This window comes from Podarcis melisellensis, assembly GCF_964234715.1.
Source record: "Podarcis melisellensis genome assembly, chromosome: 6".
In the NCBI taxonomy this organism is placed as follows: Eukaryota; Metazoa; Chordata; class Lepidosauria; order Squamata; family Lacertidae; genus Podarcis; species Podarcis melisellensis.
In genome coordinates, this window is record NC_138538.1 from 18,795,771 (window position 1) to 18,939,949 (window position 144,179).

The window sequence follows — 144,179 nt, forward strand, 5'->3', positions numbered from 1 at the left end:
AGAGCTAAGAATAGCAGTATTTCTATTGCTGGTTTGTTTTTTTAAAAAAGGAAAAAAACCTGAGTGTGTGGATATTTTTTTTTGTCCTGTTTTGGAAAGGAGAGGTGCTGCTGCCAAAAGAATGTAGTGTGATTAATCTTTTTGAAAAGGCGAAGGGAGAAGCAACTGATCTTCAATCAAGTCCAAGCTCATGGTTTCATGGTCTCCCTAGATTTCACTTGCTCTCCCCAAGATCACATAGTGAAACCTACTTGTTTTCCCTCTTCACATGATGATCCTTCCACCTAACAGCCCAATTCTGTACATGTCTACTCAGAAGTAAGCCTCGTTGTGTTCAGTGGGGCTTCCTTCCAGTGAACTGGATGTAGAGTTGCTGCTTTAAATCTGGAATGCGTTTTTCTAATGTTGACATATGAAAGATTGCAATTTCTAAATAGAAAAAAAAACTTTTGTTTTATACATAATATTAAACTATGGTACTGGTGGCCTATTATTTTCTAGTTTACGGGCACTCCAAAATAAAATGAAATGGCACCACTTTTCTGACATTGGTATTCCATAACAAGGTTCCATAAGAGTCTGGAATTAATTACTTTGTTAGCTTAATGTGGTTTCCTCGTTGTCCCAGTACTTTACTAGTAATGTTTTAGCAGAAGGAAGGAAGGAAGGAAGGAAGGAAGGGCGGAAGGGCGGAAGGAAGGAAGGAAGGAAGGAAGGGCAAAGCTTCACAAGGTACTGAAAAAATACTTAAATTATAGCAGAAATATATTAATGGCTACATGTAATTAAAACCCATTGGGTCCACTCAACTCCCAAGTAAGTGGGAGCCTAAAATACGGAGCTTGTTTTTGATTAAAGCCTTCTTCAGAATCACTAAAATAACAAGAAGTGTATGGCTCAATAAATAAACAAACCACAATACATGTTATTATTTATTTATATGAGTGCCTGAAGAAGCCATTGGGCTGTTAGCTGCTTATTATCAATTGCCATGTATTTTCCCCCAGTGCCATTTTGAGGCTTTCTGTTGTTGCTTTTTCATGGCTCTCTTGCAGGTCAACACCCCCACCCCCTTCTTTCTCATTCTCAGTAATATTTTGGCACAAGTAAATGGATTCCCAATAAAGTCTCTGTGTTCCTTCATCACATTGTGTTTCAAGGATCCAAAGATAATTACTAGTAGGACTAATTAGAATTTCATAACCAATCATAGCCTTCATCTTCTCCACCAGTCTTTAGTAACCTGTTCCTACTGGTTGAAGTTGGGCAAACGCGAGAGGGCAGACTCCTTCCTGAAGAACAGCAACATGTTAATTCCTTGGCTATTATTGGCTTGTTTTACCGTAACAGGAATAAGATCGACTTCCCTACAAGAGTGGCCAGGTCAATGTTGCTGGACTACATTGCCCATTATTCCTTGCCATTGGCCATCCTGCCTGGGGCTGATGGGAGTTGGAGTCCTATTGCATTTGGCAGACCACAGGTTCCCTATCCCTTATCTGTAGCTCAGACGAGCAACAGGAACCCACCCTCAGCCTTACCTGGAGATCCCAGGGATTGGACCTCAACCTTTCTACATGCAAAGCTTGTGATCATCCACTTTGAAAGACTAGCACATTTATTATGGCACAAGATTACGATCCACTCCATCAGATGCATGAAGTGTTGTCCTGAGTTAGAGGTCTATACACATGGCTGGAATGAGCATTGTAAACAGTGAGGTCAGAAGAGGAGGAAGTTCAGAAAAGTACATAGCATGGTAATTACTAATAGCGGCCATTCTCACACACAAGAAGTTGCTGTTAATCCAAACATCCTGGCATCGGTAAGACCATCAACACATGTAGTATGAAACAAAAGCTTTCTCCTGATTCTGCAAGGCTATAATCTGAAGAATGTTCTCTTGGATGCAAGGCTCACCCAAGTCAGTGGGGCTTGCATTCAAAAAAAAACCTCTATAGGGTTGAGGTGCTAGCTATAAATGCCAGTGTCCTTCCTTCCTTCCTTCTATTGCTTTGTGTATAATATTCACATTACAATGACCTCCAGACTCCACGAAAGAAAATTAAAGTTGTCCCCCAGTTTTCATTGGTAATCAGTTTCCAGAGATGGGCTCAGAGTTTGCCACAGTCCTGCTTTCGACACTTGTCAGTACAGTCATACCTCTTCTTGCAAACACTTCATGTTGCGTTTTTTCGAGTTAAGAATGCAGCAAACTTGGAAGTGTTTACTTCCAGGTTTCGCCGCACCCGCAGAAGCGTTCTGCGTGGTTCGCACAGACACAGAAGCGCCGTTCTGGTTACAGACTTTTCAGGGTGCAAACGGCACCCTGGAACGGATCATGTCTGCAACCAGAGGTACCACTGTACTGCCAGATAAAGAGATGTGATGTCAATTGACTACTCCTAGTGCTCAAAAGCAATATTTCAACTCTACCTAGCCAAGTGATAGGCTCCCTGGACAAATTTCCACACAAAGGTGAGGCCAACACCATTTTGTCTTCAAAGTACATTACATTCCAAATTAGTTGTGAATATAAGTTTTCTCTCTTAATATTGCACAACATCCATTGGTTTTAAAAAAATCAAGAATGGGAATGGTTTTAAAAAATCAAGAATGGGAATGCATGAGTCACTATAACTGTTGTTAATGCCTCACCTGCAGAAGACGACAGTTTTGTAAATGCTAATCTTTTCGGTCACTGATAATCTGTCTTTACAAATGGTCCAACAATACCAGTGTTTTCAGACACCTAAATGTTGAAACGTTTCTTTGATTGTCCTTGAATTTCTTCGCCACACTTGCTCTCCTCTCCTGCAACACCCTTTGAGAGCCACTGGACTGATGTTAAGCAAGTGGCTTGATGGCACGCTCTCCACTGTTTGGGGGGAAAGTGTCAAAATGAGTTATAGATGAGCCCACTGAAGAGAAAACGATCCCTGGGTCCAATATTCAAAGCATGCCCTAGGAAAGTGGAAAGCGGGCAGGAGAAAAGATGAGCCTATCTTCCTAGCCCCTGCTTCTTCTGGTCTCCACCGTGCTTTAAACTCATCCTGTTCCAGGCTCACCTCTGACCCAGCACTCCCAACCTTTGTAGCACGTGAGGTTGCACAACCTTTCGCTTTATCTGCTCAAGCGATGCTCTTTGCCCTACAGGGTACATGAGAGACGTCACCTGGCCATCGGCAGCTCCTGCCTGTTGCCTGTGGGACAGCATGACCAAAATGCTTTCCTCTACCTCTCGGAAAATTTCCAGTGCATCGGAGAGGTCAAAGTAGCAGCTGCGTTTCTCGTCTTTATGGAGGAAACTGCTGGAAGGGCTAACCCACACTGACGGGGCATTTTCGACCAAGGCAAAATGGAATTTTTGCTTCAGACGCTTTGTCTGACTGAAAGGAGGCCTCTTTGCCTTTTACAAGTACTCAAACATGAAATCAGGCTGCGCATACCTTCATATGTAAAGTCTGAGCTGAATAAATGCCCACTTCCCTGGGTGTTTTTGCAGCCAGATCCCATATCTATCCCATGGTATCTGCGAGTCTTATTTCCAGGTAAGTAGGCTTACTACTATAGCCTTACAACATAATTACTAATATCTAGGAAGCGATCATTGCTGCCTTTCATTCATTCATTGGCTAATTCGTTGCTTGGTCTGCTTATGGCTTTATCACTGCACTCCATAGGAAATGGATACTGAATACAAGACCTGAGAAAGCCCTTCCTAAGCTGCAAAGTCCCCATATAAAATGGCTTTCTCATTCAATGTAAATGCAAGAAATTGATTTTCAAACCAAACCAAGCATGGTACACAGGATAGTGTGTATATTAAGATACACTGCTTTTAATAACTGTACAGTCATACCTTGGAAGTCAAACAGCTTAGTTCCTGAATGTTTTGGCTCCCGAACGTCGCAAACCCAGAAGTGACTGTTCCGGTTAGTGAGCTATTTTTGGAAGCCGAACGTCTGACGGGGCTTCCACGGCTTCCGATTGGCTGCAGAAGCTTCCTGCAGCCAATCAGAAGCCGCGCTTTGGTTTTCAAACATTTTGGAAGTCGGATTCCGTTCAATTTCCAGGATACGACTGTACTTGGAATCTGTAGTGCATTCCAAATGCAATAATAGTAAGCTGGGCCAGTATTACCACCTTCATACTACAAATTGAGGGACAGTGACTTGACTAAGACAACCTAACATATTCACATTGGGATTTGAACTCAGCATTTCACAATGTAACTCTGATCGTATACAATGCCAGATACTTGCAAACAATCAAAATGAACAGTGCGCCCAGCGAAAACGTTTCTGTCCAACCAAGCCTTTTGTTGATTAATATTCTACGGCTTTTTAAATGTATTTGTGGGAAGGGGTGTTATTGTTTTGTTTTTATTCTAACTATTTATTTTTCCTTTTATCCTGTATTTTTATCTTGCAAACTGCCCTGAGATCTTCGAATGAAGGACAGAATAATAAATACGTAAGTAAGTCTAACACACAATACACCATACAGCCTTGCATGGCTGTATTTTATCTTCTTCCCTAGCCACTCCTGCAAGAGCGGTTCCCATCATAGTGGGATGCAGCACTGGATTTGTCAGTGGAATGCATGGCTATCCCCTTCCCCTCCCCCGCCACACACTGACTTACTCTCCAAACAACTACCTAGGTGCAAAATGCTCTTGGAACGATCTCTCCGCCTTCGTGCAATAGCAGCTTGCATGTTTTTATAGCTGCCAACACAAACCCATTTAAGACAAGCCCATGCAGCCCAAACAATTACTTTATTCTTCTTTTCCCTATGTTTAATTGCTCTGTGCTGGCTTACTCCCTGAAGCTATTGACATCATTTCAGTTTATTTCCTCGGTCCAGATTTTGACAGATTGCAATGAGTTTTTGAATGCCAAGATAGATGCACGGGTACATAGTCAGAAAGTGGGGGGGGGGGATTTTAGACAGAGACAACAACAATTAACAACAACATAACATCATAATGAGAATAATAGCAAAAACTGGCTCCTAATTAGCTACTGGGTGCTGGTTGAAGGTGTTGGTTTTGGAATATAAAGTGGTATAAACATCTCTTCACTCTGGCCTTTGACACATCAGAGGTATATTTTTAGGACGCATCCTATTTTTGTGACTGTAAGTGGTTTTAAACTATTTTCAATGTTGTATTTTAAATGGTTGCAAGGTGAAGGGAAGGCAAAATTGATAGTGTTAGTAGTAGGACTAGTAGTAATCACACAGGTTAGGACCAGGATACCTGGAATATTGTTTCACCTCTTATATACTCTAATTGATCACTTCACTTTGCAGGTGAGGTTCATGCATCACAGGGGGGGGGGGGTTAGATGACCCTTGAGGGTCCATTCCAACTCTCCAATTCTATGATTCTAGGCGGCACCATCTCATCAGGTGATCAGGTGCATACAGTACAGGAATCAGGCCATAGTGCTGTGGAATGAGCTCTCCTCACCTGAAAAATAAGAAATCAAGATAACAAACTTTTCATAAAAGAATGGAAATGGTTTATTGAATATTTGCAAATAAACTGTTAACAGATAAGAACATTGGCAGGATTGTTGTAATAGCCTGCAGTTTGATAAGAGTATATATTTAAAGGAGATGAATAAATGAGTAAGTTAAGTTAATTTGGAATATGCAGAAAATAAAAAAAAATAAATTTAAGGAACCACAGAAAGAGGGGGAAGGAAGTCGAGTTTTGAAATGTTAAAATGATTGTAAAATTATTGAAATGTATAAAATTGAAAATCATAAATAAAATAAGAAGAATTTAAAAAGGAATGAGCTCTCCTTGAATATTAGATATGTGTCATCTCTGTTGTTCCAACAAGCCTTCTAAGTAGATAATCTGTATCTGTAACTTGAATTGGTTTTTAGGACATTTTTATTTTTTCGCTTTCTGGACAGGAGGGGCAGGAGGTATAAACAAACAAATAAATGTTTCATTGTTCTTTGAATGCCCCCCCCCGAAGCATGGAAATGAACACTAAACTTGCTCCATGCATCACTGTATTTCTGGAACTGGCTTTTATCCCGTGTGGAAGCTCAAACATAATGCAGACATTAACAGTTAGGGGGAAGTTGTGGAAACGGAATAAACCGCTGTGTGCAACACAGGTCCCAGTGCTCTGTGGCTGCTGTCAGACTCCAAAACCCATCAGCCTCAGCCAAAATGGACAGTGGTAAGGGATGATGGGAGTTGTAATACCAAACATCTGGGGAGCCACCACGTTGGGCAAGGCTGATCAAAATATTTACTGGAGCTTCCAAGACACGAATACAGAGTAAAAAGGTAAAGATAAAGGTACCCCTGACTGTTAGGTCCAGTTGCGGTTGACTCTGCGGTTGCGGCGCTTATCTCGCTCTATAGGCTGAGGGAGCCGGCGTTTGTCCGCAGACAGCTTCCTGGTCATGTGGCCAGCATGACTAAGCCACTTCTGGCGAACCAGAGCAGCGCACAGAAACGCCGTGTACCTTTCCGCTGGAGTGGTACCTATTTATCTACTTGCACTTTGACGTGCTTTTCAACTATTAGGTGGGCAGGAGCTGGGACTAAATAACAGGAGCTCACCCCGTCGCGAGGATTCGAACTGCCAACCTTCTGATCGGCAAGTCCTAGGCTCTGCTGTTTAACCCACAGCGCCACCCCTGTCCCTTCCAAGACACGAGTACAGAGTAGCTGCTGCTAAAGCCCAAGGGGAAATGTTTGGGTGACGCCTTCCCGCAGCAAATGTATCTTTGCTGCCATAGAAGCCAATTCCCAGCAACCGAGGTCCTTTCGTTCCCCACAATAAAATATTTGAGGGGGCTGGGGCCCCACAAAGTTGTTGGGCATTGTCATTCAAATGCTTTGCATGTGCCATGACTTGTGATTGATTATGCCAGACGGGGCTTGCCAGCCCTCCACTCAATATTTTATTCAAGTTGCCATCCTTGAAGGCTGCTAAAGAGATAGGAATGCCTTTTTTTTTGGCTTATCGGAACAGCGCCTACCGATTTGAACAGTCCTTTCTGCGCTACTCTAGGCTGACAACCTTTTGCATGGGGGACATCTCTCTGCGGTTTTGGGATGCTGTACCTGTGCAGCTCATTCTGCTTGCCTGAAGTCTTAACGCTCTCAAATTCCTTGTCCTTGACTTGAGAGTTCCCCTTAGGATTTTTAATGACTTCAAAAGAGTTGGCAGTGAGCTCATGCTGCCATCTAGTGACCTAACAAAAGAAAAAGAAAAGCATTTCCCTCCAAAACGTGAACGCTTCCATACCTGGCATTTATTATCATTTTGTTATTTATCAGATTTCTATACCACCCTTCATCCGAGGAACACAGGGGCTGTTTACAATATAAAGCACAGTCATGGCTTCCCTGAAAGAACTGTACAGTGGTACCTCAGGTTAAGTACTTAATTCGTTCTGGAGGTCTGTTCTTAACCTGGAACTGTTCTTAACCTGAAGCACCACTTTAGCTAATGGGGCCTCCTGCTGCCGCTGCACCATCGGAGCACAATTTCTGTTCTTGTCCTGAAGCAAAGTTCTTAACCTGAGGTACTATTTCTGGGTTAGCGGAGTCTGTAACCTGAAGCATATGTAACCTGAAGCGTATGTAACCTGAGTTACCACTGTAGTTTATTTTGGGAATAACACCCAGCACTCTTTCACAAACTGCAGTTCCCACAGTTCTTTGGGGGAAGAAGAAAGGTTTGTTATGAAGAAAGGCTGCAGCTTTTGCAACTTTTTAGTTTAGAGAAAAGGCAAGTAAGAGGCAACATAATAGAAGTTTGTAGCATGGCGTGGAGAAAGTTTTGCTCCCTCTCTCATAGCACTAGAACTCACGAGCATCCAATGCTTGAAGATTCAGGCCACGCAAATGGAAGTACTTCTTCATGCAGTCACACCCTCCAACATTTCTCTAATGAAAATAGAGTCATCCCATTCCCTAATGATAATTTTACTATTTATACCCCACACATCTTACTGGGTTGCCCCAGACACTCTGGGCAGCTTACAACATATATAAAAACATAATGAAATATTAAACTTTTTTTAAAAAATCCCTATACGGGTTTGCCTTCAAATGGTTCAGGGGTCAGATAACGCCATACCCTCCATCATTTTTCCAATGAAAGTAGGGGCATCCTATGGAAAAGTGAGACATTCCAGGATTAAATCAGAAACTGGGATGGCTTCTCTAAATCAGGGACTTCCCTACAAAATAGGGACACTCGGAGGGTCTGCACGGTGCATAGTGAAACTGTGGAACTCACTCCCACAAGAAGCAGTGGTGGCCAACAATTTAGATAGTGCTTCTGCCTTCACAGCTGCAGGGAGTACTGCTTCTGAATACCAGCTGCTGGAGGCCACCAGAAGGGAGTGTCTGGTCAGTCACTGTGGGAACAGGATGATAGACTAGATGGACCATTGGCCTGATCCAGTAGGCTCTTATGTTCATCTCATTGAGGCTGCCTCCGAGATGCCTCCCATCCTCTGCACATTTTGAATGCCTGGCAAGGGCTTAAAGGTAAAGGGGCCCCTGACCATTAGGTCCAGTCGTGGCCAACTCTGGGGTTGCAGCACTCATCTCGCTTTATTGGCCAACGGAGCTGGCGTACAGCTTCCGGGTCATGTGGCCAGCATGACTAAGCCGCTTCTGGCGAACCAGAGCAGCGCACGGAAACACCGTTTACCTTCCCGCTGGAGGGGTACTTATTTATCTACTTGCACTTTGATGTGCTTTCGAACTGCTAGGTTGGCAGGAGCAGGGACCGAGTAATGGGAGCTCACCCCGTCACAGGGATTCGAACCGCCAACCTTCTGATTGGCAAGTCCTAGGTTGTGTGGTTTAACCCACAGCGCTACCCACGTCCCTGGCAAGGGCTTAGAAATCAGTGAAGTCTTCAGGGCTCCTATGACAGGAGATCTAGGAGCTACTCTGACCAGCTGAAGAGAGATAAAACTGTAGAAAAGATAGGTTCCTAATAACAAGTAGTTTGAGGACTGTAACGTCTTGGACAAAAAAAAGTGCTTGCGTGGTAAATGAACATTCATTAGCACTGATTTTCAGCTTTCAAATTCAGTTTGGTTGGCAAAATTCTAATCAAGTTTAATCTGTCCATGCATTCTCTTCATAAGGTCATTTACATTTTAGCGTAAAAATTAGCAAATTCTTAACAAGAGGGGGAAGAATTGACCTGCTTACTGTATCTTGTTGCAAACATAACCGAGGATCTTGGCCACAAGATGGAGCTGTTGCAGAGCTTAATTTATTTTTATACCAGCATTCCCTCTTAGGCGGAAAGGATTTGTCTTTTCTCTTGTACCTTTCATTTTAGGGGGAAGGGGGGTGAAAATCAATTTTATCTCACCCATCAACACATTCCCAGTGCAGCTATAACTGCCAAATGTCTCCTTTCTTGCACATTAAACTGAAAAGAGCTTCTCAGCGGTAGCATCCGAGTTGTGAAAAACTCTGGAGAGACTTCTCTGTCTTCCTTTTCATGCTAGGTGAAGTGTGTGTGTGTGTGTATACACACACACACACACACACACAGTATATATGCATGCCTCTAAAAGGCTGGAATGTGTGTGCTGTGAGGCTGCTATTGTACTGACTGACTTGATCGGTGTTTGTCTTTATGCTTCATTTGTGATGCTATAATAATAATAATAATAATAATAATAATAATAATCTTCTATTATTTATTATTTATACCCCGCCCATCTGGCTGGGTTTCCCCAGCCACTCTGGGCAGCTTCCAATAAACCACTAAAATACAATAACCTATTAAACATTAAAAGCTTCCCTAAACAGGGCTGCCTTTGCATCACATGTTTAATTTTAAAAATGTAAGCCACTCAAATAATCCTGGTTATAAAGCAGCACAGGGGACGCGGGTGGCGCTGTGGGTTAAACCACAGAGCCTAGGACTTGCCGATCAGAAGCTCAGTGGTTCGAATCCCTGCAACGGGGTGAGCTCCCGTTGCTCGGTCCCTGCTCCTGCCAACCTAGCAGTTCAAAAGCATACCAGTGCAAGTAGATAAATAGGTACCACTCCGGCGGGAAGGTAAATGGCGTTTCCGTGTGCTGCTCTGGTTCGCCAGAAGCAGCTTAGTCATGCTGGCTACATGACCCGGAAGCTGTACACCGGCTCCCTCGGCCAATAAAGCAAGATGAGTGCCACAACCCCAGAGTTGGCCACGACTGGACCTAATGGTCAGGGGTCCCTTTACCTTTATAAAGCAGCACAGAAGTACAGATTCGCCCCCCCAATAATCTGTAGCCATATATAGTTGGACCAATGTTCCACCTCACCCAATATTCTCTACTCTGGCTGACAGCAGCTTTTCAAGTATTTGGAGAGACCTGCCTGGATCTAGCTCCACTACCTGAGACCCTAAAATATGGTGTTGTGGATTTATTAGTATGGAATAAATATTGCATGATTGGTTCATTGGCACGAGACACATCATATGGGGACTTCCGGTGAGGCAAAATGGCGGGTGCCATGGCAGTGGGCAGCTCCTGAAGCCAGCCAGAGCCAACTGTGCTACCAGGCTGATTCCAGGTTTCTGAGACTGCCGCTGCCACCGCCACTGCCGAGGGGAACTGGGGACGCCCAGCGCATCAACTGGGGGAACCGCTGACCCACGACCCAAATGGAGCCGGGCGCGAGAGCACCTGGCCACCCGACTGACTTTCCAGCGGCGCTCCGGGGCCAAGAAAACCCTGGAGCTGATGCAGGGAGAAGGAGGAGAGGAGAAGGAGAAAGTGAGAGAAAGAGGAAAGAGAAAAAAGAGGGAAGCCCTGACCTTGCTGCGCCGCTGCTGCTGAGGAGGAGAGGTAGGAGAGCACCAGGAGGGCAAAGACATATGCCCAAGCCCAGGCCCTACCCGAGCCTACTCCATGGCGGCTAGCTCTCCAAGAGAGCAGGCTGTGGCCCAGTGGAAGTCCGTGTGACAGAGGAGACCACAGAAGAGAAGATATTGCTTCTTATTTTATTTTATTTTTTAAAAAACTTTAAAAAAAATATTCCCCCCCCTCTCTCTCTCTTTTAAAGTGTCCTTGGATTCTTTGGGGAAAATCTGGTAACCTTATCCTAAAAGGCTGAAATGCAGGGAAATGAAACTGAGACCCCCCTGGGAAAATATGAAAACAGAGGATCTGACAAACGGATTATTAAAAACGCGTGAGGTAAACGGTGGAAGTCTTTTTTTAAAAAAAAACAACCCACTTTATTTAAGGTAGATAAGGACAAGATGAAATTATACAATTGAATATAAATATAGATGGGAAACGGCTATGTATTGTGAGTACTTATCTACCTTTAAAAGTTTTCACCTATGATCTTTTTCTTTTACTTCTTTATTTTTTCTTTGTTCTTTTTTTCTGACATCTTATCTTTCATTTCACTCCTTTATTGTGAATAGCATTTTAGAGGTATAAATAACTGTAAAATGAAAAGAGACAAAATATTCTCTAATTATTTTTTTTACTTGGTTATATGTATCTTCTTTTTCTTTTGTATTTTCTTTTGTTGTAAACATGTATGTTTTCTAATTTGTACTTAATAAAAATATAGTTTTTAAAAAAGAAAAGAAACTGAGACCCCCTTTCTGTGAAGCAGCCGCTGTCTACTGTGCGACCTCTATAGACACAATATCTTTCTTGCGCTCAGAATTGGGCTAACCCAGAAATTTCTGTGGACCTCAACTGAAGCAGGGTACAGAATGGCCCCAGGAGTAATTCCTCCAAGAATACTCTTTAATCGGGAGATTTTTACCTTTCCCGGTCATCCAGTGGTAGATTGCACACAGAAGGTTTTAAGTGTAAACCCTTGTATTTCCTGGTAGGGAAGGGACAGACCCCTGCTTGAAAACCTGGAAAGATGCTGCCAGATAACCATTTTATCTAATTATTTAATTAAATCAGCAGCTCAGAGTAATAAGAGCATACTTAGCAAGGCCACTGTATGCTAGGAGTTCAGGCAGAGCTGAAATGAATTTGTAATTCAACATTCTCCCTTGCATTTTGTTCCTCTAGATGTTCTCTGGATGTATGGATACTTGGAGAATATTCTCCAAATGTTTCAGTTTTCAGTTGTTGTTGTTTAGTTGTTTAGTCGCGTCCGACTCTTCGTGACCCCATGGACCAGAGCGCGCCAGGCACTCCTGTCTTCCACTGCCTCCCACAGTTTGGTCAGACTCATGTTTGTAGCTTCGAGAACACCGTCCAACCATCTCGTCCTCTGTCGTCCCCTTCTCCTTGTGCCCTCCATCTTTCCCAACATCAGGGTCTTTTCCAGGGAGTCTTCTCTTCTCATGAGGTGGCCAAAGTATTGGAGCCTCAGCTTCAGGATCTGTCCTTCCATTGAGCACTCAGGACTAATTTCCTTAAGAATGGATACGTTTGATCTTCTTGCAGTCCATGGGACTCTCAAGAGTCTCCTCCAGCACCATAATTTAAAAGCATCAATTCTTCGGCGATCAGCCTTCTTTATGGTCCAGCTCTCACTTCCATACATCACTACCAGGAAAACCATGGCTTTAACTATACGGACCTTTGTTGGCAAGGTGATGTTGCTGCTTTTTTAAGTTTTCAGTATCTAGCACCAAACAGGGCATAAATATCGTTCAGATTAAAAGGCAGACATGAAGTAAGGTACTTACGTTGAGTAAAATCAGCTTCTAGGCAATTAGCTTGTTGTGTACCACTAAAAAAAAAAAAAAGACGATAAAATTTGAAAGCATTTATCTGCAATGCTGTAATAGGGAAACTTGAATTATGGAGATTCACACTGTTGGTTGCTATGGGACTTGATTAAAGAGACCTTTTGCCCAGTAAATCCAGGAAAACAGAGATAATATTAGCCAACCATTTGCTCAATAGACTCATCTTTCTCTAATTATTCAACTTATCTGTTTTCAGAAATAGGTTAATGATTACAGTCAGGTCAGTCTGATATGCACAGCTGCGTTCAGAGTGTCTGGATGTGAAGCAGGTTTCCATGTGCCCAGAGGAATGAAAAGGTCTCTTGGACTGGGTGCACACCATACCTTTAAAGCACATGACTTCCCCCAAAGAATCCTGCGAACTGTAGTTTCTTAAGGGTGCTGGGAATTGTAGTTCCGTGGGAGGTAAACACACAGCTCTCACGATTCTGTGGGGTAAACAATGTGCTTTAAACATATGGTGTGTACACAGCCTAGTGTTTTAAGATGACATAAGCAGCAAGATTTCATGTCCAGAAGAGGTTAAAAAAGCAGGATTTGGAAAAGATCCACCCAGCTGCATGTTCAAATATTTGGCAAATACTCCACAGTTGTTTTTAAATTTGTATTTGACACCCAGTGGTCTTTGGTTTCTGCATTTGTTATGCAGCCATTCATTCATTCCTCCGGGTATAGGGCGGTATATAAATTCAATTAATAATAATAATAATAATAATAATAATAATAATAATAATTCATTTAACTTTTTTAAAAATGCTGCAAAAATGGTATATAGGACTACAGAGTTCGCTCTGTAGGGCTGACTGACAGTCCCTTTATAAGTCCCTGACTACAGTCTGCACCCTAGCTCCCCTCAGGGAGCACAGGCCTTTCTCCAGCAGAAGCAAGTGAAGTGGGGGAGACCTCCTTAGGGTCCCTTCCGGAAACGAGGGTTATGTGCTCCCACTCCTTTTCTACATTCCCAAGCAGTGGCGTAGCTTGGGGGGTGCAGGGGGGGCCGGCCGCACCGGGAGCAACATCTGGGGGTTAGGGTAAGGGGGCGCAAATCCATGGGTTAGGGGGCGCAAATTACTTGCCTTGCCCCGGGTGCTGACAACCCACGCTACGCCACTGTTCCCAAGTCTGGCACGCTGCAACTTGGAAATTACTCCAGATTGGCTTTTACCTTCTCTATTTAATAATGCATCCCGGCAGAGCTGCTTCTTCAGACGCACTGTTCCGTGGCCTGCACAAAAGAAAGCAACAAGGCTTCCCGTGTTCCACAATAGGCAGCCAAAAGAAATTGCTTTGGATGTGCTGCTGTTTCTTTCTGCCTTTTTATTGGGGTCTGGGCACCTTTACTGTCTCATCACAATCTAAAACAACCAAAGATTCTTGTGGCGCTTAAAAAAAAAATAGGTACAATATTAATTGGGGCATGTTTTGTGGACTTTGACAGATCTGGTAATTTTGCTGCTGTAGACTAACATGGCTAGCCATCTAGAAATCACCACAGTCTATGCCAGGGCTGGGGAACCTGTGGCTCTAGAGTTGTTGTCACTCCCAGCCCTTGTGGCTGATGATCAGGGATTATGGGAGTTGTAGTCCAACAACAGCTGGTCCTCACTCCTGGTCTAGGTGATCATTTTTGTCCAGTTGTCACAAAAGCAGTGCCATTGACCATACATTCTGATATCACACTGAGGTTGGCTGAGCAACTCTTCTTCACGTCCTATGCTAAAGTTGGCTATTGGATGAAGAATCCAAAATCCACAGCAGGGTAATATCAACCAAAATAGTACAAAATGTGGCTCATACTTTTAATTAATATTTTATATAGTTTTATGTAAGCTGCTTAAAGACTTTTGTCAATTAAGCAGTATACAGTACAATTCTTGGCAAATCAAAGTAAGATGAAGTTCCCACCAAAGAATGGATAAGCAAGGTGATGGACTATGCAGAATTGGCAAAGTTAACAGCCAAAATAGAAAAATCTAACAATGAGAGCTTTGTGGAAGAATGGAAGCCTTTTCTGGACTATTTAAAGACATATTATGGTTTGATGAACTCGCAAGCAGGGTTTGAAATATAAGCAGCAGAAAGAATTAGAGCATACAGTATTGTTGTGTTGATACAGTGGTACCTTGGGTTACAGACACTTCAGGTTACAGACGCTTCAGGTTACAGACTCCGCTAACCCAGAAATAGTACCTCGGGTTAAGAACTTTGCTTCAGGATGAGAACAGAAATTGCGCAGCGGTGGCGTGGTGGCAGTGGGAGGCCCCATTAGCTAAAGTGGTGCTTCAGTTTAAGAACAGTTTCAGGTTAAGAATGGGCCTCTGGAACGAATTAAGTATTTAAACCAGAGGTACCACTGTACAGTATATGAAATAGAGGGTATTGTGCAGCAAAAGGGGGGGCAGAATTAAAACACCCTGAAAGTTAAGAAAAGATAAATTTATTATATATTGAAGTATATATGTCAATTTTTTAAAAATTTCAATAAAAAATTATTACCCAAAAATTTTCAAATAAATAAAACAGTAAGATTTCGACTTCTCTTGCACCCACTGGTTATCCACTTCACATTCACACTTGTATGTTCCATCGCTTCCCTCTGGTTGCTTGTGACATAATGAATGAGCAAGGAGTCATTTGGGCCTAGTCTTGTAAGATACAAATATTGGCAAATAAATCAATAAAGCTAGGCTCCAGGACAGTTGCATCAGTGCAACGCCATGCCTATAATACTATGCCAGTGTTGCTAACCAATCCATGACACGGTCATGGCACAACATTATGAGTCGATGCTACTATGGTTACAATGGTTATCATCACAAGATGTGGCATAATAGCGATAGACAAAGGCATTCTTTAAGTCCCATGTACACTTATGCTTAGGATCAAACTCAAGCAAGACACGTTTCCAAGTAAATATGCATAGGACCAGGGTATAAGAAGCACAGGAACGAATGGATAATAGGGGACATTGTCAAAATAGAATGACGTCAACCCAGCTTTCTTCTCTTTCCAGAACTGGTCTACCAGATGCCTCCAGAAAGACCAGAAGAAGGGCATGAAGACCACAATATTCCTCAATTATTATTATTTTGTCCCCAAAAGTATATTGTGGCTCAGTGGTAGAGCACCTGCTTTTTGTGCAGAAGGCTCCGGGTTCAATCCTAAGCATCTTCAGGTAGGGCGAGGAGACCAATCTTGAAGTCCTGGAGAGTTGTTCCCAGTTATTGTTGAAAATACTGAGCTAGATCATAGATCAATGGTCCAACTCCCTACAAGGCAGCTTCCTATGTTCCCATGTCTCTGAACTTTGCTCTCCTAGCACACTTATTTGGGAATCAGCCCAGCTCCCAGGAGTTCAAGAAACCATGCTTCTTGAGACCACCGCTCAACCCTGCCTCATGGGTGGGCCGGCGCTGCCATTACTTCTGAACAAGGCAACCCGGGCTTCATTTATCTATACATTTTATTTTGTTTTTAAAGACTGCCATTTGAAGGCAAAAGCTGCCTTGATTTATATGTCGCTTTCCCATGGCTGGTGCCAAAGCAACTTCTACAACAGCCATTCAACGATTATTTAAATGCAACCTCACATTTGAAACACGATGTTTCTGACCCATTTGCAATCTCCCTTTCTTTGCAGCAAGCTGTGTGTGTGAGTGTTTGTGCACACCTGTAACTCAGTACTGTGGAACACTTCATGTATCTGGTGAAGTGAGCTGTAGCCTATAAAAGCTGACGCCCTAATAAACTTCCATTACCCTTTTATGATGTCAGCAACAAACACTCTGCTTTTGCTGCAACAGCCAAGAGCGACACAACACACCCTTCTGAAAAATACCTGAACGTTTAATTTAAACACTCTATGTTGTTTAGTCGTTTAGTTGTGTCTGACTCTTCGTCACCCCATGGACCAGAGCATGCCAGGCCCTCCTGTCTTCCACTGCCTTCCGCAGTTTGGTCAGACTCATGTTTGTAGCTTCGAGAACACTGTCCAACCATCTCGTCCTCTTTTGTCCCCTTCTCCTTGTGCCCTCCATCTTTCCCAACATCAGGGTCTTTTCCAGGGAGTCTTCTCTTCTCATGAGGTGGCCAAAGTACTGGAGGCTCAGCTTCACAATCTGTCCTTCCAGTGAGCACTCAGGGCTGATTTCCTTCAGAATGGAGAGGTTTGATCTTCTTGCAGTCTATGGGACTCTCAAGAGTCTCCTCCAGCACCAGAATTCAAAAGCATCAATTCTTCGGCGACCAGCCTTCTTTATGGTCCAGCTCTCACTTCCATACATCAAAGACCCTATACAGTGGTACCTCGGGTTAAGAACTTAATTCGTTCCGGAGGTCCATTCTTAACCTGAAACTGTTCTTAACCTGAAGCACCACTTTAGCTAATGGGGCCTCCTGCTGCCGCCACGCCGCCGGAGTACAATTTCTGTTCTCATCCTGAAGCAAAGTTCTTAACCCGAGGTACTATTTCTGGGTTAACGGAGTCTGTAACCTGAAGGGTATGTAACCTGAAGGGTATGTAACCCGAAGTACCACTGTACTAGCCGCCTATCTGGATTTGATGCTACAGAAGCAGCCGCCCCCCCCCAATTTTTTTTGCATTGCTCCGTCCCAGTGGCGTAGCGTGGGTTGTCAGCACCCGGGGCAAGGCAAGTAATTTGCGCCCCCTAACCCGTGGATTTGCGCCCCCTAACCCTAACCCCCAGATGTTGCGCCCGGTGCGCCCGGCCCCCCCTGCACCCCCCACGCTACCCCACTGCTCCGTCCTAAAGTCCGAGGCGCGGTTCGGAATTTGCAGCTGGGGGGGGGTTGCCCCTTTTCCTATAGCGCGCGGCGCCGAGGCTCCCACATGTGTTGCCCCCCCCCTCCCCCTCCGTAACGCCGCCTGCGGGCGAGGCAGAAAAGAGAGCGAGCCGCGAGGAAAAAGGGGCGTTCCCTCCAGCACCTCCCTGAAGAGGAGTGGGCGGGGACCTGAACCCGCCGTCCCCCCCAGGCGGTCGCCCCTCCCTCCCACTCGCCAGCTCGGGCGCCATTGGCCGGCTGCGGCCAACGGAGCTCCTCTGATTGGCCGGGCCCTCCACTTCGGAGGGGCGTGGCCCGGAGCTGTGGGCCCGCCCCGTCCCTCCGTGCCCCCTCCCTCCTGCAGGGCGAGAAAGAGGCGGCGAGTGGCGCGCGGCGGCTGGCCTTTGGGCGGGTTGCCTCGCGATGCTGCTGCCGCCGCCGCCCTCGTCGCTTCTGCCGGGAGGCGCCCCGGGCGCTGGAGCGCGAGCCATGGCGGGGCCGGAGCTCCAGGACGAGGCCGGCCTCCGCGAGCAGCAGGACGAAGGCGGGGAGCGAGGCCGCGGCGGGGCCACGGCCGAGTGCGCCCGGGGCCGGGCGGCCGGGGCCAGCAGGGCGGTGTCCGAGGCGGAGGCCGCTGCGTCAGCTGCCCAAGGGGACCCCGACGGCGCCGGTCCCCGCTGGGGAGCCCAGCACGCCGGAGCCCGCGAGCTGGCCGAGCTCTACTCCCCCGGTGAGGCCGGCGTGAGCGGGGCGGGGGGGGGGAGGTTAAAACGTGGCGCGGGTGGACTCCGGGTCTGACGCAGGTCAAGGGTTCTGTTCACACGTGACGCCCGATATCTGCCTTCGGGCGCGCGCCTGGAACCTTTGAAGCCTTCCCCACGCACGCACCTCGCCCCTAGTGGAAAGCGTGGCCTGGTTCACACCTGCAAGGAACGTCTCCTTTACTCTTCTACTCGGGATTGTTGCGCACTTGAGGAATGGCAGCCGGGCGTGTGAAGTGACTCCCTTGAAAAGGGAGTTCCTGGGAATATTCTGCTGCTAGAGAAGGGAAATCGGCACCGTGCTCTAACCAACTTTTCTTTCTGCAAGTTGTGACTAGATTTTATGGCTTAGCTTAGGTTAGTTGGTTGAAAAGAATAATAATTATATCCTAATCAGTTAATTAATCTCTCTCATATATATATTCTACCTGATGACTCCTTGGCTCCCTTTATTAGCTAAACAAAAGGATTTATCAAATCAATCCAACAAATATTGTTCTGGTTGGTCCTTTGACATATGCAGGTCCATCCTAGAAGTGGCAATGCTTGTGGATGTAAAGTGGAAGAGAAGGTTTTGAGGCCAGCTGGCATGTGGGCATGCATACTTGAAATTTAGATTTAGTCGGCAGAATATTGTTAATTAACTACTATTTCTTTCAATTGATGATATTTTCAATGTAGTGATTTTATAGTAAAAGTAATTGGACTGTGAACTTGTCCTGTAAAGTCAACAAACACGTATGATACAAGTAAGCTTGCCAGCTGTGATTAGCTGCAAATCTCTGTTGAGTGGCAAATGTGTGGTTGTTGCCATGTAATGTGTGAGATGACTTTCTGGAGGCATAGAGCCAGGTATGTTGCAAAAGCTCACACTGGCAAACCTGACCATTTTTTACAGTTGAATAACTACTATAAAGTAGCCATGTCCTTAACATTCTCCACTGGGAGATTATTTCCCAGGAGATTTGCTAAAAGCCTGAGGCTGTGTATCTTAACAGAAGTTACTGGTATGTTTGATGTGTTTATTCATAGTGGCTTTGGGTGGTTAGGGAAGGTAATATATTTTGTGGCAAGTTTAGGCTACAAGGCCAAAAAACTATTCTTATCTATTGTTTTGCAGTGAGGACAGTGGTGTGATCTTACATATTCACATGTGCTTTAGTATTCCCGCTGCATATGAATTTAAAGAAAAATCTGCATTTCATCCTAATAGTTATGATGATTCGTTTTACGAAATAGTGTGTTTGAGTAGTTGCCCATTTCCTGTTTTCTTCTCCAAAACTTTTTTCTTCTCCAAAAGTAGTGTTACAAAGGCCCCATGGTCATTTCAGTTTTTTCCTGAAATTAGTTACTATGTTGGTTACTATGTTACTGTATCATATGAAGGAGCTCTTTGAACCATTTCCGCAGCCCTGTAATGAGGGGAACCTGTGGCCCTCCAGATTTCAGACTACAATTCCCATTATCCTGGCAGTTAGACTTGCTGGTTGAGGCCGATGGGAGTGGAAGTCTGTCTGGAGGGTGCCCCTTTCAGCTCTAATATTAGTTTACTATTTTAGGTGGTGTGAGGGTAAGCAAGCTGGTAATTCTTGTGTTTCCAGCTTTGGGTGTGGTGAACAGAAAAATGGGCATGCAATAAAATTTCATTTTTTATAGTTTCTAAGTTCAATTTCCCTACTGGGCATCTGGCTGAAACCCTAATTAAAATAATTTACCCAGCCGTGAGGGCAGGCCCCTGACTGGTTGGCCTTGCCCTTGAAACCCAGAGACTGGTTATTTTGGGCAGACCATTCTGTTGGCCCAACCAGTGTGATTTGATCAGATATTTGTTATCTCAGCCTCACGGGTAGCTGCTACATGGCCGGTAGAACATTTTGAGCTGGGGTGGGCAGCCCTCAGCCCCATTTTGTGAGAGGAGAAAGATGTAGTGAAATAGATGTAGTGATGGAAACCCACTGCAAGTGATTGGTTCAGGACTCTGTCAAGAACGATCTGCCCTTTCCCCAGTTGCCATCTGGGTGGCGAGGGCGAGAGAAAGGTGTCAGAAACAGAAATGGGAGTGGCAGGGAGAGAGGGTTGGGTGGCCCTGCTCATTTTTGGTATGCCCCTCTAACAGAGGGCATTAGGGTCAGAGGTGTTGCCAGAAATCCAGTGCATGCGAGACTTCCGGTTCCGGTCGCGGACAGCGAGGAAGCGCGGAAAAGCCCAGCTTGGGTTTTTTCGATCATCGCGGAGGCTTGGGGTACCGCAAAGGCTCTGCGAGCCCCAAAAATCCCAAGGGGGGGACCCTTGGGGGATGGGTCACCTGGCAGCGTGAGAGCGGAACCGCCGTCTTTTCGGGGCTTTTCGTCAAGAGAGGTCGCGGGGGTGACGGAGCCGCGAGCGCAATCAGGGGAAGACCGACTCCGCGTTGAGAAGCCTCTAGCTTCCACTGGAGAAAGCGACGAGCTTCCACATGTTTAGAACGGATTCCCCAGTGTGTGCAATCTCCAACAGAGGAAAGACGATGGCTAAAAACTGGGAGAAGCCTGGATGCCCTTGGATTTCTACCTGTTTGGTGTCCACCCGGCAGACGGATTAAAATGGCGCTGATACAAAGTTGCAGGAATGAGGAAGGAAGTTCCTGCTAATCCGACTGAGTGAGTACAAACAATAAACCCTCGGCGAGAGGAGAGACTGTGGACATTAATTTTGGAAACCGTAAAGAAGAACCGGGGGATATCTATGCATATGAACTCAAATGACAAGGAGGACTCTGCTTAGAGTTATTGGTTAATTTTTAACTTGGACTCCTCCACCTGGACAAATTTGCTAGTTCGCGTGTTCGTAACCTGACGTAAACAGTTTCTAATTAATTTCGTATCTGTGGTTATTCTCTACTTGTCAAAGGACTCTACTTGGGGGAGGATAGAAAGCTGCAAGAAACCTCAAGTGTCTTAAGAATTTTAAGAACTTTAAGCGTCTTAAGATCTTCATCGCGGGCGAAGGAACAGTAAATTCAGAACCTTCTGCTGCGACGTCCCATATAGACGCCCTGCTATATAGGCACTCAGAACCGCTCCTTACCGCCTCAGCGTTTTTAGAACTGATCAGCGGAGCCCGCTAGTTATTCACCGTTAATATCCACTGTCGACGCTGGTATTTGGATGTTCAGACATATAACGAAACTGAGGGGGGGTCGTGTAGCTTATTCTACTTCGTTAGAGATAATTGCTTTGCTGAGACCCTGGGCTCGGACTAGCCCACCCCCTGCTGGGGACAAGGTGAACTGACGTACATAAGAGATTTACTAAAGAGCTTCGAGAACGGGGTGGGAGAAAGTCTTGCGGGAGTGGCCAGAAACACGCCCTTACTGTTCACTGCTTAATTTGGTACTTGTTCACCGTTTAACTTGTAACTGTTGTTGATCCATTTCCTTGTGGTTTAGCCTAGGTCCAGATTTTAATTCCCCCTCCTGTCTCCCCTATTCCCTCTCCTACGCGGAACTGCTAGAGTAAAAGTGTGGGCCCGGTAAGGGAAAGAGTTAGCAATGTTGGGGAGAGATGGGAGAAGGGGAGGGGGGACCCCAGGGGATAGAAAATCCTCAAGACAAGAAGAAATAAGAGATTTGGAATGCCTGTGGGCTAAAATTAAGGAGGAATTTAAGCAAAATGAATCGCATATGGAAAGTAAACTGGAAGAAATGCAGGAGATGATTGATAAAAAAATAGAAGGGGCAGTCGGAGCACTGTCAATTAAAATCCAAGAGTTAACCACCAAATCCAAAATAATCGAGGAATCCAATAAAAAAATGCAGAAAGAGGTGAGGGAACAGAAAAGGGAGTCAGTAAAGATGAAGGAAGACCTGAGAGAACTAAATAAAGCTCAGGAACGGATTTGGGATAATCTGGCCATGACGGAACTGAGACAAAAACAACTTCACTTAAAATTTAGAGGAGTGGAAGAAGAAAGGAATGAGGATGTAAAAGGAAAAATGATTAAGGAATTATCAAAATGGCTGGGATTAAATGAGGAAGAAGTGGCTCTAACTATCGAGAATGCATTTAGAATTAAAATGAGACCCCCACACGTAAAACCAAATAAATTCATAGGGGACTGCCTAGTGATTTTTAACTCACTGGAAATGAAAAACCTGATTCTAAAAACAAGCTACCGGAACAAGTTAAAAATTGGAGGGAGACCTATAATCATTTACAAAGAAATACCAATAAGACTGTTACGTAAAAGAGAAGGATTTAGACAAGTGGTAGGTATTTTAAAAAGAAATGACATACAGTATAGATGGGAATTCCCCGAAGGGATTACCTTCTTTTATAAAGATAAAAAGTTCAGGTTATTGGACACACAGGAAGCCGAAAAATTCCTGAGAAGGTATGAGAAGGAGCTCGGCAAGATAGAAAATAGGATATTGGACGGGGAGGTGGTTGAGAGACAAGAGAAATGGAGGGGGAGGGGGCCGGGAAGGGAAGAAAGAGAAGCCGAAGAAGAGAATGAAGAGAGCGATGCCGCAGTGGGAGAAGAGGCGGCAGGAGAGGAGGAGGCCCCAGAGAGCAAGGGCGCCAGATTTTAAGATTGTTGAACTGTTCTGAGTGTTTACTGTAGTTTAAACTTAAACAATAACATCCACACTGAAACTTTTATCTTGGAATGTGAACGGATTGAATGAAAAACGTAAAAGGAATAAAATTGAGAAAGCCGTGAAAAATAAGAATTATGACATAATCTGCTTCCAAGAGACCCACATAGCAAAAAAACACAGACACATCTTGGTAAATAAAAAATTTGGGGTAGAATTTGTCAATTCGGGAATAAATAAGAAAAAGGGAGTAGTGATATATGCCAAAGAAAAATGGGAGCCGGCACTAATCTGCAAAGATGATGAAGGGAGAATAGTGGGAATTCAACTTAACTGCCAGGGAGAAAAGTTTAACGTGGTAACGGTCTACGCCCCTAACACAAATAAAGCTGAATTCTTTAGGAAGTTAGAACAAATATTGTTGGAGTTGGAAGATCATAAATTAATCCTGCTTGGGGACTTAAATGGGGTACCAGTACCGGAACTGGATAGGAACATAAAGAAGGGGAAAGTGAATCAAGGGAAGCTCCCAAGGTCCTTTAAAAATCTTGAGGAGAATTTTGACTTAATTGATATATGGAGGTACAAAAACCCGGTTGCAAAGCAATTCACTTATTTCTCGGAACCCCATCAGAGCTGGTGCAGAATAGACCAAATTTGGACATCAAGAACAATTGCGACTAGAGTTAGGGAATGCGAAATCCAACCCAGAACCTTATCAGATCACTGCCCAATAGTCCTAGAAATAAAAAAGGAAACATCAGGCCCATATAGGTGGAGAATGAATGAGTACCTCCTCGACATTGAGGAGGTGATAGTTAAGGCAAAAGATACCCTCAAGAACTACTTCGACCTAAACTTGAATAAGAACACTCCCATTGATATAGTCTGGGACGCAGGTAAGGCGGTCTTGAGAGGCCTCCTGATACAACAAAATAGCTACAGGAAAAAACTGAGAAACCAAAAGAAAGAAGAGATCCTTGCCCAGCTAAAAGACTGCGAAAGGAAACTAACGATAAGACCAGGAGACGATAGGCTTAAACAAACTACTAACATGTTACAAGCACAATACTCTGCACTATTAAATCAGGAGGTTGAGTGGAAAATTAAGTACATGAAGCAGAGATTTTTCGAGTCAGCAAATAAATGCGGGAAGCTTCTAGCATGGCAGCTCAGGAAAAGAAAAAAGCAAAATGTGATAAATAAACTTATAGTAGATGACAAGATAGTGGAAGAGACAGCCGAAATAGAAAGAAGGTTCATTCAATTCTATGAAAAGCTGTACGAGAAGGGAGAGGAGGCTGATGCAGAAATAGAAAAGTACCTGGCTGAATGCGGAGGGATCCGCCTAACGGAAGAGGATAAAAAACATCTAAACAAGAGGATTACAGTAGAGGAGGTTAAAGAGACTATCAAGAAAATGAAAATTGGGAAGGCACCCGGCCCTGATGGACTAACTGCCAAATATTATAAAACATTAGGGGAATATATTGCACCAGTACTCAGTGAGGTTATTAACAACATCCTACAGGGAGGCAGGATCCCCGAGTCATGGAGGGAGGCACATATTACGTTAATACCAAAAACAGAAACAGAGAAAACGGATATAAGAAATTATAGACCAATCTCCCTGCTCAACAATGATTATAAGATTTTTGCAGATATTATGGCGAGCAGGCTGAAGAAGTACCTAGTGAAAACCATCCATAAAGACCAAGTGGGATTTTTACCAAATAGACAGTTAAAAGATAATGTCAGGCACTTAGTGAACATTATTGAGTATCTAGACATGAAGATAGACACCCCGGCATCATTGATTTTCATTGATGCTGAAAAAGCATTCGACAATGTCTCCTGGAAATTCTTAATACAATGTATGAAAATAGTAGGAATGGATGGTCCGTTCCTCGAAGGAATAAAGGCAATCTACTCAGGACAAAGGGCGAGGCTGATTATAAACGATAGTCTCACTAACCCCTTTACAATAACGAAGGGCACAAGACAAGGTTGCCCACTATCTCCTCTTTTATTCATCATGGTTCTGGAGATGCTCGCAAACAAAATAAGAGAATCATCAAGTATAAGGGGAATAAGAATTGGAGAGAAGGAATACAAGCTAAAGGCATATGCCGACGACCTGGTGTTAACCCTAGAAGACCCACTGGACAGCGTTAGTAATACTGTAAAGATCTTAGAGGAATTTGGTAAACTGTCGGGGTTTAAATTAAATAAGAAAAAAACTAAAATTTTAGTGAAGAACTTAGATGAAGAAGCTAAGAAGCAGTTGGAGCAGTCGGTTGGTATTAAGGTGGTAAAAAAAGTCAAGTACCTGGGAATTTGGATCTCCCCAAAGAATATAAACCTATTAGAACATAATTACACCAAGGTCTGGAAAGAAATTAAAAAAGACTTAGATACTTGGAATAGGTTAAAGTTGTCGTGGACAGGTAGAATGGCTGCGATCAAGATGAACATCTTACCAAAATTACTGTTTCTTTTCCAGAATATCCCTATAATTAGAGGAACGTCATGTTTTAAGATCTGGCAGAAAACTTTGGCGAAATTCATTTGGCAGGGGAAAAGGGCTAGGATTAAGTTTAAACTCTTGACGGACGCGAGAGAGAGGGGGGGCTTTGCAGTCCCAGACCTAAGACTTTACTATGACGCTGCCTGCCTCTGCTGGGTAAAGGAATGGGCGACCTTAAAAAACCCAGACTTATTGGATCTCGAAGGCTTTGATGCCAGGTTTGGCTGGCACGCCTATCTTTGGCAGGATAAAGGGAAAGCCCATAAAAGCTTCTCAAATCACATCATTAGAGGTTCCCTACTGGAAGCCTGGAACAGGAATAAAAAAGTGATTGAAGGCAGCACGCCCTGGTGGCTCTCCCCAATTGATATTATAACATTAAAAAAAATAAATCAAGAAGGGCAAAGATGGACATACGAAGATCTCTTAGTTAAACGGGAAGGCGGTTGGAAGATCAGACCTTATGAGGAAGTAAAAGGAAAACTAAACAGTTGGCTCCAATACCACCAGGTTAATGCGTTGTGGCTCGAACATAAAAAAATCGGGATGAGTGATAAAAAATCGAAATATCAGGTAGAAATATTGGAATCTAACAGTAAACTCCTCTCTAAAATGTACAAGCAACTGCTAACCTGGGAAACTAAAGACGAGGTAGTCAAAGGGGTCATGGTCAAATGGGCCAGAGATCTAGGACATAATGTGGAACAGGAAAAGTGGCAGAAGCTATGGAAGAAGGGTATGAGGTTTACGGCATGTGCTGCTCTCCGAGAAAACTTAGAGAAGATGATGTATCGTTGGTACATCACCCCGGCAAGTCTGGGGAAGATGTACAAATCCGGAGACAGCACCTGCTGGAGATGTAAGAACAAGGTGGGAAACTTCTTCCATATGTGGTGGACCTGCGAGGTGGTGAGAGGATTCTGGGATCAAATTTATGAAGAATTAAAGAAAATATTAAAGTATAACTTCCCTAAGATACCAGAGACTTTTCTTTTAGGAATGGTAGGAGAGGAGATTAGAAGAGAAGACGAAAACTTCTTCCAATATGCCACGGCTGCGGCCAGAATTTTACTGGCGCAGAACTGGAAAACGCCGAATACCCCCTCAATTAAAGAATGGCAGTTGAAACTAATCCAATATATAGAACTAGCGAGATTAACACAAAGAATTAGGCACCAAAATAATACCAAGTTAATAAATGACTGGAGTAAATTCCTGGGTTATGTTGAAGTAACTTTCGGAGTGAAGAAAGTCTCAGTGGATGGAATGTAATACCTGCAATGTCTGAACAACTGTATTGGTAATGTAATCAGCGAGTAAGCCATAAGGATTTTGTTACCCAAACCGGGAAGGATGGAAGTCACTTTGTTGTTATATTTGTTTTTTCCCCTTTTCTTTTCTGTTTTTTTTTTTTTTTTACCTTTTTCCTTCTTTTCTCTTTTACCCATTTTGTCTAACTTCTTTTCTTCTTTTTTTTCTCTTTAATCTTTTATCATCTTTTTCGCTTTTTTATGTATATTACGATATTGTTTTAGATGATTGTTTGGAGACTTGTGTAAAAAACTTAATAAACAGACGTTAAAAAAAAAAAGAAATCCAGTGCATGCTAGTCATTTGAAATCCTTTTTGTGACCCATCATAAATATTGTTTCCTTTTTTAGTAAGTGCCGGCTGGCAGATGGAACAGGAATTTAGAGAAAAGTCAGAGACCTTCGCAGGATTTCCTACTTCCCTTGCCCTTCATAGAACACCATTTAAGAAATGATAAGCAGCAATCTTGGGGAACATAAAAGAAAGAGCAAAGCTTACGGATCCTGTAGTACCAAACATTTGTATATACTTGGGAATCTTTCGGACATCCCTAGGGCTGGTATATTTAAAACTCGCTGGTAACTTAGATATTCATGGCATTCAGAAACTTGGGTCCTCCTCCAGTTCAGCACAAGACATTTTGTCTTGGCCAGCTGAACACTGTGAGAATCTAAGTCCCGCCTTCGTTCAGGAAACAGCACGTACTTCCTTCGGTAACTTTCCTGCCTCATGTGACTAAGGCTTATAAGTGTGCTTTTTAGGTCACTTTCTTGCTGTACTGAAAGACAAAACCCCACCCATCCCAGGCTCCAGAGAATGAAGCCTGCAGATGCCAGATGCAGTGCAAACTGATCTCCTTGATTTAATTCTGTTTTGTCAGCCTGTCATCTTGCCACTGCTGATAGGAGCTGGCATCTCTTCAGTGTATAAGAAAGTTGTTTAAGGTATTTTTTTTTAACTGTTTGCAGTCTTAATTGCATTTAGAAAGGCTTAGGATTCTGTGTTGGGCTTCTTGAGACAAAGCATGCAAATAAGCCCGTGAGTCACTAGTCCACCCCACTTAACCTGTCTGTGTTATTCATGGCACATCAGTGTGCCACAGAAGATCCAACTCCTAAAATTTACAAAAGCTTCACTGTCTTAGTCACCAGCAGGTGCCTTGGTACTCTGCTTGAGCGAGTGGCTATTTACAAGTCTGCTTTGGAGCAAGCTCCTGTTCGTAGCAGAAACAACTGATTAACCCCACATTTAAGTCTCCTCCACGGGCTATTCCAAACATTTTTAAAGATATTTGGGGAGTCTGAAATCCAGTCGTCTGAGGACGTGTCTGGCTATATTGATTTTGTTCCAGAAATCTAGCACACGCAAGAGCTGGCAGTGTCCCTATTTTGCAGTTGTTGTAGGAACAGCAAATATGTCTTGTTCAAGGTTACAGCACAAATAGAGGAACCCTTTGTGTTCGTAAAGGAACACAGAACTTTTTAAGGTTTGGAAGAGGCTTAAAATAGGAATTGGCAGCTTAAAGGCTCTCCACTTTAATCAGGTCCTCCGAGGGGGTACTGCCTGACCCACGTTTTGCCAACCCAGAGGAAAGACGTGTGTATTATGAAGGGGATGGCATAGGTAATAGGACTTACCAGTCCTTCATGCCTTAACCCATTCCCAGAACAGATGTCTAAGAAATCTAGTTACTGAACAAGCTTAAAGGGAAGCTGTTGGAAAAACTTTTCTTATGTTTCTAGATCTGAAGCCCTGCACTTCCATTGTTTCTAACAACCATTGTTGCCTAAAAAATAAAATGTTGGACTTGGATCAACAGATTCTCGCTTCAGATTTCTTCTTAGCCATGTGTGACCCAGCACACATCCCAATCTGAATATCTGAAACTGGAAGAGTAGCAACCTATTAAAGTGCTTGGATATTAAATACCACACTACTCATAATATGTAAATGAAAATAGGCAACTTGTGTGAGTAATGCTGGAAATAGGTTTCTATTCAGAATCTAAGCCTGCAATTATGATTTAGTCCATGTGCTTATTAGGGTGCGGTGGAGGGAACTTGAGTCAGTTCATTGTACTCTGGCAGTGGACTGTCTCGTTAATACACATTTGATTTCCAGTGGCATTTCTTTTCTTTTTAAGGTGATTTCTGAAGAAGTTAAGAAAAGGCAGGTTCTTTGTTATGTTTGTACATGTGTGGCTTTAAAAGGGGACAGGGTATCCTATTTTTTTCTAGGAGTCTAATGGTTGCTACCCAAGCTGTTGCCAGAATTGAATGCAGTACAAAAAGTTCACTGAATGTAAATCTGTGGATCACTGGTGCTCACAAGAGGATGGTGCAGAAAGTAACCTAAATTGAGAAAAGAAACCAGAGTTTTTAAAGTTTGATGCAAGCCAAACTGGGTCAATTCTGTTGGTAGAGCATGGACTCTTAATCTCAGGGTTGTGGGTTTGAGCCCCACATTGGGCAAAAGATTCCTGCATTGCAGAGGGTTGGACTAGATGATCTTTGTGGTCCCGTTCCAGCTCTCCAGTTCTATGATTCTATGAAACAGGAAGCTTACATGCTCCAAGAGGGTGACTTAACTTATTCCAGGAGCCATGATCACAAGCATGGCTTTGTAGGGGCTGTAAACCACATGTAAAGTGGACTGTATGGACATTATCTCTCTCATAACAATTAAGCTAGATCTATATGTGCTGTCATGGCACTGAGCATTCCACTCCTGCTTCACTCCACTGACAGTTGCTTCGAAAGAAAAATAACTGGGTACAGTGACACTAAATTACATCTGTTTTAAATGTCTCTGGGATTATGTAGGTTGGCAGCAGACATGATTCCGTGTTTCCTTTGTGCAACTTGCAGTTTTACTGTGAGTATATCATTCACTTTGCTCTGACGTACTTCTATGTGGCTATGCACCAGTGTAAATGACAGCATGGAGAACTTCAGTACATGTATTAGACCATGGCATTTGGATTTAATAGACATTTCTTCTTCGCTACTCTGGGTCTCTTCCACACTTTTTTAGCAACATAGATTTTCATGCTTGGTTTTTAATTTGAAGGTGATTTCAAAATGCTCTTAGTGCACCCGCCTGTTCAGAAACTTTGGGTCGTATAAGTTTTTCCTACATCTCTGATGAAAGGCACATGTCAGTTTCAGCAATTTTCCCTCTCCCTAAAAGGTAAAGGTAAAGGTACCCCTGCTCGTACGGACCAGTCTTGACAGACTCTGGGGTTGGTGCGCCCATCTCACTCTATAGGCCAGGGGCCAGCGCTGTCCGGAGACACTTCCGGGTCACGTGGCCAGCGTGACATCGCTGCTCTGGCGAGCCAGAGCCGCACACGGAAACGCCATTTACCTTCCCGCTAGAAAGCGGTCCCTATTTATCTACTTGCACCCGGGGGTGCTTTCGAACTGCTAGGTTGGCAGGCGCTGGGACCGAGCAACGGGAGCGCACCCCGCCGCGGGGATTCGAACCGCCGACCTTTCGATCGGTAAGCCCTAGGAGCTGAGGCTTTTACCCACAGCGCCACCCGCGTCCCCCTCTTCCTACATCCCCCTAAAATTTGTTCTGTAGGTTTCAAGGACACTTGAAGGTTTGGGAGGGGGTGTGTGTGTGGATAGGGTGGTATCATTGGAAATTTGCTTCTCTCCACATTCTGCTGAGAGATGCCTTCCATCAGAAAAGGGAGACCAGGATACCACCCATTATGGATGTGGACTGACAGTTCATTTGCAGTTACACCGTTACAGTAACAGGTAAAATAACTTCTAAATTTCACATGATGGAAAATTTTCTACCGCTGTTGCAGGATAATTGCAGGTGCCTTTGGCACATTGCCAGCAGACTTTTCCCTTCGCTCAACCTAAATCATTCAAGTGAATAAAATGTATTGCAGCATTTAGTAGCTGTGACCATTTTTGCTGCTTTCAACAGAAAAACCCTAAACTGCTTTTGGGCTAAAACACCTTAGCAGGCAGGTTTAAATATAAGAGTGTGCACTATATGTGGATTGTGGATTTTCAGCTCTCCAGTTCCCTCTGCTATTTAGCATTTGTCAGGTGGCCTATGCCAGCTGAACAGTTTTACCTGTTTGCAGCTGAGGTTTGCCGTTGAGCAGCTTGTCAACCCATCAAATCTGCCTGTTTCAGTATCTGAATGTTTATCGTTATCATCATTTTTTAAATCCGTATTTTGTATTTATTAAATTTGTTCAGAGAAGATGCTGTAATACTCTTGCTTTAGAATGCGTTCTGTGTTAGATGAACGTGGCTATTTGTGGGAAGTGTTTCAGTCCTCAAAGCAGGCACCTTATTACTTCCACTGTCTCTTGTGTGTGAAAAGTGATGGGCAATTTAAGCCCTGTACTTTAAGGGAATCTGCTAATCTGGGTGGATGCAATGTGTGTTCACCAGACTTGCACACTGTATGACCCGCCAAGCAGCCATGAATTGTAGTTTGCCAAGTGCTTGACAAGCCTTTTCTCAGGCAGTTGGCAAAAAGGGGGAGTTTTCTCAAGCTGCTGGTGGACTGTAGTTAACTTTGTGGATCCAAAAGCCTGGCATAAATCATGAACGCACTAAATGGATTAAATCCGTTTGCACAGTTAAAAAACCCTGAAGCTCCCCTTCAGGAGTCACAAAGCTGGCAGCTGTACAAATACAAATGATAATCATTGTTATTAAGGCTTGCTACCTGCCCTTCACTCTAAATTCCCAGGATGGGTTACAGTGGCTCAAATAGTAGAATTTAAAACCACATAGAACCCAATCACAATTACAACAACAGTCCTACATTTATTAGCAATTTCCAGGTAAATCACCAAAATACTTTACAGCTGTCAAAGGCCAGGGTGTGTCTTCAGCATGTAACAAAAGGCAAATAATTATGCTGGATGCACCTCTATAAGGGAGGGACTTGCAGTTTTTAGGCTGCCGCAGAGAAAGCTGTCTCCTGGGCCACCAGTTCTTGAAACCTTTACAGTGTGTTGGTGTAGATGGTGATTCACTTTAAAATCCATTGCTGCAATCTATGTGGCATTTTGCTATCTGTCACTGAAGGCTCCACAACGCTATCAACACTTGTTGTCTACATTAATCTAGGCACTTTACAGTTAAGTTCATTTTTGGCCATACTGTATGGACAGATTTGGATTCCACGTGGATACATGCATATGGGGTGACTTCTCGGTCCACCAATTCTGCAAAATCCTCAGCTTTGACTTGAAATGGCAGGGTTCCTGCTTGGCAGGGGGTTGGACTCGATGACCCTTGTGGTCTCTTCCAACTCTATGATTCTATGGTTGTCTTCACAAGCAGCTTGCACATGGTTCCCTTGGGCGATGCATGAAAGCGCCATGAAGTTTCCCACATGTTAATTGTTCCTTGTGGATTTGGGCATTTAACTCTTCTATTTAGGGTGCAGTTGCTCCTCTGCAGAATGTGGGTATTAACTTGGATGCCATAGAGGCTGACTTAGAATAATACCCATGTTGTGATCATACCCATGTCTGAAAACATGCTGTCGGTTTTGTATTCTGTCTTGTTCTACCTGTGACATTTATGGGTTTGTGCAAACTGCACTGACTTCATGCAGTTTCTCTTGTATCACCTAAAGCAGGCATAGACAAACTCGGCCCTCCAGATGTTTTGGGACTACAACTCCCATCATCCCTAGCTAACAGAACCAGTGGTCAGGGATGATGAGAGTTGTAGTCCCAAAACATCTAGAGGGCTGAGTTTGCCTATGCCTGACATAAAGCTACATTTCTGGGTTTGCTTGTTTCATTTGAGACAGGGCCAATCTTTGTGTGGGTGTGGGCATGCTATGCATACTTCACTTAGGTACATTTCATCCTTCCCTGCTTCATGCCTTTGCTTTGCATAGTGGAGGAGGGAGCTTATCCTCACCATCATGCAGAGAGAGGGCATTGTGAACTGTGTGCTCTATGCAAATTTATGTTCATCCATGCAGTTATCTTTCCCACTGCCTTATAGGTGGACCTTGGTATGTCTGAGCACTGATACGGATCACCTGGTTAATGCTAGATGTCTGATAATAGAAGCATGCCAGTTCCATACCACAATTCAGGGTGTAGATGATGAACTGCAGTTAATTTTTCAATGGGAGTGGAAGCTTCTAATCGTATCTTTGTGGCCATGCTGGTTGGGGAACATTTTAGCTTGGAGGGAGGGCTAGGCTTGTTCTTGTAATGCTGAGCCATAGTTAGCTTTATATCTGACTGCAGCCTCTAAATCGTGGGCTGTAATGGTTACATTTCAAATTATCTAGATAACCTTTTAGTTTCATTCAGATGACAACACACCCTACGGGATGTAATAGCTTTGCTTCTCAAACTTAGCACAGTATGTATAGTAAGCCAACAGAGACCTCAGAGAATCGTTTCTTGTTTTTGTGTTGGGGAGGGGAATAATGCAAGATTGTTGTTTAGTCGTGTCCGACTCTTCGTGACCCCATGGACCAGAGCACGCCAGGCACTCCTGTCTTCCACTGCCTCCCGCAGTTGGGTCAAACTCATATTAGTAGCCTTGAGAACACTGTCCAACCATCTTGTCCTCTGTTGTCCCCTTCTCCTTGTGCCCTCAATCTTTCCCAACATCAGGGTCTTTTCCAGGGAGTCTTCTCTTCAATTTGGCACATTAAAGAGCATGAGTCTCTTAATCTCAGGGTTGTGGGTTCGAGCTCCACATTGAGCAAAAGATTCCAGCATTTCAGCGGGTTGCACCACATGGCCCTCGTGGTCCCTCCCAATTCTACAATTCTATGATTTCATGTGTGTCTCTGATGAGATGCAATATTTACTTATACAAGAAATATTGGGTGGGATTCACTTAATGTGTCTTGTCGTCAGAAGCCCTGTGCAAGGACTTCTGCTTGCACAATGGGGCTTTCCTCCCTCGCCTCTCCCTGTGGCCTCCAAGAATTGGTGGGGAGGGGAGTCAGAAGAGCTACTAGAACAGTGGAGGTGGGGGAAGAGAGGGGGCAATCATTTGATCTGGCAACCTGCAATTATTGGGTAGATGTAACATTTGTAATAGCACAATGTTGAATTGCACCCATTAATTTCTAAGCAATACACTTGCAGCGCTGCCCAGTCCTATACACAAGGGTAATGCTACCACAAGTAAGACCCTTGGGCAGAGCCATAACTATGGGGTAGGGGGGCTTGCTGGGTTTTTTTTGCCCTAGGTGAAGCCTCCAGAGGGGCACCATTGAGGCTCCCAGCCTGTGTGGGTGTGGGTGTGGGTGTGTGCAAATATGCATGGGGTGTGTGTGCCAAACTGGGTCTTTGACCCAGGCGAAATAAAGCCTGGTTTCGCCCCTGCCTTGGAATAATCTAGTGGCATTAATTTGTGCGATCTCTTTGCAACTTTCACAAGTGTGCAAAAGCTGATCGCAGCTGAGGAGCCCAATTCAGCAATGCAAAATAATGGAGAGAGTATGCTGCAAAAGGAATGTTGCTTATACCATTTTGCTCCTGGTAGTAGCCTATAGCGGATAAGTTTGCTATTTTGCTACTGCCAGTAGCTTCCTCTTACTACTCATAGACTACAATGAACCAGTGATAGAAAATGAGATATGAAAACTATGAAAACTAAACCTAGATTGTGGGCACAACAACGGAATGTCTAGGCACACTTTTTTTATATAACAAGAATACAAAGCTGAAAATGAAGGAACTGCAACTAAAATTTTATGTTCATTTTTCACATGGTCTGTTCCTTCCCCTGTGCACCCCACCTCCATAATATTCTTAAGAGGGTCTCTGCTTCAGTCTTCAGGGAGTAGCTGGAAGTGCAGAGGCAGAAAAAGGTCTTCCTTCCACTCTGCAGTTTTAATCTGAAATCGTAGGCACAGTACTGCGCCCAGAGCTGAGAAATTGCTTGCACTAATGAACTCCCCTGCCACAAAATGCGCCTAGAACAATGGGAGTTTCGAACACTGCGAGGAACTTGCCCATCCACCTGTCACTGCTTGTGCTAGGCCATTGTGGGAAATGGGATGCTGGACCAGATAGACCTTTGAACTGATCCAGCAGTGTTTTTCTTATGTTCACTATTGTAGAATTTAAAAAATAAGCGCTGTGTGTTTTCACTGTTCAATCTACCTGTTAAATAAAAAAATGCTTTCTTTCTTTTTTTTTTTGGTTAAACAGGGAAGAGACTGCAGGAATGGATTAGTGTCATCCTATGTTTTTCTCTGATGTCTTTCAACTTCTACCATCTTCTCTTCTGCTTGAGACTGGAACATGCCTTCTCAATTATTTTTGGGATATGTAAGTATGAACTGATTATATAATGTTGTTTAGTCGTTTAGTCGTGTCCAACTCTTCGTGACCCCATGGACCAGAGAACGCCAGGCACCTCTGTCCTCCACTGCCTCCCGCAGTTTGGTCAAACTCATGCTGGTAACCTTGAAAACACTATCCAACCAGATTATATAATACAGTAGGCGAATTGCAGAAGTGCACAGTGGAAACAAAGATGCCATCATAAATGTTTATAGCTTAATCCTTAGCTCCCTAATTAAGGGAACCATGTTATTATCTGCAGCATCTATTCTATTCAGGTGTGCTGTAGAATAGGTGAGGGCTTAAAATGAGTAGAACAACACACACAAGCTGATGCCTGTTGCCTTCACTTATGATCCTCACACACTGAACACAATGTCTGAAGTAGGATTCTAAGTGTGTTCTAAGTGCTTACAATATTCCCTGTGACTGAGAACCTTGATAATGCAATGTTCCCATTCACACGGAGGTTTCTAAGCTTGTTCAGTTGGGTAAATGTAGAATTTTCATCAGAATTTCATGCTAAGTGCGCAGAGGCTCAAAGTTTCTTCCTGTGGGGATGGGGATGTTGGGGACAAGGATAATATGTGTGTTCCTGCCTCCTCTCTATACTCATAAATCTTGGGCTCTTGAAGGTGGCTTATAAGTTGAGAGCAATAAGATTTGGTGTGGTGGATTTGGCTAAGTAAAATCTGCAAAAGAATTGGTTTTTGTAAACGTCTTCAAGTTTAGTACCCATATCCTTTGGGCTGTCTGGTAGAAGTGCTACCAGTCGGATGCCGTGAGGGCGTATATTTTCATTGTATTACCAAACTACATTTGGCTTCTCAGAAACGATGAACCAAGTAGTCATCTGGTATATAGGTGAGCTTCCTGCTTCCTGCATTTTTGCACTTGTTGCTCCTGCTTGCATAAGTCAGCTTGGCAAATAGGAGCTGTGTAATACGCAGCCTACCTTCGGGTTGACTGAGAAATCCAAAACAGAAAATTCTCCCTTAGCCATATCAATGCCACTTCAGTCATTTGAAATGCTGGTTTCATTGGAAGCTTCCATTGTGAGAGTGGCTGCTGTGTGCTGACCCCAGCAAAAGAGGATTCAAAGTGACTTCACTGACTTCTATTGAAGGTGCTGTGTTTTTTGGGCTAGCAGCATTTAAATTTCTGCCCTGACTTGTGCTGTCCAGTAACTTGCTACCATACCAGCACCTGCCCAAGAAACCCTGAGGTTTGGCTAGCCCTTCCCGAGCATAGGCCTACCCTGTGGAATGCGTTGCCTATAAGCAGTTCAGCAGGAGCCACTATCACTTGCTTTTAGATGTCTTCTAAGAGCTAGGGACATGGGTGGCGCTGTGGGTTAAACCACAGAGCCTAGGGCTTGCCGATCAGAAGGTCGGTGGTTCAAATCCCCATGATGGGGTGAGCTCCCGTTGCTCCCTGCTCCTGCCAATCTAGCAGTTCAAAAGCACGTCAAAGTGCAAGTAAATAAATAGGTATCGCTCCGGCAGGAAGGTAAACAGCGTTTCTGTGCACTGCTCTGGTTCACCAGAAGCAGCTTAGTCATGCTGGCCACACGACCCGGAAGCTGCACGCCGTCTCCCTCGGCCAATAAAGCGAGATGAGCGCCGCAACCCCAGAGTTGGCCACAATTGGTTGGGGTCCCTTTACTTTTACCTTTAAGAGCTAATACTCAGACAGGCCTTTCAAACCTGAGATTCTTTGCCAACCAGCTTTACTGATGTGTTCGACATGTTTACAGCTGTTTTTGTTGTAATAGTGTGCTGTTACGTTGTATACTGCCTTGTGATATTTTACATGAAAGTGTGGTTTATAAATACTTAAATGAATACAAAGATATCATTCTGACACCTGATACATTTGCAATAACTTTATTTGACTGGCTCCTCGGCACTTGAGTGTAAATTGTCAATATTGCCTGTTCAGGGAAATGGTTAATGAGTTGGTACTTAAGGGCTCCTGTGTAGAGAGATTGAACTGTGGTTCTTAGAAGTTCTGTATCCGAGCTCTGCATTGCAGGCCAGACAGTTCTTCCACCTTGGCTTAGTTTGTAATATCAGGGATGTATACTTTGGTGTTGTCATTCATAAGATGTATTTGTTGACTTTCAGAGAAATATTGCTGCAGTTCATGCTGCATGTGGTGTTGTGCTTTATGCGAGTGCCTGTGTGAAACCCATTCATCATAATACAGGTCACCCAGGAGCAGCATTTTGTGGCTTGTTCTCTCTGGCTTTGGGATCTGGTTCTGATTTGGGATTCTGCTAATGTCCTGTCTAAACGTAAATAACAGTTGTGGGGGAAACTGGAGCAGCCTCAAATGTGGGGAAGCTTCACAAAACAACCTCTCTGGAGCTGCTACTTGCATCTCTAGGGACGCTTTCACAGAGCAGCTTCAGAGAGTTAAATTGGGCAGGGACTATAACAGAGAGAAACTTCTGTTCCACCCACCCACCATCTTGTTGTTGTTGTTGTTTAGTCGTTTAGTCGTGTCCGACTCTTCGTGACCCCATGGACCAGAGAACGCCAGGCACCTCTGTCCTCCACTGCCTCCCAGAATCTAGAGGCTGCTTAAATTTCCTTGCAGCTGCTATTGCATTTTTAAAAAATATGTCTATTGCCTTCACATATAAATTGTTCTTTTTTGCATTTTATTACAATTTAACCCAATCATTCGCAGTTTTTCCTTCTGGACATTGTACATATCTGCTGAAGATAATTTTTTAAAATTTTAATTCAGTGGATTTCTTACTTGTCCAGGATGGGTTACAATAATAAAACAGACAATTACAGAACAAATAAAATGATTGCATAAAACAAGAAACTGCTATGACTTTATGCAGATCATGAAGTGGCTACTGGTCGATGAAAACTCAAGTGATAATAAATTCGTTCTGCTGAAATATATTAAGCAAGGATGGTGTTAAATGAAGTTATATTCAGAGTAGATCCATAAAAATTACCGTATTTGTGCAAATCTAATGCACCATTGAATCTAATGTGCACCTCAATTGCAGGGGTGTCCAAACTTTTTTCAAAGAGGGTCAGATTTGATGAAGTGAACCTTTTTTTTGGATTGAAGTTGTTGAGCTTTTTATTGGATTTCCCCCCAGGAAATAAACTGCCACAGGGGCCGGATTAAACCGACCGGCAGACCAGATTAGGCCCCCGAAATGGACTTCATACATGCATGCCTTAAAACCATTCAAATCTAATACGCACCCTAATTTTTGCAACACAATTTGGCCCCTAAAGGTGTGCATTACATTTGAATAAATGCGGCAGTAAACATGACTAATTTCAGTGAGTCTTCTCTGAGTAAAACTTCCTTCAGTATCATCCTTGGTTTCAGCAATGCCACTCATGGCTCTTCTTGAGTGGAAGGGTTTTTATAGCTTGTTTGGGGATGAATATGTATCAATGCATTCAATGAGCATCGAGCTGCTGAGCAAGTGCCACTACCACCTCCTCTTTCTTTTCAGGGGAATTCTTTAAAAAAAAAAACCACAACAACTTGGTTCAGTCTTGCTTGTAGAAATATATATGGAAGATTCACCTGCTGCTTTTAGTTCTCGCTCATGTTAATTGATAGCAGGTACTTCTCACATCTATGGTGATAAGATCCCTAATCTGTTGTCAGTTCAGCTACTAATTGATAAGGTTGACAACTTAACTGATAATATTATTTAGATAGTAGTAAATTATTAAAATAGTGGAATTGTGATTCAGTGTAAGCAGAGCTTCCTGGCAGCCACTGGCACTCCTTTTTTTAATGTTATCTGTGGTCTAGATCCATAGAAGCAGCCAGTTGCTTACACTTGAGGAATTCCTCCAATGTCATGTGACAAGCTGAATTTCTATTTGCCAGGAGCCCTTAAACAGGGCTACTAAACAGTATAGCTGCGTGTTCTGTAGGCTTACATTCACTTACTCAGAGGGCGCTCCATAAACTGTTGAGCGAATTAAAACTGTTTGGCATTACGAGGTTAGTAATTGTTCAGGACATTAGGCACCCGTTGTTAACTTAAACAGAAACAAAAGGGTTGCTGCTGCTGTTATACTGTGCTGTTGATGGAAACCCAAGAATATTGGATTCTTGCATGAATCAAACATAGGCTTCCTGACTTGTAGGTTCTAGTCCTTAGGACTTGTTCATTCCCTTTCTAGCAACTGATATCTAACCTGCACATCTCAAAACCTCTTCCATTGAGTAGCTGTGATATTGCCACAGAGCTTTGTTGTCTTGCATTAACTAGCTGCAAAGAACTAGATGTGGAATTCTAGCCTGGAGCAGAGAAGCTTGTTGACAAGATTGTGTGCAAGAGCAACCTAATGTTTCTTCCAATTCTTATTTTGGTATCAAACGGGGAGCGCTTTTAATGCCTGTTGTTTTAAGCCCTGTGGCTTGACTGGAAAAGAGGAACTTAGTGCAAATGTGTGGACACCAGATTACACTTAAGTCTTAAGATCTAAGGTACTGTATGTACCTTAGCAAGGCAGCTACTCCCCCCCCCCCCCGCCTTCCTTAGCAAAGTTCAAGAACTGGGCCCTTGATCCGTGGGTTGTTTTGCAATAACATGCCTGGCAATTTTCCAACAAGACTGAATATAATGGGGTGAAATTTCATGCACTTTAAACTGACATTTGTCCTAATGTCAGAAATGAATTTACAGGAGGATAATAAGCAAGCTGTTCGCTTTTTAGTGAAACCTGATTTAGATTTTGAAACAGATGCTCCACAGTGCTGTTGCTCCTATCACAGTTTTGCAGGGGTAGAGCTGTCTTGCTCCTCAGATATGCTCAAGCACTAGGAATCCTAACACGTGTACAGGTATGAGAATGCAAGTATTCGATTCTCCCCATTTCACTACACTTTGTATCTGGATGATCTGTCCTTGTGAGTTGTGAACTGTGTTATAATACTTTTGGTTTGTACGAGTCCGCTGTTTTGTTTTATTTGATTTGTTTTGTTGTGTTGTGTTTCAAGATGGGCGTAAAGCCGAATAAACATTTTGATTGATTGATATCTGGATGAGATGTGGGCGCTGGGAGGCTGCGCACTTTCTTCTCCTTTCTCTTTTAAAAAAGCAAATAGTTTCTTGTCTGTATTTTGCTCATTGGCTAGAGAAACACTTCAGATTCTAGAACTGATTTCACCAAGCTGGCAACCTCCAGATATTTTGAACTAGAACTTCCATCAGCCCCAATTAGCAGAAATGAGTTATTAACTGCAGTTGTTTATTTATTTTGTAAAATTTATATACCGCTTGATTGTAAAGAAAACCTCTTAAGCAGTTTCCGAAAAGAAACTGGGAACTGTAGTCAAAACACCCGGTTGGTGTCAGGTTTAAAATACATAGAAAAGCCAGTAATTTAAAAGCACATACAGTACACTTGGCTAAAATCACGTGTCAGAATTGCAGTCCCGAAAAATCTGCAGGGCACCAGGTGGGCTAACGTTGCCCTAAAACATACAATAAAACTGTAACATTAACAATATTAAGAGGCATAAGATAAAAGCATAACACCAACCTATGTCATGGATCTTAAGGTGTCTGGGGGAAATCGTAATGTAGGTGCCAGATGTTGGGCTTTCTGTAACTAGACATCACCACCACCGAAATAGCTGCCTTTATTGTTGCGTAGTGTGCTTCTGATGAGAAGGCACTTGGAGATCTGCTGAAGCTCTTCTCCAAAGACAGGCAGGCTGGTACTCAAGTGGTTCTGTCAATTTGAAAATGCTTTCTTGGGAACTTCAGTGCCAAGCAATGGATGTCAAGTGGTGCGAGTTTCAACTACTTTGAAACACCTGACCCTTGGGCATCTCCCCTCTTCTCAAGCAAGATGTCTTTTGAATGGTTTAATCAAGCATTTTAGAAGAGGACATATTCCACTCAATATAGCTACCTGGTTTTACCTTTCGTTGAAGCGCAATGGTTGGTTTCATTCTGTCCCTCCCCCCCCCCTTTGTGCATTTGATGAAGCAGTTTCCTAGCCCAAAAAAGCCTTTGTCACAATATCATCATTGATTTTTAATGAATGTGCCTCAAGACTATTTCATTGCTTAACACAGCTGCCTCTGCAATATAACTCTGGACCGATACTCTAGGACAGTGTTCCAAAAACTTGGGCCTCCAGCTGTTTTTGGACTACAACTCCCATCATCCCTCGCTAGCAAGACCAGTGGTCAAGGATGATGGGAGTTGTAGTCCCAAAACAGCTGGAGGCCCAAGGTTGGGGAACACTGCTCTAGGACAGGGGTAGGCAACCTAAGGCCCAGGGGCAGGATGCTTCCCAATCACCTTCGCAATCCGGCCCACAGACAGTCTGGGAATCAGCGTGTTTTTACATGAGTAGAATGTGTCCTTTTATTTAAAATGCATCTCTGGGTTATTTGTGGGGCATAGGAATTCATTCATATTTCCCCCCAAAATATAGTCCGGCTCCCCACAAGGTCTGAGGGACAGTGGACCGGCCCACGGCTGGAAAAGGTTGCTGACCCCTGCTCTTGGAATATGTCTCCTGTATTTGGCTTCTATAACAGAAAAACCAAAAGGAGTCGTTGCTTGAGAAGGCTGTGGCACTCTGATACTGTTATCATGGTTGCTTTGGTAGGAAAACAAATTCTCTTTTTTATTATTATTAAATTTTTAACAAATTTTTCTTTTACAAATTATTCAAACATTTACATATTTGCCATATTACAAATTTTTTACTTCCACCAGCTCCTCCCACAATCCTCATATTTGTATATTTATTACGCATTTCCTTGATAATATATTGCCAGTTAATAATATCCTCTCTTCTCATTTTCTTTTACAATACCCTTTCTCATCACAAAGCCTCTTTAAAACCGACTAGCATTGTCTGTTCATCTCAGATATTTTCCAGATAAATCGTAAACCTTCTCCAGTCCTCAGTGAACTTGTAGTCTTTCTGGTATCTAATTTTCCCACTCATTTTATCTAGCTCTGCGAAGTCCATAAGTTTCATTCTCCACTCTTCCACTGTCGGTAATTCCTCTTGTTTCCACTTTTGGGCCATTAAAATTCTTGCTGCAGTCACTGCATATTGGAAAAGTTTGTAGTCACTTCTATTAATTTCTCTTCCTGTAATTCCTGTAATTCCTAACAAATTCTCATGAGTCCTGTTATCACTATTTTTAAAGAATAGGACGTGTTACTCTGTACTAGATGCATTTCTCCATTCCTGTACCTTTTTTCAGCCCTAGTCCTTTCTGACATTTCCTTGATATTGCAAACAAAAAGCACTGGGTGCTCACATGGCTCCTTTTTGGATCTGATACTTGAGTATTACCTGCGTTCCTACACTTGGATGTGTTTCTTGCATTGCAACTTGGCTTGCCTTTTTAACATTGTCCCCTGTGCTCCTTGAACAAGATGGTGAGGGTTTATTTGTTTATTTTTGTCAGCAGATACATTGGAATAATAATTAAAAAAAAACAGGGGTGGTATCCAACAAATTAGTTCTGTTAATGCAAGAATTACCATATGCACAACATAACTTCTTCACCCTTCTTTGTGTACCATCCCCAAATCTGCTCCAGAGGGTTGGCGGAACCCTCCGAATTAGGTGGATGTGAGGTGGGAGGAGGGGCAAGTTCTGTTGCTCAACAGGAAATCCTTGCGCCAACAGATTTACTTACTTACTTGCTTGCTTGCTTGCTTGCCTGCCTGCCTGCCTGCCTGCCTGCCTGCCTGCCTGCCTGCCTGCCTGCCCATCTGGCTGGGTTCCCCCCCCACACACACACACTCTGGGTGGCTTACAACCTATCTAAAAACATAATAAAAACATCAATCCTTAATAACTTCCCTAAACAATTTGGTTTAAGTGTAAACAATGAAATACTCCCTTTCTGGAATATAGAATTGTAGAGTTGGAAGGGACCCTGAGGATCATCTATTCCACCCACTACGATGCAGGAATATGCGGCTGTCCCATATGAAGATTGTTGCTGTTGGCTGTTTCATGTAGGTGTCCATGCTTTGAGTTCTATCTAACAAGATGGGTCTATTTTTATTTAATTTATTTGCATTATTCATATCCTACTCTTCTTGTTCCTGTAATCTCAGACCTAATAATCAAAATTAAACTTCCAATTCTACAGTTCTATGATTCTATTAAAACAATATTTCTTTTGCTTAAAAAGGTAAAGGGACCCCTCACCATTAGGTCCAGCCGTGACCAACTCTGGGGTTGTGGCGCTCATCTCACTTTATTGGCACAGCTTCCGGGTCATGTGGCCAGCATGACTAAGCCGCTTCTGGCGAACCAGAGCAGCACACAGAAACGCTGTTTACCTTCCTGCCGGAGCGGTACCTATTTATCTACTTGCACTTTGACGTGCTTTCGAACTGCTAGGTTGGCAGGAGCAGGGACCGAGCAACAGGAGCTCACCCCGTCGCAGGGATTCAAACCGCTGACCTTCTGATCGGCAAGTCCTAGGCTCTGTGGTTTAACCCACAGCGCCACCCGCATCTTTTGCATACAACAATATTAAAAGACAGTCTGCTAACAACACCAGCAGCCAAGCAAGGGACATCGCTTGAATCAAATGCTGAGATAAATAGCCATGTTTTTCCTGGTGTTGAAAGTGAGGTGTTGCCTTTTTCCTACCCATGGCCCACGGCATGAAAATTTAGGGCAGCTTTCCCCAACCTGGCGTCCTCCAGATGTTTTTGGATTGCAACATGCATCAGCATAAGCCTGCAGAGCTATGCTAGCAGGGGCTGGTGGAAGTTGTAGCCCAGAACATCTGGAGAGCCCTAGGCTGCGGAAGGCTAGTTTTAGGGTGTTTGAGCAGTCATAAAGTTTTTGAGAGGAGAGCCTCTGATGGCAACAGTTCGAATGCAGACAGTCGTTCTTGCTGTACATCACAGCCTGGCCAGAAACCGGTAGCAGGAAGGAGAAGTTAGCAATTGCATCATCCTGGAAATGGGCAGCAACTAAAATTAAAGCTGTGCTGAAACTAGTTTTGGAGAGGAGTGGACAGTGATAATCAGGGAAGGGAGGGGGAGAGTATTTGTTGTGTTAGGAGTGGTAGGATTGCAACAGCAGTTGGAAGGGAGTGAAGTCATGTGTGCACAGGCATAAGGGGAGAATGACACAGTGACTCTGGGGAACGGAAAGCACTTGTTGGGTACACATGGCATGGTGTACTTCAGAAGAGGCCCTGGATTTTCCACGAGACTGTGCCAGTCCTGTTAATTTTGCTCATGAGGTGACATTGGGAAGTTCAACTCTGAATACTCCATTGTTTGTAGGCAACAGTGAATCTATTACTGAGCTTGAAGGCAGAGCATGGACACATTGACAAAGAATATTTTGTCTTGTTATAAAAAGACTTTTTCATTCACAAAAGGGGCAGAATGAATTCTGTGGAGGTCTCAGTAGGAACTTTCAGTTCCAAATGTGGATTGTAATTTGAAGCAAGGGTCCACAAATGCCCACAACATAGGAAGTTGCCTTGGGCAGAGTGAGGCCAGTGGTCCATCCAGCCCAGTGTTGCTTACACTGATTGGCAGTGACACTCAGGGTTTCAAGACAGGAAACCTTCCCAGTCCTTCCTGGAGATTCCAGGGTTTGAACTCAGAACCTTCTGCATGCAAAGCATATGCTCTTCCACTGAGCTGTGGCCCATTCCCTAGGTCAGCTTGACATACCAGCAAGCTTATTTTTCTCCTTTCTCCCAATTTATTGAGCCCTCTAGCAACCAGAGAGGGCTGGAGGGGAGGCAGCCTTGCCTCCCTTGTGCAGACACTCGGATAGGAGAAGAATCAGCGGAGCGAATTCCTGCTGTTTCTTATTTGGACTAAAGCATACCTGAGAACCTGTTTGCGGTTCCTTGGGAGCAGTGCTAGAAAACAGGTGCAAGGCATGTTTTGCAACTGGCTCGGGTCCAATTGAGATGACATAAGAAATCTCTGGATGTCAGGTTGGCAACTGGGAAAAGCAAAATATCACTTAGAGGGCTCTGATAGATATCTGAGTTTTTAACACTGCTTAGGAGTCTTCCTCACCAGTGGTAAAGGATCACTTCTATTAGGTCAAAGTAAAAGTATGGCAGAAAAGATGGCGGTTTGGGAAGGTTTGATGCATGAAGAAGTAAAGGTAGAAACTAATACAGCGGTACCTCGGGTTACAAATGCTTCGGGTTACGTGTTTTCAGGTTGCGGACCGCGGGAAACCCGAAAGTACCGGAAAGGGTTACTTCCGGGTTTCGCTGCTCACGCATGCGCAGAAGACCAAATTGCGCCATGCGTGTGTGGAGACGCACCGCTGCAGGTTATGAACGCTGCGGGTTGTGGACGTGCCTCCATCACAGATTACGTCTGCAACCTGAGGTTCCACTGTATGTAGTCTTGTGGTTTTGTTACCAGATCTCTTCCTAGACAGAATCTGCTAGCAAACATATGAAGCTAACACTAAAGTAGTAGGGCCAACGCTTTGTCAAGTTTAAAGCATGCATTTCTGGAGAGCAGCATTGGACTCGAGTCTGCTCTGTCCCAGAATCTTTGCACCATATCATGCCAGACCATGACTGTGAGACTGTCTTCCTCCGCAGCAAATCTGATGGAAATATGCGTCTCCTGGGAAGTTATGGCTTCTTGTCACTGTGGTGACAGCTTGTGTGTCGGCTTCTGTAAGCCTCATTCCATCCCCGGCCATGCCTCCCTCACAAGCCCTCTCGCCTCTGCAATCACACACCGCTCCTGGCATCACAAAAATCACAGTGCAGGCAAGTAGGAACCAGGCACTAATAGTATTCTCAGCACACCAACCCAGTTAACTAACTTGCTCAGACGTTCACCCAGCTCTCACTCGGCAGGGTAAGATTTATAGGGGCTGGAGAATGCTGGCAACCAGCCAGCCCCATCACATGCTCCCACTTTGGCGACTAGTTGTTACAACCTTCCTGAGGGGCCTCACCCAGCGATACTTGCTCACAGGATCACTACTTCATGACACAATGGACATTAAAAAAACACAGCTCGTGGCAATCAAGTAGGGTGGTGCCCTTGTCCCAACTCCTGACCTCAAAGGAACAGCTTCTCTTAGTGGCTGCTCTTATAACATGCCATACATAGCTCATGAAGCTGTCTTCCCCCAAGATACAGGTGTTAAAAGCCAGCTGTTCAGCAGCAAGGAGCAGAAAATAGCTGCCCAGCTATTCTGCTAGCAGCTATGACTCCTAAGGCTAAATGGTCAGGGCTCACAGAAACACAGGGGTAGGGGAAGGCATACAAAAAAATTATGAAAGCTTCTTGATTAAATGTTTGATCAGTCACTTGGCCAGCATCCCAGCCTGACTTTAAAGGGCACACTTCACTTTCTCTTTACAGTGTTTCCAACTTTTAACTCTTTCATATTCCTGTTATAGGTGATCCATGCGTATATTTCCTGCCAGATCACTTATGAAACCCCGAATGTAATTTCTGTGTTGCTGAATTTATGTTCTGATATTCTACTCATCAAATATTTCACTTTAAAACTCAGCATATAAGGGTCAGCTACACACCCTGCTGAGAACACTCGGAAACCTGTTGAGGCTCTTTGCCTGAGTAGTTTCAGAATGCCGTACATAAATTCTGTTAAGAGCTGCTGCTAAATTGCATTAGACTTCCTCATACTTGGCCTGTGAATCATGAATCTCTGCGTGCTTATTGCTGTACTGCAGAATAAGTGCCCAATTCAGGTGAGAGTGGCTCTCATCCTTGCCATTCCAGTAGCTGGCAGCTTTTTCTTGCTTTGTAAGTGGTTAACAAGTCACATTAGTGTCCTGTTTCTTTTCCTGAAGAGAGATGAGAGATTATTGGACAAAGCGAACATAATTTGGAGCCACATCCATATTTACTCTTGCATCTTATGAGTATCAGAGACCTTTTGAGCTTCTGTGATTAGAAATTAGGGATAAATTATAATTAAGCATGTACTCCCAAATGTATTGCTTTGCTTTCCTTTGGACCACATCAGCGAGACCAAGGGGGAGGGTCTTGTCAACCCGGGCAACACAGGACCTCCATATACACTGCCCAGACTTGTGCCCCAGGTTGGTCACTTTTGTGCTGCTAACACAGCAGATTGACTCCTCCCCCCACCCAATGCACTCCATTGTCTCTTGAGACAGACGGATGCCAATAACTCCTATTAATATTAATGTGACTTAAGTGTGACTGATTTGGGTTAGACCATGGCCTTTATACCAATACATAATACAACTAGGTGCAAAATGTTACAGAGAAGGTAGCATGAACTGGTAATGTGAAGTATTTATATTCTTCTGCCAGCGTTCTGCATATCTTATAGTCCTTAGTGTGGCCAGGTGCATTAGAGATGGAATGCATTCTTGACAGCCTCTCCTGAAACGTTTCGTGTAGCTTATCAGGAATCGCAAACCACAAGCCACAAATTCAATCACTGTAGTACAAGTGATTGCTTACCACAAATTCCCCCCTAATGGCCAGTGCTTCCAGGCAGCAGGCCGCAAGAAAAGATTCTTCAGGTGAAGTTCACTAGGCCAAGGTTGGAGACCTGTGCTGCTCCAGATGTTATGTGACCTCAGCTCTCATCATCCCATGACCATTGGCTATGTGGGTTGGGATCTGTTGGTGTAGAGTCCAACACCATCTGAAGGTAGAGCATGAGACTCTTAATCTCAGGGTTATCGGTTCGAGACCCATGTTGGGCAAAAGATTCCTGCATTGCAGGGGGTTGGGTTAGATGACCATCTCCTCGCCCTTGCTGACTTTGGACATACCTGCTCTTGGCTGATTTGTGAGACTGGGTAGAGTTGGGGCAATTAGCCCTGCCCAGGGGCTTCCATAGACTGATCTGGTGTTGGATGTCCATTGTTATTTTTAGAATCTGATGTGTTATTTGCTACTTCTCTGCTTTAAATGGCCTTTGCCAACCTGATGCCCTCTAGCTGTTTTGAACTGCTTGGCAAAGGCTGTCTTAAAAGCCCTGGGCTGTGACATCTATTTTCAAGGTTTCTATAGCTGCAAGGTCTTTGATGTATAGCATCATTTATAAGGGTTGACTTCAGGGTTCCCCCCCTTACTTCCATTTCCATCCTCCATTTCCACAATGATGTGTACAAGGCAGCTCTCAAAGCCACCAGTCATAAAATGTAAGCTTAATAAATGGTCCAGCAATGAAGGTAGCAGTGAAAAGCATCAGAGGCCAAATTAAGAAAATGCCTGGGGTAATAAAATCCTCGGTGCCTGTAGGTCTTGTGCAAGCTTGCCTGCTTCAGCACTGCTCTTCCTTGTTTACCATGCCCTTTTAACTCTCAGGAGAGTTCTCTGTTCCGCATTTGGTGAGAATAGAGCGTTTAGGCATCTCATGCTGGCATTTCTGCCTGGGAGGATTTCACAAGAGTATTATATGTGCTCAGTTGATATCATGCACGCTTATATTGTGATGGAGGTGAAGAGGCCGATAGCCTTTATGAATGTAAATGGTTGCTTTAGAGATGTAGTACGCGCTGTGTTGAGCAAAGTGAACCCCTGCCTGGCTATGCGCTAATGTAGAAAATAATTCCTTTCTGCAAATAGATGAGGAAAAAGCAGTATGCTGCTAAAAGTGAATGACCTGTCTTCCAGATTGTTACACTTATCTGCTGTCTGGAATCCTGCTAATTCTGAACCAAATCCTGTTAACTGGGATCTAAGAGAGCTGATCTAAGTGGCCTGATTGGAAGATGAAGTTTGGCTCGCCAGCCGTGATTTGTGTGAGCCACGTGCTTAGATTTGCTCATGGCTCAGGGCAAATGATGCGAGTTCCCTTGTTAAGAGGGTAAGATATATTGGGACCCAGTGCCTCCCTCAACACCACCTTCTTGGCCTGTTGAATTGGGACCAGGCTACACCTAATGTTAATTGCATTAAAGGAATATGTTTAAGAGTGTAAATAGCTGCCGAACGACAGGATAGTGGCTGTTGCATTGGGAGGATAGACTTAAGTCTTACTGGTGAAAATCCATCCACTCTCCTGCCTCTTATAGCTGGTTCTGATGGGAACTTCCCACCCAGGGCAGATAGCAGCTTTGGGAAAGGGGATTTTCACCAGGAGCATGTCAGGGGCCAAAGGGCTAATCCACACACAGTCCTGGCCAAGGGAAGCTTTCATGGCAAATATATGTATATATACTCTGCACCTCATGTGTAGTCTAGCCCTTTGTCCCAACTAATCAAAACGTGCAAAATCTATGCCCGCAAGATGAGCCTCTTTTTGGTTTCTAGGCTGCTTGTTTGCAAAATGCTATTGAACACAGTAGCTTGCGAGCTCTTTATGACTATTTCCAGAGTGCCATGATTAAACAAGCCACACCTTGCAAGTCAAAGCAAAGTGTTTGTTCGTAATCTGATTGCAATGCAGCTCTCCTTGCTGCTCCTCTGCTTTGTTGCAGTCTCACTCAAGTAATCAGATCACTCTTGCATTATCATTATTTGTGAATGAAAACTGTGCAGCCTGGTTTACTAGTACTTTATACAGGCCTCAAGCAAATGTTACTGGAAGCTAAACTTCGGAACCTTGTGGGGATTCCTTTTACTTCGTGTCAGGTTGCTAACATTGGGATCAAGAGGTAGACTTAATTTAATCTTTCTCTCTTGCCCCTGCCCTACCCTGTTAGATGAGTCACTGGTGTAGAAATGCCATTAACACTTCAGCAGTGTGTGTTGTAAAGTTGCAGCGCAGTGAGCTAGTTTAGCACAGTTAAAACTGAACTGTGAATTGGGAAGCTCCTACTTCAGACCTTGCCTTTGCTATAAAGTTTCTATCAGACCCTACACTCCCTTGGCTTTCGTTCTGCCCCTGCAATGTGGTGGTAGTACAGACCCAACTTACCATAAGGATTACTGAGAAAGTATGCATGAAGCTTTTTGAACTTTTAGAAGTGCTTTATTAATAGCAAATGGCTCCTGTGTCAACCTAGAGGGAGGGCTTGGGTGGAATGCCACTTTGTCTTAGGTCCTGTGCTTCTCAACATCTTTAGAAATGGCTCCAGTGAAGGAGGAGAGGGGATGCTTAACAGATTTGCAGATCACAGGAAGCTGTTGGAAGGGGTGGCTAAACACCATAAAAGACAAAGTCAAGATTGAGTTGGATGGGTTAGAATGCTGGGCCACAACCAACAACATGAAATTCAACAGAAATAAATGTGAAGTCTTGCATTTCACTACCAAATTTCAGTGGTGGAAATGCAGTGTGTAGAGAGACCCAACTCAGCAGCAATGCATGTGAAAAGGATCTAGGTGTCTTAGCTGATCTCAAGCAGGGCATGAGCCAGCAGTGCAGCTGCTAAGAAGGTTAGTGCAATTGCAGGCTGCATTAATAGGAGCATAGTGTCCAAATCACACGAAGTAGTAGTCCCACTCTATTCTGTGTCAGTCAGGCTGCATTGGGAATGTGCTGTTGGTTCTAAGTGTTGCATTTTAAGGAGGATACTGTCTAACTATGGTATGTCCAGAGAGAGAGTGGCTGGGATGGTGAAGAGTCTGGAAACCAAGGCATATGAGCAACAGCTGAAAGAATTAACCTCGTTTAGCTTGGAGAGGAAAAGATTGGAGGGAGGGGGCGTGATGGCAAACTTGGATTTACCTGAAGGGCTGGCATGCAGAAGATGGAGCAGATCTGTGTTTTCTCGCTTCAGAGGGCGGGAACTAGGCTGGAAATAGGAGGGAAGCTTAGCATCAAGAGAAGCTTCCCAATGGTAAGAGCTATTTGACAGTAGAAGAGGCTGCTTGGGGAGGTGGTTTGCCCTCTTTCATTGGATGGATTGAAGCAGAGACTTGGTGGTCATCTGCCAGGGATGCTGCCGTTGGATCTGCGCTATGGATCCTGTGCTGAACAGGGAGTTGGACTAATGACCTCAGATTCCATGGATGCTTGTGGGCAGTGGCATGCCATAGCTTACCTTTGGTACTTGCAAAAGCATAGGTGTTTTTGTATACAAATTGCATATGATAAAGGTGGTAGTGAATAGATGCAGCAGTGGCAGGTAAGTAGTTTTTCTTGTGTTTTGGGAGTTGGTCACGGAAGTGATTTATTGTCTCGAGAGGGGGAAGTCACTATGTCAGCCTTTATGTATCTGTCAAAATAGCATTTACACATACTTAAAATTGATCTGAATATCTCACGAATCTATTTTCTTCTCTCTCCCCTCCACCCTTTCTCTTTTAAAGTTACAGGAATCATTACTGCTGATTTTGCCTCTGGTCTAGTGCACTGGGGAGCAGATACCTGGGGATCTGTCGATCTGCCAATAGTTGGAAAGGTTTGTCTTTTTATTATTGGGAAATAATAAACTTCAATAATCTTCAGGCAGTAATAGAACAAAACACTATCGCTTAAGTAGGCAGAATTTGAGTGCAGAGCTTGAGAATCCTGAGCTTCACCTTTTCAGAATTATCCACTGCAGTCATTGTATCTAAACTATTATTTGGCTGTTGGGAATATGCTTTGGGCTTGCACACTCCCTCCAACTCTCTCTTTCACTTCTCGGTTTGCGGTAACCATGGTTGGCCAGATTCAGATTTCATGGCAAACTTTAGTTAACTGCAAACCAGGGAAGAAGGGAATCCAGTCATGCAAAGGAAGGAGGAACCCCGTGAGCCCAAAACACATTCTTAAAGTCTGGGTTTGGAATCTGTATCTGGCCAAAGTTGCAGGACCTCATGCTTTCAGACGTCTTAAAGCGTAATGGCAAAGAGTTCAAATTGTCATGTGCCAACGTAGATCAAAACAACTTACTCGGATGTGCATTCTTTTGGAATAAGATTACAGGAGCACATACAGAATGTCTTCTGACCGGTTTGGGACTTTTTAGTGTTATTGAAAACAAGCAAATGTTGCTACTGAGATCTGCAGTACACAGCTTGTGCTTTCTCCCCCACCCCTAATCTACCAATCTGCTTTTGGTACTAACAGTTCATCCTCACTTCACTCTTTGCTGTCGTAATGCTGACTAATGCAAGTGTCTTCTCTGTTGATCAGACTAATGAAAGACGGCATTTGCTTTCTCCTTCCCTGCTCCCCACTTTATCCCATCTTAATAAGCTTGGTGTACTTAACAGCAAAAAGGACGTGTAACCCTAGGTTAAACTGGTTCTAGGTCGAGCGAGCCAGGATATATTGAATAGCCATCCCTGTGACATGCCCTGTTGCTAACTTTGAGATTACAGTGTGTGCGGTGCTAAGCCAGCTCCTAGTCGCTTGCATGGTGATCACACTGTACCTATAAATACAGACACTAACATTTGAATTCAGGCCAATAACAGTGCTTAAGAGTTATCTGTAACCTGTGAGTCCCTGTGTTCAAATCTCACCTCTGCCATGAGTTCACAGCGCGTTTGGCGTTAAAACAGCCAGCAGAAATTGCACCTTAACACTGTACTGTGTCCCTGCTGGAGGAGCACACTCTACCCTGGGTTTAATCTGGGACTCAGAGTTTGGGAAAGTAAGAAAGCTCTATTACAGGAAATGCATGCTTCGCAGGAAAGATGCTAGTTCTGTCTATCTCAGGTGGAGAGGCCTTGAGCCATTCTTGCTGTTGTATCGCAACAGGAGAAGCACAGAAGAGGTGGTCTCTACCAAGGTGAGGGTGAAGAAGCAAGTTGGAAATGAGATCAGCAACCTATGAATATGAGTAGCACTTGGGGGAAGGTCAGCACAAGCTAGGTCAGAAAGGACAGACTAGGAAACTTGGAGGTTCCTCTTTCCTATGCAGACACATCAGCCTCTAGTTCAAGCTGTCTTGCATCCCAGCACTTCCAACGTAGCCTCAGGCAAGCCCACCATATTTCAGTATGGGGGGAGAATAACCTCTGTTCTCCTAACCCAAGTCACTGTGGCCTAGAACTTGAAAATAAACTAGTTGTCTGCTTGTGGAAAGAGAGGATTCTCTCCAGGTGACAGGCCAGGTTGCTAGGTCTCTTTTTGGGACCTAAATTAACTACGTAGGTAAAAAATCTAGTAAAAATTTGTGCAGGCTATGGACTTCAAAGACTGACAGACATCTCCCCCACCCCCGTATTTACTTTTTAAGGCTTTTATCAGACCCTTCAGAGAACATCACATTGACCCAACAGCAATTACAAGACATGACTTCATAGAGACCAATGGAGATAACTGCATGTTGACGGTAGTTCCATTGGCAAACATGGCCTACAAACTGGTTTCTTTATCACCAGGTAAGTGACTATAAATCCATGAGTAAACTGGACTTGCAGCTTCCACGGTGTACAGTGAATAGGCCTTTGACCTTTGAAGAGACAGGCAGAATGAAGCTATTTATACGGAACAGCTGAGAAGGTTGAATGTATTTGCGAGACAGACTGCCTTTCAGCCCCTGCAAGGACCCTGAAAGTGGTTTACAGTAGTTTTTATCTTTGTGGGTGGAGCAATATAGTATCAGAGCAAGAAAAAATAGTTGCAGGTTAGTAAAGGAGTAGAGTGGCATGAGAACTAGCTTGCCATCATTTCAAAGATTTTTCTAGAATATTTAAACCATAAGTTGCAAGGTTTATATCAACCTAGTCTTAACCTGATATTTGAAGATAGGAATCACTTCATCTAGTGTGTACTGTGGCAGAAGCAAAGGTAATCTGTAAGGTGCACCCATGTTAAGAGATGCATCTGGTGAGTGAACCAAGCCAAATACTAGAAGTGGTGGCCCAAAGCATCCCTCTAGTTGCTAGCAGGTCTTACACTAGTAAAGGGAGAATGGGAAGGATAACGAGATATTGTGATCGTTTTTGCTTTGGAAGCGAAACAAAGCCTATTTGGAGCTACCCTGAGGATGTAGCTTGTAATTAAACATCCAACACAATTCTTTTATTTTATGAGTAGCTTAACATGGATGGAAAAAGGGTGCTTCCAGAATGGGGCTTGATACTGTTAATGGGTTGATCAGTTAGCACAAATGGGTTGTGGGCAATAGTATTTTGCTTTTGTTTTCAGTTTATTGGGGTTTTCCTGGGAAGCTTAACCCCAGATTAAATGGGGGTTGGAATATGGGCTGATACTCTGGCACCAGAGATGTTGTTCAGACACTGAAAAAATTGCATGCATTGGGAGCACCCATCCCACCATGAACCGCCCATCTGGAAGCACCCCAAGAAAATGTTTCTGGTGTAGTTAAGTTTGAACTTGAAGGTCAGTTCATGCTTGGCATGGCAAATGGGCCCTGATGTTCACAGTGCCAAATGCCTCAAAGTGGGATGGGAAAACAATACAGTCTTGAGTGGTAAAAAACACATGTCCTTATCAATAATTGGCTTGTTGAATCAGACAAGGTTCCCTCTGATGAAGCATTCTGGTGTTGTACAATGAACTGCTTAAATGTAACCAAAGTTTAGAAACAGTTCTGGGTTTTTTTGGCGGGGGGGGTGGGGAGAGACCTATGTGTCTAGGCACCTTCTATTGTCAGCTTATTTCAGTGAGAGTCATGTAGATCCTGCTCCCTCTTTTCTCCCCCCTTTCTAGAAGCATTACACCAATCGTGCCCTTGGGAGTGTTACGTCTTTGCCCTGGCTATATTTGGAACCTTGACAAACCAGATTCACAAGTGGTCTCACACCTACTTTGGTCTTCCTCGCTGGGTTATCTTCCTGCAAGACTGGCACGTTATCCTGCCACGCAAACACCACCGGATCCATCACGTGTCTCCTCATGAAACTTATTTCTGTATTACTACAGGTAAATAGAAGTGAAGCTTCTCTTTCATTGATGAGCAGACTATAGGCTTATGTGTTCTATTTTTTCTGCTTTATAAAAAACCTAAAACTGAAACCCACCAGCTGGAGCCAGGTGCAACATGTGGAAAAATGTTAAGAGTCAAGGAACAGGCCAAATGTGCTCAGCCCCCAGGTATTGGTGACCATTACTGGAATCAGGCGCATAGGCCCGTCAACAGAGTTACTCCTGCTTCACACACACACACGGTGCACTGTCCTTTCCATCAGCTAAGGCTGGTGCACCTGCTATGACTCCTTTTGGACAGGTATAGCTTGCAATGCAGTTACCCAAACTCTGGCGGTCGCCTGTAATGCATTGCCTGTGCAGCTTGCCATCTGAAACTTCAGCTAGGGCAGCAACAGAGCTGCTGACTGGGACCAGTCAGTGGGGATATATCATACACGTGCATTAGCAACTTGCTATTCCAACACGAGCCTGTTTGTACATTTAGATCTCTTTCGAGTCACCTCTTCTGGGTGTCGACACCATTTTGGAATGAGGCAGGCAGCGACTGCAGAGAGAACTGTCATTGCTGTGAGCGCCCCTTCTTCAGGGATGTTCACCTGCCATGGTGAGGAGGTGCTTTTGCCCACTGGAAGTGCATATGCTCTCTACATTCAAAAACTCCCGGAGCCCAGAAAGAGCCACTGTAATGTAAATAGTGCTAAGCTAGATGGACCCAGTGGTTTGACTCAGTATATGCATCAGTTTCCTGTTGCACCAAATGGGTACCCTTCTTTTCCCAGGCTCTTTGTTTCTGGTTGTTTTAACGCTGCAATTCTATCCCATTTTTAAATTTTGTTTTGTATGATCTGGTAAGCAACCCTGCAATATATTATATTGAAGTAAATTTATAAAAATGTTTGTGAGCAGAAAGCGCTTCTTTGAGTACACACAACTGTGGGGCTAATGTTTTCATCCAGCGGTAGCTCTCTAGCGCCTTGCCTGGGTCTGGAGGGTCAACTTTTTAATGTGTGCAGGGAGCTGGTGCTGGAATGAGGGAGGTTGCACAGGAGCAGAGCGCTACCTATGAAAGTTTGGAATCCCATCATTTATTAAATCACATCTGTGTTGCAGTCCTAATTACTGTTTACAGCAATACTTTTACACATAAGACATTCATAATCTGGGACTGGCAGATCAAACCACAACGGTTTACCGTTGGAGCCAACATTCCACCCCCCCTGCCCATTCCTTTGAAAATTTTGACGTGGAATAAATGGTATTGGGTATCATTGTTTCGACACTTGATATTCCTATGTTTGACAACAACACATGATTCCAGGGTTTATATCTGATAGCTAGCATTCAGTGATATTCAACACCTAATGTTCAATGGACTGTTATATTTGATGGCTTGTGGCATTTGGTATTTTGACAGCTAACACTCATTCCAGCCCAGTCTAAATTACTCTTAATTTTGTCATACTAAAATTTGTTTTGTGGCCAGATTCCGATTTGAGATGTTGAGCGACTCCAGAGCTCTGTCCCCTCAACTAACTGCAAAGTTTATCTTTCCACATTTCCTGTCCTTCACTTTCCCTGCAAGGGGAGAGCAGCAGAGTGTATCAGTAACACCTCTTTCCCCTTGACACAGCTACCGCAATATGTTCCCAATTTTAAAGGGGATCAGTTGCTGCTTTTGCATCACCTCTTCAAAATTGGTCTTGGCATTCCAGTTTTCACTGGCGTGTAGCAACTAATTACAAATGCATGCTAGTTGAACGGGAGCTGTGTGTAAAAGTTGAATAAGCTGGTTGGTGTATGGAAAACCTGTACTATATCAAACTTGGTTGACAGTTTGCATGGTTTGAAAGTAGCCCTTAAAAATGTTGTTAATGAGACTTGTGTTGTGTTGAACACTTTTAGTTTCAAAAATAAAGCTCCCATATAGGCGAAAGCTTTAGAGTGCAATTGTTTATACACTTACCTGAAGCCAATCCTATTGAAGTTAATGGGATTGACATTAGGTGACCTGCTTCTACCTGAACCTCCATAAGATGGGGGTACACACTACTCCTGTTGAATGACCCAAATAATCATTTGCCTTGCATTTTACTTTTTTATTAGACTATCTTAAAACAAATTAATTCAATTATCTACATCTGTACTTCTTCATTTACATCTGTATTCTCCCTTTCTATCGTTTTCCAGGCTGGCTCAACTACCCGCTGGAGAAAATCAGATTTTGGAGGTTCCTCGAGATTATCATTCAAGGACTGACCGGAGAAAAACCGAGAGCAGATGACATGAAATGGGCCCAGAAAATAAAATAAACTCTTGCCAGGCTTCTGCAGTCCTTATACTTGTTGCCAATATTTTTAAAAGAAAAAAGCCATCAGCCAAATTAAAGACTTGTAAAGAAATAATGGACTAAAGCACAATGCTTTTAAAAAGTGCTAACAGACTGCAGTTAAAGGACTCACTCTTCAAAATAATACTTGAAAATGCAAATGGCTAATTCCCATTTGTACGGAGCACCTTCTGTTAGCCACATCTGCTGATGTTGACCATTTTCGTCTTTGAGTCTCAAAAGCCATTAGTTGGAGAAGACAATGCACCATTTTCTAGTAAGATATGTCATTGACACAGTAAAATGTGTTGTATCAACATGAATTACCACTTTGAAAACAGGGTTAAGACCAATGTGGAATAATGAAGATAAGCAGACGAGCACTGCGTTTTTAAGGAGCAGGTTCAAACTGCTTGGGGAAAAAACCAGCCAGAGGGGAAGGGAAGTTTATGAAATTGTCACCACTTCAATACATTTAATGTTTGGTACACCTTCCAGTTGCTTCATCTTGCTATCATGTCCAGTCTTAGTCTATGTGGTGTGCAACAGAACATTTGGGAGTCTCGTTCTGCTAGTGGATAAGGATCCTTATTGTCGTCTGTCTCCTGAAATAAACAAGTGTTTTTACTTCCTTGATATCTGAGCAGACTGTTGCTGTATAAGCCTGCCACTGACTTGGTAGCAACCTGGGAAGAAGAGCAGAACGTGTTCTGCGCAAGTGTCCAAACATAAAAGACGCTTGTGTTAGGTCGTTTAGTGTTCAGCAGTTGGGATTCCTTTCAGTATGATTCCTCTTCCAATAATCATTGTTCGAAGTAGCTCTAGGAAATTGGGCACATGATTTATATGTTAGAAAGGGATAGGTTAATGGAGTGTATTTTTTAAAGGTGCTTGCTCATTCATGTAAATATTATAAAGCCTTAATCTTTTTGGTGTAACATGGATTAATATTTTAATGTGGTCTGAATGTATATAATATATTTATAACAAAGCAGTTCGATTATACTAATTGCATTTGTTCGGTCTCCTTACAATTTTTATTTTTGTTGTGGTTTGAGGGTGTAACCTCATCTCTAGCAGGCAAATACAAATCACAGAGCAATTTAATATATCATGCTGACCCTGACAAAACCCATGAAGCTGTGAGTGGATTTCTTGATTTGTACAGAATACTGTTGAAAAGTCAGCGTTCTAGAAAATAAATCCATCAAGGTAGATCTGTGGAACTCTGTGCCTCTACAGAACAATTAGAAATGTAGATATTTGTGCTGCAGTAGGTTGATTTAACTCAAGTTTCCCATTGAATTCTTATTTCTTAATATAAATCTGATGGCCAAACACGGTTAACTTACAGATAAAATAGAGGTATTGCTTATGGTTTCATTCTTATAACCAAGCTTTTCCATCACTTTGTGGCACTGTGTACATTTCGTGTGTTTTATTTTTATTTTACCTATATCACCCTTTGGCCTTCAGGACTTCCCAGTTCTCATCAACCTCAGCCAACATGACAGATTATCATGGCCATTGGGAGTTGCAGGCCAGTATCATCTGGGACAGTTTACCCTTCTGAGCCATCTTGCTGTTATTAACAGGTTCCACGATATCTTTCGCTCTCTTTTTAGAAATGGTGTGACCTTCTAAATATTTGTCTATTGGGCTCCTTTATGAACCACTTTTAAGTTAGAAAATCCCAAAGCAGTTCACACAGCAAACTCCCTTCAACCTCAAAACAGTGAGTTCACAGAATCATAGAGTTGGAAGGGGCCACGAGGGTCATCTAGTCCAACCCCCTAAATTGCCCAGTGTGGGACTCGAATCCACATTCCTGAGATTAAGAATCTCAAGCTCTACCAACTGAGCTAAGTTAAAACAATACCATAGACTCTTACATTTACAAAAACTTGTCATAATCAACACACTTTCCAAATAAAATAACCCAATGAAAGGGAAGGCATTACTTACCTTTGCCATCAGCTGATAATGCCAGACGGGTCTCTAAGATGACTGATCCAACAGCCCAGACTGGAATGATCTAACAACTTGGGAGTCGCTGCGTCATTAAACTTCAGATGATAGACTTGGACAACAGCCCAGATTGGAAGATTGGAATGGAGCCAAGGAAAGCTGCACTGGCAAATACAAAAAAAATTCCTTCCAGTAGCACCTTAAAGACCAACTAAGTTAGTTCTTGGTATGAGCTTTCGTGTGCATGCACACTTCTTCAGATACATCTGTGTATCTGAAGAAGTGTGCATGCACACGAAAGCTCATACCAAGAACTAACTTAGTTGGTCTTTAAGGTGCTACTGGAAGGAATTTTTTTTGTTTTGACTATGGCAGACCAACACTATCTGTAACTGGCAAATACAGTTGAAAAAATATATATACACAAATAAAGCTGTATTCGACGGACGAAAGGATATATGATTTTTGACATGACTGAGAATTGTAGCGCCAGAGATGGAGAACTTTAAAGTGCCAGTGTGGTGTAGTGGTTAAGAGCGGCAGTCACATAATCTGGGGAACCGGGTTCGTGTCTCCGCTCCTCCACATGCAGCTGCTGGGTGACCTTGGGCCAGTCACACTTCTCTGAAGTCTCTCAGCCCCACTCACCTCACAGAGTGTTTGTTGTGGGGGAGGAAGGGAAAGGAGAATGTTAGCCGCTTTGAGACTCCTGAAGGGGAGTGAAAGGCGGGGTATCAAATCCAAACTCCTCTTCTTCTTAAGATTGGGATGTGGAAAATATGAAAACAACGAGAGGAGATAGGATTGAAGATTCGGAGATTTGCTTCAAAGGTGCAGACTATGGGGAGTCCGGAAAAATTAATAATTACAATCTGCTCTTTTCTTTTTAGTTTTTTTAAAATCAGATTATGATGTGGATATATTGATTGGCTATCTTTATTGGAAAATCAATAAAAATGATTTAATAATAATAAGATGGCTGATGGCTGTCAACACTTGTTCTGGACAGCTCAGGTATTGAAGTATCTGCTTCGCATGCAGAAGCAGGTAGGGCTGGGAGACCACACCTAAAACTAAAGAGAACCACTGTCAGTGACAGTGTAGACAGTACTGAGTTAAATGGACCAGTGGTCTAATTCAGTATAAAGCAGCTGTTGATGTTCAATTCCTGGATGGGTGTGTGACCATTATGGAATTGTAGAATTGGAATGTTTCCCAAGGCTCATCTGGTCCAGCTCCCTGCAATGGAGGAATCTCAACTAAAGCATCCATGACAGATGGCCATCCAACCCCTGCTTGGAAACTTCCAAGGAAGGAGAGTCCACCACCACCCAAGGGAGACAGTTCCACTGTTGAACAGTTCTTGCTGTCAGAAAGTTCTTTGTGATGTTAAGTCGGAAACTCCATTCTGCTAATTCTGAAGCTGTTGAATGTATAGGTCCTACACTCCAGAGCAAGAGAAAAGAAACTTGCTCCATCTTCTAGTTGATTGCTCTTTAGATATTTAAAGATGGCGATCGTATCTCCTCTCAATCTCTGCTTATTCAGGCTAAACATACCCGCCTGGGGATAAGCTGTGCCCTGCAGTCCATTAAAAGATAATAAACTGAGCTACCTGTTTATAAGTCTCTGTCCATTTGCATTTTTTTTGTAGGAAGCATTTTTTATTTATTAAATCCATAAACCACTTTTCACCACGAGGTGTAAATCCCAATGTGATTGTTAACAACAAAAACAGGACAACAATAGAAAGGGAATACAGATAATATCACGAAGCAGCAAAAATATAGGTAGCCGAATGCAGATGTAACTAGAGCTTCAAAAAGCCTGTGAGAACAGAAATGCTTTAATTAAGCAACAGAAACACATTGAAAATGAAACCATCCATGCCTCCAGGGTGAGGGAATTGCAGAGTAAGGCAACCACTAAGTCTGGAGGGCCAAAAGGTGATAAGGTTTTTCCCCCTTTTTTTAAACATACAAATGAATATGGTGCTACAAAGAGTTGTAAGGTCACGTTATACAAATTTCACATCCCCAAACAGAGTGGTACCTCCTTGTCCAGTGGGACAAGGAGGGTCCCCTCTGCCAAACTCAGAACCTTGGCTGGATGATGCAAGGAAAGGCACCCTTTAGGTCCCAAGTTGATGAGGCTTTTCGTATGTCAAACACCTTAAATCGAGCCCTGTAGCATAGAAGCAGCCAGTGATCCTACAAAGTACCAGTAAGTGCAATGTAGCAAAGCATCAAAAGTCCCAGACATGGACCCTGACAACAGCATTCTGCACCAGCTGCAGTTTCTGGGCTGTCTTCCAGGGTAGCCCCATGTGGACTGCATTTCAGGACTCAAGACAGGAGGTTCCTACTGCATGCAAAAGTGGACAAGCTATCATGATTCGCAGACAGCCATAACTTGGGAACCAGTTATGGATCTGAAAATAGGTTCTCCTTGCCACTGAAGCCATGTGGACTTCTAGTGACAAGGATGGATCTGGGAGCAACCCCCCTGCCCCCCAAAAAAGATCCTGTTCCTCCAACTCTGTAAAAGGAATAAAATACCTTACCACCATAATGAGAACATTCATTATAAATATGGAGGTAGGCACTCTTATTTTGTCAAAAGGAGAGTAGGAATGAAAATCAGTTTGATTTATATCAAACTTGCTGTCTGGTTTTCATCCTCCAACTCTCTTTGGAGGGGATAAATGGCTTTTAAAGTGGATCGCTTTACTTGTTGGTCGTTTAACACAATCTCCTCATTCTTAACATCGGAGATCTGAGACTGCGGGCGGTACAGCTGCAACTTTGGCATCAGTCTTGTTATAGATACATTTTGTCATTGTCTCTTACCTTTCCTTAGGTGAACAGGGACTCCTGCCGGCCACAGTTGGATATTGCAATGGCTACATTAAAGGTTAAGTATCCAACTAGGTGCAAAAGGGTTTGGAAAGAGTAGGGTTTTCTCTTTCTCTTTGAATTCTTGTTTTTCTTTCTCCTCCTGCACACACTTACTATATCATAAATGGCCTCATAAAGTCTCCTTAGTTTCATTGTTTTGATTTTTGTTTATGCGTTTTTACAATTTATATATACATCATACAGTATCCATCATTTATCCCTTTTGTTCAGACTTACCAGTCCATCTCTTCATGGCATTCTAGGTAGTCTCTTGTCTGCTGCATATTCTATCATTCCAATCTTTTTCGTCTCAAATATTCCTTTATTTAGTGCTATCTGCTGCTCAGAAGGTTATATTGACAGTTGCACCCTCTAAGATCCTCTCCAAAACACTTCCACTCATCTCTTATCTGTGACTCATCTTTATTTCTTAATTTCACAGTCATAGTTACTAATTCTGTGTATTCTATCGTTTTATTCTGCCAATTTTTTTTCCTGGGTACCTCTTTTTTTCTTTCCATTTCTTCGCATATACAACTCTAGGTGTGGCAGTCACATATAAAAAGAGATTGAGTGCCTTTTTTGGCTCCTTTGTTCCAAAAGTGGTTTGCAGTGCAAATAATGTTTGAGAAATAGAAGCCCAATGGTATCCAACTAAGTCATGCTCAGAATGGAACCTCTCCCCACCAAAAAAAGGGGGGGGAGGAGGCAGGGAGCAGGGCGGAACAGAGCAACAAAAATTGTTGTACCTAAGACATTTTGGTATTAAATTCCTTCATCAGGGCAAGACATCTTAGCAGCAGCTCACAAGGATAAAACTGCTGCAATGTGCTCCTTTGCTGATATTTGCTGACTAATATGGCTAAAATTAAGTAATGGCTCTGATCCAAGTATAATTTTGTCAGGTGCTACGCAGAGTCGCTTTGGCTGCATGTCAGTAGCTGTGCAGCCTTTTGGATCATGTCCATGATGTGAAAAAAAGTTTGATCAATTGATCTATCTATGGGAGAAAGTTTTAGCATAAGAGTGGGGAAAAAATAATTTCTGTGTGAAGTGTTTCTAAACTAACGCTGCCTTCAACACTTCCCACATTTGGGTATTTTAAACCGTTCACCTTCACTTTGGTCTGTCAATATTTTCATATACGCCAACCATTTTAGATACAGATCTTCCAGATGCAAGACCTTCATGCAGATGTTTTCAATGTGGAAATCATCAAGACGTTCTTACCTTGCAGGTGCTTGGCTCTACTATATGCATATCAAGGTGTGTGTTTAGGGTCAAGGTGTCAACGTGTGTAGGCCATGGAATCCTATTGCCTCTGGATTAGAGTTTAGGAAAACAAGGCAGAAAGAACTAGACTCTGAGCCCAGTGCATTGGAAAGTTTGCTTGTCCAAAGCCCCACTGGAATCAGCAGAGCAGAGCAACAGCATGCTTGTTTAAAGTTGTTTGGCTGGGGAGCTTCTCCTGGGATTGTACCCTCCATCATCTTAGTTTACTGTCAGCAAAGAGTTGGAAAGAAAGGCCTGGGACCTTCTGTCCTTAACTGCATACCTTTCCATAGGCCACATGCTAGTGCATGGACAGAACACATGACTCTGTATAGCAGGCTGCATTCCAGCCATGGAGAAATCAGAGGTTTCTACACATTCATGTCTCCATTTAGGCAAGAAACATCGCAGTCCAAGAACACATGCCAACTAGGCGAAAGCGGTTGAAGGGGACATGGAGCAGTGGCAGTGACAGGTGGGACTTGGAGCAAGTCCTGAGGTCTGGATACAGAGGCCTGAATAATGCACACATCAAGTTTTTAAAATGAACGGTGATTCAAATTCAAGGAAATAGGCTCCTTTGACAAATACAGAAACCTGAACAGTACACACTTTGTGGCAGGTGAGGTTTAACTCTGAAGCAGTTACATTTTTCTCACTGTCTCACCATCACATCAAGCTTGACAGGCAATGGGGTTTAGCGGTTAGAGTAAATGTTGACTATAGACCAGGAAGACCCAAGTCTTTTTCCTGAATAGCACAGTTGCTTGTTTGTTGAGCACTTAAATAACCAACAAACAAGATATATTTGCATAGGTACAATCTATATCACTGGAGTAAATGGAAAGCCCTCTACAAAGTTTTAATTTGATTATTTATTTGACAACACAAGAAACATCATTGACATTTTGGAATTTTTACAGACTAATTCAAATACAAGAGCGGTGTTGATCTTTATTGATGCGGAGAAAGCCTTTGACAACATTTCTTGGATGTTTATGAAGAAAAATTTGGAAAGGATGGGAGTAGGGCGGGGGTTTGAAAATGGAATAGAAGCAATTTATTCAGAACAAAAAGCTAAATTGATAGTAAACAACGTGGTGACAGAGGAGTTCAAAATTGAAAAAGGGACACGACAGGGGTGCCCTCTATCTCCTCTGCTGTTTATTTCAGTCCTGGAGGTGCTATTGAACATGATTAGAAATGACCGGTTGGCACAGGGAATTGTGGTCGGAGAGAAACAATATAAACTGAAAGCATTTGCAGATGACTTGGTATTAACATTACAGGAGCCAGCCTCTAGTACTAAAAGAGCGTTAGAATTAATTTCTGACTTTGGTCGGGTGGCGGGATTCAAGCTGAATAAACAAAAAACTAAAGTTTTAGCAAAAAACTTGACAACTACTGAAATAGAGGAGTTCAGAAAAGAAACAGAACTAAATGTGGTTAAAAAAGTAAAGTACTTAGGGGTGTACCTGACCTCCAAAAATTTGAATTTGTTTAAGGACAATTACGAGAAATGTTGGTCAGAGATCAAAAGAGACTTGGAAACATGGTCAAGACTGAAACTTTCCTTGTTGGGCAGAATAGCTGCTATAAAGATGAATGTATTGCCGAAAATGCTATTTTTGTTTCAGGCCCTCCAGATCGTGGATAAGGTGGAATGTTTTGGAAAATGGCAGAGGGATATATCTAAATTTGTCTGGCAGGGCAAAAAGCCCCGAATAAAGTTTAAAATACTAACAGATGCGAAAGAAAGAGGGGGGTTTGCCCTGCCGGACTTGAAGTTATATTATGAATCTGCAGCCCTCTGCTGGTTGAAGGATTGGATTTTGTTGGAGAACACCGATGTCCTCGACCTGGAGGGATTTGATAATGCTTTTGGGTGGCATGCATATTTGTGGTATGACAAGGTTAAAGTTCATAAATTGTTCAAAAACCATATTGTCAGAAGGGCAATTTTTATGGTCTGGTCAAAATATAAAGACTTATTGGAGAGTAAAACTCCGAGGTGGCTCTCACCGATGGAGGCCAAAGCACGTAAAAGACTCAATATGGAGGCCCACTGGCCTAAATATTGGGAAATAATTGAAAAAATTGGAGATAAATGGAGGTTGCAGAGTATGGAAAAGTTAAAAAACAAGGTGCGAGATTGGTTGCATTATGCTCAAATTCAGGAAGTTTTTAAAGCGGACAAAAAAGTGGGTTTCCAGGAGGAAAAATCGAAACTAGAGACAGAGTTGCTTGAGCCAAAATCTAAGCTAATTTCGAGAATGTACAACTTGCTGCTTAAATGGAATACACAGGATGAGATTGTTAAATCCTCCATGATAAAGTGGGCGCAGGACTTGGGGCATAACATTATGTTTGAAGACTGGGAAAGGTTATGGAACACCGGAATGAAATTCACGGCATGTAGTGCCTTGAAGGAAAATATTATGAAAATGACATACCGGTGGTACATGACCCCAGTCAAGCTTGCAAAGATATATCACCTGTCTGATAATAAATGTTGGAAATGTAAAGAAGAGGAAGGGACATTTCTACACCTCTGGTGGACCTGCCCGAAGGTGAAGGCCTTCTGGGAGATGATACATAATGAACTAAAAAAGGTGCTTAGATTTACCGTACCCAAGAAACCGGAGGCCTTCCTCCTGGGCATGGTAGACCAGAGGGTGGCCAAGAAAGATAGAACTTTCTTTATGTACGCTACTACAGCAGCAAGGATCTTGATGGCAAAGCACTGGAAGACACAAAATCTACCCACATTGGAAGAATGGCAGACGCAGCTGATGGACTATATGGAACTGGCTGAAATGACTGGCAGAATTCGAGACTCGGGAGAAGAAGAAACGGAGGAAGTTTGGGAAAAATTTAAGGACTATTTGAAAAAGCATTATAAGTTGTATGAATGTTAAAAAATGCTCCTCTCTAGGAAAGTACAGCTTCAGTATCGGTAAATTTTTGAATTGGTAAATAAGGCACAACAAGACAGAAGTGATGTAATGAAATAATTTTATTGTGTTGAAACTAAAAATTAATGGATTTGGATTGAAATGTTTAGAGACCAGATATCACGATAAAATGGAAGATATATTATTATGTTTAAAATAAGTCAACAAATTGCTGAGGTTTTGGATTTACAGAGAATGCAGTGATCGGAAGATGGGGGGAGTCCATTAGATTTATGGAAACATGTATTTGCAATTTGAATTTTGAATATTATAAACCCAATAAAAATTATATTTAAAAAAAAACAAAGTTTTAATTTGATTATATTATCTGACTTGCACCTTTGATTTATTCTTAGGCAGCTGCTTGAGAGTGCAGCCCAGTATGTTGTTGGTAAGGGACGCGGGTGGTGCTGTGGGTTAAACCACTGAGCCTCTTGCCTTGCTGATCAGAAGGTCAGCAGTTTGAATCCCCGCGATGGAGTGAGCTCCCGTTGCTCGGTCCCAGCTCCTGCCAACCTAGCAGTTCGAAAGCACGTCAAAGTGCAAGTAGATAAATAGGTACTGCTCCAGCGGGAAGGTAAACGGTGTTTCCCTGCACTGCTCTGGTTCGCCAGAAGCAGCTTAGTCATGCTGGACACATGACCCGGAAGCTGTACGCCGTCTCCCTCGGCCAATAAAACGAGATGAGTGCCGCAACCCCAGAGTCGGCCACGACTGGACCTAATGGTCGGGGTCCCTTTACCTTTATGTTGTTGCTCTTATTCATTTTTTGCATCAATTTTAGATCTTCTTATGATTTCATTGGAAATTGTTTAACTAGGATATGGGTACTTTTTGCTGTTTTATTGTCTACGACAATGTTTGTTATGTTTGTAATAATGTAAGCCTCCTTGAGCAAGGCTTGAACTATGGAAAGGTGGCATATAAATAAAATGATGTATGTGTGTGGATACAGAAAAAAAATTCTCCCTCTCAGAAGACTAGAAATGAAGCTCAATGAAGATTCAGGAGAGAAACACAGCACATAGCAAAAACTATGAATTTTGCTCACACATTTGTTTTTTTAAAGGGCAGCATGAGCGGTTCTGTGTTAACAGCAGGAGACCCTGAGGATCTAGGCCTGACATATCTCAGGAAGTCTCTCTTCCCCATAGGAATCTATCTGCCCACCTTTAATCCCCAGGGGTGGAGAGGATGTGGCCTTGTAGATATTGCTGGGCTGCAACACATATCAGCCCCAGACAGCAAGACCGGGATTTCTGAAGCAGGGTTCCCCAATTCAAGTCCCTTCACACAAGGATGAGGAATCTGGCCCTCCAGGTTATGTTGGACTCCAGGTATCATGGGCTTCAGCCCAAATGGTCAGTGACAGTGTTCAGGAATGATGTGGGCCACAGGTTATATAATAATAATAATAATTTATTATTTATAACCCGCCCATCTGGCTGGGCCTCCCCAGCCACTCTTGGCGGCTTCCATAAAAACCAAAAATACAGTAAAATATCACACGTTAAAAACTTCCCTGAACAGGGCTGCCTTAAGATGTCTTCTGAATGTCAGGTAGTTGTTTTGTGGCATCTGAATATAGACTGCATTTTTAATCAAGACTTATATTGGCTTATATCTTGATCAGGTTCCTAAATTAAATGGGCTTAGATTTTCAAAATGTTTCATGCCAGGCAGAAAAAACCTTGGCAAGAGGTTTTCTCCTAAGACAAGAGGGCCCCATTGATTTATGGTAGAAAAAAACAATTCTCAAAGTCATAAAAAGGGAGAATTACATATGCTGCCCCAAGGCTGAAAAAACACTATTAAGAATGGGTAAATAAGTAAAATGATACCAATGGGCCTCACGTTAAACCTTGAGCTGAATTCTCTAAGGCCAGAAGCAAATGGGAAAAACATTTAGCTGACAGAAAAAAGAGAACATTTTTAGGAAATCTTCTAAAGCTGTTTCTTTCTCAAACTGAGAGAGTTAAAAAGGGCAATAAAATGTTGGGGAAAGGCAACTGGCTTGGCTGGAGAAGAAGCTTCTTTCTACTTTATTTTTAGGCTGGAAAGGGGGGTGAAAGGAGGAGTGTAAACTAAAGAGGCTTCTTTTAAAAGCTGTTTTTTACTGAGTTCCTTCCTTTTTACTTTGAGAAGCTTTATTCTTTTAAGAGGCTACCTATGATAATGTATGAAATATATTAGCTTAAATATATTGGCTTAAATGTAATTATGCAAAGGATTTAAGGAATGCTAGATTCTTATTTCATATGGTTGTAAGAGTTGTATTTATCCTGAAATTAAGTCAGCCACCAGCCTAGCCCCCCTGCCAGACAGAAGACGCCATCCAAGCACTCTTGATATATAGTTGTCAGGCATTTGTTTAGAAACCTTAAATGAAGGAAATCTTTCAATGTTGATGTGAACTCAAGATCCTTGACATCTGTTGAACATAAAAATGTAAGATTAAACATTTGTTTTAGAAGGCAATAGGGCAAGAGGTGAGCTGGTAATTAAGATTCCATGTAAGATATATTATTACTTATATGTCATATATATAGCTCTTTGTCTCCCTTATAAGGGCAAGGAAATGGGTGTATCTTTTGTGGGTGTATCTTTTGTGATTGGTTCTACCAAACAGCCAATAGGAATTCCAACCAGGCTGATTGGACAGAGGCAGCCACAGGAGGAGCAAAGGGGGCTGGATTAAGGGAATATAAGTGCTGGCCAGGATGGCAGGAGGCCAGGCCAGAGCTTGGTAACCATATACCACTGTGCCTCTCATTTATTTGTCTGACAAATAAATTAATATTTTAATTTCTCTATTGCTGCGTTGAATATTTCATTCCAGCTAAGCGTTAACCACAAGCAGAGGTGCTACATTTTATGGTGCCCTGTGACTCGGATAAGTGGTCTGCTGGAACGCAGCCCCTTCGCCCTACTGGGCAGGGTACAAGAGAGAGGACAACTGCTTACCCAAAGCGCGCACTGGTAAATTTTTCCAGGGGGAACGCAGAAGACTCGTCTGTCTGATACCCTGCTCACTGGCGGCGACGGAACCGGGGGAAACAGGGAATCAACCAAGGGTAAGTGCACAAAGGGATTTTTGGCCCTCCAATTAATTAGGAGGAAGAGAAGTCTTGATCAAACTTCTGCGTCTCAGTAAGGGGAAACTGAGTACGCTAGGTGGTTGGGTACATCAGATGGTGGTCTGGTGGAGGAAAAGGGAAAATTGGGAGGTAGAGTGTGGTGAAGTATCCAGCGCATTGTATGTGTGAGAAAGTACAGAGCAATCTGTAGCTGACCTGAGTGTGGAGTGGGCAGTACTTCGGTTCCTAGTAAGGCGACTTCACTAGGCAAGGAAACCCACAAAGCGTGTCTGTGAGTGACTGAGTGGATACTTCACAGGGCCATACAATGGGAGTTGGGGGTTCAAAGGGGGAAAATACACCTCTTGAGTGTATGTTAAATAATTTTAAGAAAGCCTTCTCAGGGGCATATGGAGTCAAAATGACGCCAGAGCGCTTGAGAACGTTATGTGAACTAGAATGGCCAAAACAAAATACTGAATGGCCATCCCAGGGAACCTTTGATATAAATTTAGTAAGCAAACTTTGGTCTGATATCGCCAAAGAAACTGGAGGGTGCCCAGAACAATTTCCATATATAGATTCCTGGCTGAGCACATTAAATAAAAATCCTCCATGGATAAGGGAATGCAAAGTCCAACGATGCAAATTATTGGCTGTAAAAGCTGAAGCTAGGAAAGGAATCTTGCCAAATAAACTTAAACCCATTTTTGAGGGACCAGAGGAAGAGGTGCTTCCACCTCCCCCCTATGCTCCACATCGAAGGGAGCCTAATCCAAACACTCCACCAGTTGTAACCCCGAGGCAAGAAAGTGGAATGAATAATGGGGGTGGAGTCACAGAGCTTGATTCCTTGATAGATTATGATAAATATCTTCAGGAGGCATTGGAGTCCTATAATAAAGCCCAAGCAGAAGTGGTTATTCCACCTGTGACTCCTAATAGACCTCCATCTACAGTCTCCCTTAGTGGAACAACTGATTGCCCACCCCAAACCCCTGTACATCCAAGTCCCAGAGAAATATTACAGAAGTTACAGGGAGACCTTAATCGGTCAGCAAGCAATACAGCCAGGCGTATAAAGCTGCTAAAAGAACGCCTTGGAACAGATACCATCCCTTATGATTTGAGGCCCCTAGAGCAAAGTGAAGAGAAAGGTCACGTAGTAGCCCCTCTTAGAAGAGTATTTGATGCACTTGAGGAGCCTGCGCTGGTTAACGGGCAACCCGGACCACGGCCACCTCGAACTTCGACCCTGCAGTACATTCCATTCACAACTACGGATCTGATGAATTGGAAAACACACACCCCATCTTTTGCAGAAAAACCTCAGGCTATGATGGACTTGGTGACTTCAATAGTAAATACTCATAGCCCTACTTGGACAGATTGTCGCCAGCTCCTAAATACTCTTTTCACCACTGAGGAAAGGAGAGACATAATTGAAAAGGCACAGATATATTTGCGTGAGCAGGCCAGAGTGGGAAATATTTTTAATATTGACCGTCATCTCCAAGACAACTTTCCCTTGGAAGATCCTAATTGGGATCCAAACAATGCAATTCACCTGACCAGACTTACCACCTACCGCCAGACGCTTGTGCAAGGTATCCGCAGGGCATGTCAGAAGCCCACTAATATGTCTAAAGTTTCAGAAGTAGAACAGAAACCAAATGAGAGTCCGGGAGACTTTTTAGAGAGGCTGCAGGAAGCCTATCGTATATGGACTCCTTTTGACCCTGAAGCCCCTGAAAACAGCAGAATGATTACGGCTACATTTGTGGCCCAGTGTGCTTCTGACATTCGTAAGAAAATTCAGAAATCAGAAGGATGGGAAGGGATGCTGATGAGCCAAATTATGGCCATTGCACGCCGAGTTTATCGGAATAGGGATGAGGCTGAGAAACAAGAGAAGAAGAAGTGGCAGAAGGAAAAGATGGTGATGCTAGCCACAGCAGTGAAGCAAGACCACCGCCCCTTAAATGGAGGGAGAGGGCGAGGAAGGAATCCACCATTGGGAAGGAATCAATGTGCAAATTGCAAGAAGGAGGGTCACTGGAAGCGGGAGTGTCCTGAACCCTTGAGGTTGGAAGAAGTACGCCCAGGCCCAGGCCCAGGCCCAGGCCCAGGCTCCGGCCCAAGAAACCAGGGACGGGGACGGGGAATGATCCGAGATGGAAGATATCAGAGACCAGGACAGGGACGGAGTAGAGACAATTTTATTGGACTGGCAGAAGAGGATTTTACCCAAGACTAGGAACGACCGGACTCCATAAAGTTAGGCTTCCAGGAGCCCACGGTCACGATTCAATTAGGGAGCCATTTAATAGACTTTATGATTGATACTGGGGCTGAATACTCAGTACTCCCAGAACTATTGCAGAAAAAGGCATCCAAAAGTGTAGTCATTAAAAGTGCCACTGGACAGTCAGCTAAGAGGTCTTTCCTCCAACCTTTGGAATGCCAGATTGGGGGACATCGTTTAACCCATCAGTTTTTGTATATACCTGAGTGTCCAATACCTCTCTTAGGCAGAGATATGCTGTCCAAATTGCAGGCCCAAATCACCTTCACTCCTCGAGGTCCAGAAATGAAACTGCCATCAAAAGCAGCAGGAATAATTACCCTCTCAGTACCTAAGGAACAATCATGGCGCCTAATGTCAGCCTTGCAAGTCCAACCCACATTGGATACAGAATTAAACAAGCTCCTCCGAACTCTACAGGTGCCACCAGGAGTATGGGCCGAAAATAGCCCACCAGGAATGGCTAAGAATATAGCTCCAATTGTAGTAACCCTAAAACCTATGGCTACCCCTGTATCTGTAAAGCAATATCCCTTACCCCGGCGAGCAGCAGAGGGCATCCAGAAACATTTGGACCGCCTATTAAAATATGGTCTGCTTAAGCCTTGCCAATCAGAATGGAACACACCCCTTTTGCCTGTTCGAAAACCTGGGACAGATGAATACAGGCCAGTGCAGGACTTGAGGCTCGTAAACCAGGCTATCGAGACCTTGCACCCAAATGTACCAAACCCATATACCTTGCTGAGTTTGATCCCACCAGAAGCAACATTTTTTACTGTATTGGACTTGAAAGATGCATTCTTCTGTTGCCGGCTGGCACCACAGAGCCAACCTATATTTGCCTTCCAGTGGGAAGACCCTTTAACAGGAACAAAAGGCCAGCTAACCTGGACAAGATTGCCCCAAGGATTCAAAAATTCCCCAACTTTATTTGGCACTGCCTTGGCGAGGGATCTAACAAGTTACCCCTCAATACCGGGAGAAAAGGTGGTACTGCAATATGTAGATGACCTTATATTAGCGGCAAAGGATTTTGATACCTGTAAAGAAGGGACAGAGGAACTGCTCCACTTGCTCTGGGAAGCTGGCTACCGAGTTTCCCAGAAAAAGGCACAGTTATGTTTAGAAAAGGTCAAATATTTGGGCTTTGACATCTCACACCAACAACGAGCATTGAGACCAGAGAGGAAAGAAGCTATTTGCCTTATCAAGGAACCTACCACAAGAAAACAACTTAGAGGATTCCTGGGAACAGCAGGGTTTTGTAGACTATGGATACCTGATTTCAGCAGTCTGGCCAAGCCCTTACATGAAAGCACTCGAGGTGCAGAAAAGGACCCATTCGTATGGGGACCTGAGCAGAAACAAGCCTTTTTAGTTATCAAACAACGACTTATGGAGGCACCAGCCCTTGGATTGCCTAATTCGGAAAAACCCTTTCAGCTGTATGTACATGAACAGAATGGGATTGCAGCGGCAGTCCTGACCCAGAGACTAGGAAGTTGGAACCGTCCAGTAGCTTATTTGTCTAAACAATTGGACTCAGTAGCAAAAGGATGGCCTCCATGCCTAAGGGCAGTAGCGGCCACTGCGAGCCTTGTCAAAGAAGCTGATAAATTTACCTTTGGCCAGACGATGTATGTGAATGTACCTCATGCTGTTCTGACACTCATGGAATATAAGGGTAGTTATTGGCTAACGAACCCAAGGATGGCTAGATACCAAGGCCTATTGTGTGAAAATCCCAGGATTCATCTACGAGTAGTGAATATGCTCAATCCAGCGACTTTGCTGCCCCTACCAGAGGTAGATGATGAAGAATCACATGATTGTCTCCAAATAATGGATGAAGTTTATTCCAGTAGACCTGATCTGAAAGATGAGCCATTGAAAAATCCAGATGTTGTATATTATACGGATGGTAGCAGTTACCTGCATGAAGGTGCCAGACGAGCAGGATATGCTGTGGTCACCAATGAGGAAGTTGTGGAAGCTGAAGCTTTGCCTGCTGGCACCTCAGCACAAAAAGCTGAACTTATAGGCTTAACTAGAGCTCTGCAGTTGGCAGCTGGATGTAAGGCAAACATCTATACTGATTCTAAATATGCCTTCTTAACCCTGCATGCACATGGAGCTCTATGGAAAGAAAGAGGTCTAATCGGAGCCCACGGGAAGGCCTTGAAATATGGACCTGAAGTAGAAATCCTGTTAGAAGCAGTATGGGCTCCAGAACAGATTGCTGTAATGCACTGCAAAGGTCATGGACGAGGAAGGGATCCAATAACCAGAGGAAATCATGCTGCTGACAAAGCAGCCCGAGAGGCAGCCCAAAAGCCTGTGGGAGGATTTATAGCAGCCCTCATACCAGAGGTAGTTCCAGAAGAAGTTAAACCTCACTATACCCCAGAAGAGAGGAAGTGGGCTGAACAGGAAGGAGCGGTTGTGAAGGACGGTTGGATGATCCTGCCGGACAATAGGATTTATGTACCTCATCATCTAGCAGGCACAATTGTAAGAAATTATCATGAATCTACTCACCTTGGCGGTACTGCAACCAGAGAGAGTCTCAGTCGGAAGTTGTATATTATTAACCTATCACAATTAGCAACTTGCATTTCACAGAAATGTGTTCTTTGTGCTAAAAACAATCCCAGGCAGGGACCGGTACAACCTCCTGGAATTCAGCATGTGGGATACGTCCCCATGGAAAGCCTAATTGTGGACTTCACAGAGCTGGTCCCTTCTAAGGGATTCAAGTATCTCCTTGTGTTTGTAGATACTCTTACCGGATGGGTTGAAGCTTTTCCCACCCGAACTGAAAAAGCACGAGAGGTAACTAAGAGACTCCTCACTGAATTGATCCCAAGGTTTGGATTACCTAGATGCATTGGAAGTGATAATGGGCCAGCGTTCATTGATCAAGTAGTACAAGATGTATGTCGAGTCCTACAAGTAAAATGGAGACTGCATGCAGCATATAGGCCTCAGAGTTCAGGGAAAACTGAAAGAATGAATCGGACTCTGAAAACCCAATTGGCAAAATTAACCCAGGAAACGGGATTGGGATGGGTAGATGTGTTACCCATAACACTGTTTCGTGTTCGGTGTGCACCCACAAAAAGACTTAAGTTGTCACCTTTTGAGCTCCTGTATGGGAGACCGCCCTCCTTTGTTCAGGATATTCCAGCTGACCTTAAACAAATAGGAGACCATGTGACACAGGGACAAGTGCAATCTCTCTCCCGTGTTTTTGTTTCTCTTAACAGGTGGGCCCTCGAACGCACGCCGTGCAGCATTGCTGAGCCGATTCATCAGTTCCAGGCTGGCGATAGCGTATGGGTGAAAGAGTGGAAACGCGATCCACTTGCACCTAAATGGCGTGGACCTTACACCGTCTTGCTCTCTACTCCAACAGCGGTGAAGGTAGCTGAGGTGACCCCCTGGATTCATCACTCTCGTTTGAAGAAGTCCGAAGGCAGTTGGACATGCAAAGGTGACCCCTCTAATCCTTTAAAACTAACTCTCTCCAAAAACCCCTGTATCTAGCCCTACCGGGAACGGGCTAGGTCACGGGCAACATTTGACGACCGGCCTGCTGCAGCCACAACCTGGAAGCTGGCTGACCTGCGCACGCCTGAAGCTTGAGGAGCGTCTAAACCAGCGATTGTGAACGGGAAGATTCTCTTATACAATCGATTGACTGCCCCCTTGTGGAACAATTATAAGTGATATTACTCATTGGGGATCCTCGGGATATATGTTTTGGTCTTGGTGGTTCCCCATTTCTGTCATTGGGGGAATTATATTGGGGCTAATAATTATTTGCTATCACAATAAGGTAATCTTTTGTGGAAGGAATGCATATGCTAGACATCAACATGATTTCATTATTAATCCTGATCCCTTGGGAAGGGGAAGGGTCCATGAATCTGACCAAATTTGCTAAATATGGATTCCACCATGACCACAATATGTGGGTAGGCTTAGCTGAGATGGTAGCCAATGTTGCAAATAGGACTAATTGCCTTGTTTGCTCTCTTGGGCCAGATGATTCAGAGGGAGGTATGCCCTTATTACCAATACCATTAAGTGCCATTGGTATGGTAAGCGAAATGCCACACCAAACAGAAGTACAGAATTTCCCCGGATGGAACTCAACTAAACCAATACGAGTTATACCTGTGCAAGGGGAAATCTGTGTGCATAAATCATCAGATGCAGCTGATCCTACCATGATAGGCTCTTCTCATTGCCACTATACTTGGGATTATATTAAGAATAGTCAAACCTGGGCAAACGGTACTACGTATCGAACTCGGAATACCTTGCCCTGTGCACCTCCTTTTATTCATGCATGGAAAGTGGTGTGGAACATAACTGTGACAGAAAAAGGCAATCTAACATACTGCACTGTGAACTCTCTACCCCTTTTGATATTTCGCCTTATGCACTCCACGTACCAAAAACCTCAGACCCGATGGTTGTGGTGGATATGTGGAGAATGGGCATACAAGAAACTCCCTTCCAAATGGAGTGGGACTTGTTTCTTGGGTTGGGTATTACCACCAATGTGGATTATGCCCACTAGTTCGGCCAAGCGTACACGAAGAAACGCTGATATTTCTCATATAGCAGGAGGAAGTACCCAAAGTTGGAGCGGTACTGATGATTGGCCGCCAGAGCGCATTATAGCCTATTATGATCCTGCCTCCTGGAATCCTGGTGAGCTCATACAAGGGGCACGGGATCCTATTTATAATCTAAATAGAATAATTCGATTGCAAGCAGTAGTGGAACTTGTAACCAATGCAACGGCCCAGAGTTTGAGACTTATTGCACAACAGTTGGATGAAAGTAGAGCCGCCATTTTGCAGCTGAAAATGGGAATGGATTATGTACTTGCCAGGCAGGGAGGCTTATGTGGAGTCTTGAACTTGACAGGGAATGCCTGTTGCTTTAACATTTCAGATAATGGTGAGGCAATCCGTGTGTTGGCTACAAAGATGGAGAATATAGCACATGTCCCAGTACAAACATGGGAAGGATGGGATATGGGATGGCTCACCAATTGGTTACCTAATGTCACAGGACTTAAAGGGATACTATTGTCTTGCTTGTTTTTCTTGACAGTAGTGGTAATGGTTTTATGTATGATGCCATGTATCATTTCATGTTTTAGAAGTACAATTAGCAAGATGGTTTCAAATGAAACTCTACCTCATATCATGGCCCTATACAGAGCTTTACCTCAGGAATATGATGAAGGTCAAGCTATCAAGGACACTTGGGATGAAGGTCCTTGAGCTTGAAAGGGGGGAATGTGGCATCTGAATATAGACTGCATTTTTAATCAAGACTTATATTGGCTTATATCTTGATCAGGTTCCTAAATTAAATGGGCTTAGATTTTCAAAATGTTTCATGCCAGGCAGAAAAAACCTTGGCAAGAGGTTTTCTCCTAAGACAAGAGGGCCCCATTGATTTATGGTAGAAAAAACAATTCTCAAAGTCATAAAAAGGGAGAATTACATATGCTGCCCCAAGGCTGAAAAAACACTATTAAGAATGGGTAAATAAGTAAAATGATACCAATGGGCCTCACGTTAAACCTTGAGCTGAATTCTCTAAGGCCAGAAGCAAATGGGAAAAACATTTAGCTGACAGAAAAAAGAGAACATTTTTAGGAAATCTTCTAAAGCTGTTTCTTTCTCAAACTGAGAGAGTTAAAAAGGGCAATAAAATGTTGGGGAAAGGCAACTGGCTTGGCTGGAGAAGAAGCTTCTTTCTACTTTATTTTTAGGCTGGAAAGGGGGGTGAAAGGAGGAGTGTAAACTAAAGAGGCTTCTTTTAAAAGCTGTTTTTTACTGAGTTCCTTCCTTTTTACTTTGAGAAGCTTTATTCTTTTAAGAGGCTACCTATGATAATGTATGAAATATATTAGCTTAAATATATTGGCTTAAATGTAATTATGCAAAGGATTTAAGGAATGCTAGATTCTTATTTCATATGGTTGTAAGAGTTGTATTTATCCTGAAATTAAGTCAGCCACCAGCCTAGCCCCCCTGCCAGACAGAAGACGCCATCCAAGCACTCTTGATATATAGTTGTCAGGCATTTGTTTAGAAACCTTAAATGAAGGAAATCTTTCAATGTTGATGTGAACTCAAGATCCTTGACATCTGTTGAACATAAAAATGTAAGATTAAACATTTGTTTTAGAAGGCAATAGGGCAAGAGGTGAGCTGGTAATTAAGATTCCATGTAAGATATATTATTACTTATATGTCATATATATAGCTCTTTGTCTCCCTTATAAGGGCAAGGAAATGGGTGTATCTTTTGTGGGTGTATCTTTTGTGATTGGTTCTACCAAACAGCCAATAGGAATTCCAACCAGGCTGATTGGACAGAGGCAGCCACAGGAGGAGCAAAGGGGGCTGGATTAAGGGAATATAAGTGCTGGCCAGGATGGCAGGAGGCCAGGCCAGAGCTTGGTAACCATATACCACTGTGCCTCTCATTTATTTGTCTGACAAATAAATTAATATTTTAATTTCTCTATTGCTGCGTTGAATATTTCATTCCAGCTAAGCGTTAACCACAAGCAGAGGTGCTACAGTTTATCGCTTTGACATCTGCTGGAAGGGCGTTCCACAGGGCGGGCGCCACTACCGAGAAGGCCCTCTGCCTGGTTCCCCGTAGCTTTGCTTCTCGCAATGAGGGAACCGCCAGAAGGCCCTCGGCGCTGAACCTCAGCGTCCGGGCAGAATGATGGGGGTGGAGACGCTCCTTCAGGTATACTGGACCGAGGCCGTTTAGGGCTTTAAAGGTCAGCACCAACACTTTGAATTGTGCTCAGAAACGTACTGGGAGCCAATGTAGGTCTTTCAAGACCGGTGTTATATGGTCTCGGCGGCCGCTCCCAGTCACCAGTCTAGCTGCCGCATTCTGGATTAGTTGTAGTTTCCGAGTCACCTTCAAAGGTAGCCCCACGTAGTGCATTGCAGTAGTCCAAGCGGGAGGTTATACAGCCCTGGCTCAGAGTCCTCCCTGTACAGCAGATCAGGTGGGATGGGCAGAACAACATGCTCCCGGCCCAACCTGAGTTTGGAATTAGCAGCCTTACAGCATTTTTCTAAATATCTTCAGGTGTAATCACAGTAATGAAAAGTGCAGCTGAACACCCTAGTTACTTAAAGATCTGGATTTTTACCACAAAACTCACAAACTGGCCCATGGACCCAAAATTATATTTTCCCCCCTTCCTACTTATGAATTGTGGCCAGGGATTCATTAGGATTCATTCAGGCTGGGGACTCAGGCAGCTGGCTTTAAGATAGCAAATGTTTTAACTTATTAATGTTTTATTTTTTTAACTGCCAGGGAGGGCAAGACTGGTTCAAGAAACAAAACAAAACAAAACAAAACAAACTTGTTGGCTGGTGGGGGTGCCATCTGCCTTGAAGAAGTAAATGGTCTTGGGCTGACCTTCTCCTGTAAATTAATGCTATTATTTTGCAAGAGAGCTAGTATGTCATCTGCAGACCTGCGCCAAAGTTTTTTTGCAGTTGTTTTGCAGCGAAAACCTAGTGCTTTGCAGCGCCCCACACAAACCGAGTTATTGATCCATCAAACATGGGGCTTGTACCTAACATGAGCTACCCTCTGATGGTTTTAAAAGAGGATTGGGCATGGAGAATATGCTTCTGAACACCAGTGGCTGTAAACCAACGGGAGGGGAAAATGCCCTTGTGGTCCAGTCCTAATCCATGGCTCCCCCACGCCTGGTTGGCCCCTGTGAGAACAGGATTCTGGCCTAGTCGGGCCGCACGGGCTCTTTTGTTATGTTCTGACGTCCCGCCCTCCCGAGCGCCTCTTTTTCCCCGACGAAATACGTGCACCGCAAAGACGTTTCAAAGCAAAACGACAACCCGCGCGCTGCGCGCAGGCCAGCTGCGGCGAGACGCTGTTGGTCCCACCCGGACCTCCCTCGGAAGGCGTGTGCGTCTGCGTGCGCTTTTGTTCTTTTGGTTCGCCGGGCCCCGCGCCCTCCCGCCCCCGGAGCCACTTACCGCCGCCGCAGCTCACTTCCCGCGTTGAGGTGACGTGGGCGGCAGGGAGGCCGGGCTCGCAGCGACAAGCGGCGCAAGATGGCGGCCACCACGGGCTCGGGTGAGCGGGGGACCCGGCAGCCGAGGCCGGCCTGGCCTGCGGGAGGAGGGCACGGGGCCTCCTCCCCCGACAGCGAGGGGTCGGGGGTCCTCGGGGACGGGAGGAAGGAGGGACCCGCTTCATCCTTCCCCCTCAACCAGGCGGGAGCCACCCGGGGCTCGGCGGCTGGGTGTGTCTGGGGCCCGAGGGGCGGTGGTCGGGGAAGCCGGTGTGCTGTGGGGCCGGAGCGGGGCTGAGGCGCGGGGAGGCCAGGGGCCTGGGCCGGGGTGGCGCTGGAAGGCTGGCAGGGGCGGGAGGGGGCCGGTGGGCTCCGAATGAAACGTGTCAGGGAGGCTGATGGACGGGACCGCATGCGGGCAGCCAAGTAGAGCCTCCATGTTCAGAAGCACTGCACCTCCGAAGACTGCGGCGGCCCTCGCGCCCTCTCTCCCAATTTCTAACTGCCCTTGTCCGATTCCCTGGCAGGCTGCGACTAAGAAAGCAGGATCTGACGGGTTGCTCTTTTTTGCTCTTATTTATTACAATTATATGCCACCTTTGTCTTCCAAGGAGCTCAAGGTGGCCTGCATGGTTCTCTTTCATCCTCTCAACAACCCTGCGAGGTAGGTTTTTCTCAAACCTGGGCCCCCGCCCTGGATGCTGTCAGATTGCAACTCCCATCACTCCTAGCCAGCAGAACCATAGCTCAGGGATGATGGGAGTTGGGTCCCCAGCTGTTGTTGGGCTACAAGTTTGAGAAACCCTGGAAAAGAGGGTGACTGGCCCAAGGTCACCCAGTGAGCTTTGTGGCAGAGTCAGGATTGGAACCCTGGTCTCCCAGGGTCAAGCACTCTTAAAAGCATCACGCCACACTGGCTCTTGCGGTTTTATTTGGGGTGGCCACTGAGGAATCTGGACCTGGAATGATAAGCAGCTGTTTTATTTTCTTGCTGGATTATATCCTGCCTGCCTTCTCTACGTTGGAACTTAAGGCAACGTGCATGGGACTCCCAGGTGGGCTCCATTCCAGATGCTGATCAGCCCCAGCACTGATTAGGTTCAGCAAGGTGGCTGCATCCTGTGCCGTCAGACTGTGCCCTGTGTTCAAGGTTGTTGGGGTTTTTTGGAGCACAGTGTATTTTTCAGTCACTACTGCTGCTTTAAAAAAAGAATTACGTATCTTGGTTTGCCAGCATGGAGGCCTCCTGGTATTTTGGACAATGACTCCCATCAGTCCCAGCTAAAATTGTCAGTGTTCACAGGTGATGGAACTTGTAGTCCTGGAGTGCACCACGTAGGCCACCCCTGCTGTACATTGATCTTCATTTATTGTAAAATGCATGGAAGTCCTCCTAGGAAGAAAAATGGATATAAATATGTTAATCTATCTGTTTAGTACAGGATGGGGTGTGACTTCTCGGACACTACTTAGAGAAGAGGCAGGCTAGACAGGAAGACAGATAGATGTCTTGCAAGGAAGCTGCTCTCTAATTATTACTGTCTCATTCATCCTCCAGAATGCTTCTCTTGCTACACAATAGCCCCAAGTGGTTGACTAGTGTAGCATAGTAACAGCTAGTAGCCCCAGTTAGCATGACAAATGGTTGAGACTTATGGGAGTTGTACTTCAAAATATCTGGCGGGCAGCATAGTTCAGGAAACCATGAACCAGGAAGTCTCTGATTCAAATCATGCCTCTGCTATAAGCTCACTAGTAAGGAATTGTTAGGTGAGCTGGAGGTTTTTCCATCCCTGAGTCCAGTCCCCACACCTATCATGGCAATGCTAGACAACCTAACCAGGCCACCATAAGGACTGCTGCCATTGTAAAGTGAAGCATTTTGGATACTAAAACGTTATATGCATAATAAGTATTTACTAGGTTAGTCTACAAATGGTGATCAGAAAGCATCATAGCTGAACAGGGTTTTGAACCTCACTCTCCATGTTCAAGCTCAGCATTGTAACTGCTACTGTCCATAAAACTGATCAGTTTTCAGGAGGTAGTAGAGTCAATGATAGTAACCTTGGTGTTCGTAACAAGAGGATGAGGCATAAGTCAGAATGGTTGTATACTACGTCTTGTAGTATACAATTTTTCTAGATTTCTTACCTGTAAAGAAATGGATGGGCGTCTAGGAAACTCAGTGCAGTATAGAAAGCTAGTTAGATCTGGGAAAAATGAGTTCAAGCTCCACCTTTGCTGTGGACAAACTGCATGGCTTTTAGCAAACCATGAAGTTCCGTGGCCACATCCTTATCCTGTAAAATGGGAGCAATTGTGATGCACCTGCCATGATTGCTGCAGTGTGGACAAAGTAATTAGAGGGGAGTTACTCTCTTAATACCAGAATTCATAAGAAGAGCCTTCTGGATCAGGCCAGTGTCCACTGTTCTCACAGTGGCCAACAAGATGTCTGTGGAAAGACTAAAAGAAGGATCTGAGTGCAACTGTATTCTCCCAATTGTGATTCTCAGCAGCTGGCATTCAGAGGCACACTCGGAAGTAGTTCAATGAAACTGATTGGTAAGAAATTCAGGATAGACAAAGTCAGGGCAGAATTACAGGAATGCTCTTTCACGAGTGAATTGTATCCATCTCTTGAGTTAGAGTGATCTTGTATTTTTGTTGTTGTTGTCTAGTCGTGTCCAACTCTTTGTGACCCCACGGACCAGAGCATGCCAGACACTCCTGTCTTCCACTGCCTCCCGCAGTTTGGTCAAACTCATGTTGGTGATCTTGTATTTTAACCTCTATTTAAAAGCAACTTGGTTTGGTAGCTAATAAAATGACAATTGGGTGCTCACCTTTAAAGCCCCAAATAGATTTGGCCCTGTGTACACGAAGGAGTCTCTCCACCCCCAACGTTCAGCCCAGATACTGAGGATTAGCTCCAAGGGTCTTCTGGCAGTTCCCACAATGCAAGACCAGGCAGAGGACCTCCTTGGTAGTGCCACCCAGTCTATGGAACACCCTCCCATCAGATGTCAAAGAGTTAAACATTTATGTCCTGTTTCAGGAAGCTTTTAATGTTTGGTGTTTTGTTTTGTCGCTTTATATTTTGTTGGAAGCAGCCCAGAGTGCCTTGGGTAACCCAGTCAGATGGGTGGAGTATGAACTATTATTATTATTATTATTATTATTATTATTATTTTTACTGATGAAGAAATTTTATTCTCAGGATTTACCATTGATCTTCTCAAATTCTTTTCTGGCTGTTGCTTCAAATTTGGCTCTGACCAAGATGTTTTAAGGCAAAAATTGGCAAAGGAAATAGCATGCTAGGCTTCTATGGTCAGGTGGTTATTTAATACTCAAAATCCTTCTTTCCAGAGCTTAGGATAAAATATATATCTAGGGGCTATAACTCTATACAGTGGTGCCCCGCAAGACGAACGCCTCGCAAGACGGAAAACCCGCTAGACGAAAGGGTTTTCCGTTTTGGAGGCGCTTCGCAAAACAAATTTCCCTATGGGGTTGCTTCGCAAGACGAAAAAATCTTGCGCGTCCCCGCGGGTTTCCCCCCGCTTTTCCGCCCTTTTCCTAAGCCGCTAAGCCGCTTAACAGCTGATCCGCTGATAAGCCGCTTAACAGCTGATCGCTAGAAGCCGCTAGACCGCTGTAGCGCTAAGCCGCTAAGCTGTCAATGGGCTTGCTTCACAAGACAAAAAAAAACGCTAGACGAAGGGAATCGCGGAACAGATTCTTTTCGTCTTGCGAGGCACCACTGTATAGGGGCTTTGTTACTCTATCCTCACAGCAGCCTTGTGAGGTGGGTGAGCCTGAGTCAGTCCCTAGTCTGATGCTGTAAGCAATATACCACTCTGTTATCACTCCTCCTTCCGGGCAAAGTTCTGTTGAGCAAAAATATGTTTCCTGAACTTGTTGGACAAAAATGCCTACTCTCAGTTTTAAAGTGTTTTTTTTTTTTTACAATAACAACAACAATGTTGGAAAAAGTAAAAATACAAAATCGTAAAAACACAAAAATTGTGAACCAGAGAAATGATTAAAGTTTGCTTCACTCCTCATAACTGATACTTTCTGCCTTGCCTGTGCTGAATAGAGCTATAACATTGGTTTTGTTTTCATGTTCTGCCTTGAAACTTTAGCATAGAGACCTATTTAAATACATTACCACACAGGAAATAATTCTTGAATGAGGAATTGAAAAGCTACCTCTGCTGCTTTTAGAACCAGTTTTCGTTTTAGAAGTTTGAGGCGGAAGTATGGTTAACAGTATTTTGCAAAATGTCAGTTAATTACTTAAACTTGCTTGAGGCTCACATTTTTACAGAGATGTTTTTCATTCTTCCTATAAATGAGTTCTGTTTCAGCTACCAGATTTGAAGTGCTGGCACCCCAGTTCTCAGCACTTGCACTAGCTTGGTGTACTATCACTGCAGTGCCAGCCTAATGCCATGTTTTGTGCCATTGCACTACAACAGTGGGTGGTACATTCTCTGTTTGCTCTTGCAGGAAGTTCTAGCACTGGGCTGTTTGTATAAAATGTGATGCTGACATGGGGACCTCATGTCCTTTCATCCTGTCAAGCCTGCAGTCTCTTAATCCTTTGCAGCTGCTGACTTTGCAGTTTAGACTTGGTTGGAAGAAGAACAAGGCAAATGACTTTTATTTTCCTGGATGGCTTTGAGAGCATTCACTGAGAGATGCCACTCTCCTATTTCTCAAAGAAACAGACTTACAGTTTGGGTGAGTGGCTTCCACATAACATTAGGCAGGCACCTTCATTGTACAGTTTTAGGCGACTGCCAAAAGCTTTTATTTGTTTATTTCAGCAACATAATTCAGTCATGTATATTTGTTTTTAAATTCAGTCAATACTGTCTGTGTTTTACTGAGAATTAATTTAACTGTGTTATGTGCACTGTGAGGTTCATTGAGTAAGTGGTTTATAAAATGCCTTAAATAGCAGGATAGCTGGGTAGTAATTTAGAATGTACCAGGCCCATGCACATTCAGATAATGCCTGCCTGCCTGTCAGTCTCTACCGCAAGATTGACCTTGTACAGTTAAAAGTAATGAGATGTATCTTCCAATTTTGATCATGGAAGGACACACATGTGTATTGACAGTTACTGCTTAAATTTGAAAAATAAATAATGGGGTTTGATCATATCTTGAAGGTAGAAGGTGTGGCCTACAGATCTTGAACTCCAACTCCCACCAGCCCTTGCCAGCATGTTTGAAAAAATTCTTCTGGTGTATGTTGAATTTAGCATTGTGTGAGATAAATAGATAGATAGATAGATAGATAGATAGATAGATAGATAGATGTGTGTGTGTGTGTGTGTGAGAGAGAGAGAGAGAGATTTTGAAACAATCTTTTTTGAAGTAAGCAACTAAATAATAATAATAATAACAACAGCAACATATTGAGGGCACCATCTTGGCTACCCCTGGCCTGCAGTGTGGGTTTGGGCAGTTCTTAATACTTTTTTGGAGCAGAGTGTCACGCTACAGAACTTCTGACAGTAATTCAGGTTAGGGTGCGCCTGCGCTTTTGTCCTTTGTCATGCTTAATTTCTTCTTGTGCTTTCCCCTCATTACTTTTGTATTGCATGAAGATTTAGCACAGGAGTAACAACGTGTAAAGAAATGCAACCACCCCTGTGACTGTTTTTGCGGCTGGCAAACATGTGCTTCTCTAGTAGCAGTGAGCAATATATGGCATATGGACAAATGAGGCTGTTAGGCAAATGGTCCACCACACCACTGGCTGCTCTGACTGGCAGAAACTCTCCAGGATTTCAAACAGAGTGGGGAGGGGGGCTTTTCTAGTCTTACTACTTGAAATCAACCGGAAATGCCTGTATCTTGGGCACCTGTGATGATGAGTTGGCAGCCTTCCTTTCTATCTATGAAGCTGTAGTGGTGTCTACCGATTGTCTACCAATAATCCTTGCCAACTGCCCAGTGCCAAAGTTTGGAGGAAGGCTAGGGATTGTTTGACGGCTGTGCAGCCAGGGTGCTCAAAGATCCTTGGTTGTGCAGGGCCAAAATAACAATACACACCACCTGTAGGCTTTTCACGCTCCAGAGCAGGAAGGGTGGGCAGGGAGAGCATTGTCCAGTGGTGTATTCAGGCTCTGGTAGCCAACAGTCTACTCTTTCCACCTAGAGATACCAGGAGGGCTTGATGGGAGCAGAGGGTGCTGTAGCTGCTGAGTGCAATATTTGGCTTTCCTAACAAGGTGAGCAAAAAAATATAGATCCCTGGTTAAAGGTGGGTTCCTAAGCTTGGAAAGGTTCAATGCCTAAAAGCTCTAGAGGATTGTGTGGAAAATCTTGGTCTACTTGTTTGAAAAATAATGAACACATAATATCCAGAAACCCATGCTGTGGTCCAGAAAGGGAGATATTTCTTACAGTTTAATAGAAAGGTTAGTAATTTATAGCCTATCTGAACAGTGGGTGAAAGGAAAGTCGATGCTATATTCTATGTTTATGTGAGTTTGAGCAAAGGCTGTAGAGGGGATGTTTCTTTGGGTGAAAAGTAAGTCCCATTTCAAATGCATACATCAGGGATTTCTTTTTGTTTTCAAACTGACAGGGAGCATCTTTTCTAGCAGGTAAATTAGAAGTCAGCATTATGTGTTCAAAGAAAATTAAAATGCGTTGTCCAAAATGTCAAATAGATTTATGTTTTAGGTTCATTCAGAATAGGCTGTGAAAAGTAGAAACAACAGGATTCATTGATACTAGCTTCCATTGATGTAGAATTCAGCATACGAAAGATCTTGAAAGGGTTGTTTAAAACTTAGGACAGTTCCAAACCAATTCTCTTCTTTGTGAGTAGGATGAAACCCTAATAAGGGCAAAGTGTCTTTGGGTCACCATTCTGCCAGATGTTTAACATTCCCTTCTCTCCCTGCTTCCGATTCAGATGGAGTTGGCTCTTGATCAGTAGCAAGGGTGCACCCCAGGATCTATCAACTATCAAAATTATGAAAACTTAAGATTTGTGACTGTATGGAATTATAGATAAAAGTAGGTTAATTTAAAATAGATTAGCTGTAACGTATGTTCCAAAATGTTATTTTTACAAACCTGTGTAATATCCATAGAAACCTTTTTTTTTTTTAAAAAAAGAGTTCTGATCTCTTTAGAAATAATGAATTTTATTACGAAATCACAAGAATCAGCACTGTGATCTCGTGAATGTTATTTCGTTTGTGGTAATACTGCCTGGCTGTTTCTATTAACGGCATGGAATGGTATTCATAGATTACAGTGAGTAATATCTACCCATGAACTCTGAATAACCTCTGACATAAGATTGTAAGAACTGACTTTCTAGTTTAGACCAAAGGCCCAGCTGGGTAACGAATTGTGGCCGGTGAGCTGCCCTGGGAAGTTTTTGAGCAGTGCAGGGTGGAAATAGCTGCCCCTTATTGAGCCCTAGCAGAAGTGCAAGGCCTTTGAATATAAAGCTATTATGGCAAATGCTTCTGATAAGTATACCTTATCAGAATTTGTCTGATCTGTTTTATGGCTTCTGTTAAGACAAAATATCCTTTTAAATATTTTGTTGTTGTTGCATGTGCTGTGTATTCCCCCAGTGGGGTAGGAAAGTTGCATCTCAGTGACAATTGCATTATGTACTAAGAACAGGAGAATGAGACATGGATTGCAGAATCTCTGTGCCTCTTACAATGCCTAGGTGTTTCCTTAGGTGCATAAAAGAGTATAGATGTTTTAAGTGACAAAGAGAGATTGGTAGCAAAAGCAGGTGATAATTCTTGGAAAATATTGTAGCAATGAACGGTAGAAGATGCTGTGAATCAAAGGATCTGATAAATGCTAATTTTGACAAAGGGGTGGGAAATCATTTGAGTTTTAAACCCCAGTTTAAAGCATAATGAGATCCCAATAGGATGGAGCAGTTTACCTTTCATTGCCACATTAAATTCTGCCTGGTTAATATGACAGATTCATATTTTAATTAAGCTTTGGACAGGAAGCAATAGAATGTGAAACACTTAAGTGCCTTTCTGGGTTAATATTGAATCTAATCCTGTATCTCAGACTGGCATGGTGCCACAGAGATGCAAGGTGCAAGCTTGAGAGCTTGTTTTCTCTTCCTGCTGAACTATTCCAGTAAAACAATTGTGTAAACCTGATAAATCTGTCATCAGTCAAAATAGGATGGGTAAACTAGCTCAGCCCCTAGGCTATTTAGGTGGCTACCTTCCGGTGCAGAGGCAGACAGTTTGCTCTGCCATGTTCATGTCTGTGCCCTTCCCATTACATGTTTGCTCATGTTCATGGCAGAAAAAGTTGTGTGTTGCTTGTTGCCATGCTTTGGGTGCAGTGGCAGCATTCTTGTGCTTGTGATCTCTGAAATATAGTTGGGAGGAATCTCCAAGAATCTCCCACAGAGCCCTAGAGTGCCTTGGAAAACAGCAAGAGGGTTTGCTGCTTTCTGAGACTCAGCACAACAGGGAAGAATGCTGACCTCTGCCCCATCTTGAAGGTGGGGAAAGAAACGGGAACCCAGCCCAGCCAGATTGCAGGGGCTCAAAGAAATTTGGAATGCCTCCAAAACATAGCATGACATCTTGGGAGGCGGGCATGGTTGATGTCACAAACAAATATTTGCTGGTTACCTTGCCAGGTGCCTCCTCAAATAAACTAGTTGCAGTGCCGAGCTGCGGGGGGGAGAGAGGACATCTTAAAATTTTGAGGTTTTTAGTGATGTTTCCATAGAAATGTGTTTTGACAATTTGACAATTGTTTTTAATATTCGGTTGGAAGCTGCCCAGAGTGGCTGGGGAAACCCAGCCAGATGGACTGGGTATAAATAATAAATTATTATTATATATTGTTATTATTGTACAGCAGTGATCTGGAATGCCGCCTCTAGATCATCAATTCAGATTTGGCAGACAGATCATATGGTGATATTGTAGAATTTAAATAATAAAAATCAGAATTTTTACTAAGGGTGGCTTTTTAAACAGTGAAATTATTATTGCCTGATTTGAGTTAACGTATATATTGAAGCTGCTATCAACCTCTCTGTTTTTTTGGTTTTTTTACTACTGTAGGTGTCATTGTTCCCCTTAGGATGCAAAGTAACAACTGAGTAAATGATCAGTTCTGCTGCTTGGCGCAAAAGTGATAATAGGAGAGAGCAGGATATTCAGGAAACCTGTCACTGTGTCAATTATCTTATCAAGCATTCATTTTATGCTTTGACTTTTGAAAGTTCTAGCATGGCTGTAGCAGAAAAGCTTTGCCAAAGTAAAATCTATTGCAGGTGATAGTTATTCCTAAATGGTGCACCTTAACTTCTTTCCAAAGGTAGAAGTCTGTGCAGCTAACTAAATCCATAAAATACTACAAATGCAAGATTAAAACAATCATAACATACTATTGTGTTAAATCATCATAAGCATATGAAGGGGGTAACATAATATGTGCTTAATAATAGGTGATGAACACCCATAATAGCAACAGGTCTGTGCTGTTGTCTAAAATGTCTCTTGAGTAGCCACTCATATTAATGATTGGTTAATACTGGTTTTAAATATTTTTATGTTGTACACTGTCCTGATACTCTACAACAAATGGTATACAAATACTTAAATAAATGCATAATTTTTCTAGTGTTTTCTTCTACTATCTAAAAGTCAACTCTGGCAGGTCTTCCCTATAGACTAAGAGCTTATCCACATTTGATCATTATTTAGCAGTTAATCCACACACGCACACACACCCCAATTCAGTTGAGACCAAAGTTGTCCACCTCTACAGATAATTTGTATTTGTATTTGAGGAGCAACTTGGGCCTTTCCTGTTCATATCAGTAGGCATTCCCTTTTGTGTTTGTCCTTGTTTCCTAATTTGTTGATTACCGGTATATTATGCCAATTAAATACAGTGGTAACAGTGGAAACTCTTTCCTATACAGTAGTACCTTGGGTTAAGAACTTAATTTGTTCTGGAGGTCTGTTCTTAACCTGGAACTGCTCTTAACCTGAAGCACCACTTTAGCTAATGGGGCCTCCTGCTGCCGTTGCTCCGCCGTTGCACGATTTGTGTTCCCATTCTGAAGCAAAGTTCTTAACCTGAGGTACTATTTTTGGGTTAGTGGAGTATGTAACCTGAAGCGTATGTAACCCGAGGTACCATTGTACAGACATAGTACGCATCCAGATAGCTGTGTTCAAAAGGAGCACATTTCTTGGAAGAAGGTGTCTTCTCAACTGTGATATATTCTCATGCAAGCATTATTAGTCATTGAACCTATTTTAAATTGTACCTAGAAATGAATAAGTGGGCACTTGCTCTCAGGAAGTACCTTTTTTTTTTTTTTTACTAACTAGAGTATTCAAAAAGTCCTTCTGTATAAAGCATGTTGCACAGTAATAGACATTAGAGTTACAAGAGGTAGAGAAGATGTTTCTTGTTCTTACAGAAAAGAGAGCAGTTGGTATATCAGATGTAATTAAAGGTATAAGGAAAATAACATGTACAGTGGTACCTCGGGTTACATACGCTTCAGGTTACATAAGCTTCAGGTTACAGACTCGTCTAACCCAGAAATATTACCTCGGATTAAGAACTTTGCTTCAGGATGAGAACAGAAATCGTGCAGCGGTGATGCAGCGGCAGCAGGAGGCCCCATTAGCTAAAGTGGTGCTTCAGGTTAAGAACAGTTCCAGGTTAAGAACAGACCTCCAGAACGAATTAAGTTCTTAACCTGAGGGACTACTGTACAGGAAAGAGTTTCAGTCAAACGCTTTGACTTTGCCCGATACAGTGAAACTGGAGAGTTCATATTTGTCATGGTTTCACTGAAGAAAAAAATGTAGTAGGTTCACTCAGATGGTTTATAGTATCTGCTAAACAGATCTGAATTGTTTTCTGCTTAGTTCATGTTGCTTATAAACTGTTTATATTGCATTTTCCCCTGCATCATACTTATTAAATAATATAAGCTAAATATTTGTTTCTTAGCTTTCTCAACCTTCATGGAATGTAACTGAAATGTGTTCTAGTGAGTTTTTCCATCACTGTTGGATAGCTATTGTTCTCTTGAGAAAAACCTTTTGGCTGCTAATTTGGAATATACTAGTATACTTAATTCATTGTATTTTGAGTTGTTGGGCGATTGGGTTTGCCTCTGTAAGGTTCTGTTGTACTTCTATTATATTTTTCCTAGGAGCAGACCCTTAGTGGAAAAGCAACTCATGCATTGAACTGGGAAACCCAGCCAGATGGGCGGGGTACAAATAAATTATTATTATTATTATTATTATTATTATTATTATTATTATTATTACCATATTTTTTGCTCTATTAGACGCACCAGACCATAAGACGCACCTAGTTTTTGGAGGAGGAAAACAAGAAAAAAATATATTCTGAATCCCAGAAGCCAGAACAGCAAGAGGGATCTGGCTTCTGGGATAGCCTCTTGCTGTTCTGGCTTCTGGGATAGCCGCGTGAAGCCTCTTGAGGGCAGCGGCTATCCTCAAGAGGACAGCAAGAGGGATCGCTGCGCAGCTGGGCAGCGGGAGGAAGGCTCCCCCAAGAGCTGTGCTCCCTTTAAAGAGCGCACGGAGCCTCTTGGGGGCTTTTCCCCGAGGAGCGAGAAGGGCAGCCCTTCTCCTTCCTCGGGGAAAAGCCCCAAGAGCCGCACACATGCTCCACACGGCTCTTTAAAGGGAGCATTGAGCAGTGCCTCCCGCCTGCATTTGCTTGATAAGATGCATACACATTTCTCTTTACTTTTTAGGAGGGGGAAAGTGCGTCTTATAGAGCGAAAAATACGGTATATTAACTAGTAGTAATCTGCTGGAGTAGCATGCATCCCCCCAAGCCTTGCATTAAAAATAAATGTTTGTTAGACACATGCTAAGACACTGGTCCAGTCAGTAAAGCAGCTGGTACTGTTGATTATGTGAAGCAAGACGGTGAACCAAATGGGTAATTGGCCTGATGGAGAGAGGCTGCTTGTTCCTTTGACAGGATGGGTGAAAACTGGGATTTCTGCATAGTTCTTTTCTTTCTTTCTTATGTTTAGTTTCCCACAACTTTAGTCAGTCAATGGGTACCGTTCTTTGAACTTGGGTCCTGTTTCACAGGGGTGCTACAGCACAGCTTAGATCACCAAGAACTACTTCTTCATTTCTATAAAGTTGAGAGGACTGCATCACTACATTACCCGTAGAACAGAATTTTTGTTGCAGTTTTAACTTGGTGGGTTTTTAAACCCATTCCTCCATCACTGTTGTCCCCCCAGCCTTCCTTCTGGTTGTCTCTGCCACCTGTTGTTGAACTCATAAAAAGCAGCACACAAGACTTTCACTGATCATAATTGACACAGTAGGGATGCAGGTAAACCATGCAGTGTGGTTGGCTGGCTGCCACTTTCTGCGGAAACTTGCCAACTCCACAGTGCATATTTGCATCCAGGGAAAGGCAAAGCAAAGCAGACATTCTGATGGTCATTCTCTCTCACACACCCCTCCAGTTCTACTCTCTTCCCAAAGAAATGAGAAAGGGCCACAGATAATTGTTACCTGTGATTTTTCTCGGGGACCTGATGTTGGCTAGCAGATTTGCTTGCATTGTGCTGGCCCAGTGTAGTATATAACTCTTGGGCATGCCATAATAGCCTCTTAAGTCTGGTAGCATAATGTGGTTGTTCTGCCGCTTCATTGAGGATTTTCTCCAGGCTCCTCTTCGGTATTGGTCTAAGATTTTGTAATTTATCCGTAAAACCCAAATGGGATACCTTCTGCAGAAACTAACCTTAGATGCATGTTGTTGTTTTCTTAAGCTGTTGTATATTGTTGAAATTGGTGTGCATTGTTGCTCACATTAGTATTATCTTACTTGTAACTTTATTAACTGCACCATTTCTCACTTTGAGGGCTGCAGTCCTATACCCATATCCTTGGGAGAAGCCCCATTGAATTCAGCAGGACTTACTTCTGAGTAAACATTCATAGAATTGCATTGTTAATTAATACAGTGTTCAGCATACTGGTGAAAAGCATCAGCTACCTTATTTTATTACTGTAAGTTCTCATCTCAAAACTGCATCCTGATTTATTTATTTTTAGGTGTAAAAGTTCCTCGTAATTTTCGACTGTTGGAAGAACTTGAAGAAGGTCAGAAAGGAGTTGGAGATGGGACAGTTAGCTGGGGTCTTGAAGATGATGAAGATATGACACTTACAAGATGGACAGGCATGATTATTGGGCCTCCAAGAGTAAGCATAAATTTAAACACAATATCCTATAAATCCCTGCTTTTTCTATGTCTGTTTCTGCCAGTGTGTGACAGGGTTCACTGGTTTTTCTGCTTGTGGCTTTTGTCGTATAGGTAGTGGACAGTGTGGACCACGTCATGCTAAATACTTGGAGTAAGATTTTTTTTGTCCAGAATTGGGAATAAATCAATTAACCTAGGTTCAGTATTTCTGTCTTTATCCGTGCTAAATGTTGGAAGAATATATCAACCATTTTTAGATTGCAGCAGCAGCAAAACACAATTTGGCTTTTTAAAAACATTATGGGATGTTGCTGTGATTTTCTGTGCCTGGTAGACAATTTGTATTCGTCCCCTGGAGTCCTGCATACCCCTTGAGAGACAGTTTGCAGACCAGTAAAATATCAGACTTTTCTTACACCATTTCTAGAAAATAGCATGTTTATCTAAATGGGAAAATGTCATACAGTGTCCCCCCTCCCCAATGTTCAATAACAGCCAGCAATGGGAAGTTTCCTGTGTAGGTGGTGTTAACCATGTTCTGTGATGCCTCTCTTTCTTTCCTTTAAAAAAGCACTTTATTCTGACATACCCTCACTCATGGGAACATTAACTTGCTGTCATGTAGATGCATGCATACAGACACATCTCTGAGCTGTATTTAGGTGTACTTAGTCATACCATGTACACAAGCACACACAACCATCCACAGGACACAAGTTTTAAAATACAGTACATTCTTGGAGACATGCCTTGGACATGTGCTCTTTTCACCTCCATTCTCAGGCAGGTAAAATAATGCACCCTGAAGTCTCCTCTTCTGCCTGCTTTCTTCTCTTCTTCCTCTCCTTACTTTGGTTGGATAGTTGCAAGTCTTTCCCCCCTCTTAATTATTTCTTTTCTTTTTTGACATTCTCTGCTTTCCTTTTAGCTACAGACAGTGTAGCTAGGAGAACGAGAAAGTGTGAAGATAGTATGAATTGTTCTGATAAAATACCTTGGGCCAAATTCAGCTAACAAGTCCCACTAGCAGATGCCCACATAAGGACTTCTGCTAGCAGGCGTTGTCTGCTCTCTTTCTTCATGTGCCTCCCATGCCCCCAGTTTGGGGGGGGGGCGTTGTCAGGAGAGTCCCCAGAACACACAGTGGGAGAAAAGATAAGGGGGATTGTTCCATCTGGCAAGCTGAAATACAGTCCATAGCACTGTGTTGAATTCCTCCCCTTATTTATTCTTACCAAAGCAGTTGCAAACTAATATATATTGTGCCTTAACAAGTTGCTAAGTTATAGATTGCTATCACAGAATCCATATGTAAACCCTTTTGAGCTCCTAGAAGGAAGGTCAGGGTATGCATCTGTCAGGGAACTGACATCTAAAGCGCCGGAGGCGCAAAGGCTCACTGAGGGTGAGAGAGCAGTAGCAGCGGAAGAGGGAACCAGTAGAGGGCGAGCAAGAACTCCAAGGGAAAGTGAGTCGGAGGGATGGCTCAGAGACGCTTCAAGCGAAACCAGTGGGGAGGTCTCAGGACCTCCTATAGGGACACCCACACCTCGACGGAAACTGTCACGCCGAGAGGCCAGACGACGTGTTTCCGTTAAGGAGCTTTTATGTTGGAAACGTTTCCGAAAGCAGCCACTTTCGGATTCTACTAGTGATTGACGCAGCCATGCTGGAGGGGCTCCGTCACAGGCAGAGGTTTGAAAGCCTGATCAAACTCTGAGGGACTTGCATTTTACGCACAAGCAGCTCATCGTCCCATCACAGCAATCCGAAAGTCTCCGAAAGCCAGCTTGTGCAGGGAGAAGCATCATGAGCAATCCAGCCGGAACCGGGGAAGCAGGAGCAGCTGGAGGAGGTCCAAGCCTGGAAGAAAGGTACAGGGCGTTGGAGATCCAGTTGGCGCTGCAAACGGCGAGGCTTGAGGAGAGGAGGGCTCAGGATGCAGAAAAGGGAAAGGAGAAAACCACCCCGCTCGCCAGAAAGGTGCCAGGATTGGTGCAGAAATTCGGGGGGGATCCCAGGAACTATCATGCCTTTAGAACAGAGATGCAATACGCTCTAAACTTGCAGTTTGATGACTTCCCCGATGAGGAATCGCGAGTGGCGTATGTGATTGGCCATCTCGAATCCGGGGCGAAAGATTGGGTTAGACCCCTGATGGCAGCGAATAATGAGATCTTAAAGGACACGAGGAAGTTTTTTCGTGCCATGGACCTGATGTTTTCCAGCGATATTGAGCAGGGGGTGGTGCGAAGGCAGTTAATGGCTTGCCAGCAAGGAAGCAGATCTGTCCGTGAGTACTGGACTGAATTTACCATGTTGATTCACAAATTGGGGTGGGACCTATCGGCGGAGCCCATCCAAATGCTTTTCGAAGAGGGGCTTTCTTCAACCGTCAAAGATGAGCTTTCCCGGGGCCCCAGGGCGGAGTCTATGGACCAGTTAACCAAATCTGCGCTGGCCATAGGAGCGCGCCAGGAGGCGAGGGCTATGGAAAAGCGGGAAGGGAAAGGAGACCGTTGGAGGGAGTTCCGCATTCCAGACATTCCAGAGCCACCTTTCCCGCCGGCAGAGCCGATGGAAGTTGGAACAGCGCGGGCGCGCGCAGTTTCAAATCCCAGTGAAGGGCGGAAAAAGGAGGGAAAGAGCGCCAAGAGATGTTATCTCTGCCAACAGCCAGGGCACTTTGCCAGAGTTTGCCCACAAAGAAAGGAATGGCAAGGGATGGCAGGAGCTGTTGGGGGAAAGGAAGAGGAAGGCAAGGAGCAAGTAAAAGCCAACGCCTGGCTGCCACCGTTGGGGCACAGCAGCCAGGCCAAAGAGCAATGAAAGTGCCCATGCCAGAACCCCCCAGACCCGCTTTAGTGATAGAGGTGTTACTAGAACTGCCAAACGGACACCCACTAAAGGTCAAGGCGCTTTTGGATTCAGGCAGCTCCTGTAATTTCATGAGTAAGGAGTTTGCAGCTGAGCACCAGATACAGACTATCCCTTTAAGTAACCCCTTGCAGGTGACTACGATTGACGGCAGAGAGCTGTTGGGGGGAGAAGTTAGCCAACAGACTGTCCCGATGATAATGAGAGTGGCAAGGCACACCGAACAGATAGCGTTTAATGTGGCCATCCTGGGAGGAGCGCCCATCATTTTGGGGATGAGCTGGCTGGCGCTACACGATCCGCTAGTGGGCTGGCATCAGAGGGTGGTCTCCTTTGGGTCAGCGCATTGCCTAGAACACTGCAAGGAGGGGAAGGTTTCGGGAGGAGACAGAGTCACCCTAGCGGGGATGGAAGTGATGGACAAAGGGAAGGTGCCCCCGCAATACGCAGATCTGAGCAACGTATTCAGCGAAAGGGAAGCAGACAAACTGCCACCGCATAGACCCTTTGACTGTCAAATCAACCTACTCCCAGGGGCCCAACTCCCAGTAGGCAAGCTGTACGCCATGTCAGACAGGGAGATGCAGGAGCTGAGGGAGTTCATTGACAAAAACTTGAAGCGAGGTTTCATCAGAGAGTCCCGAGCGGTGGGGGGCAGCCCAGTGTTCTTTGTGGACAAAAAGAACACAGACAAACCGAGACTGGTGTGTGACTTCAGGGCCCTCAATGCAGTGTCGGAGCCCCTGGCTTTCCCTATGCCCCGAATTGATGACATTTTGACCAGAGTAAGGAAGGGAAAGATTTTTACAAAACTGGACCTGCGGGGGGCGTACAATCTGATACGCATAAGGAAGGGAGATGAATGGAAGACCACCATGTTTACCCCGTTGGGAGCCTTTGAATACCTCGTTATGCCCTTCGGTCTACAAGGGGGCTCCGCGTGTTTTCAAGCTTTTATAAACCACGTTCTGGGACCTTTGCTCTACAAGAATTGTGTGGCCTTTTTAGACGACGTGTTGGTGTATTCGGAAAATGAGGAACAGCATGTGAGGGACGTTCGAGAAGTGTTGGGCAGGCTGCAAGCCAACCAGCTGTGGGTGAAACTGGAGAAGTGCCAGTTTCATACCAAGGAGGTGGAATTCCTGGGGTACCGCTTGTCAGACAAGGGATTGGCCATGGATCCAGGCAAGGTCCAAGCGGTACTGGAATGGAAGACACCGAAGACCAAGAAGGACGTGCAAAGATTCTTGGGATTTGGGAACTTTTATCGGAAGTTCATCAAGAACTTTGCCCACTTGACGGCGCCCATCACCGACTGTCTCAGCAGCAAGAAGAAATTTGTTTGGACGGCAGAGGCGGATCGAGCCTTTGAAGAACTGAAAAGGGCTTTCGCCTCGGAAGAACAACTTCTGCATGTGGATTTACGAAAACCCATGAGAGTGGAAACAGATGCATCCGACCGGGCGGTAGGGGCGGTCCTTCTTCAACCGGGGAGGAGTGCGTCGGAGTGGAGACCGTGTGCCTTCTTCTCGCGGAAGCTGAATAAGTCCGAGAGGAATTACACGGTGTATGACAGGGAACTACTTGCCATTCACGAAGCATTCCGGAGGTGGAGACATTTATTAATTGGGGCACAACACAAGGTGCAAGTGTGCACCGACCACAAAAATTTAGAGTATTGGAGAACAGCTCGAGTGCTCAACCAACGACAAGTGAGATGGGCACAGGAATTCTCCAAATTTAACTTTGAGATTTGTTATGTGCCAGGCCCAGAAAACGTCAGGGCGGATGCGCTCTCACGCAAACCAGAATATTGGGAAGGGGAGGGGGTGATCGAAGAGAGACATGTCATCCCGGAGGACCGCTGGGTGTGTGGGGCGGCGATGGTGGGGCAACGAGAACTGGTGGAGGAAACGGAAAATGATGAATATGCCCAGGATAAGCTCAGAGGTCTCAGGGGGGAGGGCGAGAGCCCCGGAGGTTTTGAGGAAAGAAATGGGGCATTGTATTACAAAGGGGCACTGTATATACCCGAAGGTGAATTGAGGGGGAGAGTACTCAAGCAGTTGCATGATAGCCCCACGGCGGGACATTTTGGGCAACACAAGACCATGTGGTTGGTTACCAGGGAATTTTGGTGGCCTAAGGTGAGGGAAGATGTAAGGGAGTATGTAAGAGGGTGTGACCAATGTCAGCGAGCCAAAGGGGAAAGAAGGGCGCCGGCAGGGTTATTAGAACCTTTACCCACACCAGAACGGCCTTGGGAAGCGATATCAATAGATTTTATGACGGATCTGCCAAGGTCCAAGGGGAAAACAGCCATCATGGTAGTAGTAGACCTGTTAACTAAGATGTGCCACTTTGTAGCATGCTCACATGCAGTCACAGCGGAAGAAACGGCGAAGTTGTTTGTGGAACATATCTTTAGGTTGCACGGGGCTCCCTCGAGGGTGATCTCAGATCGAGGCAAACAATTTACTTCCAGGTTCTGGAGGAAGCTCATGAGCTTGTTACACGTGGAAGTCAATTTTTCAACTGCCCGGCACCCTGAAACCAACGGGCAGGCGGAAAGGGCAAATGGCATTCTTCAACAATATCTTAGGTGTTATGTCAATGACAGAGAGAACGATTGGGTCGAAAAGTTGGCGTTGGCAGAATTTGCCTACAATAATGCGGAGAATGTGTCCACAGGGATGAGTCCCTTTTTGGCTAATTACGGGTGTCACCCCAGGGCATTTCCAGGGGAAGGAGGGGAGAGATGGAGCGTCCCAGCGGCTGAACATTTTGTAGAAGAGATGGAAGCCATCCATCAGCAGCTCCAGCTCAACTTAGAAAGGGCTAAGGCACAATATAAGAAGCAGGCAGACAAGAACAGAAGGGAAGGTGAAACCATAAGGGTGGGGGATCAAGTGTGGTTGTCAACCCAAGGGTTGCCGTTCAAAGGGGGTTGTAAGAAACTGAGGCCCAGAAGATTGGGACCCTTTGAGGTGATTCAGCAGGTCAACCCGGTAGCTTTCAAACTCCGATTACCCAATCACATGAAATTGCACCCAGTGTTCCACAGGTCGTTACTGTCACCATACAGGGGAGGAGGTGAAGGGGAGCACGTCAGGGGACCAGCCTTGGAAGAGAGGGAACGCCGCAACCATGTAGCGGAAATCCTCGATTCCAGGTGGAAGGGAAATCAGGTGGAGTATTTAGTGGCGTGGGAAGGGGAACCGGAGTCAGAAAACACCTGGGTAAGTGCGCAGGAAGTCAATGACGAGGTTTTAACAGAAACGTTCCATCAAAGGTTCCCGAGGAAACCTCAGCCGATAGCAAGGTTTAGGAGGGAGTATTTCGGCACCACCGATGAGGAAGAGGAAATGGAAGGGTTCGCGGAGTCGGAGTTGGAAGAGGGAGTGGACTCTGATGACGAAGAGTACCTAGAGAGTAGGAACAGCAACAAGTGGAAGGAAGTGTTCGCGACGTCGGAAGATGAGGGAGGTTCTTTCAAGGGTTTTACCTCCTCACCGCCAGTAGGAGAGGAGACGGGAGGGGGTGAAGGGGGCCCTGGAGGGGAGGTGGATGTCAGGGAACTGACATCTAAAGCGCCGGAGGCGCAAATGCTCACTGAGGGTGAGAGAGCAGTAGCAGCGGAAGAGGGAACCAGTAGAGGGCGAGCAAGAACTCCAAGGGAAAGTGAGTCGGAGGGATGGCTCAGAGACGCTTCAAGCGAAACCAGTGGGGAGGTCTCAGGACCTCCTATAGGGACACCCACACCTCGACGGAAACTGTCACGCCGAGAGGCCAGACGACGTGTTTCCGTTAAGGAGCTTTTATGTTGGAAACGTTTCCGAAAGCAGCCACTTTCGGATTCTACTAGTGATTGACGCAGCCATGCTGGAGGGGCTCCGTCACAGGCAGAGGTTTGAAAGCCTGATCAAACTCTGAGGGACTTGCATTTTACGCACAAGCAGCTCATCGTCCCATCACAGCATCTAACAAATTTAGGTCATATCCAATGCTGCGCGCGAATGTTCCACTCAACGCAATGCAAGTTCCCTTCCCCGCATGTCCTCAAATCTGTTTCAGAGGGTGCTCCAACCTTCTGGAGGAGATTTGGTGGGTTGTGGGGGGGGGGGAGGCTGCTGCTGCAGATGAAAGGAAAGGAAAATTCTATTCCATAAGCAGAAGTCTGCTGCTCTAGCACATGGGTAAGCATTGGATAGGATCCTGAATTTGCAAGTCACTAGGTCACATTGAACAGTGTGCATCTAATGCCAGCTGTTCTTGTCAATCTTTTTTTTAAAAAAATTGGTTCCTGGGAAAGCTAAGTGAGAATGCGGCCCCAGGTCCATTAATCTTTTGCTGCATCCAAAGGTTCCACTGAGCAAGCTGTGCCAACTATCTAAAGCCTTTCATTCCCCATCCCATAACTGGTTCTGAATTATATATATTCCATATATGGAAGCAAAGGTCCTTCTCATGCTGGAGGATCCTTGCAAGCAAGCAAGCCATGATTTAGTGCAGAGTTTCCCAAAGTTGGGTCTCCAGCTGGTTTTGGACTACAGTTCCCATCGTCCCTGATGACAGGTTCTGCTAGCCAAGGATGATGTGAGTTGTAATCCAACAACAGCTGTAGACCAAAGTTTGGGAAATCCTAATTTCGTGGAGTGCAAGCTTACAGCTCCTTCCTCCCCCACCACTATTTTCAGACCCTGACAACCAGTCATCACAAAATGGGCAAAGTTTGTTCAGAAGAGGGTGGCGTTTTGAGTGATAGATACATTGATTTGTCAAAAAGAAGAGAGAGTGTGATCAGTTACATCTTGGAGATGTAAAGACACGTTTGACGCTTCCATTAGACATGAATGTCCATCCATATTGAAAAGGCGTTTCCTATTGTATCATGAAATCAGTTCATGCAAACAATGAGGGCACAGCAGAGTGGGAATGTTATCTATGCTAATCTGAAACTTATCTCTCTGTATATCACCTGAATGTGGTCTTCTTTCGGTGATGGATCATCTGACACACTTTTTTTCCTCCCTCAGACAATTTATGAAAACAGAATATACAGCCTTAAAATAGAATGTGGGCCTAAATATCCAGAAGCACCTCCATTTGTAAGATTTGTAACAAAAATTAATATGAATGGAGTAAATAGTTCTAACGGAGTGGTAAGTGTTACATCCTTTGTGTCCCAGTATTTCATGTACTGTTTTGTTTGCCAGTTTTCAGATGGGAACAGTTTAATTCATCTATGTAAGCATATAGCTGTTTCTTTGTTAAATCTCCCTTCAAAGTTAGTGTCTGCATTACAGCTGTATGCGTTTGGAAGAATTTCAGTTCTTCCATCATCTTTTAACTGGTTCAATTTAAACAAGTTTGCGTAATAACCAAAACTGCAGTATAGATAGATGCCTTTTCCAGATACTGAAGGAAGTACGATAACTTATCAGTTAATAAACAAAACTTGCTGATAGACGGAAAAGAGGTCTTTAGTTTTTTTTCTCTGTAAATTTCCTATGGCAGTAACCAGAACCGAAATAGCCTAAAAATAAGCAAATGTGCCTTTCACCTTCCAGCCCTACTAATTTAAATTGGCTTTTGCTGATTGATTTGCTAAATCTTTGACTGATTAATTTACAGCCTTAGGCCAGAATCTGAAGTACTTTAGATATGTTTAATTTTGTGTGAATGTGATTGGTTTTTTTTGTGTGTGTTTTTTTAAAAGAACTTATTCTGCAAACTCCCCACCACCAATGGGGGTTTTGAAAATCCAGTTTGGTAAAAGTGATGAACTGTGTACATTGGGGGTATTCTTCTTTTAAGAAGTACAACTCAAAAGTCACCTTGAGCGTGTGATAGTACTTGTGTGAGTCTTTAGATCCTGGCAGTGGTCATTTTCAGTGTTACAGGTGCAGTGGGAATGCGAAGCAATTTAAAACTCATGGCTGTGGTTCTTTTATTTGTTTTTAGGTGGATCCAAGAGCCATATCAGTCCTAGCAAAATGGCAGAATTCTTATAGTATCAAAGTTGTTCTGCAAGAGCTCCGGCGTCTAATGATGTCTAAAGAAAATATGAAACTCCCTCAACCACCTGAAGGACAATGTTACAGTAATTAATGAAAAAAAAAACCCCAACAACAACAGAAAAATCATGCCCCTTCATCAATTTAAGCTCTCTCCATTTTCCACAGTAGTAAATTTTCTAGATGCATCTTGTAGACCTCCAAAGTACTGGAAAGGAAGTTCCCTTGCAAAGGAAAGTCTATCTTGAGATACTGTAAATGATACTAATTTTTTTTTTCCCATTTGAAAATAAGTTGTGCTATAACAAATAATGCTGTCATGTGTAACCACTGTCCATAGTTGAACTTCTGGTATCAAGAAAAAGTCTATTTAAATTTATTACTGTCAAGACCAGTGTGGCACATTGAACTCGACTGTGAAAAAAAGCATAAAAAGCAAACGTCACACAATCACATTGCTGTGTGTTTGGCCTGGGTTTATCTCTCTCCGCCCCCTTTCTCTTTCCCTTTCCGTCTGACTTGTCTGTCCGCAATAGGGTTGACGCTCAGGGCTATTTATTAGGGTAGACACGAAGGGCACAATCCGCGGGGAAGTTCTCCTAGACCTTTGAGAAGAAGCGAGGCTGCGCAAGAGTGTTGTCCCAGGCCGTTGCTCAGATCTCATTCATTCCAGTAAGGCTTGCTGAGGACCATGTCTCAAAAGGACTGTGCCCAAAGGTTTTAATCCCCAGTCCTAGGCTGGGGTTATCTGGACTACTAATGGGATGTGTTGGTATCCTCAGTCATCCCTCCCTTTGTGCAGGCTCTAGTAAAATGCTGAGTGTGTCTCGGGGTTCTTCTTTATTTTCTGTTTTTTTTTAAAGAATACTATAGTATTTTTTATTTTTTTTTGCAAGGGGCTGTGAGAGGAGGCTCTTCTTTCTCCCCATAACCTTTGGCTAAGGCATAGATTGTACTTCTGCACCATCACCTTCCCCCATAATGTGGGCCTTGGGGCAATAGATCCGGGGCGGAGGGGTGTCTTTCAGTCTTTTCCCCTTTTCTCATAGTTGGGGTGCTGCTTTCTATTTGCCCCTTCTGTGATGCTGTCTTTTACACCTGGCCAAAAAAAGAGGTAAGTGGCTGGCAAACTGCCTGATTTTATTATTATTATAATTATTATTATTATTTTTGCCTCGTGCTTTCGACTTCTTCTGGGCTATCGGTTTTAGTCTTCGCCAGCTGGGAAAACAAGAGTGTCTGGTTTTGTTTTGTTTTTTGCCCGCAAGTATCCCCTTCCCTTCCTGCCCTGTGGCGCTGCTTCCACACCGCCAAGCTGGCCATGGCTGATGCTATTAGATAGGCTTTTGGTGTGGTGAAAAGAGCAGTAATTTACCAGGATTGCTGAGGCCTGTTCAGAATGGCCAGATATCGCGGAGTGATCTTTTATGTAGGAAATTCGAAACAAAACACTCCAGCTCCCTGAGCTGAAGGTCACTACCTCCGCTTGAGCGACACATCTTAGGGACAGGTCTGCTCTGTGCAGGGCAGATTTGGTCCTGGCACACTGCAGAGAGGAGGACTCCTTCCTAAATAAAAAATACGGGATGGCAATGCCATGCAGAGTGGGTTAGGGAGACTGTGATGGACAAGGCTTCCTGGCAAATCACTTCCTTTTCGGACTTCTTGTTTTGGACCACTGACTGCTGAAACATGGATGCAAGCTTAAATGCAAACAATCTAGTGTGTCCTCTCTTTTTGAGTTTTACAGAATAAAAATGCCGTGTTTGTGTAAAAAGAAAAAAGAAAGAAAACGACAAAAAGTCACGTTTAAAAGCAGAAGCTTATCAAGTCAACGAATAATTGATGTTTCCATTAACTCTTTTTGAGGAAAATATTAGTTGTAAGGATTTAACATCCTCTGTAATTAAAAATTTAACATAACAGTATTCCATAAGCAGCCTTTTTATTGTATCAGACCATTGCCTGATTTTAATATAATAAAAAGTGTGCATTAATATTACTGTGCTGTAATTGTATTTATGTTTAGAATGAAGATCCCTGCTGAGGGTTTGGCGCAGGGGACGCTCACCATGCATGGCCCATCAAAGTAATAAGAGCTGAGGAATTGCTTAAGCAGCTTCCGTGGATTGCGTTGACGCTAGCAGCAAGGCGTTTCCCCTCTCATCCATGTCTGTGGCTGTTTAATCTTGCTTGGATTTCGGAAAATGTTTTTAATAGGAAGATCCATTATTTAGGCACAACCTGAAGGCATACAGTGGTACCTCAGGTTAAGTACTTAATTCGTTCCGGAGGTCCGTACTTAACCTGAAACTGTTCTTAACCTGAAGCACCACTTTAGCTAATGGGGCCTCCTGCTGCTGCTGCGCCGCCGGAGCACAATTTCTGTTCTCATCCTGAAGCAAAAGTTCTTAACCTGAAGCAATATTTCTGGGTTAGCGGAGTCTAACCTGAAGTGTATGTAACCTGAAGCGTATGTAACCCGAGGTACCACTGTACCATTTCTTGGACGAGTGTAAGAAAATAGGAGCTGGAGAGGCATTCTCATTTAGCAGCTTTTCCCTCATTTACTTTTTTTGCTCCATGCCTATTCCACCTTTCCCTCAGATTACCTTGGGATGTGAACTCAAACAAACTTCCTGAGAGCCAGTTTGGTGTAGTGGTTAAAAGCGGTAGTCTCGTAATCTGGTGAACCGGGTTCGAGTCTCCGCTCCTCCACATGCAGCTGCTGGGTGACCTTGGGCTAGTCACACTTCTCTGAAGTCTCTCAGCCCCACTCACCTCACTGAGTGTTTGTTGTGGGGGAGGAAGGGAAAGGAGATTGTGAGGGTAGTGATAAAGTGGGATATCAAATCCAAACTCCTCTTCTTCTTCCTTGGGGGTAAGTCCCATTGCACTCAGTGGGCTTTCCTTCAGAGTAAATTTGCAAAGGATTTGCACTGTTAGCAGAGGTTCCTTGGTAGCCAGGCACTGGTGAGCCCAGTGCAGATTGGAGTTTGAACTGCATCAAGCATCTTCAGGCCATTTTCTTGAAATGAATGCCTTGAGTTAGGAGGGAAACTGACAAAAACTTAGGCCTCCTAGTGGTGTAGTTAGCCCATTTGTTGCAAAGCTAAGCAGGGTGCAGAATGGTTTTGAATTAGATGGCAGGCCCCAGTTGAGATTCCTGCATTGCAGAGGGTTGGACTAGATGACCGTCGGGGTCCCTTCCAACTCCACAGTTCTTTAAACTATAGTACAGCCTTCCAAAACCTGGTACCCTCCAGGTAACAACTCCCATCATCCTTGGCTATTGGCTGTGCTGGCTGAGGATGATGGGAGTTGAGGTCTAGCAACATCCTAACAAGGCTGAATCTGTTAACTGCACCAGAGATGGGAAGCCTGTGCCATTCCAGATGTTGAACTCCAGTTCCCCTCAACCCCAGCCAGGCGTGGCCAATGGACAGGGATGATGGGAGTCATAGCTCAACAGCATTGGGCTGAAGCGGAGGCTCAGGTTCCCATCCCTGAACAAAACAATATGATCCTGCTAGTCATTCCTTCATGGGATGGTGAGGGGGCAGACAGTATTTTTTCTATTCTACAGTCAGTTAAATTTCTCTGGACCAAACCTTATTCTGTGCATTTATATAACACAGGCTGGGTAGGTGGGATGATAGAAATGAACAGCTAGCAGGATGTCTGCTTTACTGGTTGATGCAATAATGTTTCATATGCTTGCTGTTCTGCATTTAAGACATTAATTAAAAAACTGGCAGTGATCTACCCATTGTCATTGGATGGACCAAAGTTGGTCTTCCCCGTAGATCTACCAGGATCTACGGGGAAGACCCCGCGATCTACCTCTTGGTCATGCCTGATATAATGCAATATTTTGAGATGGAAGCATTGTCCAGGAACAGCCCTCTTAACCTGAGCCGCTGTTTTCAAAAGCTGCCTGATTTCATTCTCCTGAAGACTTTACAGCTGTTCAGATGCAGAAGAATTTTACCAGAGTGTTCTGCAAAATATTGGAACTGCAATGGTGAGGTGGTGTTCCCTCTGACACATTTCCAAACAGTCACAAGCACGAAGGCAGCAAATGTTCCACGAATGTGCTAAAAACGCCTGACACCCGAGTTTGAACAAGCAGCAATCTGAAATGCTTTCATTTGTGCCGTGTGTTATCCTAACCTATTCTAAAAACGTACTCTGCCTTTCAGATATAAATGCTCAAGGGTTGATGTGCATAGGCAATTCATCAAACTAAGGATGCTAGCCAGACTTTTCAGGGAAGTACTCCAGTACAAACCTGCTTGATAAGTCCTTTGCAATTGTAATCAACCTCGCAACTTATCCTGTTGATATTCATGTTTGGTGTTTTATGTGCAAGGACCTTAAATGGGAAGAGAGAGATGCAGCTGAAGTTTGCAAAAACATACTGAAGCAGCATTTCGTGCAGAGATTTAACAGTGCCTTAGACCAACTTACCTGTCTTGGCTTTGCTGTTAATGGGGAGTGGCGTAGAGCACTGGAAATCATATTCAGTGGTCCTTCCTGCTTTTGAGATCTCAGGCGCTGCTGTTCCAAAAATGCCTTTACAACCTTCAAGACCCAAGTGACTCTTGAGTGCAGATTCTATAGAGGAAAGCAAGGTTATAAGTATCTCAAAGGAACAAATCCTAAGGGCTTGCAACTTGTGCAGATGCGGCATATTTTGATACAAACCAAACCCTTTTGGCGGTGGTAGAATGCCATTAGCAATCAGCAGGCAAAGTTCCTATTGCCAGCGAAATGCGAAATAAAGTTGTAGAGGAAACCGCAGTAGTGCTTGGTTGGATATACATTTCCAACATGAATGCGTATGTTGAAATAGCTCAGTTGGTTAGAGCATGGTGCCTATAACGCCAGGGTTGCAGGTTCGATCCCTGTAAGGGACAGTCGCATATTCCTGAATTGCAGGGGGTTAGACTATAAAACCCTCAGTGTAAGGTTGAAAATAGTCGTGTAAGCGAAGCAGAGCTGTGTAGTCCTACAAACTTTCAGGCACCTAAGCACTTCGCCAGCAGAGGGTGCAAGTGAGCTGTACAGCAATTGAGCACAAGGGCTGCCAATGTTCTGTCACTCCAATAACATGTAACATTTTCTGATTTAATCAGAAGTTCAGCGATTTGAACACTGCCTTCAAGCTGAAAAGTTTGGATCTCTTGCACCGCTCCCTGCCGCCCTTTCCTTATTTAAATGAAACCGGCACAGTGGGAAGAGCTCAAAACGATCGTTTGTGAAATTAATGCAAACTTTCTCACGTTATTTTGGAAGGGGATTCTGCATTTATTTGTTTGCAGGTCTTGGTATTGTTTCCCATCCTCGCCAGGTGTCGCATAAGCCCTTCATCCTGTGCCCAGTCCCAGATGCTGGCTGGCCACGAAAGGGCAAGAGACCCTCTTCTGCCAAATGCTGAGCAGATCTGGGATTTTCTGAGGAGCTTGGGTAAAGGAGTAGCAGGGCTGTGACCTCTAGGAGTACAACTGCGGGAAGATTTAAGGGTATCAATGGGTACTATGTTCCACTTACTGTCTGAGACAGTAATGCTGAATGCCATTTGCTGGAAGAGGGGAAAGTGCTACTCTTGTGCTCAGGTACTCCTTGTGGATTTCCTTTAGGGATCTGGTTGGCCAAAGCGAGAATAGGATGCTGGACTGACCCAGCAGGCTCTTAACGTTCTTAATCTGGCAACACCACAACTTGGAAGCTTTCCCTTTGGTGGTCACGGCAAAAAGATCCTGCACTGCAGAGGGTTGGACTAGAGGACCCTTGTGGGTCCCTTTCAACTCTATGAATCTATTATCGTGCTTTGCTGCTGGCGCTGCATTAGCCCAGAGCCTTTTTCTAGGTGAGTGTGGGGTTGTCGTTTTTAAAGCCCAGTCCCCAAATTGAAGTAGAAGAACGATCTGTAGGCTGCTGGGATTTGCTTGTAAAACACATCACATATTGCTTGCCTTTGCTGTTCTGGGCCCAGGGTTCTCCGGCAAGAGGAAATAACTACTAAACCAGTTTGAGTTTGTCTCTTCCCATCCCCACCACCCCTGACACTGAATAATGTAGCATGATCCCTGAAATAAGCTGTCATAAAAGAGCCAGGTGTTGGTAGATGGTGCCGTGCAAGGATTTTCTCACTTTCCCAAAGACAATTTCAAGGCAGAGAGTGCCTAAATCTCATCTGAAATTCTGAGCAGGAAATGCTGCCTGCCACTAAGTTTAATGGGGGGTGGGGGTGGGGCGGGGAATCAAAAGAAGAAACATGTTGGATCTTCTCTCTTCCTCCTCCTCCGCCCGCTACCTCCATCCTTTAACTTTGGAAAACTTGCTTATTCAGCAGACATGTCAAGTGCTGCTGGCCTTAGTAATGAGTCTGGCTCCTATATACTGCACCATTGCTTTTTATATTCTTAATGTTCACTTCTTTAATCTGCATAATCTCTGGGGTGGGGGCTTGGTGCATTTTGCACTTACGCTTGATTTATGCCGGTACACGGGAGAAAAAGAGGGAGGGGGGAAGAGGTCTTTCTCTAGTGCACAGACTGAATAAAAGATCTCTCTCCCTCTCTCTGTCGTGTGTGCTTGTGTGTATGCACATGCATGCATGTATGTTATTTTCCCACCCTAAGTAGAAAAGACAACTTCTCCTTTTCTGGCTTTTTTCTGTCCCACTTCTTCCAAATCGAATTTACCCATAGGCCTAAAGCTGTCCTTTTGGTTATCAAATTCAGTATAGCACTTGTAAGGACACAGCTGTCTTCTACTGAGTCAGACTGATCAGTCCATCTAGCTCAGTATTTTAAAGACTGGCTGTCTCCATGGTTTCAGAAGTGTTTCCCAGTCTCATTTGGATATAACTGAGGATTGAACCTGGGACCCTCTTGTAAGATGCATGCACTGGTCGGGGTGTGTGTGTGTGTGTGTGTGTGTGTGTGTGTGTGTGTGTGAGAGAGAGAGAGAGAGAGAGAGAGAGAGAGAGAGAGATTTGACTGTCATATATTAATGAGAGGATTCCAGTAGTGATGGGAGTTCTAACAAATTGTGCACACACATCTATTAGGTTCTTCGCTGCTCCAAGATTTTGTCTTGAGTCATTTAGTTCAATCTTCAGCATCGAGCGTGCTAACTGGAACTGTTTTAATAGATTATAAAACGAATAGGTTAAGAACGAGGTGACGGATTGCTCTCAACCAATTCATCACCGAAGCTACTGAGACGCTTACAGTTAACATAACTTTAATCCGCTGACAGTTCTTGTAGCACTTTAATTTTCATTAAGTCTACTGGCTCCCAGCCAGGGAACTTGTTTCATTACACCTGAGGGCTTATATATTAGTTGGATTTCTTTTGTTTGCCCCTCATGGTTCATCACAAACTGCTTTCTGAAAGTTTTAAAAGTAGTTTCCCATGCATAAGGTTAGAGCAGAGAGCGAAAATACCAAAAACAATGCCCTGCTTTTTATTTAGTCAGAACTAATAATGATGCAGAATCATATATGCTTCCAAAAGCAATCACCATGCACCTCCTTCATAGAATCATAGAACTGCAGAGTTGGAAGGGACCATGAGGATCTGCAATGAAGGAACACTCCCACCCAACATGGGACTTCAACCCACAACCTAGAGATTAAGAATCTCATGCTCTGCCAACTGAGCTATCCTTACCCTCCCCATAACATTGTAGGTGGAGATCTTTTCATTGTTTGTCTGTTTGACATCTCATGGGAGGGCGTTCCACAGGGTAGGTGCCACCACCAAAAAGGCCCTCTGCCTTGTTCCCTGTAACCTCACTTCTCACAGTGAGGGAACCGCCAGAAGGCTCTCAGAGCTGGACCTCAGTTTCCAGGCTGAACAATGGGTATAGAGACGCTCCTTCAGGTATACAGGGCCGAGGCCGTTCAGGGCCTTAAAGGCCAGCAACAAGACTTTGAATTGTGCTCAGAAACGTACTGGGAGCCCGTGTAGATCCTTTAGGACCGGTGTGATGTGGTCCCGGCAGCCGGGAAGTTGCCAAACTTCATTCCCTCCGGAGAGCGCTCCGATCCCGGGCTACCAGATTAGATGTTGTCTAAGGTTAATGGCCAGATGCATGTCAGCTGCTCAGCAGAATTCCAGCTGAGAGCCAAATGAGTGGCGACCCAGGCAAGCAAGTATTAATATAAACATCGCAGAGGCCTAGCCTTCAGCAAGCCATTAAAAACTTCCCACGATGCTGCGAAGGAGACCCTTAGAGACCCGTCCAGAATTGTACGTATGTAGCTTGAATATCTTGTGTGGTTCGAGCCTGAGCTGCCACCTGCTAATTCAGTGCTGGGGCCAAGCCTCCCACCCCCCCACCCCCTTGCTCTAGTGGCGCCAGAGCCGTGTGGTCCCTGGAATTTGATTATTTGTGTTAGTAGATAATTTAGGCCAGAAGGCTTAGAGCGCTCTCTCAGTCCGTTAGATGTCGTCATGCTTCCCAGCAAACGAGGCCTTCCCCACCAACCCACCGCAAAATATCCCCCCCCTATTTTTTTTAAAGCCTTTTAAAAAGAAAAGCTGCACCTAGGCTCCTTTCAACCGGTTAAAGCCAATTTTGCACAAAGTTCAACTTTAATTTTAATTTAATTTTTTTAAAAAAGGAGGATATGATCAAACAATGCGGTGTGGGGGCTTTTTTTCCCTCCCCACCCCCTTTTCCTGTTTTTGTTGCTTAAGCAGATTTTATGGGCTTCAGCAAAAAGTTGTCGTAAAAACGAGATCTGTGCTGGCGGTGCTGCGTGTGATGGAAAAGAGCAGGCAAGGAACACATGGTGGGTGTCTGGGAATAACATATTTTCTCTCTCTTCAGATAATGATGTCAAATCAAAGTGTAATTAAGATGAAAAGATAACGAGAAAGAAGCAGCAGAAGCAAGTGTCAGTGTGGACTTTTTTTGTTGCTGTTCGGGTTCCTGTTTTCCATATCACAGATTCAGTCATTCGGGGTCAAAATTTATTTAGCTCGATATGTGTTTGTTTATGTGAGGGATTTTCCTAATCGATGGACTCCTCACTTTCCTTTGCCTTAATCCTGAACCAATTTACTTTCAGGCATGGTTGGATAGCTGCAGGTTCAATCCCCAGAGGTGACAGCCGCATATTCCTTCATTGCAGGGGGCTGGATGTTCCTCAGGGTCCCTTCCAGTTCTACAATGCTATGATTCTATGTCCCACTGGGTTATAGCCAACTATGTTGTGCTCAGAGTAGATCCACTGAAATAAACGAGCATGAGTTCTTGCTGTTGTGTGTCCTGTCTTTCCTCCTGAAGCAGCCCAGGGTGGGAAACACATTAACAATTCCAAAAACCATTAGGGACAGGAATTAGGAAAAATGGTGGAATGAAATCATTTGGCTTTAGTAGAAATGATATTAGGAGTTATGTATAAATAAGTATTAAGTTTTAGGATTTAAGGTATTTAATCGTAAGATAAGGTTAAAATAAATTAAGGTAAATTGAATGACAGAATATTGTGAAAGATGAAAAGGATTTGCTGAGTTAATTGATAGGTTAGACTCTTAAGATAAATTATCCAATAAAAATTGAGAAAGATGGAAAGAATTTGCTGAAACAAATAATTAAACTAGAATACAAAAAGGGAGGTGTGAGGAGGTCGATGAAACAAGGAAATGAAAGACAAAGAGATGGAATATTGGATGTGTGTTTTATTTTTTATTTTTTTATTGTTATTGCTGTATTTTTCTTTCTATTTCTATTTTTTATTTTTTCTATCTATTTTTTATATATTGTAATGTATATGTTGTTTATTTTTTTGCACCTCACCGGAGACGGCCTTCCACAAACAGGGACCTGCCACCGAAGAAACCCTGTCAACTGACAGCCCCTAATGGAGGGGACACTAACAAAGCTTCACTTAACAAGGGTCCAAGATGAGGCACTTTTTAAAAATGAGCCGTGCCCATTAACTTCTGTGGGTCTACTCTGAGTAGGACTGGCATTTATCTCCTTGACATCTGATGGGAGGGCGTTCCCATCATTTGCCTCAAAAGTAAACTACTGGCACATTTATCTCCAGCTGAATGTTGCTGCCCCACATGAACCAGGGATGGGGCACCTCAGGCCTGGGGGCCAAACAAACCCTTCAGGCATCTCCATTTGGCCCCTGGAACTCTCTACAGGCCACACCCTTGCACCCTCCCCAAGTGTTTTTACCAGGCCGGAATGTGTCCCCAAATTGTCCCTGCTGGTCAGGGTGAAGGTTAGAGACATTTGTACATTTGTAGTTCCGCCTAGTTTTGCCTCTGGCCCCGCCCACCTGGGAGGTGGCCCTCAGAAGGTTGCATATAAAGGAATGTGGCCCCTGGACTGACAAAGGCTCCCTTACCCCTCATGCAAACTCTGCAGAGAGGAGCAGCACCAAGGACCCACAATAGGCTGTTCTTCCCACACACCCTTTTGAAAAGGCTTCACCTGACTGTTGCTACTATTACTCTGTGTGTGGTGGGGTACTGAATGGGTGATTTTAATTAATGAAATCTGCTTCCCTTAGGTAGGCGTCCCTTCAATTAGTTTTGCTATTAAGTGGTCTCCGTTTTTATGATTCCCTTCTTGGGGATAGGATATAATTTTGCAATGTTGCTATGGGATTTTTTTTTTAGCTTGTTTACATAGTCTGTGCTTGATCTGCAGATTGAATCCATCAGGTTGATAGCCCTGTGACATTTTTACACGGGTGAACATTTCCTGTTAAACCATAAATACTTGGAGGGGGGAGGAGAGGGGGGGTCTAGAGAAAAGGGAATTCTTAAGACGCATTACTACTAAGGTTGTAGTTCACTCCGTTGAAATACCAACATTGAAACAATGATCTCTGTTTACAGAGCCAAAAAAACAAAACTACCATCAAAACGCTATTTGAAAAATGTGCGCTCCAGTGCTCTTTCTGAAATGAAGTAAATAATATAGAATTCCTTCCTGTCTGTTGCGGGATTATAAAGTGGAGCCATACTTTATGAACTGAAGTGCTAGCAAATGAAGGCTTTACTTAAATCTTTTTTTGTATACAGAAAGGGTTGTGTTTGTATGCTAGGCTTTCATTAGCTCATTTTGCTCTCTGCCGTGTTCATCATTTGCCCTTACAAATATTTTCTTTCTTTTCCTTTAATGTTATGGTTGCGATACTGCAATAAAAGCGAATGGAGTCACTGGGTTCATGGATCTGTGTGTTTGCACATCCAACATGACCGAATAATGAAATGTGATTTCTCTTGAATATGTTACGAGAGAACCAGGGGTGGATGATGTTCTAAGCTTGTCATGTGCAAATAACTATTTTGCTCTTTCTGGAAAAGTTGCGTTTTCTGCAGCCTAACGAAAGGTGGAAGAAGCAGGTGGGAAACGCTCAGAGGGCAATGATTTGTCAATGATGTCAGGAAGAGATGCTCCATTTGAAAGTCAGTGAATAAAGTACGAGAGGAGGGAACTGTATGTTTGTGTGTGTCAGAGAGAGAGAGAGAGCTCTGTGGAGTATAGAGAAGAAAGATGAAGGATTGTCATAACAGGGTTTAGAGAGTAGGAGATTTTTTTAATGGGTTGATTCTGCAACATGCCATCAACATAATAAGAGTGCATTTGTGGTAGATTTATACTAGATCAGCCACACGTCTATTTGCATTATTAGTTGTTCTGCAATGCTTCCCCAATGTTACCACATTATGACTCTCTGGATGGGCATTCTTGCACTAAATAAATAAAAGTAAGGCATTTCTCCCCCTACCCCCCCCCCCCCAGAACATTTGTATTATAAGAAGTTGCAGGATTTAACCTTTGGCGATTACTCGTAGCTGAGTAAGATTGTCTTTCACGAATATGGTCTTAACAGTGAGTCCGTAAGTGACTGCAGAGACCAGTTCTGGATCCACACGTCCTTCCGCAGTGGGGACATAGGTTTCTGAGCGGGAGTTGATCACGGTGAAGGTTTGCCAAATGTGCCTTCCTCTTAGCACGTTTCTCCCTTTCGTCCTGAGTTTGTGCTTCTTCAAAGTCCACGACACCTTTGGTAAAAGCTATTTTCCAGTTGGAGTGCTTGCAGGCCAGTGTTTCCCAACTTTCCGTGCTTATACTGCATTTTTAAAGATTTGCCTTAAGAGCATCTTTAAACCTCTTTTGTCGTCCATCGGCATTTTGCTTTCCATTCTTAAGCTGGGAATAGAGTAGTTGCTTTGGAAGACGGTAGTCAGGCATCCGAACGACATGACCAGTCCAACAGGATTTCACCAGAAAGTTATGGGCCGTGCCCTGATTGAAACCAAAGGAGCACAGCTGCCTTGAAACCTTTGCCGGTGCAAACGGTGTTGAAAGTGATTGCATCTAACTGCCCTGATACCATCCTGTCTGCAAATCATCATGAATGTGCAACAAACAAGTGAGCAAACAGAGGGGCTGGGTGGGAAGGGGGGTATTAACAGTATGGGTTAAAAGAATACCAGAATGGAACCAAAGTGCTTTCCCCCCAGTTAACATAGCAACGTGGCCCTCTTGAGGTAATACAAATATTGAAGTGAAGGATAACTGATATCAGGATCTGGTGTGTGCATATATCAACCCAATACCCGCCCTGATCATTTTCAGAAAAAGCTCCCCCCCCCTTTTTTTCATTTACCACATGGAACACTCCTAGCCATTTTCATACCAGAACCAGCATGTGGCTCTATGTGTTTGCCAAGGCTCCATTTCTGGAGCTCCTGTGGTTATATTAGTGTTAATTGATTGCAGTTGCATAGAGGAATTCTGCGCTTCATTCTTTCACTGTTCCTTCCCCCTCCCCCAACATTCTCTGTAATCTTACACACAAACCTCTTGTCTTGATTAGCCACCCTCCATCTCAGAGCTGTGGCCCTCCTGCAGTGATAGAATGCAAAAATGAAGGGCAGGGGAGGTAAAAAATAAGAAAAACAGAAAGCCTTGGAAAGTTATTTCTGGTGTTCCTTGAAATCCCACGGGGCATTCAAAGAGGAATAAGGCTGCATCGACAGTCTGGGAAGAAGACACGTGGCATGTCGTTGGGGTAAATCCTAACACTTGGCTGTAGTTAAACTCGTTGAGCATTTGTCTTTGGCCTGCCTGAATCAGGGGAAACCACAAGCATATTTGCCCAGATGCTGCAGTACAACAGCAAGGAAATCTCAATGGAACCACTAAGGCTGCCAAGTCCAGAAGGAGGTTGCAGGGTAAAGGTGAAGGGGACCCCTGACCATTAGGTCCAGTCATAACCGACTCTGGGGTTGCGGCGCTCATCTCGCTTTTTTGGCCAAGGGAGCCAGCGTACAGCTTCAGGGTCATGTGACCAGCATGACTAAGCCGCTTCTGGTGAACCAGAGCAGCGCACGGAAACACCGTTTACCTTCCCGCTGGAGCGGTACCTATTTATCTACTTGCACTTTGACGTGCTTTTGAACTGCTAGGTTGGCAGGAGCAGGGACCGAGCAACAGGAGCTCACCCGGTTGCAGGGATTCGAACCACCGACCTTCTGATCGGCAAGTCCTAGGCTCTGTGGTTTAACCCACAGCGCCACCTGCATCCCAGGTTGCAGGATAGCAGTCCTTAAAGCCTTGAAATTACAGTGCTCCCTTGGTTCTCAAACTTAATCTGTTCCGGGAGTCCGTTTGACTCCCGAAACCATTCGAAAACCAAGGCACGGCTTCCGATTGGCTGCAGGAGCTTTTTGCACTCAAGCGGAAGCCGCGTCAGACGTTTGGCTTCCGAAAAACACTTACTTCCGGGTTTGTGGCATTCGGGAGCCGATTTGTTCGGGAGCCAAGCCATTTTGAGTACCAAGGTACCACTGTACTAGCATTATCCAAAGGTAAAGGGAGGACCAACTGCAAAAGGCACGAGAGAAGAGTAAAAGCCCTGCTCTAGTCAAAGGTTTTAAAGTGTCCCAACACATGATGCACACATTTTATATCATTCATTCCCTACAAAAGCCCAGTAAGGCAGGTCAAGCAAAGGCGGATGTGTGCAAGATCTAAAATATAGAGCCGTTGCATAATAGTGGTTAGAGCAGCAGTTCTCAGACTCTCGTCTTTGGGCCACGCACAAAAAATTCGCACCAATTTATTTTACTTGATAAGAAATACATTGGAAAACAAAAAGAAGCAGTGTCTGATTTATAACAAAGAACACGACTATTTTGGAAAATGCCGGTGGGACATCCAGAAAGTATAAAGCTATTCAGCTATATGAGAACAGGAATCATTCCCAAAATATAATTATAAATGAGCCTGAAATGTTCAAATGCTTGTTTGATTCCCCTTTCCTCTTTCTGCCACACCCTTTGAGAACCACGGGGTCAGAGTGTTGGGCTAGGACTTGGGAGATCAGGGTCCAATCCCCGCTCAGCCATGACGTTCGCTGGGTGACCTTGGGCCAGTCCTTGCCTCTCAGCCAAAACTACTTCACAGGGTTGTTGGGATTAATTGAGGGGTGTGTGTGTTGGAGAACCACGTCCACCTTGAGCTCTGCAGACCAAACAGTGGGATAAAAATGGAATAGAATGAAATAAATGAAACAATAAAATAAAATTGATCTGATGAAGCCATCAGAGAAAAGGTCTATCTAATCTAGGTGCTCTGGAGACCTAACAGAGCATGAAGAGTCAGCAACCTAAGGCCCATGGGCCGGAAGTGCCCCATGGAGGTCATTTAGCCCATGAGCTGCCCCCGAACTGAGTTGCCCACTCACACGCTGCACTAAACCGGCGCAGCACGGGAACTCGCTTCCACAGCGCCGGAAATCATGTCTGTGCAGATGCAGACGCCGAAAATCACAGGTGGGCGCGATCCGGCCCACGGAGGGATCTCTGCGGGACCGATCTGGCCCAGGCAAGATAAACCTTGCTGACCCCCGATGAAGAGCATGCAGCTACCTGTGCCTGACCCAGCAAGGCCTCTTTCAAAAGCTACTTGTAGCAGCTGTTTTGACAGGGCTTGGCAATAGGAGTGGTCCCAAGTGATACCCCTCCATCCAAATGAATGGGAGTTTTGCCAATGACTTCTCTGCACCAGCAAATATTTCACACCCCCCCCCCCGTTTCTTTTCCTGACTTACCACGGACCATATTCCACACCTGAGATCTCTGCAACGGATGTTCAGCCGCATGTTTTCAATCAGCCCCTCTCCTCATACCCCCTGGTTGGCTTTCCAATTTATTTTTAATGGTCCTGACACCCTTGTTTGTAATAATAAATAGCAAACCCTGGAACAGGATGAAATCATTTCATGTTTTTTTTGGGGGGGGGGTTAAAGATTCGCAGCAAAGAGGAAAAGAAGAACAAATCCCCCCAAATCAGGGGAAAACACAATGAAGACTATCTCCTGCTCCAGAGAAATAGGATTTTGATATTGCCTCTGTGAAAACACGGGTCCAGATAGCTAGGTTTCATTGCCTTGACTCTCTGCCAACTTCTCAAGACAAGACTCCCCTTTGTACAGTGCCTGACTCCAGTTTTCAGGGGCCAGAACCGCTCTTTCCTTGTCTTCCAGCCCCAACGTGAGTGAAGGCAAACAAGAAGCAAGGTGGTAGACTGAAGACATAATATTATTGGTTTAGCTAAGTGAAACACTTAAAAGAGCCTGTGTGGGGAAGGGAAGAGGAAGTGTTAAGGGACTAATCTCATATGGATTTCAAAATGGAGAGACCGTAAATAAATGGGAAAGGGATGTCAACCAGAACCATCAGTGTTGGAGATAGACTCTGGCTGTTTCATGTTAACTTTCAGTAAGAGGCACAAGCGGATGTCTCAATTTTCATCGGAGAAATGTTGGAGTATATGAAGTGATCACAATTCCCAGTGTGTCCTGGTTGGGATTTCAGGGCGCCTCCAAGACTGTTGCAATTTAGAGGAGGGGTCCAATCCCATAACAAACTCAGGCTGTGCAGCTGATATGGTGCTTTTATTCGTGATTATCATGATGATCTATTTACTAACAAAAGGAACCCAAGATAAATAGCAATACTGTTAAGGCAGGTTGAAAGCAGCAGAAAGTTGGACATTAAGATTGAACCTGTTGTTCAAAAGACATTACAAATACTACCAATTTTTCCACAAGGCTGCTTTAGATGTATTATTTTGTAATGTTAGCTTAATCATAGTTACTATGGACCAAATGTTTTCAACCATTATGATATAGTAGGAGAAATGCTTCCCCCCATTATTATTTTTAGCCATTTGGGGATTTTGTGAAATAATCCCCCTCCCCCCCCATCAGACTTTTTGCAAAGAAGAAAGTCATGGGGAAAGTGTGGGATAACGTTTGCTTCCTGAAACACAGAGTGAAAGAAAGATTTATAGATTGCTTAATCAGACAACTCTCTAAGCACTGTTAGTAACACCTCCTAGGGCTTGTTCACCCTTCCATGGGTCCCATGCCTAGAAAACATGGGTCCGAGCAGTTTCCACCCCAGAAAGCCCACTCTTGAGCACTAAGTCGGAACAAACAGCAATCCGCAGAAAACCCACTTGCTCTTTGTTCCAATTCAGTGCTAAAGATTGGGCTTCACTGAGGGAAAGAAGTAAGGCAAATGGTGGGGGAAAGCCCTCTCTTGCTATAACTTTTCCCCTTTCCTCCTAGCCCATTCCTCAATCCTCTGACACCAATTCAACAAACCTTCAGCTACACTTCCAAACTTCCTCTCGTGTCATAGCGGGTATTGTCCTGTTGTCATTTCCTATAGGGTGTTTCTGAGTTATATTGGTTTCTCAGGCAAGAATGGAGAACCAGTGAGCCTCTGGTGTTCTTGGGATCCCACTCTTATCAGCCCCAACCAACATGGATAATATTCAGGGGTGACGGGAATTGGAGTCCAGTAACATTGATGGCAGGGACGCAGGTGGCGCTGTGGGTTAAAGCCTCAGCGCCTAGGACTTGCCGATCGAAAGGTCGGCGGTTCGAATCCCTGCGGCGGGGTGCGCTCCCGCTGCTCGGTCCCAGCGCCTGCCAACCTAGCAGTTCGAAAGCACCTCCGGGTGCAAGTAGATAAATAGGGACCGCTTACCAGCGGGAAGGTAAACGGCGTTTCCGTGTGCGGCTCTGGCTTGCCAGAGCAGCGATGTCACGCTGGCCACGTGACCCGGAAGTGTCTCTGGACAGCGCTGGCCCCTGGCCTCTTAAGTGAGATGGGCGCACAACCCCAGAGTCTGTCAAGACTGGCCCGTACGGGCAGGGGTACCTTTACCTTTACCTTTTACCTTTAACATTGATGGCCACTGGTTCCATACCCCTGAATTAGAGGGGAGAGGCTGACAGCTAGAAAAGGTCTTTTTTAGCCTTAGGTTTGGTGGTTCATCTGGCATGTCTGAAGCAATGCAACTCTTTGAACTAAGGGTTAGGATTACTTGAACTGGAGAATCAGAATTACTTGAACAAGAGGCTTTAATTTAGCAATTAAGTAAGTAATTAAGTAAGAATGTTAGCAACTACTCTCAGCAAGCTGGAAAGAGCTCGCTCATTTGCGAAGGCAAACAACCACTTGGATTTTCCACAGCGGATCCTAGGCAGGCTAGTTCCTTGAGTTGAAGAGACGTTTTGCTCCCCAGGGTAGATTCACAGAAATGTGAGGCCTGCTTCTGGTCACAGGAATGTTACTTTTGCATAGGGATCCTGTAAACCAACAACTCCAAAGTGAGATATTCTGTCCAAACCAGCGAATGTCATTCAGTCTGAAAGCAATAAGCAATATTTGATTAATAAAGGGCACCAATATATTTCAGAGGTCAGGCTGCCTCAGTCATTTTACCGTGGGTTCGAGCGGGTTTGCTGACTTTGCTTAATCATATACTGGCCATCAATCCTGAGAAGTTAAGCAGATTCAATTGCCTTGTTTTAATTGTCAAGGGCTCAAAGGGTGTGGCTCAAAACAAATTTGAATATTTTTTTCTGACATCTTTTCTGACGCGACTGTTCAGGGTGTGTATATGTTGGCCTCTCCCCCGAGTCTGAGATCTTTGGTTTAATGCCTCCTTACTGCAGTTGCTGTCAGACTTTCCACCTTCAGCAAACCATTTCTAGTTTGCGGGAGCAGAGGGCCTTCTTGGTACTGGCACCTGCCCTGTGGAACACCCTCCCATCAGATGCCAGGGAAATAAATAACTATTTGACTTTTAGAAGACACCTGAAGGCAGCCCTGTACAGGGAAGCTTTTTAAATGTTTAATGCTTTATGATGTTTTTATATTTTTGCTGGAAGCCACCCAGAGTGGCTGGGGCAACCGAGTCAGATGAGCAACAAAGAATAATAACTATTATTGTTGTTATTATTAGGCACACTCGGTTCAAGATGGGTGCTGCCAGCTAGCCAGGCTGATTGAGCAGCCAGTCGCCCAGCGCACAGCGAGACAATTCACCACCTTGCAGGAGGCAGAGGTAGCTAGAGGGCAGTGTATTTCAAAGAAAATTGGCCACCGCTGCTGATCTCATTTAGGAATCCCCTTGAGGGAGTTCCTTGGAACACTGCCCTTTGGAAAGGAAATGTGCAACTGCGTTTGAGGGCTTTCTTCTCCTCGTCCTTGCCTCTCCTCTCTCCTCTATCAATGTTTACATTGTGAGATCATTGGAACAGAGACCTGTCCTTTTGTTACACAGCATTACATTGGATACAAGCCATAGGAAGCTGCCTTACACCACCGGTCCAAGTAGCTCAGTATTGTCCACATAGACACACAGCAGTTCTTAGGGGATTCAGTCTGGGGAAATTCCCAGCTTTACCTGGAAATGCTGAGGATCAAACTGGGACCTTTTGTATGCAAAGCAGATGTTCTATCACAGATCTGTGGCCTTTCCCCAAATCATGTGACAGTTGGGTGTAAATCATGTCAAAGTGAAGAGGTGCAAGAATACTTTCTGTATTGTCAGGGGGTCTGTCTGTCTGTCTGTTTATTTATCTATGGCAGTGCTTTTCAGGCCAGTATGTCGTGGCACCCTGGGGTGCCTTGAATGATGGTCAGAGGTGCCATGGGCAACACTGGCCTCTGTCCCTCTTTCCTTCCCTCCCTCCTCTGATACCCTCTTGTGTCTCTGACTCCCAAAGGCTTGCACAGCTGTTTGTCTCAGCAGCCCTGGATACAAGCACCCCAGGCAAATGGTGCCTCTGGGGCTGGCCAGTGGGTGCTTCCCAGGCTCCTGTGGGGCAGTGTAAGAAGGGACCTCTCTTTGGGGCAGAGGGCACAGCTCAGAGACTTGGGAGGCAACTGCCAAAAGGACTCCCCAGGAGAGGAAAGAAGAGGGAAGACTCCAGAAGGGAGGGTGTTTGAAAAGGGGTGAGAGGCTGCCAGCTCTGCAGGAAAGGGGTGGCACAACTGGTCTCCTGAGCCCCACAGGAGTGCCATAGAAAGAATGTAGTTGATCAAGGGAGCCATGAGCTCAAAAAGGATTTTTAATCTCTGGAATAGAAACCTTTCACCCACTTTCAGGTCACATACACACATTGGGCCAGTGGGGGCAGCTCAGAGACCGGAGGCAGCAGCTGCCCCTGCCCAGAGGACTCCCAAGGAGAGAGCAGTGGAGAGGAGGCTGAGGGAACACTCCACAAAGTGGAGGTGCCATAGAAAGACTGTACAGAGGTACCTCGGGTTACAGACACTTCAGGTTACAGACTCTGCTAACCCAGAAATAGTACCTCAGGTTAAGAACTTTGCTTCAGGATGAGAACAGAAATCGTGTGGTGGTGGTGCAGCGGCAGGAGGCCCCATTAGCTAAAGTGGTACCTCAAGTTAAGAACAGTTTCAGGTTAAGAATGGACCTCCAGAACGAATTAAGTTCTTAACCCAAGGTACCACTGTAGTTGGTCAAGGGAGCCATGGACTCAAAAAGGTTGAAAGCCTCTGATCTGTGGTCTTTTTACAAAGGCCCCCAAAACAACTTTCAATGATCCTTGGCTTCAGGTTTACAACCTAAAAGACACAACACAAAAAGCAGGAGAGAAGGATGGAAGCAAAGCAAGAGGACTTGACTGGGGTGCAGAGCCATCATCCCTGGCCAGCATGGCGCAGCTGCTTCTGGGGTTCTCCACTACTGCACTAATTCTGAGCTACCAAGTTCTTTCTTGCAGGGGGAGGAGGCAAGCTCCTTGCGGCCATGCATGGGGCCAGTTGGGGCTTCTCCTTGACATCATATTCTGTCTGGGAGGCAAGGGGAGCAGATTCCCCTTGCCATTGCCAGAGGCCAGAACACGCTGCCTCTCAGCTCCACAGTGCCAGGTTGTTTCTGATGTTTTTGATCTGTTTTACACGGCCTATTTTGAAAATCTAGATTAATAAAATTTGAAAAAAAGATGACTTTTTTATAGAATCACAGAACTGTAGACTTGGAAGGCATTCAAAGGGCCATCAAGTCCACCTCCCTGGAATTCAGGGATGATGGCTAAGGAATCGCTGGCCACTCAACCTCTTTTTTAAAACCTCCAATGAGTCCACCGCCTTCCAAGTTAGTTCATTCCACTGCTGAACAGCATTTGCTGCCAGAAACTTCTATGCTTAGCCAGAACCTCCTTTATCACCTTGGTTGCCCTCCTCTGCACACGTTCCAGCTTGTCAACACCCTTCTTAAATTGTGGCACCAGAACTGGACACAGGACTCCAGGTGTGGCCTGACCAAGGCAGAATTTTGCTGTTGTGGTGGTTGTGGTTGTTGTTTAGTTGTTTAGTTGTGTCCGACTCTTCGTGATCCCATGGACCAGAGCACACCAGGCACTCCTGTCTTCCACTGCCTCCCGCAGTTTGGTCAAACTCATTCTGGTAGCTTCAAGAACACTGTCCAACCATCTCCTCCTCTGTTGTCCCCTTCTCCTTGTGCCCTCAATCTTTCCCAACATCAGGGTCTTTTCCAGGGAGTCTTCTCTTTTCATGAGGTGGCCAAAGTATTGGAGCCTCAGCTTCACGATCTGTCCTTCCAGTGAGCACTCAGGGCTGATTGCCTTAAGAATGGATATGTTTGATCTTCTTGCAGTCCATGGGACTCTCAAGAGTCTCTCCAGCACCATAATTCAAAATAGAGTGGGACTATTGCTTCCCTTTATCATACTTCTGTTGATGCAGTCTAGGATTGAATCAGACTTTAAAGTCTCTTTCAATTATGTGGTTCTTTGCAATGTTGATAGTCTTGGCTACCATCGTGGTTTTGAAAGATACCCCCAAAGTTCAGCTGTCTGTGGCAGGAGGTGATGTTTGGGTGACAACTTGTGACGCCTTGTTTCCACTGTCCTTTGTCCTTACATTTGCTACTGTTTTAGGTACATAGGCATTCCAGAGAGCTGGTATTGGAGTTGACTTTTTAAACTCCAACTGGAGGGGTGGATTATTATTATTATTGCAAAAAAGCATTGAGCCTCCCGAAAGGTAAGCATTGCAAGACCCCACCTCCCACCCTCATGAATGAATTAGCTCCTTGCTGTGGGACCGATTTTGCAAGCAGGTTTTAAACAGTGCGAAAGGTCTGGTCCGCAGGAGCCAGTCTCCTGGCTTCCCACTGTGCGGGTGTAAGGGTCAGAGACCTTCCAGCAAATTAAAGGACAAAGTGTCTTTCATCCAGATCCCAAGATTAGCAGCAGCTCCTTGGAAGGAGGAGAAAAAGAAGCTCAAGGAAGAATGTTTTTTCTTTTCTTTAAGTCCCTTTGTGAACATAGCCTGGAAATCAACAACCACCCAAAGTAGAAATGCTCCATTTGAATCAATGGGTGTCATGAGCCTGTTTAAAAGAATCTTTGTATTCATTTTGAAATTGCATAGATAGATGCCCCCAGGCAGCAGTCCTGACCCACAGCTTCAGATGCAGCATGAACCATCAATTGCACAAGTTCCAGAGGGGTTGCTGTTGCTTTAATCCAAACCGCCTGTCTGTAGACCACGCTTTCCCATTTTGGCCAAGCCACGCCCACCTGCCCAACATCTGGTGCCATATATGATGTCAGGTGTGGGGCAGGTAACAGCTGGGCCAGAAAGGGGTTTGCATGCACGGCCCATCAGCTGATCTGCTGCACCTGCAAATGCACTTTGGGGCTTGGACCATGGGACAAACAAGACTTGGGGGGGTGTGATTTTTGCAGCAATGAAGAGTCATGCTTATGGCACCTTGAAGGTTTCCAAATGTATTGCAGCAAGAAGAGGCTCCAAGGACTGGAGTCCACGTTATCTGATGCAGTGAAGATTATCAGTGCAGCTTGGCTAGGCTATATTTGTGAGGAACCAGAAAGTCTATGTCTTTGCTCACTTTTCCCTTGGGGCACAAATGACTATGATTGTTTAATCTATACATAATGCTATCAGAGCCCAGGATGCATAGTCATCCCACAGTGTAACCAAAGAGAGAGCGAGGGAGATAGGTCTCTGCCCCAAGGAGAATCCAATCTAATCACCAACAGAAGATAAGATAATAGAAGGCAGGGGAGGAAACGAATCTCATAAATAACAAAAGGATGGATGTGAACGAATTTGATTAGGTGATTTATTTTGGTGGGATATGTGGTTTGAGGGTTTAAGACAAAGGCACTACATGATTTCAGAGGATCCATTTTGGCCTTGTAACTTTTCCTTTTTAATTAGAGGGTATCTTTATCCACTACAGTCTGATCATCTAGTTTTGTATACCAGTTTTATTCCCTTAGGGGTCCTTCCCAACTCCACAGTCCTATGATTCTATGAACCTTTGTGGCTTTTCACAAAGGCTTTCGGATACTGTTTCAGAGTGCTGCTACTTTCCTTGATCTGGACACTATGGTTCTTTTGATGCAGCCTAGGATAGCAGTAGTGCTTAAAATTTTTTTCCCCCTCTGCATCACACATGTTAACTCATGTTAAGCTTGTGGTCTATGCACAAGTAGGCTTGGATCAGGAAAAACTTCATGAATGGAGGTCCCTCTTCTGGAGAAGACCCATCTCTCTTAATGCTGATAATGGCAGTGTCTCAGGTATATTCCACCTTCATGGAGATACAATGCTGTACCCAAGGAAATAACTGCACTCACAACTTTCACTTGTGCAACTGAACTTTCCCTCCTCCTTCTCTTCCTCTTGTGCCCCCCAAATCAGATCTGGAGGAAAACCCAGAGGAGTTTTTGGTGGGGTGTGTGTGAGTCATGCAATGGGAAGAGAAGGAGGGGAAGTTCAGTTGGCATGAGCTAAAGTCATTCCATGAACACAATGACTTGGTTGGACACAGCTTATAGATACCCATTCCTTCTATTTCCTTCCTCTGGTGCACACATGACAGATGCTTTCCCAATTTAAACAGTTTGGTGACGTTCGGTGTAATCACGGAATGGGCCAAAAAAGGAGGCATCTCCAAAAGAGGCTCAAGGTACTGCAAGTCGTCTTGAAGCATGTTGCCTGCTTAATTATGAGAGTTCTCTAGTTTGCTACTTTTGAAAGGGACTTACCATCATCTGGGAACTAAATTTGATGTGCTGAGGGCTGCCTATATGAACAGAGCAACTGGGCATTCCAAAAGCTTCTTGTTTCTGCTTTTAGAAGAATGCAAAGTTTCTAGTGCATAGGCTTGCGGGGGGGGGGGGAATGCCTCCTGGCCAAAGCATCAAACCATGTGGATTTCCTGGGTTCTTTCCTGACTCAGGAGAGTGGCTGCAGGGTGCTTCACTTCCCAAGAGGAAGAGGAGGCAGCAGTAGCAGCAGCAAAACAGCCAACCAAGTAGTTATATCATAGCAGAACATCAGGCTAGTCTAGGGTATGTGCCCCATAGAAGTCTGATCTCCAACCAAGGGGAATGGCAGAGGTTCGAGAGGAACAGCAGGCGGGGCTGTCTGTGCTGCTTTCCAGCGGCTGCCACCTGAGGCCATTGCCTCAGCCTGTCTAATGACAGGGCCGGCCCTGCTACAGTCACAAGTGTGTGAAAAAATGATATCAGAGTACGTTCACAGAGCTTTGAGGAAGGCGTCTGCTTACGTATCACTTGATCCTTCTTAATCTCGCTCCAACAAATTCCCTGATAGAAAGCCAATGGTGAGAGAACGGCAATCTACTTTTCCAGTTGCATTACCAAAAAAAGGAGAGCACAGATTTGCATAAAAATGTACAAACAGTTTTAGAAATAGTAAGCATGATCTGCTCACCATAACAGGGAAGTGTAAGCTTTGTCAGGATGGCAAATCAGGGCGAACGCCCAATAAATAGGTCATTTGCAGGAGCCCTAGGCCTTTTCTTGCAAACATATGGACTAGAAACCTTTAAAAGTGGAAACGGAGACTTTCCAAAGGCCAGGCTGAACATCAGTGTTAAAGCAGCTCACCACATGTTACATGTAGCTCCCATATTGCTGCAATAAAAGCGAAGCCCTCTCCCAAAACGAGGAAACCTGTTTAACAGGCGCCACTCTTCAAAGCCATTTGAAATGTAGACAGCCTCAAGTGAGCTGGAGCGGCAAACACTTAATTGCTGTCTTGTCTGTCATCGTGGCCAGCACTGAGGGTTAACAGGCAATCGTGCTGGCATGGGAGATGAATGAGGTTTCGGGATGGAACGGCAGTCCGAGGTCACTGCTCCAGCAGCCAAGTCCCGATGTGACCTTGGGGCAAGATAAGTGTTCTCAGCCCGTCCTCATCGCTGTCTCTTTCAAGCGATCCCCTTCCTGCTATACAATCTCATCCTCTCTCCTCCAAAATAATCTGGCAAGGTTACAGCTCTGCATGGGAAGAAGAAAACCTCTTTTTTTTCTTCCCTCGCACCAATTTTGCAAAAACTATGCATTTGGATGCAACTCAAGTCTGTCTGTCAGGGAGAGTGGCACCCTTCCTAGCCATGAGTCCTACATTACAGAGGATAGTTCTCTAGTTGAAGGTTCTGTTTTGGTTTTCTTCAACCTTGAGCCCTCATATATTATTGGATTTCAACTCCCATAGTTCCTGATCACTGGGTTTTCAGATGACTAGAGATGGTGGGAGGTTTGTGGAGCCAGAGTTGAAAAGCCCTGCTTTGTCTGAAGGACTGTCTGGTGGTCCTTGACCACATTAAAGAGAAAGAGCCATAACAAGGAAGGGGCAGTTCCTTGAAGGAAGGACAGCAGGAGCCTTGAAGTTGCCCATTGGCAGACAAAGCTAGAACACAAATCACCCAGACACAGCTTTTCCCACTAGGGTAAAATGTATTATAGTACAGTAATTGTTTCTAAATTCTCCCCTATACATTTACACTAACACATGCAGACGTCGTGGAAATAAAGGGAGGGTAAAGGGACCCCTGACCAATAGGTCCATTCATGGCCAACTCTGGGGTTGTGGCGCTCATCTTGCTCTATTGGCCGAGGGAGCCGGCGTACAGCTTCCGGGTCATGTGGCCAGCATGACTAAGCCGCTTCTGGCAAACCAGAGCAGCACACGGACACGCCGTTTACCTTCCCACCGGAGCGGTACCTATTTATCTACTCGCACTTTGACATGCTTTTGAACTGCTAGGTTGGCAGGAGCAGGGACTGAGCAACGGGAGCTCACCCCGTCAAGGGGATTCGAACCGCCAACCTTCTGATCGGCAAGTCCTAGGCTCTATGGTTTAACCCACAGCGCCACCCACATCCCCGTCATGGAAATAAGCCGCCATTATTATTATTTTGCCGACAAATTCCCTCTTTTCGGATGATGCTGTTATTTTTTATTAGCATTTTGTGAATGGCAGAGGTACAGAAAGGACAAAAATAAAACGTAGAAATCAAATACAAATAAAAGAAGGTGGGAAGTGTTAAAATAACTCCTATTTCGTTTCAAAAGTGTCTTTATTTGTGAAAAGTGGATAGAGAGAAGTTTTTTCTCCCTCTAGAGCTCATGGGACATGCAATGGAGCTGAAGGTTGGAAAATTCAGGAAACATAAAAGGAAGTGATAGTTTATGCAGTGCATAGACTGTGGAACTCTCTCCCACAGAAGGCAGTAGTAAAGGATTAGGCAAATTCATGGCCTTCTAGCCATGTTTAATTTGCTGTTATTATTTACCTATGTCATTTTAAACTGTGATATTATTGCTGTATTCGTAGTTTTAGATTTTGATTTATGTGGAAATTGTTTCCCATTTCGTTGTGTATTTTTTTAATGTGGTTTATTTATTGTTTATGACTCCTGTAATTATGTAAATGTTGTTATGCTGTAAGCCGCCTTGAGCATTGTTTTTTTAACTGTGGAAAGGCAGCATACAAATTAAAAATGATGATGATGATGATGATGATGATGGCCATGCTCTGCCACAGTTGCAGGCATCAACACTTCTCAATACCAGTTTGTCAGGTGGTTGCTCACGAGTAACCAGGCAGGACTCCGACCTGTCTTTTACAGGTTTTATTGTGGTGCAAAACTATTTACGGTGTAGAACCCCAAAGTTCTTGTCTGTCTCAATTGCTAGCAGAATCCGGGAGTGCTTGTTTCCTGGACCTCCCCCAGCATAAATGTCTCGTTCCGCCCAGCCTTTTCCTTCCCTCTTTGTGCTTTAGACTTCTGCGCAGGGTGGGTGATGGAGCGGGCGTGCTTCCCTCCTGGCCAACTTTGCCAGGAGCAGTGCTGAGGCTCCCACCAGCATCCTCTGGTCCTTTTACCTCTTCCCCACTGGAGGTGGTATGCGGGTGGCGCTGTGGGTTAAACCACAGAGCCTAAGACTTGCCGATCAGAAGGTTGGCGGATCGAATCCCCACGACGGGGTGAGCTTCTGTTTCTCAGTCCCTGTTCCTGCCAACCTAGCAGTTCGAAAGCATGCTAGTGCAAGTAGATAAATAGGTACCGCTCTGGCGGGAAGGTAAACGGCATTTCCGTGCGCTGCTCTGGTTCGCCAGAAGTGGCTTAGTCATGCTGGCCACATGATCCGGAAGCTGCACGCCGGCTCCCTCGGCCAATAAATGTGGTTTAATCCTGCTTGCTGGCCTCCCACTAACATCAGGTTGGCTCCTATGAGAACAGGATGCTGAACTATATCAGTTCTTACGTCAGTTTGTTTATTTGTTATAGTGGTTCCGTGTATGTTTGTTTGCTGAGTGAGGGAAGTATGATGATGTAATGCAATTGTATTGCTTGTATTCGCTTACTCTTGAAAACGCGATGCAAATTACTGTGTGTTTTTTTACAAAACAACAACATTTTTAAACCGCAGTTGTTTTTTAAAAAAACCTTTATTACATTTTCAAAATTTACAAAGAAAGAATGAAAAGAATAAATAAATTGATCCTCAACTACATATTCTCAGATAAAAATAAATGTCACAAAGTACATAATAGAAACGTTGAAAGATCTAGATAAACAGAATATCATTGAAGAAAGAAATAAAAAAGAGAAAAAACCAAAACAAAATGAAAAAAGCTAAAAAATACAACAAAACCATGCTTTTCAAAGATAAGCATTATTTAGGAAGTTCAAACCCATGCTTAAATATTCTGTACACCAAGTCCTTCATACTGGTTTGAGTGTCTTATAAATTTGTTGACTTCCGACAACTTTGCGGTTTCGACTCAACTATTATAATTAAATAATCTGTGTTTGATTGTTTGTCCAAACAACAGGAATTTTTTCCTTTTTCTGTGAAATTAATCTAAACACAACCAAGTGTTGTTATTGGAACCGTATTTATTCAGATAATTTTTGAAGCAACCCCATTCTTTTTTAACCTTATCTACCGAGTGGTTTAAACCGCAGTTTGGAATAACTTGCAACATACAGTGCAATATAACGAACAACGACAAAGAATCTGCTTGGGTTTCAGAATAGCATACCATCCAACATTCCTCAGATGAAAATAGGGACGTTTCTCACTCCCAACCAACTGACCCTCCTTGAAACCCCCCCCCCATTTTTTTGTCCCCTCCTGCTCTCTGCAGAGCATTTCCACCACCCAGCTCTCTGCCTGCACCTCAGAACCTGTGTATCAAACAAGGCTGGGCCTTGCCATCAGCAGCTTCTCCTCCTCCTTGCCCGCTCTCCAGCAGCCGCTATGAGCTGCCCAAGGCCAGCAGCAGTGGCCATGGAGAGGCAATGGGGTGCTCCCTCGCGGCTGCCACTGCTGCCACCACCATCACTCAGGGCAAGCACCGGTTCATCCCCAAGCTCAACGGCAATGGTGCTGATGGGGGAAATAGGGACATTCTGGGATCAAATCAGAAGCCAGGATGGCTTTCGTAATTCCAGGACTGTCCCTGGAAAATAGGGATACTTGGAGGGTATGAAATAGCTGAAACAACAGTTTAGAAACAGGTACAGTGGTACCTCGGGTTACATATGCTTCAGGTTACAGACTCCGCTAACCCAGAAATAGTACCTCGGGTTAAGAACCTTGCTTCAGGATGAGAACAAAAATCATGTGGCGGCAGTGGGAGGCCCCTTTAGCTAAAGTGGCACCTCAGGTTAAGAACAGTTTCGGGTTAAGAACAGACCTCCAGAATGAATTAAGTTCTTAACCCGAGGTACCACTGTACTCTCTTTGACAGATGACTGGTTATGGAATTGTGCTAGATGGGAAAGAAGAACGCAATGCTGTCTCTCTCTCTCTCCCTCCCTCCCTCTATCTGCAGAAGCAAATCTATCTGTGGTTCTGGCTGCCATCTTTTAAAATTCAGCCCTGTAAATTGTCCCTTTAAGGAGCTGCTTGATCTGACGATGATCATGAACACAGCGGGGAGTATTCAGAGTAGACCCACTGAAATTAATGAACACGACCAAGTTGGTTCCATTCATTTCAACAGGTCTATTCTGAGTGAAACTCAAGTTAACTACCACCCACCCACTGATTTCTTCCAGAGGCTGAGCTTACTGTTAAGTAAGCCCACCCTAGACAATGTGTTTCCGGTCAGCTGGGAAACCTCTGCAGAAGTGGAAAGGTAAATATTTGGTCATAAAGCCATGAAAGACCTTTTGGTACAGACACAAATGCAAGCCCCCCTCTTTAATAATTCCTGCTTGCCTTTTTCAATGGTTGAGTTGGTCTCACCCCTATATATGAGATGCCTGCAGATCTTACTAGGATTGTGAGAAGTGAGAAAAGGCAACAGGTCCCTTTCCCACAAGGTTTACCCTTCATGTCGTTAGATGGATCATCCATGTCAAATTCAATAAGCAGTTCTTGTCCTCAAGAAGTGTATTGAGTCAAGCAAAAAGCCATTCAAGTAAAAAAAACAATAATGTATCTTTCTCTCTCTATATATATAAATACAGGAAGAAAATTCCCTATATCCCAGGGAATCCCAGACAAATTAATAACACCAGAAGAAATTGAATTTCTGGGCACTTCAGTGTATTAGCCAAGATGTACCGTAATAGTTGGTGGATCAAACTTACAAAAACAATAATTAATAAGCTTGTATCTCATTGCTTTCCCACTAAGAGAGAGAATGTAAAAATATGTAGGTCCAGGAAGTTCAAACTTGTGGCCCCTCCAGATTTTATGGAGCATTCATGATTATTTGTGCTCACTGTGGTTTGGGGGGTGGTTATATTTTTTATTTTTTGGGGACCATTTATATACCGCTCGTAGTTAAACAAAACTCTTAAGCAGTTTACAACATAGGTTAAAACATCTTAAATAAACAGCAAATACCAAAACAAAAAGGAGAGATTTCTGCGTTCTATAAAACTTAACTATATAGAGCATCCTTGTCAGGATCAAAATAAATATTGCCACATAAAAATCAGCTGCAAAAAAAAAAAAATGCAAGGAAAATCCATAGTAAAGGACTAAATCCAAGCACCCTCTAAAGATCAGGAAGCAAAATAATTAAAAATGAAAATGAGCTAAAAAGTATAAATTCTACCTTTTAAAAAAACAACTGATTCGCAATGAAGCAATCCTGCTTTTAATATTGTCTGCGCCTGCAAAAGTTTTGGGGCAATAACAGGCAACTGCAGCTAGGCTACCTGTGCCCAGATAGGGCTGCAGCTGAACCACCAGCCAAAGCTGATGGAAGGCACTCCACACCAACAAAGCCTCTTGCACCTTCAGTAACAGAAGTTGGTCCAGAAGTACCAAGCTGCACACCTGCTCCTTTACAAGGAGCAAAACACCTTCCACAACAGGTAGAACCCTACCCATCCATTCTAAGGAGCCAGGGCCAGATTTAGGCTTGATGAGGCCCTAAGCTACTGAAGGTAACGGGGTCCAGCTGTCCTTTGTCAACAACAAATTGTCACTGTTTTTTTGTGTTGAATATATGCTATATGGTAATTTATGGACCTAATAGGTATCTAAAGCCATTTGCAACATGTTGCCACGCAACCAGTCCATGCAGAATGTAGGCACCTTATATATAGAAATGAGCAAACCAGTGATATTTTAGGGAGCAGGCTAGCAGGCGGGGCCCATTACTTACATCATAGGAGCCTACACAGCACAAAACACTGTTGCTGTATGTAGGTTTTATTTTGTTTTTTAAGTTATAATTTGGAAATGTACATCCACTTTTTCCCCCTTAAATTTTTTGGGGGACCCCAAGAGAGTGGGGCCCTAAGCTATAGCTTGTTTAGCTTATACATAAAGGTAAAGGTAAAGGGACCCCTGACCATTAGGTCCAGTCATGGCCAACTCTGAGGTTGCGGCGCTCATCTTGCTTTATTGGCCAAGGGAGCTGGCGTACAGCTTCCGGGTCATGTGGCCAGCATGACTAAGTGGCTTCTGGTGAACCAAAGCAGCGCACGGAAACACTGTTTACCTTCCCGCTGGAGTGGTACCTATTTATCTACTTGCACTTTGACGTGTTTTCAAACTGCTAGGTTGGCAGGAGCAGGGACCGAGCAACAGGAGCTCACCCCGTCGCGGGGATTCAAACCGCCAACCTTCTGATCGGCAAGCCCTAGGCTCTGAGATGTAACCCACAGCATCACCCACATCGCCAGCTTATACATAAATCCGGCCTTAAAGGAACCCCTCAGTAACAAGTGCCTCACTCTTACCGGGGTTGAGTTTCAGTTCCTTGGCTCTCATCCAGTCCATTACCGAAGCTAGACACCAACCCAGCACATCCGGGGTGTAAAGGAGAAGCAGAGTTGTGTATCATCAGCATGTTGATGACAGTGCCCCCCCATATCTCCAGATAACCCCATTCGGTGGTTTCATACAGATGCTAAACAAGGGTGAAGGGGTTATGATTGACCACTGTGGAACCTTATGTTGAAGGGACCACAGATGCAAAGAGGCCCACTCTCTGAAAGCAGCCTTCCAAATAAGACTGTAGCTGAACAGTCACTGTTCAGACAGCTTGGTCCAGGGGAAAACCATGGCTGATGGCATCAAAAGTCAAGGAGAATCAACAGGGTCACACTCTCAGCGCCTTGTCACATCAATGCTGCGACTAAGGGCTCTCAACTCACATTCACTATCTACAACCCAATCGATGGGCACACAAAAGTCAGGTTGGGGTGAACGATGAAACACGTACCTGCCAACAACACACAGTCACATCCACACAACACATTTAAAGCACATGGCTTCACCCTGGGAACTGTAGTTTGTTAAGGGTGCTCAGAATTGTAGCTCTGTTAGGATTCAGTTGCCAGGATACTTTGGGGAAAGTTTTAAATGTGTCGTGTGGATGTGCCCTTAGTTTCTTTTGGCGGTCCTGTTGCACATCTGCCATCGTGGATTTACATAAATATGACAGAAATTACCATCTATCATGGTACAGTGGAAGAGAAAAGGAAGTAGCAAGGATATAAAACAACCGCTAAAAGGGATTTGCTGCTACATAATACAAAATGCTAACTGTTTGAAGGAAGCACATTTATTGGCTTGTGATGCGTCAGAAATGCTTTCGTCTCTTCACACTCATATTTTTCACAGTGATTAATATATGTGGTTGGGATGAATTTAGGTACCATAAAATAAAAATATAGACCTATTAGTTAACTACTTCATGAGCTTCTGTGTTTGTCTGTATTCTTTTTTTTAATAATCTTTTTTATTGATTTTCCAAAATATAAACACACAACATAAAACAATTCAAAATACTGAGATTGCTCTGAATCTCCTGACTTCCCCCCATCCCTTCCATGGGTCCTTTTGATTCTGTTTTCAACTGCATATCAATTCTTCTCCATTTTTTCACCTTCCTAAGTTATCTATACATTCTGTTACCTTATAAGTGTATTTAAAATCCTGCTCATGTTTTGACCTACGTACAAGGATTTTGTATGTACATTATAAACATTTCTGTTATGTACTGAGTTGAACAGGATCCAAAAGGCAGCAGTCTGATTGGTCCACAGGAGCCACCCAATCCAGCTCCAGGTGGAAGTGAATCTGCAACCTGATTGGCCTACAGGTGAATCCCGGAATTAGCCAATCACATGCAGCCCATTGTGTAAATAATGTATATAAAGCAGACATTATGGGGGAATTCCATTCCTCCTCACCACTATGAGCTGAATAAAGAGCATGAAATCCACTTTCGACTCCCGGGTATATTTCAATTTCCCATTCTGTTCTTTTTTAAAATTTCTTGTCTTCTTGATTCCTGAGCTTCCCTGTTAGTTTTGCCCTTTCGGCATAGTCCACCAACTTGATTTACCAGTGTTTGTATTCACTCCTCATAAACAGAAAGCAGGTGGGAATCATCCAATGGTAAATTGCCACTTGGCAAATGGTTGAACCCCTTCGCCCATTTCAGAGCTCAGGTGGGTATTATGGGTCCCTTACCATAAGCATGCTGGTGTCGAGATTCCTTCTAATGCAATCAAGCTGCCCACCTGGATCATCACAGCCAATGTATCTGGCTACCATTCTCTGACTCAGTCACACACACAAACACCGTGCCCTTGCTCTCACCCTAATTAAACAGCGACGTCGCTTGAGCACATGGGAAAGAAACGGCCAACCAAACAAAAAAACAAAGCAAAGCCATGCCGTACAAACTTTTGGCTAACTCTTCACCCCCTCGAGGAGCAGAGAAGCCTATAATTCAGTGCAAAAAACCTTTTTACAAAATAATTGAAGGTAATAGGAACCATTTGTTTAAATAACATCTTCCTCATGCCCCAGAGGTGCAATAAAAGTTAGATTAATTGATAGTCTTTTATATCTCCCTGTGAAAGCTAAAGTAAGAGTTCTCAGCGTCCGTAGTTTGGGAAAGTTAGAGATTCCTGACACCCAGCTCCTATCCAAATAGCCCATTCCAAATAAGAAAAAAGAGCCACATTTTTGTGACCCCCCCTTCCCCCCCCAAGAAGACTTAAGAGATGAGAATTATTTACTTAAACTGAGAAGTGAACTAGCTAGTGTGAGATCCTGACACAGATAGGATTTCTTTTGCCCCCACCCTTTTTTCCTTTGTATCTCCTGTTTCAACATTTTCACCCCTTGTGATAAAACTTACAGAAGGCGCGTTTCTAATCCTGGGGTTAAAGATTCCTGAATCTGCCCTCACCCATGAGAAATAACACTTGAACTTAGAAATGAAAATAACATCAGAAACGTACACATGGAATGTAGGGCAGGGCTCTTCAGCTCTGGGTTAAATACATTTAAGCCAGAGCAGAGTTGCCAACTGATGAGAAAATAACAGCCTGGGCTGCTCTTGTGCCTTTCGACAGTAGTAAAGGTAAAGGTAAAGGGACCCCTGACCATTAGGTCCAATCGTGGCCGACTCTGGGGTTGCGGCGCTCATCTTGCTTTTTGGCCAAGGGAGCCGGTGTACAGCTTCCGGGTCATGTGGCCAGCATGACTAAGTGGCTTCTGGCGAACCAAAGCAGCGCACGGAAACACCGTTTACCTTCCTGCCAGAGTTATATACCTATTTATCTACTTGCACTTTGACGTGCTTTCGAACTGCTAGGTGGGCAGGAGCAATGGGAACTCACCCCGTCGCAGGGATTCGAACCGCTGACCTTCTGATCGGCAAGTCCTAGGCTCTGTAGTTTAACCCACAGCGCCACCTGCGTCCCATTCGCCAGTAGTATGATCAAAAACCAGCAAGGGAAGCTTTGTTTTGAGAGCAGGAGCTCACCATCATCACCTGCCAATAACTACAGATTAAGGTACTATTTATTAAAGGTACAGTAACAAGGTCTGGTGTAATAGCTGGGAACTCTAGAAACTGGGAAACCTCTAAGCATGCAAGGAACACCTTTTCCTTTACACCAAGAAAGAAATCCAAGAAGGAAATTTTTTTTTTTTAAAGGATGAACTTACACAATTTATGGTTTTATAGAAGTATAATTGTCTCGAGTGCCCCTATTTTCCTGGGAATGTCCCAGATTTACAAAAGCCATCCCAGTTTCTGATTTGATTCCAGAATGTCCCACTTTTTCCTTAGGACGTCCCTATTTTCATTGGAGAAATTTTGGAGGGTATGGAGTTATGCAACCCGCAAGCCAAGAAGATAAGTAACTATACAACCTTTAGAAGACATCTGAAGGCAGCCCTGTATTGGGAAGTTTTTTAAAATGTTTAAGATTTTATTATGTAGTTATATATCTTGGAAGCCACCCAGTGTGGCTAATAATAATAATAATAATAATAATAATAATAATTGTTAAGTTGTGGGTGAACATCAGACAACACAGCGATTCTTCAAACAGCTCTTGTTTATTCACAGGCCAGAACAGAACTGAACTGAAGGGTTCAGCCAGCCTGCTTATATAGAGCTCCAGTACAACACAACTGTAACAACTTTCTGTAACTATCCAATCACTGAATGTCACTTTCAATCCCTTATTTGCATATGTGGACCTGAGTGAAAACTATCTACAGTATCCCCCTGCCAACCCAAGGTGAGAACTTCAGTACATAACACCCCTCCCCACCCAGATAAGGTGTTAGTTAGAATCATAATGGTTTCCTTATATACAGCACTACAGGTAATGGTTCAATTAGGCGCAAAAGCATACCGGTTACATTTCACATACTTCCATTAGACCAACAGTGTTACATGTCCAACATGTCCTTTAAATAAGTTGGGCGCTTGGAAACTCTGCCAGACCGCTGGGGACCCAGGTTCTGGGGGCTGCCCGATTCTTGCTGAGTCTGTGGCGCGACCCTAGGTGGCGTTGAAACCAAGTCCCCTAGATCCCTTGCTGTGGGTGGAACCTCTGCGAGTGGAGTTGGCGGAATGTCAGGCACAGCAGTGGTCTGAGTCTGTGAGAAGTCCCGCAGGCCCTCTGAAGTGGCTTGGTTCGGCTCCACGCCTGCAGTTTGCGTGAGGTGTAGGTGGAGCCTGCCATCTGTAAGTGTCTGTTCCAGAGCCACGAGCGCAGTTGGGGGCACCGCGGTAGTGTCCAAGTCCCCAACCCTGCGCCTAAGCTGGTCTATGTGCTGGCGCCACAAACGTCCGTCTACAGCTGAGGGGGAGGCTGCAGAGAGGCTCGCCCTGCCCCCATGGGCAGCTTGCCCCGCCCCCAGCTGAAGGACGCGTGTGCCGCAGCGGGCACCCAAGCGGCTAGCTACGCCACTACTCTGTGTTTTTTTTTAAATAATATTTTTTTATTAAGTTTCACAAAATTAACAACAATAAAATTAATTCAAATCACAAAAAAACCCACAAACACATACAACAAAAAATACCAACAAAGAGACAAAAAAAGACAAAAATACTAAAGACATATATATATATATATATAAAGAAAATTCAAGATTAAAAGAAAAACTCTATTTCAAATTAATAACCTTCCGAATCTTATTTTCCTTGCTTCCACCCGCTTTCCTTTCATGTATTCCATTTTAAAATTAGTTCAGCAATTATCATATTATTCAAGTTCATCCTTTATCCTTCCCTTTATACTCTTATTTATCTTAATCACTGGAACCCCTTCATTTCATTTACAGTGCCCTTAACATTCATAAATTTTACAATGTTTTTGTAGATAAACTTTAAACTTCTTCCAATCCTCTTCCACCTGCTCTTCTCCTTGATCTCGGATTCTACCGGTCATTTCCGCCAGTTCCATGTAGTCTATGACTTGCATCTGCCATTCTTCCAGGGTGGGTAGATCTTGTGTCTTCCAGTGCTTTGCGATGAGTATTCTTGCTGCTGCTGTGGCATACATAAAAAAGGTTCTATCCTTCTTTGACACCAATTGGCCGACCATGCCTAGGAGAAAGGCCTCTGGTTTCTTTAGGAAAGTATACCTAAATACTTTTTTCAGTTCATTGCCACTACTCTGAAGTGCGAGAAAGCAGCAAAGAGCAGAGCACCAGTGCAAGAGAGGCCACGTCGATCTTTCCTAGCCCTCAGCTGATGAAAAAGAAGCAAAAAGGTGTTTGCTCCATGCATTCACAACATGCAGATTTATATAGGTTGAAGCTATTTAATCAATACCCCAAAAGTCTGCCAGGTTTTACTCAATCAGCAGGACTGCCAGGTTCTCCCTCTACCTTTACTGTACAACCATTGCTGAATTGGCAGGTAATAGAGCTTGGTTGTCAGTCCCCTCCCACCCTGGCAGTCCACCTGCTCCTCTGCCTGCAGGTAGAGAGCAGGTGTGCCTCTCAGCAGGTGGAGAAATGGAGAAAGCAGGAGGGGGAGGGAGCTGGAATAACACAAGAGGAAGCAGCTACAGGCTGGCACAGCCCCTTCCTTGCATGCTAATTCCTCAATGGACACAAATCCAAGAGAAACTCCAGGTTGTAAACTGGCAAGCCTGTTCATCAGGGGATGGGACTATTCCTTAGCTGTCATGGTGCCCCACGCAGGGCAAGAAGAGAAAGGCCTCCCCCACCCCCCAGCAGGCTCTGCAATGGTTTCCTGTGGAATACGAGATTGTTGCTAATATTTAATCATTGCTTTCAAGCTTTTGCAGCTGCAGAATGCTGCTTGGAGCTGTTTCTCGTGGCCAGGTCATGTGAATGTCTTATCCATATGATCGTCTTGTGAGCTGCAGATGGGTTTTGGAGAGCTGCCCCTCCTGTCTTCATGTGAGCCAGTTGTGTGGATGAGTCACTCGCACAAATGCTTTTGATGTGGATGCGGTCAGGAGAATCAGTCAGGAGATCGTCCCTTAGTTACAAGTTGCTATTTCGGAGCAGGCCCCAGGGGCCGATCCGGGTGATAGCTGCACTAGCTCACAGCAGGGCAGACTGAAACACAAGCGACAGCATGGGATGGTTCATATCAGCTGCTTGACCAGTGGACATCCTTGGCCGACAGCATCCTGCACTCCTGGATTGCAGGCACTGAATATGCTGAAAAGGCACATTCAAACCCGAAAGTAGAACTGTGCTATGAGATACTGTTGCTTTCCTGCTATCTCTAAAAGCCAATCCAGACTTTCACAATTATGTTCTCCAAGCAGGGCAACATTTCAGAATGCAGACATGTTTGAATGTTGCCCAATGCCAACAGCTCACTGCATGTGGAAATCAAGCACCTCAAGGAGACGGGTGTCAACTTTTCTCCAGCGTTGATTATGGCAACTCTACAGGTGCACAGCGAGCAAAAAGTCAAGACATAGTTTCCACTGTACATTTGTCACTCTCTTATTAGCTGTTCACAAACAAGAATACTATGAAGAGTTTTGCTGGATCAGACCTCTCTAGCTTAGCATCCTGCTTCCAATAGAGGACATCCAAATACTTCCTGGGACGAAACAACAGACTATGAAGGTTGCAAACTTCAGCTGTACTTAGGGGTCTGTTAATGGTATCTGAAGACTCCAGTCTCCATTAATGGCTGATCCACACCAAACATTTAAAGTACATTAGTGCACATTTAAAGCACATGACTTTCTCCAAAGGATGTTGGGAATTGTAGTTTCCCTACCACAGAGCTACAGCTCCCAGCACTCTTAAACTACAGTTCCCAGGATTCTTGGGGGGAACCCATGTACATTTAATGTGTTTTATAGGTATGGGGTCAGTCCACCCTGTGACAGGCATAGGGAATCTGTGGCTTTCCAAAAGTCGCTGGACTCCCAGCTCACATCATCTTTGACCATTGGTCATGCTGGCAGGGATTGATGGGAACTGGAGCCCAGAAACATCTCTAGAGGACCACAGCTTGAGCCACCCTTGCATTTAGCTGTTGCGGCTATGGAAGACCATCTCCCACAGATTTGTCAGCTCCTCTGTTTCACTTCTCCCAGGAGCATCACTGCCCACCCTAAGCTGCTTTCCTGTTATATTATCATTAAGAGCCAATCCAATTCCCTTACAGCAAGAAGTGAGGTTACAGGGAACCAGGCAGAGGGCCTTCTTGGTAGTAGCACCTGCCCTGTGGAACGCCCTCCCATCAGATGTCAAGGAAACAAAGAACTACAGTGGACGGTCAGGTTGCGAACATGATCCATGCAGGAGGCACGTTTGCAACCTGCAGTGCTGCATTTGCGCACGCATGGGTCATGATTCGGCACTTCTGTGCATGCACAAAGCGTGATTTAGTGGTTCTACGCATGCGCAAGCGCCGAAACCCGGAAGTAACCCATTCTGGTACTTCTGGGTTTCGTGCGGTGCGCAACCTGAAAACGCGCAACCTGAAGCGGCTGTAACTCGAGGTATGACTGTATCTGACTTTTAGAAGACATCTGAAGGCAGCCCTGTTTACCGAAGTTTGTAATGTTTGATCTTTTATCAATTATTATTATTATTATTATTATTATTATTATTATTATTATTCTGTTGGGAGCTGCCTAGAGTGACTGGGGAAACCCGGCCAGATGGGTGGGGTATAAATAATAAATTATTATTAAATCCTTATTATGATAGGCCTCGATTACAGGGTGGGCTCTCGATCCAGATACACCAGCCAGATATTTCAAAAGGCAGAAGCAAAGTGCAGGTCTGTGCCATGCGAAGGAACCTGCTTCAACTCTCCTCCTCCTCTGTGCACAGATGAAATGGATTTCAGCAGCACATAAGAAGCATTGAGTGCAATCGAGAACTTGCCTGCTCTCCCCTCCTTTCCTCTGGCCGCTCGCAGCTCTCTCTCTCTCTCTCCCCCCCCAACATGAGCTTTTGATAAAGCAGCTCTGTCAAACAAGGGCTGAATAAATCATGATGTGTTACCAAGAAACATTACAGCTTTTAAAACAACCACCATGGCATTCTACCCCACAGACCGATGAGCCGGGGGATGCCAGATCCCTGACGCTCCGCAGCCACGCTGGAGCCAGCGCACATCTGGAGTGCAGTAAACGTACCCAGAAGCAAGAAAGCAGCTCTGTCAGGGTCAGGAGTACAGAGAGCGGCTGCTGACACCAGGCGCCACCCCAAAACCCACATGCATTTCCTTATGTAAACACATGTGGGCCAAGAGGCATCCACAGTCACCTTTCTCCAAAGCAAGCCCCATAAAACCGCCAGCAAAGTGAGGAACAATGTCACTATTATTGTTTTAGAGGAATTCCTCCAAAAGCAAAAGGTGGGGGGGGGGGGAGAGGGATGGAGAAGGGGGGGAAGCAATTCTGGGCTGCCTGCAAGAGTGTGTCTTTTTGGGAAAGGAAAGGCAGACAGGCACACACAGGGAGGGAGAGAATGAATGAACGGAGTGCAAAGGAAAAGGCAGCACTTTCTTGCTCTTTTGCCATGGTCTTCAGCAGTTTTAACCTCTTCCGCTTAGCACATTTCTAAATCTGGGCAAGGAAATGTGACTTTGCATGCTCCTCACACAAGGCACTGCAGCTATCAGGGTGGCAGCAAATTCTCATCCTCCTCATCTTAGCAAAGCACCTAATACATTGTCACTTCCTTCTTTTTCCTCATCTTATTTATTTATTTGTAAAAAAATTATTTGTATACTGCTTTTTTATCATAAAAGAATACATCTTACAGCAGTAAGAACATAAGGCCGTATGACAAAACCATTAAGAAGTCAAAAAGATCTTACGAAGCACCTAGAAGTTTCATCGACATCTTCGTGTAAAGCAGCACCTAAAGTTTCATGAGCTTGACATATTTTAGAAGAAAAGCCATGCCTGCAGGATCCCATGCTAATAGGCCAAATACTGTTGCATGAGCCTCTATCCTCCGAGCAGAGAGAGACTGCAAGGGGCCAGCACTTACGAGGGTTCAGTTTCCTTGGAGACTATGGTTTACGCCCCCCCTAGGGCTTATGTCCTACATTACAGAGAGCAAAAAAAAATTCCTTCCAGTAGCACCTTAAAGACCAACTAAGTCTTCAGATTCTGTGTATCTGAAGAAGTGTGCATGCACACGAAAGCTCATACCAAGAACTAACTTAGTTGGTCTTTAAGGTGCTACTGGAAGGAATTTTTTTTGTTTTGACTATGGCAGACCAACACGGCTACCTATCTGTAACTGGAATTACAGAGAGCAGTCCTCTATTTGAATGGCTGCCTGGTCCAGGCCTGGTTTAAAGATAAAGAGCAATTAAGGATGGAGAGCAGAGTTGCCCCTAGAGACTTGGCCGCTGGACAGCACAGTGAGCAGACACCTGGGCATTTTCCATCACTGTGGTCTTTTTGCCCTTTAAGTCCTAGTGGGCAAGAGCCACCATTGCGGTGAACACATCACTTGGAAGCAGGTGAGCACCGAGATAAAACTACTCAGTAATAATCTTTCAAATGATTCATTCCATCTTTATAGGACATTTATTTCTACATTGATGGTCATTCACCTGTTACGCCTGTTGCAATAGCCCCTGTGTTTCCTACCTCCCGATTAATTACCGGTATGTGTCTCATTGTTCATTAAGGTTCCTATCTTCACCAGCACATTTGTGTTTATACATATATTTGTAGGTGCTGAGATATAAAGATGTAAGGTGATGGTTTGTGCATAAGCTTAATCAATAATAATAATAATAATAATAATAATAATAATAATAACAGTCACACCTCATGTTACGTTTGCTTCAGGTTGCGCATTTTCAGATTGTGTCCCGCGGCGACCTGGAGTACCAGAAATGGTTACTTCTGGGTTTCGCCACTCAGGCATGCGCAGATGTGCAAAATGACATCACGCATGTGCGCAGAAGCGGTAAATCACAATCTATGCATGCACAGACGCGGGTTGCATTCTTTTCAGGTTGCAAACAGGTCTCAGGAATGGATCCCATTCACAACCAGAGGTACCACTGTAATAATAATAATAATGATAATAATGTCTAAAAATGTCAATGTGGGGGACTCGCAGCAAGGAGGGGATGGGGGTTTAATCCTGTGGTCCCCAACTGTGATGCTGATGCAAATCTCTCTCTCTCTCTCTCTCTCTCTCTCTCACTCTCACACACACACACTAGCTAAGACGAGGCTGAGCTATTCTAGGAGTCACTGGATCCTGAGCTGGTCTCTACACCTTAAACTGAGTCAGTCTGAGCAGGTCCATCTAGCTGGATATCATATGCTGACTAGCAGAGGCTGTCCAGAAAGACGTATCAGCAAGCTGGGGGAGAATATAGGCCTGTGAGTGCCTGGATCACTCTCTGTGCCAGCCTGGCGCTGGTGGAGGGAAAAGCCCCAATTATCCTGCCCCACAATCTGCTGCAATGAGTTACGGCAGTTGGATTGTGCCCTTAGCTTTGCCATAGATGGTTTATTTACACATATATGCAATCTGAGCATAGGCAAGTACAGCTAAGCTCTAGCAGATGCCCCAAATTCACTGTTCCCCAGCTTTCGGACCCTTTCCGAGTGTGTCTCAGCTAACAAGGTCTGTGGCCTCTTTCTCAGGTACCTGGCTCATCCCCCTCCCCAACAAGTGAGACGCACCTTAAGACAGTAGTCTGGAAAAGACCCTCCTTTCTGCAGCTGGGGAAACTCTCCATCTGCCCAGGTGATGCAATCCGCAGAGCCCTTTTATTCCATTAAAGTGTCATCCCTCCTTTTCGCACGTGTTTCCTGTTTAAACATCTGTCGTCCAATATCACTGAGGTTGGAACGTCCTGTTCAGCTGCGGTTCTGTGCAGAGTGTTAAATACATGCAGGTGGTGGGCCTCAGCTAATCTCTCCCTCCCTGCCTCCTTCTCCACCTTAACTGTGGGATAGCTCAGTCGGTAGAGCAGGAGACTCTTAATTGTCAGGGTCGTGGGTTCGAGCCTCAGGTTGGGCAAATGTTTCCAGCATTGCAGAGGGTCGGACTAGATGACCCTCAGTGTCCCTTCCAACTCTACATTTCTATAATTCTATGTGTGAGGGGAGGCAGTGGTGGTCCTCCGGCAATGAGGATGAGGAAGGGATTTCAGCCGAATCCAAAATGCCCTGGAAAAGCCACATTCACATCCCCAATTTCTCCTTAGGAATCGACTCCCGCTCAGACAGCTTTAGATCTACTGGCTGTAGATGAGAAATCATCTAGGTCAAGGGCAAGATGAGTAGATAAAGAGCATCAGAATCCACATCTCAAGAATTCTCCTCATAACTCCACGAAATGAATAATTATTCCCATTGATCGGGTGGGGGATCAAAGGTTGAGAT

At 44.2% G+C, this 144,179-nt stretch overlaps 2 protein-coding genes and 1 long non-coding RNA gene across 5 annotated transcripts; all 3 read left to right on the plus strand.

The window, feature by feature from the left end:
* The first annotated feature begins 17,937 nt into the window (after positions 1-17,937).
* Positions 17,938-58,086, plus strand: LOC309373036 (plasmanylethanolamine desaturase 1-like). The gene is made up of 6 exons (XM_081917211.1): positions 17,938-18,259; positions 34,890-35,009; positions 51,247-51,338; positions 53,109-53,253; positions 54,548-54,760; positions 56,954-58,086. The coding sequence occupies exons 1-6, from the start codon at positions 17,953-17,955 to the stop codon at positions 57,073-57,075; spliced, it is 999 nt and encodes a 332-aa protein (XP_081773337.1). The 5' UTR covers positions 17,938-17,952; the 3' UTR covers positions 57,076-58,086.
* Positions 58,087-59,467: 1,381 nt separating this feature from the next.
* LOC309373246 lies at positions 59,468-60,685 on the plus strand. Its single transcript, XR_014169897.1, has 2 exons — positions 59,468-59,578; positions 59,823-60,685. It is a non-coding gene; the product is annotated as an uncharacterized lncRNA (long non-coding RNA).
* An 18,907-nt stretch (positions 60,686-79,592) lies between these two features.
* UBE2V1 (ubiquitin conjugating enzyme E2 V1) lies at positions 79,593-102,320 on the plus strand. Of its 3 annotated transcripts, XM_081917386.1 has the most exons (5): positions 79,668-79,740; positions 84,169-84,433; positions 92,821-92,969; positions 100,885-101,010; positions 101,813-102,320. In XM_081917386.1, exons 2-5 carry the CDS (start codon positions 84,391-84,393, stop codon positions 101,957-101,959), a joined length of 465 nt encoding a protein of 154 aa, XP_081773512.1. In that variant the 5' UTR covers positions 79,668-79,740; positions 84,169-84,390; the 3' UTR covers positions 101,960-102,320. The 3 variants fall into 3 exon arrangements, with proteins under 3 accessions (XP_081773513.1, XP_081773512.1, XP_081773514.1); XM_081917387.1 differs by lacking the exon at positions 84,169-84,433 and having other exon boundaries at positions 79,593-79,740; XM_081917388.1 differs by lacking the exons at positions 79,668-79,740; positions 84,169-84,433 and adding an exon at positions 86,638-86,731.
* The last annotated feature ends 41,859 nt before the right edge of the window (positions 102,321-144,179 follow it).

Excerpts from the sequence above, each read along its gene's own strand:
- LOC309373036 (XM_081917211.1), top strand. The coding sequence starts at position 17,953 with ATGCTGCTGCCGCCGCCGCCCTCGTCGCTTCTGCCGGGAGGCGCCCCG. Across the intron at positions 18,260-34,889 it reads GGCCGAGCTCTACTCCCCCG|GGAAGAGACTGCAGGAATGG; the intron begins GTGAGGCCGGCG and ends TTGGTTAAACAG. Across the intron at positions 51,339-53,108 it reads ATCTGCCAATAGTTGGAAAG|GCTTTTATCAGACCCTTCAG; the intron begins GTTTGTCTTTTT and ends TTACTTTTTAAG.
- UBE2V1 (XM_081917386.1), top strand. The coding sequence starts at position 84,391 with ATGCCACTCTCCTATTTCTCAAAGAAACAGACTTACAGTTTGG. Across the intron at positions 92,970-100,884 it reads TGATTATTGGGCCTCCAAGA|ACAATTTATGAAAACAGAAT; the intron begins GTAAGCATAAAT and ends TTCCTCCCTCAG. Across the intron at positions 101,011-101,812 it reads TAAATAGTTCTAACGGAGTG|GTGGATCCAAGAGCCATATC; the intron begins GTAAGTGTTACA and ends ATTTGTTTTTAG.